The sequence below is a fragment of the Clupea harengus genome, chromosome 22 (assembly GCF_900700415.2).
Source record: "Clupea harengus chromosome 22, Ch_v2.0.2, whole genome shotgun sequence".
NCBI lineage: Eukaryota > Metazoa > Chordata > Actinopteri > Clupeiformes > Clupeidae > Clupea > Clupea harengus.
The window spans coordinates 20,748,132-20,887,986 of NC_045173.1; the positions used below are offsets into that span (position 1 = coordinate 20,748,132).

The 139,855-nt window shown below is 43.6% G+C and overlaps 11 protein-coding genes and 1 pseudogene across 23 annotated transcripts in view; 9 read left to right on the top strand and 3 right to left on the bottom strand.

The window, feature by feature from the left end:
- The first annotated feature begins 5,675 nt into the window (after positions 1 to 5,675).
- On the top strand, positions 5,676 to 12,740 carry cfap97 (cilia and flagella associated protein 97). Its single transcript, XM_012818912.3, has 6 exons — positions 5,676 to 5,889; positions 6,468 to 7,830; positions 8,237 to 8,329; positions 8,712 to 9,025; positions 11,450 to 11,615; positions 11,728 to 12,740. Exons 2-6 carry the CDS (start codon positions 6,483 to 6,485, stop codon positions 11,844 to 11,846), a joined length of 2,040 nt encoding a protein of 679 aa, XP_012674366.2. The 5' UTR covers positions 5,676 to 5,889; positions 6,468 to 6,482; the 3' UTR covers positions 11,847 to 12,740.
- Positions 12,741 to 15,178: 2,438 nt separating this feature from the next.
- slc25a4 (solute carrier family 25 member 4) lies at positions 15,179 to 17,647 on the bottom strand. Its single transcript, XM_012818899.3, has 4 exons — positions 17,443 to 17,647; positions 16,240 to 16,726; positions 15,962 to 16,102; positions 15,179 to 15,794 (listed from the first exon to the last, which is right to left on the bottom strand). Exons 1-4 carry the CDS (start codon positions 17,551 to 17,553, stop codon positions 15,637 to 15,639), a joined length of 897 nt encoding a protein of 298 aa, XP_012674353.1. The 5' UTR covers positions 17,554 to 17,647; the 3' UTR covers positions 15,179 to 15,636.
- A 1,762-nt stretch (positions 17,648 to 19,409) lies between these two features.
- On the top strand, positions 19,410 to 22,853 carry LOC116218322. Its single transcript, XM_031559378.2, has 5 exons — positions 19,410 to 19,984; positions 20,690 to 20,802; positions 22,104 to 22,239; positions 22,594 to 22,753; positions 22,835 to 22,853. The coding sequence occupies exons 1-5, from the start codon at positions 19,645 to 19,647 to the stop codon at positions 22,851 to 22,853; spliced, it is 768 nt and encodes a 255-aa protein (XP_031415238.2). The 5' UTR covers positions 19,410 to 19,644.
- A 7,333-nt stretch (positions 22,854 to 30,186) lies between these two features.
- Positions 30,187 to 47,538, top strand: LOC105892564 (EF-hand calcium-binding domain-containing protein 6-like). Its single transcript, XM_031559379.2, has 8 exons — positions 30,187 to 30,833; positions 32,001 to 32,111; positions 41,193 to 41,325; positions 41,788 to 41,912; positions 45,086 to 45,329; positions 46,403 to 46,575; positions 46,654 to 46,819; positions 47,014 to 47,538. The coding sequence occupies exons 1-8, from the start codon at positions 30,643 to 30,645 to the stop codon at positions 47,254 to 47,256; spliced, it is 1,386 nt and encodes a 461-aa protein (XP_031415239.1). The 5' UTR covers positions 30,187 to 30,642; the 3' UTR covers positions 47,257 to 47,538.
- A 4,404-nt stretch (positions 47,539 to 51,942) lies between these two features.
- On the bottom strand, positions 51,943 to 54,236 carry helt (helt bHLH transcription factor). The gene is made up of 4 exons (XM_012818888.3): positions 53,914 to 54,236; positions 53,142 to 53,246; positions 52,780 to 52,876; positions 51,943 to 52,467 (listed from the first exon to the last, which is right to left on the bottom strand). The coding sequence occupies exons 1-4, from the start codon at positions 53,941 to 53,943 to the stop codon at positions 51,989 to 51,991; spliced, it is 711 nt and encodes a 236-aa protein (XP_012674342.1). The 5' UTR covers positions 53,944 to 54,236; the 3' UTR covers positions 51,943 to 51,988.
- Positions 54,237 to 58,699: 4,463 nt separating this feature from the next.
- Positions 58,700 to 89,862, top strand: acsl1a (acyl-CoA synthetase long chain family member 1a). Of its 6 annotated transcripts, none has more exons than XM_031560415.2 (21): positions 58,700 to 58,805; positions 70,328 to 70,538; positions 77,352 to 77,469; positions 77,748 to 77,812; positions 78,207 to 78,308; positions 78,687 to 78,786; positions 79,406 to 79,581; positions 80,169 to 80,201; positions 80,333 to 80,384; positions 80,932 to 81,005; positions 83,494 to 83,571; positions 84,098 to 84,232; positions 84,610 to 84,744; positions 84,973 to 85,068; positions 85,535 to 85,607; positions 85,815 to 85,903; positions 85,988 to 86,104; positions 86,409 to 86,552; positions 86,655 to 86,756; positions 87,057 to 87,128; positions 87,432 to 89,862. In XM_031560415.2, the coding sequence occupies exons 2-21, from the start codon at positions 70,344 to 70,346 to the stop codon at positions 87,570 to 87,572; spliced, it is 2,097 nt and encodes a 698-aa protein (XP_031416275.1). In that variant the 5' UTR covers positions 58,700 to 58,805; positions 70,328 to 70,343; the 3' UTR covers positions 87,573 to 89,862. The 6 variants fall into 6 exon arrangements, with proteins under 6 accessions (XP_031416275.1, XP_031416279.1, XP_031416277.1 ...); XM_031560419.2 differs by having other exon boundaries at positions 58,740 to 58,805; positions 70,332 to 70,538; XM_031560417.2 differs by lacking the exon at positions 58,700 to 58,805 and adding an exon at positions 58,822 to 59,026.
- A 90-nt stretch (positions 89,863 to 89,952) lies between these two features.
- primpol (primase and polymerase (DNA-directed)) lies at positions 89,953 to 99,119 on the bottom strand. Its single transcript, XM_012818852.3, has 14 exons — positions 98,909 to 99,119; positions 98,416 to 98,606; positions 97,895 to 97,989; positions 96,046 to 96,184; positions 94,414 to 94,561; positions 93,995 to 94,100; positions 93,374 to 93,528; positions 92,958 to 93,120; positions 92,218 to 92,315; positions 91,503 to 91,589; positions 91,212 to 91,320; positions 91,001 to 91,083; positions 90,856 to 90,902; positions 89,953 to 90,520 (listed from the first exon to the last, which is right to left on the bottom strand). The coding sequence occupies exons 2-14, from the start codon at positions 98,596 to 98,598 to the stop codon at positions 90,263 to 90,265; spliced, it is 1,671 nt and encodes a 556-aa protein (XP_012674306.2). The 5' UTR covers positions 98,599 to 98,606; positions 98,909 to 99,119; the 3' UTR covers positions 89,953 to 90,262.
- A 38-nt stretch (positions 99,120 to 99,157) lies between these two features.
- Positions 99,158 to 107,002, top strand: casp3a (caspase 3, apoptosis-related cysteine peptidase a). Of its 3 annotated transcripts, none has more exons than XM_031560420.1 (7): positions 99,158 to 99,213; positions 100,054 to 100,161; positions 100,827 to 100,969; positions 102,307 to 102,435; positions 102,863 to 103,038; positions 106,233 to 106,347; positions 106,727 to 107,002. In XM_031560420.1, exons 2-7 carry the CDS (start codon positions 100,094 to 100,096, stop codon positions 106,954 to 106,956), a joined length of 861 nt encoding a protein of 286 aa, XP_031416280.1. In that variant the 5' UTR covers positions 99,158 to 99,213; positions 100,054 to 100,093; the 3' UTR covers positions 106,957 to 107,002. The 3 variants fall into 3 exon arrangements, with proteins under 3 accessions (XP_031416280.1, XP_031416283.1, XP_031416282.1); XM_031560423.2 differs by lacking the exon at positions 99,158 to 99,213 and adding an exon at positions 99,288 to 99,306; XM_031560422.2 differs by lacking the exon at positions 99,158 to 99,213 and adding an exon at positions 99,345 to 99,471.
- Positions 107,003 to 109,135: 2,133 nt separating this feature from the next.
- LOC105892594 (caspase-3-like) lies at positions 109,136 to 118,010 on the top strand. Of its 2 annotated transcripts, none has more exons than XM_012818887.3 (6): positions 109,136 to 109,289; positions 109,746 to 109,834; positions 110,075 to 110,209; positions 110,699 to 110,877; positions 117,148 to 117,277; positions 117,706 to 118,010. In XM_012818887.3, exons 2-6 carry the CDS (start codon positions 109,756 to 109,758, stop codon positions 117,930 to 117,932), a joined length of 750 nt encoding a protein of 249 aa, XP_012674341.2. In that variant the 5' UTR covers positions 109,136 to 109,289; positions 109,746 to 109,755; the 3' UTR covers positions 117,933 to 118,010. The 2 variants fall into 2 exon arrangements, with proteins under 2 accessions (XP_012674341.2, XP_031416295.1); XM_031560435.2 differs by having other exon boundaries at positions 110,080 to 110,209.
- A 5,107-nt stretch (positions 118,011 to 123,117) lies between these two features.
- Positions 123,118 to 125,500, top strand: LOC105892607 (zona pellucida sperm-binding protein 4-like). 2 transcript variants are annotated; one of them, XM_042703042.1, is made up of 9 exons: positions 123,119 to 123,342; positions 123,388 to 123,691; positions 123,808 to 123,998; positions 124,088 to 124,185; positions 124,269 to 124,441; positions 124,519 to 124,711; positions 124,840 to 124,981; positions 125,081 to 125,180; positions 125,274 to 125,500. In XM_042703042.1, the coding sequence occupies exons 1-9, from the start codon at positions 123,157 to 123,159 to the stop codon at positions 125,345 to 125,347; spliced, it is 1,461 nt and encodes a 486-aa protein (XP_042558976.1). In that variant the 5' UTR covers positions 123,119 to 123,156; the 3' UTR covers positions 125,348 to 125,500. The 2 variants fall into 2 exon arrangements, with proteins under 2 accessions (XP_012674360.2, XP_042558976.1); XM_012818906.3 differs by having other exon boundaries at positions 123,118 to 123,691.
- A 1,453-nt stretch (positions 125,501 to 126,953) lies between these two features.
- On the top strand, positions 126,954 to 129,119 carry LOC105892580 (annotated as a pseudogene).
- A 3,539-nt stretch (positions 129,120 to 132,658) lies between these two features.
- Positions 132,659 to 139,855, top strand: part of usp38 (ubiquitin specific peptidase 38) — a 9,475-nt gene continuing 2,278 nt past the window's right edge. Inside the window, exons 1-11 of one of the 4 annotated variants that reach the window (XM_012818898.3) lie at positions 132,659 to 132,857; positions 134,167 to 134,420; positions 134,663 to 135,158; positions 136,475 to 136,610; positions 137,064 to 137,193; positions 137,455 to 137,556; positions 137,906 to 138,064; positions 138,300 to 138,493; positions 138,609 to 138,702; positions 138,978 to 139,084; positions 139,500 to 139,855. The exon at positions 139,500 to 139,855 is cut by the window's right edge and continues 1,025 nt beyond it. In XM_012818898.3, coding sequence (XP_012674352.2) covers positions 134,232 to 134,420; positions 134,663 to 135,158; positions 136,475 to 136,610; positions 137,064 to 137,193; positions 137,455 to 137,556; positions 137,906 to 138,064; positions 138,300 to 138,493; positions 138,609 to 138,702; positions 138,978 to 139,084; positions 139,500 to 139,855 — 1,963 coding nt within the window. In that variant the 5' untranslated portion in view covers positions 132,659 to 132,857; positions 134,167 to 134,231. The other 3 variants (XM_031559810.2, XM_031559808.2, XM_031559809.2) reach the window with 3 other exon arrangements.

A 139,855-nucleotide genomic window follows, 5' to 3' on the forward strand; every position in this document is an offset into this window, starting at 1 on the left:
ACCCTTCAAGGCTGTCTCCATGGCAACGACAATCTTGCGAACTGAGAATCTGTCTGATTGTGGCCTGGGGGAAGGAACAACCCAGGCCTACTCATACATGAACTTTGCATGAACTTTACATACATACATGAACTTTGCATACACATACACGTACATACTACACACAGATATGCATCCACTCCCCCACCCCCCATCCCACGCCTTCGCCTCGTCTGCTTCGTACCCCCCAGTATGACAGGACAGGGTCTGTGACTGGCGCCTTAACGGGCTGCTGGGCCAGCTGGCTGCTTGTCTGTGCTGGCTTACCTTCTTCCCCCCACTGGCTGGGCTTAGATCACCCAGTCTTTGGCTTACCTCCATCCCCCCCCCCCTCCCCATTGCAAGTCATGTTTAAAATGTATGTGCTTATGTGCTGAGGTGTTTTTTTTATGCTCCCACACTGTACTCCTCTAGGAGCATAGTCTGGGGGTTGTCTTTTTTTCTCTCCTCTCTCCCCTCATGTTATGCTGTAATCTTTCATCCTCTCTTTGCATTTCGTTGTACTCTGTGCAATGACAACAATAAAATTCATCCATCATAGCATTTGTATCTTCGCTGGCACGAAGGCAGATCTTACCCCATTGGAAATCAGACATCCCACCCAGTGCAGCACAATGGCTGAAAGATGTAATGTTATTTTTACATTTGGAGAAGATTACATTTTCAATTAGAGGCCCTGACAAATTCCAGGTAGTCTGGGGATCTCTATTGTCATACTTTATTGGTCTTCAGGGACTTCCAAACACACTGATTAATTCCAGAAGTCTGCTTATTCCATAGGCTTGTGTCAACACTATACTATTAAACAATTTGGCTTGGTTAAAGGGATTTGCCAAGTCATGCAGTTTCTCATTGAAATTCTGTCTATTTATTTGAGTTTTAACTCTAAACAGGTCTATCAAATAAACACCTAAATTGTCCATGTTTTTGTTTTTTGTTATAGTGATTTCTTTAGGCCCAGTCAGGGTAGGGGGAGGATGGATGGATGGGTGGGTGGGGGTTTCTTCTATGTTAAAAAAAAATTAATGTATATGTGGATAAATCCCTGTCTGCTATCTATACTTTTTCAATAAAAAGAGTGTAAAAAAAAAAAAACCTGAGTATGTCTCCACGTGTAGCAACCCTGGGTCAAGCTAGTTTTACATCCAGACAAAATATGCTTTAATAAGCCAACACCCAAAACCAACTTCTGTCTTCACCCACCCACTGACTAAGGTTCTGTGGAGTTGGGGGGTGGGACATCATAATTGGCTCAAACGATGAATTCAATGCAGTTAGTGTCAATAGCCCAAAGTTCTCTCTAGCTGATCTTTCTCATCTCGACAACATGCCAGTTCATCCATTGCCCTTGCTTTGCTTGAGAAGCCACTGCTGTTCGTTTAGTTTCCTCTTTTTGCTCACGAAAAAAGCTAGCTACCATATGGCTGCTCTCCATCAATAGAGCCTTAGTCCATGTTTTCCAACTGTCACCTAGCCCAAACCCTGCTCCTCCACTCTGTACTTGCCCAATGACATCACATATATGCTGTAATGCGCCTTGTGCACGTTGAACCGCTTCTCGTGGATTACACTTCCTGTCTGTTTTTTACTGTGGAGCAGTTTTCTTGACAAAGTAATCTCTAAGCTGGTTTTAGTCAATTCGAACTCCTCTACTAACCTGGTCATTGGTAACTCCAAAATTCCTTTTCCATACAAAGCTACAGTACTTAGATGACGTAGTACCCTAAGCCATTTCCTTACTGCCTCGTTCATGACTCTCAAATTTTTCCACCACTGAAGTAGCAACTTCATACACAGTCAAAAACCACCTTGTGCAGGCAAGAAGGTAACAATAACAAAATAACAATGAATTCTCTAAGCTCTGAAACCTGTCCTCAGTCACTCACTGTGGAGTTGTACCACCTGCCTAAACTCACCTCATCATCAATATAAAACCTCTACTTCCACCAGTTTTCCCTTACTGCTAGAAACACTTTCACTTTCATCCTTGCCCATTTAAGACTGTCATTCAACTTGGCTAACAGCCGACAGGTGCATGGAGCAGTTGTTGCTAGTGTCGTCATGTCATCCATATAAGCTCAGATGGGAGGTAACCTGGCACCATCCTGCAGCCTTTCACCATCATTAACCCATTTAGATGCCCTTATGATTACCTCCATTGCCATGGTGAACAACTCACAGGAAAAGAGCTTGACCTCATCCTTGCTCGGAACTGCACGACGGACAACCTAACGGTAACCCCTCTGCATCTCTCGGACCACTTCTTCATTCGCTTCGATGTTCGCCTCATTGAGCAACCCTCTGTCCCCCCTCCGATGGTCTCGTTCCGGCGCAACCTCCGCAACCTCTCTCCCACCCACTTTTCCTCTCTGGTTTCTTCTTCTCTTCCACCTTTATCCACTTTCTCCTCACTAGGTGTCAATGATGCAACAGAATCTCTCTGCTTCACTCTGAGCTCATGCTTGGACAGTTTGTGTCCACTTTCCACCAGACCTGCTTGATCTACCCTGTCTCAGTCGTGGCTGAGTGATACCCTCCGAACGCAGCGCTCCAATCTCAGAGCGGCTGAGAGAAAGTGGCACAAATCTGCAGCACTGGACGATCTTGCAAGCTACCAGACACTGCTGGCCTCCTTCTCATCCAGCATCACTGCTGCTAAGAAGACTTTTTTCAATGACAAGATCAACGGTGCAACTGACGCTCGGAAACTATTCTCCACCTTCAAAACTCTACTCTACCCTCTTCCTCCTACCCCAGCTACTAACCTCACTGTTGATAACTTTGCTTCCTTTTTCACAGAGAAAGTGGCAGCCATCGGGAAACAGTTCGACCAACTGTCTCTCCCCCTAAGGGCGCAACCGTCAATGGCTCATCATTTCCTTCTTTCATGGAGAATGAGGTCTCCAAAATCCTAACAGGTAGCTGTCCAACTACCTGCCCGCTGGACCCCATCCCATCCAACATCCTTCAAGCCATATCGCCTGCCGTCTTACCGGCAATAACACAGGTGATTAATGCTTCATTTAATTCTGGAACATTTTCTTCTTCATTCAAAGTGGCTCGGGTAACACCGCTGCTCAAGAAGCCGTCTCTCGATCCCACTCAGGTGGAAAACTATCGACCGGTCTCACTTCTCACGCTCCTATCTAAAACCATTGAGAGGGCAGCTTCCAAACAGGTCACCAAGTTCCTGTCAAAGAACAATCTCCCAAACCAGTCTGGATTCAAAAGCGGTCATTCCACCGAAACAGCCCTGTTGTCTGTAACGGAGGCCTTAAAAACAGCTAGAGCAGCAGCTCAATCCTCGGCTCTTGTCCTGCTTGACTTATCAGCTGCGTTTGATACAGTCAATCACCGCATCTTTCTGTCCATACTGTCAAGTATGGGCATTTCTGGCAACGCGCACTCCTGGTTTGAATCCTACCTCACTGGGCGCTCGTTTAACGTGTCATGGGAAGGTCAGCTGTCTGTACCTCACCGCCTCACCACTGGGGTGCCCCAAGGCTCGGTGATGGGACCACTTCTCTTTGCCATTTACACCACCTCGTTGGGCCCTATCATCCGCTCGCATGGCTTTTCCTATCACTGTTATGCCAATGATACTCAACTGTTTCTGTCTTTCCCTCCTGAGGACACCGCTGTCTCTGCGCGGATCTCGGACTGTCTTGCTGATATATCCACATGGATGAAAAATCACCACCTTCAGCTGAACCTGGCCAAAACGGAACTGATGGTCTTCCCAGCCAAACAGGTCATCCATCACAACATCAATATCAATATTGACTCTTTATCTCTTGTTCCATCCAAAACAGCAAGAAACCTCGGGGTCATTATTGATGACCAACTGACCTTCACGGCCCACATCGCCTCTGTCTCCAGGTCGTGCCGCTTTGCGCTATACAACATCCGCAAAATCAGGCCGTACCTAACCCAGTATGCCACCCAGCTGCTGGTGCAAACCTTGGTGAGTTCCCACCTTGACTACTGCAACGCCCTCCTAACGGGCCTGCCAGCTTGCGTGGTGAAACCACTACAGATGATCCAGAACGCGGCGGCGGGTCTGGTGTTCAACCAACCGAAAAGGGCACACGTCACCCCGCTACTCATTGAGCTCCACTGGCTGCCGGTAGCTGTTCGCATTAAGTTCAAGTCACTTATGCTTGCCTACAGAGTGGTTGCTGGTTCTGCTCCCACCTACCTAAATGCTCTTGTAAGGGCAAATGTTACACCCAGGACGCTGCGCTAGTCTAGTGAGCGTCGTTTGGCACTGCCGTCTGTGCAAGCACGGCAATCCAGACTATTCTCATTTGTAGTTCCACGTTGGTGGCACGAACTGCCTAGTACTACCAGAGCAGGGGCGTCCCTCTCTACCTTCAAGAAGCTTCTGAAGACCCAACTCTTCAGAGAGCACCTCCCTTCCTAACTGGCACCTTGACTAGCGCTCAACTTGCACTTCAGCAGTTATATTCCTGCACTTCTTTTTCCTTTCTAGGTCGTTTTTCTAATTCTTTATTGTTACACCATGTTTTTATTGCTCTTAGCTTGACTGTTCTCTCGCTTGTACGTCGCTTTGGACAAAAGCGTCTGCTAAATGACTAAATGTAAATGTAAATGTAAAATGTATATCCAGCCATAATACAAATCTCCAAATGCTGTCAGGATGTGGTGTAGTTACTTGTGTTAAAGCACAACTGAATATCCTCAAAATATGCCGTGACTAATGCTGAAATCTTTTCCTACCTAAAAGTAGCTGATTGACTTCCACCACAGACTGTGTGGCACCCATTCAAAGGCACGATGCACAATGCACAACATCTTGTACCTCTCTCCACCTGGGAGGGCCATCGTCCATCGGTGAACCTATCTCCCCTGCCTGGGTCATTGGGAAGAATTGACCGTCCTGCTCAGAGCTATGTAGCATGCAAAGGGGATTATGCACTTTTGTTTCAGTGTAATACTTTGCCCCAGAATGCTGTGCATATGTGCCTGTTAGAATGGTTTATGTTTAATTCTGTGCTTAATGTTCCATTTTTTTAATTTATTGTGTTAATGTTTGCCTGTATTTCTGTTATTCTTTTTGAGTGCTATGCGTTATCGAGTGTATGTGATTCTCTGTTGTTAGCTTATTTGCCCACCCTTACTCAGTGTGTTGTGCCCACATAAGGTTGTTCCTGACTTCTGTATCAGTCTAAGTGGATGATGAGTTTTGACCACACTAATAAGGAGCTTGGTTCCTGCTCCTTTCGCTACAGTGTTCATGTTTTGCATATTCATTTCTTGCCATTCTTTCAAGAGAAGTCAATAATGATATTATGACTGTGGTGTGTTTTGCAAGTGGGTATAACAACTGTTGTTGAGAGTTTGTTTGGTGTGATTTTGCTGTAGGCCTAATTCTTTGTGCAGGTACAGTATATAAAAACATATAGCAGGCTGCTTGTTGATGTTCGTCGGAAAGGCTGGCACAAAAGTGTCAGGTGAGATTTTCTTTCCCCCATACAGAAAATGTTACAATTTATTTTACACACAGGATGTTACAATTTAAAAAGCCCTTTCAAAGTAATGTGTACAGTGAGCCGGCTCCATCTACTGGAAACATTGGGAAAAAATGTGAAATGTGTCTCGTATGCTCTAGGAAGTGACGTTGCTTAGTTACTGTGGGTAGCTGTTACCTAGTAGCCGGTACCTAGTAGCCGGTTCGCTAACCTCAGGCAATTCTCCTGTTGGTTCAGAAGTGTGGTAACAGATAACTTACTCATCAAAAACAGTATTTTTATAGTCACTCAGCTAATGTACTCATATGCTCAAGACGTTAAGCACTATGGCGCCATACATCTGAAACGTGAATGACAGGTAGGTTGATAAATCTATGCAAGCTAGCCACGCTAGCATGGCAGCTAACAGTTAGCTAATTTGGGTCGTAAGCAGGGTTAAGGATGGAAAGCAAGCTAGCATAGCGTTGCTAGCTAGCTAACATAGCTTAGGTGGTGAGGATGGGCATCTTATATTGTCAGAATAGCCTAGCAGGGTTGGAATTCTTAAAATGGCAGGTTGATAGCAAACATTACACTGATGCATATAACTAGTTTGCCAAGTTATATCCGTTTTGATGTCAGCTATCCTAGCTATGTGTTCTGACTACTATTATAGCTTAATCATTGTCTGACATTACCGCCAGGTTAACGTTAAATTAGTTTAAATCCATCCAGTAGGTTACCAGGGGATCCTGGGGATATAACATTCTTAATGGATTATATTATATTGGGGGGCTACCTAGAAAAGATATGCTTGTCTTTAGGCAATTTCATTTTATGTTGACTTTTTCCTTACCCTTTTGAAAATGTTTAAGCCTAAGACAATGTTTAGCCTAGGTATATTAGTGTAAACAGTATTGACAGTTCTTGTCTCTCCTTGATCCACTTGTTGCACAGGAATAGTTTAAAAAAATGTACAGCCCGAAAGAATTGGAGGGGGAGGTTGACCACTCCTTCTTTGACAGTGACTGTGATGGTGAAGATGGTAAGAATCAAGACCATGATAACGCAGAGAGTAAGCAGCAAAGGTCAGTCAGTGATGTGGTGTCCCATGGTGGAAGGTTCTCAACTGAGCTTTCAATTAAAGCCAGACAAAAACAGGATCAACTTGAAGAGGATAAAAGAGGGGATGACAACTCTCAGGTAGAGGATGCATTTATTGACCTAAAGGAGATCAAAAGTGCTATATCAGAAGTGGAGGATTGGAATGGAGGGAGTGCATCTGACGCAGAGAGCATCAGACGAAATGAAGAGAGGAATAGAGCAGCAGGGTCAGACAGGGGTGTTGACACGAGCAAGAATAGTTCCCTGGTGGAGGCTAGTTCTGTGTCCTCACGAATGTCCTGTGAACAAAAGGCAGCAGATGAGACTCTGGTGAATGATGATGGTGATGAAACTGTGGAGGAGATGAAGAAGACTAATTTTGAAAAGGGAGGTGGTAGAGAGATAAAGAAAGATAGATCAGTTTTTCCGAACGCTAGCGATCAGCAAGATGGCTCAGACATTGGAGGGGAGGACAGTGGCCAGGAGGAAAGCCAGAGTAGGTCGTTAGTAGGCACTGGTAGCCTTTGCTCCAGTGTGTCTTCACTTCCTTCTGGTCAGGAAAAGAACCCAGCGAAAGCCAAGCATCCTCGTTCAAGGAGCCCCTCAGACATCTCAACAGTTTCCTCAGAAGAGGAGCGGGAGCTGGAGGATCTTGATGATGATGATGTTCTTGACAATCTTGATGCCAATGAGGATGGATATCAGCGGAGTGAAGAGTCAGGATGCAGCGATGAAGAGAGACCCCCAGAACCCCCACCCACCAAGCATAAGCCCCAGCTTTTGCTGGGCACGCCGAGAAAGTCCAGTGGGAAATTCCGTAAGCACAGCCCTCGCCCTTCCTCCTCCTCGGAGTTAGAAAGCTCTTGCAGCAGCGATGGGGAGGGCCACAGCTCCTCCTCTGATCTCTCCCCTCCCAGAAGGGCCCCAGCAGCCTTGGCTACGTCGTCCCCCAGACGCAAACTCCGGCTGAACTCGGCACCCAGCAGGGAGAGAGCGGTGCTGGAGTCAGAGGACACAGTGACTGACGTCACGCCACTCTCCACCCCTGACATGAGCCCTGCCCAGTCCTTTGACCTACCTGTGTTTGTCGTGAAAGCCAAGGAGCCAACGGCAGCACCTGCATGGGCTGATGAGAACCCGAAGCAGCATAATGTCACCATTGACCTAAATGTGAACGCTAACAACAGTTCAAAGAGGGATGATTCAACTGAAGAAGGTGAGAGAAGTCCTAGGATTAAAGAACTGTGTGTCGTGAAAATGTCTCACCATTTCAATGTTAAAAATGTCTGTGTGTAAAATAGCAAATATATTTCAGACACATATACATGAACATATACACATGTAGGCTATACACATACATTACATTAGATCTCATTGCCCAGTCATATAGCATATACAAGTTTTACGAGGGTAAATATAATTACATACTTTAATTAAAGTACATAATAACACTATGCTGGGATACACAGTATCTCAAGAAGACATGATGTATTATAGATCATATTCCAGGTGCAAAATTAGACCAAATTGTAGATCCAGTATCACAACAGAAAGAGATGCCACCCACCAGTCTTTGTCCCAGCTTGTGCCTTCCTCTAACATTCATTACTCTTTATCTACAGACCTCGGCATGGAGACACAAGAAGCCAGTTCCCTGAACCAGAATGTGACATGGGAAGACCCCATGGATAAACCCAGAGACCCTGACCAAGAAGGTGAATGGAAAGGCCCATGTCTAGAGCATAGGCATTATTAGAGGCACATTCACATGTATAACTGTAGGGGATGCTGTTTTCCAGAGCTTCAAAAATACTGTAAAAAAACTGACGTAACATGTGCCACCAGGTATTTCATCTCAGTCTATGGAAGAGCCAAAATCAGCATGTCACATTTGTGTAGTGTCAATTGTATGTATTAAACGCCATGTATGGTAGAAGTGGTCTTAAGCAGTACATGGAAGATCCTTTAGATGTTTCACCTGAAGCACTCTAATTATGTAATTATTAAATACTCTAAATTAAAATGGCACCCACCCTAAAACACTTATTTATACATTTATGCGCTGTAGCTCTTTGCTTTAACTTCATCTCTCGGCAGCCCTCTCCCATGTGAGTTCAGCACGTGAGTTCGGCTCGATCAGCGTTGGCAGCACCCAGGGCGACATCCCCGGCAAACACCGCCGCAACTTCAGCTTCCGAAACGAAGATGTGTGGCGCATCGACCGCGAGAACCAGCGACTGCTGCGGGAGCTCTCACGCCCCTCCCGGCGCTCGCGCTCAGGCAGCGCCAGCTCATCACACACAATGCCCAGCTGTGGCACGCGCCGGGCCAGCGGCCCTCCACCCCCCCTCCAATACCACAGTGCCGTCAACCGGCAGCGCGAACAGAAGCGTATAGAGAGAGAGAATCTGGTGAGTCTGACGGGAAGCTGCCAACTACTGTAGTCTTTTACCACAGTGTTCCAAGTGTCATTCGATTCTATGCCCCTTATTAGTAATTCCATTTACTGTCCAGCTTTCTAGGAAGCTGCTCTCTCCACACTGTCCCTGATCCTATGACGCTGATGTCAGTGGTCAAGACTGACTCGGGGCACGAGGCTCACGCTGTCTCCTTGTGTCTGTTGCTCATTTGAAGGGGGTGGGGTATTGACAGGGTGAAGGTCTATGAATGCAGGGTCAAGTCTACAATTCACTCACTGCACTCCCTGCAACGTTTTCACTGAGGTTTTAAAATCCAGTGATGCATATCTTTGTACTGATTTGATTTTGTTTTTCTATTGAAACAGCATTGAAGTTGCTTCTGATATGTTCTCTGAAATACTGTTGCTAACAAACTGTCAGAATATACTAAGGTTCGGTGATTCATTTCGTTAACCAGTTGATAACCATTGACTGATGCACAGAATACCCAGTCACTCTGCAGGTGTATCAGGAATATGCAGTAGCTCTTGTATCTCAGTTGGTAAGGCATGTTGCTAACAACAAGCCTGGCATAGTTTCAATTCCCAGGGAGCCCAGTGCTCTAATACAATCTCTGCCTACATTGTTATGATAGATACTCTCCTTTTAAAGGTGTTTATAATCTACAGGAAACAATTACGCATAGAAAATACAGTTCCTGTGTGTTCTGATCCGTCATAGTCTTCATAGCCAACGTGCTGTCTTGTACAATACCTGGCTGTTTAACTCAGTCGAGTGCTTTGCTTGGGGCAGTCAGTGGGGTGACTTAAGATAGCAGAGAGAGGGCTGAACCCAGAGCAGGGACAGGGAGTGAAAGCAGAGATGGCAGCCAGTGAAGATGAACCACAGCAGGTGGAGAGGAGGGTTGGGCAATGAGGGTGGGGTTGGCACTGCAGCATTCTGCTGTTGGCTTGACATCATGGAGACTTCACCCTTACCCCATGATGTTCACATAAAAGTGGAAGTTACTGATTTCCCATTACCAATGTCAGTCCAAGGCCACAGTTCCTCAGATCAGTACTTTAAATTCATGTTCTAGCTTGCTCCTAAATCATTTTTGTTTGCCTAGTTCTCAGTGCCATTGAAGAAAGTCAGTAAGAGTGCTGTAGTAGTTCAGCATTATGAGTTATGAGAACAGGCTACCTGTTGAGACTGTGATGTTGCAACATTAAGCTGTACTGAAGCATATGGAGGTGTTGGGCTAACTCAGTGCTGGGTTGAACCTTTTTTCTCTTATTGTGTAATGTAGAGAATCTGTTCTTTAGGCAAGGACACACTGTTCCCTGTCCTGGGGGCTCATCTCCCCCTACCTTCTCTCTCTTACTCACACACTCTCACACTCTCTCTCATCTTCCCTCCCTCTCTATTCTTAGTCTTAAGGAGTAACCAAATCCTTCATGTGATCATTTTATTCCTCCCCTTCGCTCCCTCAGTCTCACCCGCCACTACACTCTGACCTCCGTTGACTGCTATTTACTTTGAGCAGTGGGAGTAAGGTGGTATCTCCTACCCTCATAAAACTCCCTGTCATATTTCTTATTTCAAACTCTGATTTTCAAACACACAGGCCTTTATCATCTGCTGGGTCAGCGAATGTTGGTCAGCTGAACCCCAGTTGTTTATTTATGTGGGAAATCATTATATTCAAAAGAAACCTAAGGTGTTAGAAATCTCCACACGTTAAAAGTTACCTCTTTTGTTGCTTTACTGGTTTAGTTACATGAACTGAAATTGGATCCCCATCTATATACTGTACCACTGTATGCTGTTAAAGTACCGAATGAACAGAGAAGATTGAATGGTGGATAAGGTCAGTGTAGCTTTGGCCTTACTAGAGAGGATGTGTTCACCTTTGATCTGTTTTCCGCTCTCCGTCTTTTGCATTGGGTATTTGCTTACTTAGGTGTTTCCACGTGGCTGCCTCAGGCCACCCGTGACATTTTGGTGTACGGCCATTAGTTATTTTTACCTGCTAGCCTATGGTTTTCAATCACTTCTGGATTTGGGCCATACCCGTGACATTTTGGTGTACGGCCATTAGTTATTTTTACATGCTAGCCTATGGTTTTCAATCACTTCTGGATTTGGGCCATAACCTTGATGTTTCTCATACTCAGCAATATATTGAAGAATTGTGAAAGTCTTTGCATTTTTCATGATTTCTGTTTCCATTTATGAATGATCATTTTTTAAACCTTTAACCATCCCCTGCAGTCATGTTTAAGGTTTTTAAAGAGAAACGGAGGCTTAAACTTATGTAAGCAAGTAAAGTAAAGTACATGTAAAGTAGTGTGTATTTTGTATTATGTTCCCATAACAGTAAAGTTGTAAATGACACAAGCTGTTCTCCCCTTCTGTTTGTGTTTTTGCATGCAGGCACTGCTGAAGAGGCTCGAGTCAGTGAAGCCCAGCAAAGGCATTACACGATCAGAGCAGTTTGCCGACTACCAGCGCCAAGCCAGATACATTTGTACTCCTCTCCCAACCGCCACCATTGAGCACTACCACTCCAAAATAGCATCTCTCTCCGCAAGTTCACAGGGTGTGTCATGGAGAAAATGTTTGTGTTGTTGTCAGTGTGCACATGTTGTATGTGTAAACCTGTGTAGTAGTCTTATTTCATACTGTGCTTTTACCTGCCTCTACCCTCACAGGGAAGAGCACCAGGCCAAACAGCGCAGGCGTCCGTCTCAGCCCCAGACCCGGGTCTCGCCCTTCCCCAGCCCCCACCAAACCCAGCCGGAGCACCACCCCTCGGCCTGCCTGGTCCTAAGGCTCCGAGGCCACCGACCAGACATCCACTGGGTGAGATGAGTTCACCATGCCAAACTCTCATAGACCAACCTGAGGTCAGGGAGTCGTCAAGGGAGATGTAGTTTAGTGCCACTGTTCATAAATGTCTGTATCACTAAAACATTCCTGGTGATGTACATTTCCAGTTTGTCCTAACTATTATTGACCATCTTGGTACTGGTCCAAAAGATGTGCACAGGAATATTGACATCAACAGAGTAAACCTCATTTGGCCTTACGTCCTGTTTTTCAGTAGAATTTACCATCAATGTGAAAGTCCACAGACATCTGTAAATGTATTGTGTAGGAAAAGACACCAGACTAGTACTTTGTATATGCATTTGTGCCCAATTGAGTTTCTTCAGGTATCAGAAACATTTTATGTGCTGCTTCATAGATAGTGCCTATATGCCACTCACACGCCGTGTGTGTCCTTAGGGTATTTTCACACCTATGCTTTTTAGTCCGGTTACATGGACTCTGGCTCCAGACTCTGGTTTGTTTTCAACATATGATTTCAACATATGATTTGATGATGAGGAAATTTTTAATATCGAATCTAGAAAAAATGTAACAGAAAACAGTAAAAAAAAATGTAATGGATTGCACAGGGCCCTACTATAGGTGTGAAAACGCCCTTAGTGTCAAAAACTAGAAAGCCACGCTGAAGATGATTTTTTTGCCCCATTTCGTACAGATGTAATTTGAACAGAGATATATATGTATAAATAAATATTTATGTATGATGTGTTGGTAAAAAAAATGATCAACAAATCAGTGATCATGAGTGGAAGTGGATCCATAGCTTTTATATTGTGCTTCTGTGAGTTTCATTGTTTTTCATTTTTATTCAATAAAGCTTCTTGTTGCTTTACCCCAGTGTGGAATTTAAACAGTACAAACAATACCCCACCTGTTATCTCTACTCTACAGTGGCTGTGCCAGCGGTTATTAACAGTGTGTTGACAGCATTAGCTGGCATAGGTTCACAGAAGATATGCTCTTCTCGTACTGTAACTTCAGTTCATATGTGTTGGAACGTGATCCGACCCAACTGCCAGGTGTACTCAGCCAGTTTGGGCTAAACGGCTCCTGTAGCTAGGAGTGCTTTGCATTCTGGGATGCGGCAGAGCAAGCGAACTCTAGCAGCTTGCGTAGTAGTAGTAGTAGCCAGCAGGAGAATGAACCGAGGTCTCACTTGGATTAGCTAAGTGTTACGCAGTAGAGTATTTTGTGGACGTTTCCTCAAAGTGCATTTTATATTGTGCTGGTACAGTTTTGCCTGATACATTTCTGAGATAATTGTCACAGTTATGAGCAAATGCCAAGTATTCAGTTGTTCCATGTTAGATTGCATAACTGTGTCTCAGAAATATGCACTAGTCCCTGATCACATGGTGCATTTATGAGCAACTGGGAAATGGGTAAGTTCGGACCTCCGAGTGGGATAATACACCTGAACGCTTGTCAAACTCGGACCATCCCACTAGGAATCTGGGAGGTTTTTGAGAACACAGAGAAGTAGGTTTGACGTCGCTGGACATGGCAGGGTCTGTGGTTAAAACAATAAAATGTATTTGCTCTGCACACAAATGTGTCACTTCACTGTTTATTTATGTCACTCTCATGAGCGCAGGTGATAGTGTCGTTAAAGTGTAGTTTTGTGTAACTAAGGTAATGTTAGTCTTCTGGTAGCCTATGTCCTGAGTATATTTTATGTAGATATATAATGTGATGATTGTCAAATTGATAAAAACCGGATCTAGAAAAATAAAATGGAATCTGGAAAAAAATAAGTAAATAGGGGCCTACTCACTATCTGAGCTTCAATGGGTGCTGCGCAAAGTCAGCATTGTTAGCTAGTATGATCACCTACAAATATGTGTTCAACAAACATGTTAACCACCGTTTCTGGTGTTTTTATTTCCCCCTAAAACACAACACACTCATGGCTGCCTGCAGAGAGAGAAAAACACTGCATATGCTCTTGGACCTGTAAACAAAAAATTAAAGCTCAAGTCCCACAACGTTCTCCAGAGTTAGTCTTCAGAGTTATAAGTCTGCACGGTCTAACTTAATTCAATTATTTGTAGAATGTATTGTCATTTTAATGCAGTTTGTTAAAACAATGTATTTTTACAATGAATAAGACCCATTGTTCCACTGATTCTTGTCAGTGCACCTATTGACAGAATAGGAAAGGCCCGACTACAGGCCCTGAGTGTCAAAAGCTAGAAAGTCGAGCTGAAATCTAAACATATATATATATAAACACACACAGTATAACTGTATATCTATATCTGCCTTGCCTCCAAGTAGCCCCTCAGTGGCTGTTCATTCATTAGCCAGTGCCACTTCTATATAACAGGCTCACCAGGTATGATAGCTGAGGTCTCTGGGTTTCCACATTCTTTCTCGCTATTGCTGGTGAAAGGTATGTGCTCCTGGTTTATTTCCACTGTTAGCATGCAGCTGTATGGCCATTCATGCCTTTTTGCAGTATCTGTGGCTAGGTGTGTTATGTTTGTGTGTGGACGCGTCAAGAGTCAAGAGCACAGATGGTGTGTCGGTCTCACTCCCCTTCCAGGACAGGTAACCCCCTCAACAGCTGCTTCTTGCCTGACCCCTAGCCTTCTGGTGGCAGCCATTACCCTTCCCTCTTGCTGCTTATGTTGTTGTGGCCTGATGTGGTTTTACCCCAGCTGTGAGAACAATTCAGCCCTTTAGTTTATTCGTCTCTCCGTCATCACTTGAAAGTTTTTGTTTGTGAGAGCCCGCTTGTCTCTGTTACAGGTCTGGTTTGACATCCTGTATATGTTGGTGTGAAAGGCCCAAGGTGGCATAGTCGAGCACTTCAGAGCCAAGAACTTAAAGTTGGTGAAAAGATTACCAACAAATCAGTGATCTTGGGTGGAAGTGGAAACGTAGATTTTATATTGTGCTTCTGTGAGTTACATTGTTTTTCATTTTTATTCAGTTAAGCTTCTTGTTGCTTTACCCCAGTGTGGAAGATTGTAAAACAGTTTAAACAATACCCCCCCCTGTTATCTCTACTCTACTGTGGCTGTGCCAGTGGTTATTAACAGTGTGTTGACAGCATTTGCTGGTTCTGAAGATATGCTCTTCTCAAAGTTTAGGCAGTGTCCTTTGTCACCACCACAGCCCCTATCCATCTTATCAGGAGTCACTATCATGTCATACTTAAGAGATAGTGAGATGTTGAGCTATTACTGCCAATAACGTTACCAGTGTGAATGCATTTCATGTAAGCTGCATGTTTGCAAACCTAACAAAAGATCCGGAGAACAGCAGTAAGACGTATTTTTGAGGTTTATTCTTATTAAAAGAACATTTATCAGGTGGAATACACCACAAAAAATGCTAGACGTTCAATACAGGATCTCATTCCTTGAAAGAAATATTGTTTATGGGACAAAAGAACAACCAAGAAGAATTCAGGAAATCCTTCATTTTGGCATAGATTTGCAGCTAATTGGGGAAATAGATTAATTCAGCTTCCAGTCAGGACTTGTTGCATCCTATTCTAAAAGATTAGCGGTGCTTTTTACAGTTGGCTGGCAGGTAGGATATATACATGGAGGTTTCAGGGGAGACATGACACAATCATAGCCACGCCAGTGTGACCTGAAGAACCTTTGGCTGGCTCAACAAAATACACATCTACCCCACAACCATACCCGGTTGGAGTCACTGTATCATATACGTTAGACATAGGTGGCATTACAAGGGTCCGCGGGTTCTTAGAATGTTTATACGACTTTCTTGATCTCGTCGTACAGGACCAACACGAAAGCGCCGCCCGCGCCTCTGATCACGTTGGACCACGCTCCCTTGAAGAAGGCTCCGGTACCCTCATCCTTGGCGATCTTTTTCCAACAGTCAATTGTGCCCTTGTACATGATATCAGCTGATGGAATGAACAAATGTAATGAGAGTTAATGCCAAGAACACTTATTTAGTACGTGTGTAACTTCCATGACTAAATTTGATTTCATACATTTAGTTCAGCTGGAAAAGGCGTGGTGTTGTGAGCCTGTGCCCACCTACATATGACGTTAAGTTTTCTGGACCTACCTCCTTTACGTCCGGACTGCATCATCATACGACGTCTGACTGTGTCGAAGGGATAAGAAATGATACCAGCAGCCGCGGTGACAGTCTGGGCAATCATCCAGGTGATGATGATGTGTGTGTTCTTGGGGTCTGGCAGCATACCTGTAAGAAGATATTGAGTAAAATACCTTTCGTCATGCTCATGCCTCTGGATAATTATTATCCAATACCGTCAATGAAAAATGTCATTGTTATAGGCTATGTATATTGGCCTGGTAGTCCATCTGGCGCCCTTTTACCTTTAGCTGTGTCAAAGCAACCGAAGTAGGCTGCTCTGTAGATGATGATGCCCTGTACCGACACATTGAACCCCTGGTAGAGACCTTTGAGACCATCAGACTTATAAATCCTGCTAAGGCAGTTTCCCAAACCGGAGAACTCTCTCTCAGCATTGCCTTTGCCGATGTCGGCAGCAAGCCTGGTTCTGGCGAAGTCAAGTGGGTAGACGAAGCAAAGGGAGGTGGCACCAGCTGCGCCTCCAGATGCAAGGTTACCAGCGAACCAGCGCCAAAACTGTGTCTTCTGATCTACACCACCAAGGAAGACCTTCTTGTATTTGTCCTTGAAGGCAAAGTTGAGGGCCTGGGTGGGGAAGTACCGGATGACATTGGCCAGGTTGCCTCTCCAGAAGGAAATGAAGCCCTGCTCTTTGGGGATTCTGACAATACAGTCCATGATGCCCTTGTACTGCATCTCAGCTGTGATCTGTTTGCTGGCATGTTGGACCTGCACAGCAGAGCAAAAACAAAAGGGGGCAGAGAGAATGAAAGAGCTTGAAGTGGTATGAAAGAAAAGAGTTTTGCGAACATATCCAGTACGTCTTCATTTTATTTTCAGTGCTTGTAGTATGACATTTAAAAGTGGCGCTGGTACAGACCACATGCAGCCTTAAGCTGCACTTGTTCGCGGAGTGAAAGTATTGAATTGCATGCCTGTGGTTATTTATAGGAACAAACTTAAACCAAATATCACATCTCTCTGCAAGCACGTTTTTACAGATCAGGGCACGTGGATGTCTGAACTTGGAAAGACTTTTCAAGATGCCTTGATATATCAAAGAAGTCGAGGGCTCAAACAACAGTGTAATTCAAAGCAAACTGATAGGACAATTGCTTGCACCACAACAGACGTTTTGAATTCGTACTGTTACATGTTACAATAAGAGGAAGAAATATAAACCACTCCGTCATCCATTCCTCTTTTTTTGCAGGAAATCTGATAACAATAGCACCTTGGATAGCGACCAGATTCAGCACCTCAAAGATGTCCAAATAGAGATGACATGCGCATATGAAAGTTTTTGTAGAAATCCTATACCTACAAAGTTTATTGTTAGAATGAATGTATGAACAACTGTAGTTACATTAGCTTCCCAAGAATATCATATTTACCACCAGCTGACTTGGCAGGAAACTTAAGTTTCAAATAAACTTCAGCCTTACCTGCAGCAGAAGTTTTACTCTCTCGATAGGAGCAACGGCGGTCTTGGAGATGGCTGCGGCGACACCACCCGCCAAGAAATCCTTCATGAAACTAATCACGGCGTCCGACATGACTGCTGGATTCTCCTCACCTTAAGGTCAAGATCAGAATGTGCTTCGACGGACCCTTAAGGAAACCCAACTTCCCTTCAAGTGGACGAGTGCTCGTTTCTACTCGTTATATATATCTCCTCTCTATCGCGAGAGGATGGAGTGATGGATATGAGGACGACCGAACAGAGAGTCGTCCTTGAATAAATATCCCAGGTGAGAGTTCAAGTCCCTCGCCATGTTAAAAGGAGGGGCTCGAGGTTAAGGTATTGGGGGCGTTTAAAGGACAAATTAACCTTTTCCCATTCATTCTTGATATTAATGAAGGATTTTTCTCTATCTATTGTATTGTTAAGAGACCAATGTGCAACAATCTTATGTCATAATCTTAGGTAATATAGACTAACATTCTATGAAAATTCATTCTTGACATGTTCAATGAAATTGCAAATAACTTACAAATGACGTTTTTACATCAATATTAATATGAATTAGCAATTAGCAATACATGTTTTGGTTATCTAAACAACTGGATAGCATTCAACCTTGAGCCAGCCTCAGTAGGCCTTTGAGCCTGCTGAATCTATTAAATTGTGGATTTCGTTATTGATAACTGCACATATTATCAAGTGCAACTGAAATCTAAATCTATCAATAAAGATTTAATATGAATTAAGTAGTGAATTGTTGAACAGCATATTTCGATTTGAGAGCTGGCTCTAAACTTTCATAACTCGTTTAAAAGCGGCTACTGGAGTCCACATTATATTTTTTTCAAGATACTCTGTGCTATAGGATAGTCCACGTTACCTGCACCACATCATAAGACTGTGTGACCAATAATACATGCGTCACCACTGACGTTTATATATTTCTGGTTTCCAAGGTGTTGCTGTTGCTTGTGTTACAAGTTGGATGATTGGACATTCCCGTTTGATAACAAAGCTTTTGGAGCAGCATGATGTGCTAACATTCTGCACAACATTACGTTTTCCACAAATACGTCTGTTGCCTGGCTACAGTGGCACGCTCTCCTCAGCTACTGTGGCGGGTTAATAACCTTCTCCAAAACAATGACTATCTACGCCTGCCCTGTAATAAAAAGACAAAGGGAACTACACTAATGTTAAGGTGCCCTCAATGGCCTCTTGGACTTGGAATACCACTCCAGCATTTCTGCAGCCGTAAATCAGTTCTGAGCGTGCGCGCTCAGAGTGAACGAGAGAGAGAGAAGATTGCAGAGTTGATCTCACCATTTCTGATAAACTCGGTACAGACACAAACAAAGAGGTCATTTTTAATTATGCTCAAAACTTATCTTGACACAATCCAATGTTTCAGTACAAATGTTGATGTTACAGTTAACTATTTACATGCAGGATGCATGCAGATAGGCTACAGGCTATGGCGTGGACACTTCTCACATTTCCCTGGTTTTGCTGTACACTCAGTTTGGCAGCTGTTTTGTGGCGGCATGACAACACTGCCTAGGCACATGGGCCCCCAAGCAGGGAGCAATACTAAACTCATGGATAATTGCATGGATATTGGATGGATAATAAGCTACTTAGCCTAGCCCACTTTTGTGTTTTTATGAAGACGTGTCCATAGACAACACTTCTGGAACGGCACAGCAATTTAGTGACACTGAATAACCTAACCTAACTTAGCTTGATGAGACTCATCTATAGCCAAACATTTTCTGTCTAGATTTAGCATATCAGATCCAATATTTACCAAGCTCAGATTCCAGTTGGCTATTTGACATTACAAATGTAGACAGCTATTACCCTCCATAATTTACTGGTGTCAAATGTCTCATAATTGCAGCTCTGTTGATCCGCACCAGAGTAACTTTGGCTGAGAGGACTGGGGCGCTTTTCGTCGCTAATGGCAACCTTCACAATGTTCGCTCAACGGTTAGTTGTGTTTCAAGCCAAATAAAAGTTTTCAGTCTTTGACAAACCGAGGGACTTGACATTTATTCATTTAACGAGGGGCCCCACCAAGACTAAGCTACTATAAAACATTGTAGACTACAGAGACCTATTGGGGGGACAGGTTAAAATCTTCTGTAATTCTTTCTTACATCTCCTCGCCGACAACATTAGGATGTCAACCAGAGTTTCGTCAGTTGCCTCCTTACGATTACCAGAGATTCAGCATCCCTTCACAAAGTTGGGCGATCCAGACACTTTATCCCTCACAGGCTGTTCCACCGATCGCACCGGGAATCACAATCACTTGACGCGCCGCAGCCGACCAATGTCCGAAGAGGAGAAAAGTCTGGATTCTGCGTTCAGAAGTCAGTCGTCGAAAGGCCTCAGAAGTCTTCGCCAGGAGAGAGCCCAACGAGCAGACAATGGCAGTTTTATCGTGCCTCCGCCGATTCTTGAAGGAGTGGAGGTGATCTTAACTCCTGACAGAGAAACACCAAGGCTGCCCATCTTCGGTGAGTGCCTGGCTGTCTGCCGTTAAATTTACAGATGGACCCATCTAAGTAATTTAGTCCAATCATTAAAAAAGTGAGCGAAAGTATAGACTCTTTTTTTAACTCCTCTTATTCTTTCATTTTCAGCACCATAAACAGCACCTGGTTTTAAAAGTAGCTCGAGGTTTAATGGTCACACAGGCTTTACAAACTTGCCTAACCACAAATGAAAAATTACATTTCAACATTACATTTCAGCTTAACGATGAGAACGAGACGAATAGGCTTACTTCCTATCACCTCTGTCACACCAGAATTTGAGGTGGGAATGTGGCACACTGCCTCTCATCGCCACACGACGGCACTCTGCGCTCACAGCTAAAGACAAGGATCAAGTGGGCATCTTTCACTTGAAAGGAGATATAATTTATGAGGACCTACGAAATGGCAGTAGACCCACTAACAAATGTTACTCGGGTACTTCAAACACTTAGATCATTGATAAAATATCGACTGAGACAAGTAATGTTCCTGGCACATTGTCTAAACCCTACACTTAATAGCAAGCGTAGTGTAGGCCACACCTTCTGGATGCATCTCCTAGAGAACACAAACGTTGGTTCTAGCTTTGTGCCAACATCATGGTCCAGTGAGACCTAGTTGTAAAGTCCTCACAGTAAGCGTGTTTGATTCTGCGCTAAGTGTTTTCATGTTGTGTTGGATCAGGTCAGAGGGTGGCGCCAGAGAGCCGCACAAAGAGCCATGTGAGCCAGGCCATCAGTAGTTCCGCCACAAGCTCATCCTGTCCTGGAGCCCAGTTGAGGATACAGGTGGATCAGGTATAGAGCAAGGGACATGTCATACTGACACATTATCAGATAGATTTGTCATGTTCCTTTGAATGAATTTACAAATAATCTGCTCTTTCCTTGGCTGAGTTAACTGTAGTGTTTCCAGTCTCTATCCTAAATGCTAAATCTTGCCGAAAAACTACCCTTCATCTCCCCCCCCCCCCTCCCACATATACAAACACAAACACACACACACACACACACACATCTATATATTATATATATATATATATACACACAGTATATATATGAGAGAGAGAGAATTTTTAGGAAGGCAAGATTCCATATGTCATCATCTACTCCAGAGTCCAGATAATCCAATAAGAGATTAAAACAATATAAATTCGCCACATTGTTTTCTTCTCCATTCAAAGAAAACTCAGCTACAATAATCTTTTCTTTTTTCATTGATGGAGGTTGTTACACTGTGCAGCTAGCTTTCCCGCACCACTTCAAAGGCAAATATTATCCCACAGTTTGAAGCGTCAGTGTGCTGTGCTGCCGGCGTACCATGTCTATTCATCAGTGTAGAGTGGGGAGCCCAGGAGTCGCGGCCCCAGCAGCCAGCAACGGTTAGCAGCAGAGGCAGGGGCCAGAGGGATTAGCCTGACTGAGCATGTGTGCACAGGGTGAGAGAGAGAGAGAGAGAAAGAGAGAGAAAGAGAGAGAGAGAGAGCTCCACAGACACAGTCTGCAGGTGCATCTGCTGAGTGACAAGCTGGAGGATTTATCCCACCCCACCCCTCAACCCCTCACACACTCTCTCTCTCTCTCTCTCTCTCTCTCTCTCTCTCTCCCTCTCTCTCTCTCTCTCTCTCTCCCTCCCCCAGTCTTTCTCTTTCTCCCCCCATTCTTTATCTCTCTCTCTCTCACACACACACAAACACACACACACAATCACATACATAAACTGATGGACTGTCAGAGAGGATCAGTTGTTCTTTATAACCCCTTTTCACAGAACATAACATATAAATGCATTCCTACTCCGCATCAAGTTATCACCCCTCCCCACCCCCCAACACACACACACACGCAGGCACGCACGCACGCACGCACACACGCACGCACGCACGCACACACACACACACACACACACACACAAACACAAACACAAACACACAAACACAGCACATCTGATCTGACAAATCACTCCATCATCCCCATCAATATAAGCTTTTTTGAGCCACGGAAGGTTTGGTACTCCATTGTTTTCCCTTTTGTGGAGATTGTCATCTATATAATCAGCATGAAGCCTTTTTTTCTCCCACCGTGACTCTAAACTCTAGCTAGAGCATGAGTTCAGGCAGAAGACACAAGCTGCAGGATCCCTCAGCCTTAAGAACATGTTCAGGAGCAACAATCCAGAGGGGAAAGCCACAGTCAACAGGTACACGCTCACCAACATATACATACTTCCACACAGTCCTAACACATAAAAGCTCACACATGAACACACACTGCATACATACACACATTCAGTATATATGCATGACACGCACACACATGCACACACACAAATGCACACGTGTAAATGTGCACACACACCATGTATGGTTGTATGTTTTTCAGGGACGTTCTGCTTGTAGTGCTAACCAGGTTCCTGGGGAGATTCATCTCAGTGAAACAGTTCAAACAGTTGCTTCTAAGGTAAATAAAGACAAAAACAGAGAGAGAGAGAGAAGTGATGGTTGTGTGTGACCATAAACCTGAGCATCCTCCCCAGTCATTCTTTCACACCCCTATCCTCACGTTTTTCCTGCAGGCTGCACCTCTCAGAAAAGGCCGTAATTGGTTTTGATGAACTGTGCTGTGCCATACAAGAGCCTGTGCTCACCGGCCCTGCTGCCTGGCTCTCCCCTGCTCAGGCCCCCAACCTGGGGTATGTGCTGCGGGCATCCCAGGCTCTCTCCCTCCTCCGGGGCCCAGCCAGAAGCAGGTGAGGCCTGAGAGAGGACTGTGCGGTGGTGGCTGTGGAGGTGTGGAGCTGTGGTCCCATCCACTGTGCCCTGTCCCTCAGTCTGGGCCCACAGGTGTAGAGCAGCTCTGCTAGTTTGCTGACAGAGTGATTCTGTTAGTGAGTGTAGCCATCTCTCCTTGAGGTTTCAAATAGCATAGTTAGCCATGGAGTGGACAGCATACTGCATAATGCATACTGCATACCTGCACTTAGTCGCTGGATGTAGTGCCTTGTGACAGCTACATCCTGAGTTGTGCTCCTAAATAGCTGGTCATCAGTCATTTTAAGTAATATATTAATATAAGATAAGAGAAGATAGCACCATGAACATAGCAATACAATTCTTACCTTGCCCCTTGGCAAACATGTCATGTTGTTTACTCAGGAAAACACCACTAAACTGTTCATAATGACTATAATGACAGGACTGACTGACGATATACTTAAGATAGAATAATCTCAACTGTGTGTGTGTGAGTGTGTTTGTGTGCGTGTGTGTGTGTGTGTGTGTGTGTGTGTGTGTGTGTGTGTGTGTGTGTGTGTGTGTGTGTGTGTGTGTGTGTGTGTGTGTGTGTGTGTGTGTGTGTGTGTGTGTGTGTGTGTGTGTGTGTGTGTGTGTGTGATAGACAGAGATCTATGTATATGCATCTATGTATATGCATCTATCTGTATATGCATCTCTCTTTTCTCAGGGAACACACAAAAATAAAAAGCAAAAAATAAAGTGTATTAAAGTGCTTCCCCATGCACCTCAGGGCCATTGACAATAAGAGTGAAGGCCGTTTGTGTATGTTTTGAATGTGTGTGTGTGTGTGTGTGAGAGAGAGAGAGAGAGAGAGAGAGAGAGAGAGAGAGAGACTGTTCCACTATGAGAGTGAGTTTCCACTCATATCATAAATATGAGGGAGAGAGAGTGATGGAGAGAGAGAGAGAGAGAGAGAGAGAGAGAGAGAGAGAGACTGTTCCACTATGAGAGTGAGTTTCCACTCATATCATAAATATGAGGGAGAGAGAGTGATGGAGAGAGAGAGAGAGAGAGAGAGAGAGAGAGAGAGAGAGAACGCAGAATTAGAGTAAAGAGTGAAAGGGGGAGGAAAGTCCAGTCACTCTGAATTCTTTAATCTCATTATCCCTCTCCACTGATGTTTTTGACTGGCAGGTTCTGTGTGTATGTGTGTGCCTTTGTGTGTGTCCTTAAGACTCTGTCCAGGCAGGATTTATTGCATGCCCCTTGGGGGATGTTGTCTTTTGAAAATGTCCGTTAGTAACTCTGCAGGCAAACATTCATCCATAGTCATTCAGAGTCTCCCTCTAGCTGTGCGGACTGGGAAACTTCACATACAGAAAAAAAGTCACCAAAAACCATCTCTTACTTTCCTTTCTTTCAGGGAGTTTAGAGACCTATGGACAGACCAAGAGTGCTTTTCCTAAACCCACCACATTTTGACATGTTACAATATACAATATTTTACTTTGTACTTTCAAAAATCATAAAACTTCTGGTTCAAACATATAAACCATATTAGAGAAACTAGGCTTTAAAAATAGCTATGATACTTCAGAGTCTGTGTTACTGGTATTTTTGTGTTTTAGATTTCTGGAGGCTGTAGAATCTCTCCCTGTACAAGAACCAAAAGGACCTGGATGGATTGTAGCTCCAGAACTGAAAAGAGTTCTAGAACAGCTTGAGCTACGCATGGAGGAGTCAGAGTTTGAGAAGTTGTGGAAGAGGTGTTTTTTTCATTACTGTACTTTTAGTGCAATCAGACCTTGAAGTGAAATTAAATCTCTCTCTCTCTATGTCTCTCTCTCTCTGTCTTTCTCTCTTTCTCTTTATCTTAATAGGTTTGACATTGATGCACTTGGAGCTGTGAAACTCAAGGTTTTACTTAAGAAACTTGGGCTTTGCAAAAGAAAGAGGCTGGACACCCTTGATAATAAAATTCAGAAGATCACAATACCACCCCAAAATGAAGATTTGAAAAGTATGTGTTTCAGATGTATCATCTATGAAATCTACGAAAATGTATGGTTCTACATAAAGAAAGTCATTTTTTTCAGTTCAATGACTCTGTCTCTCCCATAGAGGGTGCTCAAACACTGAATCCCTACTCTCCGTAGAGTGGCAAACTACACTGTCCTGTCATTCAGGGATTTAGAGACCTACACAAACTCACTCACCAATGTGCTGATTTTTAGTAGACACCCAAATTCCACTGAAAATACTCTGATCATACATAAATATTTTCACCACAAAGAAGCAGGTCATTATCAGGACTTGTCCTACATAGTGGGTGTCCAAATGTACTAATAATAATTAATTTCCAAATAAATAAATAAATACATTCTAATATTTGCCCACTGTAATCCTGATGCAACCATTTATCTCTGCAGGTGATGCAGCTGAGAGTTTTGTATATTACAGTAGTGCCTAAACAGCAATCGGCTATGAGCATTGCCCTAAATGTTGTCTAGATACCACAATCTTCAGGGGAACCCAGTGAACATGACAACAAAAAGTTAAAGGTCATTTATTTGACATCATCCTCACCTATTTCTCCCAGTAGCCACGGGGCGGCCCAGGGCCCTGTCTAAGGCTGAAGAGGACCGCCAACTTTCTATCACCATGGAAACCTGGCTTAAGGACAGGTTCAGGGACGGTGTCCAGAAGATGAGGGTGGAGTTTGAGCGGCTTGACCCCGAGCATTCTGGGAAGGTAAAGCTACATTCACCCAATCACTTTGCACTTGAGTAGCTGTGACATATGAATGACTACATCCATTCATGAATGAGTGAGGTATCTTATATATACATCTTGTATATAAATATTTTTTGATTGCAACAGTGTGTTTGTGTGTGTGTGTGTACTGTATATATATATACACACACACACACACACACACACAAACACACTGTTGCAATCAAAACATATTTATTGATACATATTTGAGTTATTTCGAGAACATAAATTGACTTAACTTTGAGTTCAAATGAAAAATGTAACTCTTTTCACAAATGTGCATGTGCACTATTATTCAACCCCCAGCTTCAGTACTTTGTGGAGCATCCTTTAGCCTTTATCATTTCTAATAAGTGTATTCGGTAAGTGATGACAAGCTTCTTTCACCTCTCTGTTGGATTCTTTGCCCATTCTTCACATGCAAAAGCCTCTAGCTCATTGGTGTTTGATGGCTTCTGTGCTGCAACTGCCTTCTTCATATCCCACCAAAGATTTAAATCCAAGGACTGAGAAGGCCACTCCAGGACATTCCAGGAACTATTTCTCAACCAAGCTTTGGTTGACTTGGAAGCGTGCTTGGGATCATTGTCTTGCTTGGAGAGTCCAATGATCATCAAGGTTCAATTTCCCGACAGAAGGCATCACGTTCCTCTTTAAAATGGCCTGGTCTTTCTGGGAATCCATGATGCCAGGTATACGGTCAAGATTGGCAGTTCCTGCAGCAGAAAAACATCCCCACATCATCGATGACCCAGCTCCATGCTTGACCGTGGGGATGGTATTCTTCTGGTCATAAGCGTGGCCTTTCTCACACCAGACATACCACTGGTCCATGTGTCCAAACAGTTCCAGTTTAGTTTCATCAGTCTATAGAACCGCCTCCCAAAACTCTGCAATCCTGTACAAATTCTTCCTGGCATATTCTAGTCGACCTTTGATGTTCCTCGTGGTCAAGAGTGGAGTGCGTCTTGGAGTCCTTGTTTATTCAGTGCTCGTCTTATAGTTGCCTCTGACGCACTTCATCAGGTCATCCTGTAGGCTTTTTGTATTAACACGGGGGGTTTTCTTAGTTGTTCTGATTAAGTTGCTAAGGGTTCTTGATGACATTTTGGAATTTCTCCCACGGCCAGGCAGGTTTGCAGCTGTGCCATGAGTTTTAAACTTCCTTATAATGCTACCAATGGTGTCTCTTGGAATGTTACATCTTTGGGAAATCTTCTTATATCCAATTCCTTTCAGGTGCAATGAAATAATTTCCTCTCTCAGCTTTTGTGGAAGCTCCTTAAGGGCTCAATATACTTCTACGACTCCATTACTCCGTGGTCACGCAGTTGCCTCGACGGACTCGTTTTCATTTATGGTTCTCCGACGGTTGTGGGTGTTGTAAAGCAATTTTTAAAAAAAAAGATGGCAGCGGACCAAACTCTGTAGATGGTCGTATTTGTACATACAAGTTGTTTGTTTGACTTTTTTTGCTTAGATTTCTTTTAAAGTTACCGAGAAAAAATTTACACTGCAATGTAATAACCCTGTTATTGTAACTGACAAATACGTCTGAGGGGATTTGCGAGGTGTCTGAGCCAGCTATCTAATGTTGGCAGACTACTACCCACAAGCTAAACAGCGATGTATTGATGGAGACGGATAGTTAAAAAAATTGGGAGGTGCACGTCAGGCCACGGAGAGGTGCTCGGAGAGGGTTTCCCACGACGGAGAGGGCTCTCCGTGTCTCTGTGTCTCCGCAAACGAACGACCATAAATTGTGCTTTAGTCTTAGCCATGATTGCAACTCACCTTGAACACCTCCATGGGTGGGGTTTATGTATGCATCACAGCTGAAGCAAATGAAGGATCATTATAGAGCTCCCAAAGGCTTAATTATGTTTTAACTCCACTCTAGGCCAAAATACCATCAGAAGGTTTTCAAAACAGCAGTATTCTATAGGGGTTGAATAATTGTGACATGGCGTTATTTACAATATATACTGTTGCACATGAATACTACATCATACATTTTCTTTGTTGATTTTATGTTTTACTCAACTGATAAAGAAGTCATCCAAAGCAAAATCTAGCTCTTTGAAAAAAACTTCCAACCAGCTTTCGGGGGTTGAATATTTCTGATTGCAACTGTGTGTGTGTGTGTGTGTGTGTGTGTGTGTGTGTGTGTGTGTGTGTGTGTATTTATACACTTTATGATATATATAGAGTGCAGTGTCAACAATGTTGTTTTGGCCATCTTGCATACACTCCAACGTACACAGTGGAGTGCATTATATTATTATAATTGCAAATAGAAAGATAGATCGATAGATAGATAGATTGACTGATTGATTGATTTATTGTTTGATTGATTGATTGATTGGAAGTAAGTGCTGTGTGTTGTTCCACTCATTTAGGTTGGACCTACTGTATGTCTTACATGACAGCTGGCCTGTCTCCTGTGTGCTATGTCTTCAGGTGGGAGGGGAGGAGTTTTTGCAGGTGCTGCGGAGCTTTGACCTGCGTCTGAAGCGGGAGCACCTGGGCCTCTTCCTGGCCCGCTGTGGCATGGAGCTGCGCAAGAATGGCATTGACTATCCTCAATTCTTGCGCCGCTTCCAGGATCGCAGCGAAGATGGCCTCACACACAGCATCCTCTCCAACCCCAAACACAGGTTAGGGGTGTTATGGTCAGCCACACAAACTGCAACAGAAAGGGAACACAACACAGAACTCAGCTCAAAATGTAGGGTTTATTCCTTAAAGTGGAAAATGGAAGAGCACCAAAAGACAATCAAATGGCTCAGAGTCGATACATGCCACCGGCTGAACCATTTGACCATCTGTTCAAGCTAGGCTGAGCTCCATTCATACTAAAGAGCAGACAGGCCTCGGGTGAGCTAGACAGGTAAAATGCCCAGGTAAAACCAATCTGCCTGAAAAAAAGGGACAACAAAAGATGAGATTAAACAAGCCACCAACAGGAGTAGCCAAAAAGAGTACCCATGGAGCAGAGGAACATAACAGGGGTCAAAGGTCAGCTCCCCAAACAGATCAGACTTACATGACACGAGCATTACATTCTGACATGATGTACACTCTGCATATCCAACCAGCATCAGACCAGTCCTAATTCAGATATACATTAATTCCCCAGTGGCCTGCGGTGCCCAGTAACTCGGCCAGCTGCAGCCTTCAGCTGGCATCCCTTTGTGTCTCTGCCTATGCGCACCCCCTGCCACGCCAAAGCACCTTGCCATGCCAGCCGCCAGGCCTGTGCGACTCTACTCCATCTCCACTCTTTAACTGGGGCTCATCATCCCTCTAACAGGCTTAGCCCCTGTAGTTTGTCATTGCCCAGGGTCACCTCAGACACACACACACACACACACAGAGGCCGTGGACAGCATCTCCACATCGCTCAGTCTTTAGAGTGAAGTACACTGAGCTGGTGCTGCTGTGTTTGGGCTTCCCCAGATTAAGGGATTGGACTCAGGATCAGGAGGCGCAGGCAAACACAGGCGCTGAGCATGAGCTCCAGACCCCCGCCCTCCCCAACCCCAACAGTCAGAAGAAAAAAAAACATCCACACCCATGTGAGGAAGTCACCATGGCAATGGTCACCATGGATGTGGTCCACACTATGATGCAGAAAAGGAGAGTGGGAGGGGGCTGAGGTGGGGATGATGTAAGCTTAGTGAACTGGGTTGTGGGGTTTGCGTTTGGGGTGGCTGGTATTAGAGACCTGTGTATGTGTGTGTGTGTGTGTGTGTTTTGTGTGTGTGTGTGTGTGTGTGTGTGTGTGTGTGTGTGTGTGTGTGTGTGTGTGTGTGTGTGTGTGTGTGTGTGTGTGTGTGTGTGTGTGTGTTTCGACAGGGTGTTTGTGTCTTTAGGCGAGAGTCTCTGAAGCGTTTTGTAGGCGAGGTGATGCCGTTTGGAATTCAGGCAAACAGACTTAAAACTAAATCTGTCCACTCTTCTGTTGCACAGTTGTTATATGTCTTCGATGGCAATAGGAGGTCATTGTTATGTGTGTGTGTTTGTGTGTGTGTGTGTGTGTGTATGTGTGTGTGTTTAGGTTTCATCAGGGAGAAAACATAAGCCATGCTTCCTCCATAACAGCTGTGGAGGCCAAACTGACTCAGCTGTTCCAGTCCGAGTACCTGTCCCTCCTGCAGACCTTCCAGTGAGTGTGTGTGTGTGTGTGTGTGTGTGTGTGTGTGTGTGTGTGTGTGTTTGTGTGTGTGTGTGGGGCAGGCACTACAGCATCTGTCTGTACAACTGTCTATCTTTAAAATCCTCGCCAAATCCAGAGCTAAGTCCCAGTCAAACTGTCACTCTCTTGTCTTTCTTCTCTTTTAGTAAATAAAATATCTCCCTCTGTGTCACTCTGTTGCTATGTCTTTACTAATACAAGCTGTGCATCATATGCCAATTGTGCCTGTGTACATACAGGTATATATATATATATGTATTTATGTATATGTGCTGTATACATCTATCTATTTGTATGTCTCTATCTGCCTACTTGTATATCTACATCGAATATATATATATATATATATATATATATATATATATATATATATATATAAAGTATATATATATATATATACCATCTGGCATAAATGCAGTCATTTATTACTGGGTGGGCCCTTCTTCTATTCTGCTTTTCAATACCAGCACCTGAGATGAGCGATTGAAAAGAAACAAAAAGTTTTCTCCTTCATGACACACAACGCCAGAGAGCATACTCCTTTATGTTATAGGACCATTTCTTACTCACACACTCAGTCCCCACCATTAGTGTCGTCACCATCCTAGCTGAGGCCTCTCACCATGTTGCTGAGGTCACAGCCTCTCTTGTGCCTTTAGTTAAAGGGCTTCATTATTAAGGTGCAACCCCCAGTTCCTTGAGCCAGCAACCCTAATTAGCCTGGGTCCTCCACTGAAGGACTTGCCTTTCACATATCCTTAGCTCACCTTCAAGAGAGAAGCTGCCCTCCACTCCACAGCCTAGCCCAGGTCATCCATTAGAGCAACCCATTAACCAGCTCAGGGCCTTAACTGGGGGATTACGCCACTGTTCACCGCTCTTGCCAAGATAGAATACAACTGAGAACTGGAGTAGTGGGGAGGGATATGAATGCGGCTGCTATTAATAAAGACTGTGTGTGTGTGTGTCTCTGTGTGTGTGTGGGTGTGTGTGTGGGTGGGTGTGTGCGCGTGTGTACATGTATCTGTGTTTATGGTGTTTGTCTGTGTTTCAAGGAGCATAGACAAATTCAAGAAGAGGGCTATTAGCCAGGAGGAGTTCAGGGCCGCTGTGGAGAGCAGGTATTGTGTCTTTCTTCCTGTGCATAAGTGTGTTTTATGTGTCTGCTTTAGAGGATTTACCAGAACAAAATGGTTATTATTCTCATTACGCATTATTCTCATGCCCTTTGGATCACAAAAAAAAAATATTTTGATCTATGTTTGAAATGATCCACTGATCAGTGATCCTTAAAGTTTAGAAAAATAGCCCCAAAGAATGTGTACTATTACTACTACTACAAAGGGACCACATGCACAGTTCAGTGTTGTTTGACATCAGAGAGACGAAGATTTTGTTGACTCTTCAAAGAATTTAATGAATGTGAAATTGAATTTTACTCATGGTGTTACACTAAGCATAATGTTTCAAAAATAGTTTAAAATGATCTAAGATTTTCCTTGATAGTTTGAATTTCAGTCAGTTTGTCAGTGGCCCCCTTTTCATCAGGCACTCCGATTGATAGCTGGTCCTGGAGCAAAGTAGTAAGATGTAATAAAAAGCCAATAATAAAGGGTCCTTTTGAGTCAGGCATTGAACAATGATGTCTTTTAGTTTTTACAGATACATATTTGGAGAGCCTTTTAACTTCCATTTTCATGTTTACGACAGCCACTAACTTGATGATTTAATATAGGTTTCTTCCAGAATAATCCACTAAACTCTTTGTAATGGTCACACTCCTTATCAATGGAATGCAAGTCTATTAGGGCTGATCGGCTTCCTGGTAAATTTCATCATCTTTGATAAGTTAATTTTGCCTTTATATTTGATTCCTGAAGCGAGAAAGTCAGTGAGTGCTGTCCGGCCTACATGTGAGTGTGTGCATCAGTTGATGTGTGTGTGTGTAGGTGCATGTGTTTTTGAGTGTGTGTGTGTGTGCAAGTGGTCTAATCCTTTGATTGAGAGATAGGTCCTACCGTGTCCATCTAGATTGGATGACCACTCAATGGAGAAGTTGACCTCTGACCTGGCTGTGTGGGGGCCAGGGGCCTCTACTCTCCTGGTGCTGTCAGTGGGGTCAATGACCAGCGTATGCTTGGGGGCACGGTGGGCTCTGGCTAACTGACACCACCATATGAGGGGTGCCCAACACGGACCTGCACCCGCTAACCCCTGGCTGACCCCTTGCTGACCCCCTGGCCTGTGACTGGCTCTTGGCCTCAACCCTGTGGTGTCTCTTCCGGCAGGTTCGGCCTGGAGATCTCTGAGCCCGAGTTTGAACAGCTGCTGGACAGACTGCCGCTGGACGCCTACGGAAACGTGCAGTATCCCATCTTCATGGCCGCCTTCGATACGAGGTGCTAATCCCACCACTACCACCCCCAACCCCACTCCACCCATGACTGCTCTGGTTTGGCTGTCTCATTGGCTCATTAGCTCATTCTCTCTGTCCTCTTGCTTTCCTCTCATCTCCTTATTTCTCTTTTTATTTAATTGTTAGTATTCCACTCTTTTCTTTTTTTTCCATTCATTCCTTTGTTCTTTCTCTCTTCGCCCTTACTGTTCTGTCTCTCTCCACTCTTCTCATTCCTCGTCATTGTGAAGTGTGCTTCTCTTGTGGCTATGTAATGCGACCTGCGTTAACCCCTCACACACCCTCTGCCCTCCACCATTTTATATGCTCTCAAGAGTTTTTCAAATGGTACATTTGTACATTTTGTCTATTTATTTAATTTTATAAAAGGCTAAATGTATTTCCACAATACTACCTGCCCAACTTGGGTAAATGGACAAGTTTTCCAACCAGTAGCATTTTAGAAAAGATAAAACATATATATATATATATATATATATATATATATATATATATATTAATTTATTTATTTATTAATACAGCATCCTACTTACTTGTTTATAAATATGCCTGGTGTTTCTTGAATTTATTTATTCATTAACATTTCCTTGTTTGTTCACAATTCATCTTGATATTCCAACAATTCCGCAAATAGATAATAAAGTAATTGCAAAGAGACCGTTTCCAGGTTCCAGTGATGAAAAGCAACTCATTATCAGTTTTAGACAAAATAGTTTTCAAGATTAAATTGAATTAAAGTAGTGAACTGGAAGGAACACATGTGGATTCCTCTGTGACCCCCAGTTTCCTAAACAGCCAATAATAACTACACAGTGTAAACTTTTCTCAAACAAGACAGGCCAATGAATTTTAAACTGCAATAGTAACAGCTCACTAACATGTGGTCTTTGTGTGTGCGTGTGTGTGTGTGTTTGTGTGTGTGTGTGTGTGTGTGTGTGTGTGTGTGTGTGTGTGTGTGTGTGTGTGGTTTTTGTATCTGTGTATCTGTTTTTGGGGAGTCTGTGTGTTTGGAGGGGATAAAGACCTAGAAAACCAGTCTGGCTTAGTTGACAGGTGACAAGGGTTATATTGAATGGGGATTTTGTAATACCAACAGTGGGGAAAAAGCTTGGCCACCGAGGGACCTCTGAATGGGGAGAAAGGAAACTTTTATGCTCTCACACAAGAACGGGAGAAAAGCCCTCTGAGACTGCACTGACACTGTGGGGACTTAGCATCTCACTAACCAAACTCCCTCTCTCTCTCTCTCTCTCTCTCTCTCTCTCTCTCTCTCTCTCTCTCTGTCTCTCTTTTTATTCAAACATGAGAAATGCTAAATCATTCCAATGCTAAATCGGATTGATCCCGATGTCAGTGCCTGTGTGGCATTTTCAGTCGCCCCCGCGCCTTTCCGACATTGCCCCCCCAAACATCCATTTGTCCGAAGCTTTGACATATTAGTCAAACAGAGCCGATGCTGTCAGGCGTCAGACCGGTGCAGATTAACACCGCTCTTAGGCCTAAACGAGTTTGCTCTGGCCAAAATGGCTTTCATTCTACTGGGTGCGCTACGTTTGTGTGCCCCTGCCACCATATGAAAACGTAATTAGTACAAGAAGGCCAGTGCTGGAAAAACATGTGCTTGTCCTCATACATTCATTTGTCCCTTAACCATTTTATTAAAGGATGCAAAGAATCACTAACAACGTAGAATACTGGACTAAAAGAAGAAGTTGAAGACTTCCTGAAATGAAATTGCCCTAAGATTGCGTTAAGATTGAGTTACTGTAGATGTTTTGTAAAAATAATTTTAAATCATTATGAAAAATAATGGACAGATCCATTACCCTCATTTGTGTCCTGAAGCTAAACGTCATTCAGAGTAGAGCGGTACTTTGGGTGGTCCCAGCTGGCTTGTTCTCGTGGGAGCTTAACATCCCCTCCTCAACATGGCCTGACTCATGGTTGGCATTTACACTGAATAACAGGCCTTTCCCCTAAGCCTGGAGTTTGGCTGAAACACCCTCCCCCCCAAACATCATCTCCTGAAGCTTCACCCTCTACACCTGTAGATGGGCTCCAGAGGACTCTGTGCTGTCTGTTTGGTCTGTGTGGTGAGACAACAGGGGAACGAGGCTGAAGCCCAATTTATGGTCGTCTGTTTACGGAGAGACGGAGACACGGAGAGCCCTCTCCGTCCTTGCAAACCCTCTCCGAGCACCTCTCCGTGGCCTGACGTGCACCACCCAAATTTTTTAACTATCCGTGTCCGTCAGTCCGTCAGTAAATCGCTGTTTACCTTCTGGGGAGTAGTATGCCATTAGATAGCTGGCTTAGACACCTCGCAAATCCTCTCAGAAGTATTTTTCAGTTACAATAACAGGGTTTTTACATGGCACAGTGTCAATTTCTCTGTAACATTAAAAACATCTAAGCAAAAAAAACTCAAACTAACAACTTTTATGTACAAATACGACCTTCTACGGAGTTTGGTCCGCCATCTTTTTTTTTTTAAATTGTTTTGCAACACCCACAACGGTCGGCGAACCATAAATGAAAACGAGTCCGTCGAGGCAACTGCGTGACCAAGGAGTAACGGAGTCGTAGAAGTATATTTCGGCCTTGAGAGAAAGGCCCATGAGAAAGAGATTGAGGTAGAGAGTGAATGTTGTTGATTTGTGTGATCCTTATGGAGTTGGAAGACAGACAAAGAGGACAGAGAGAAAGAAGGGCATGGGCAGGGAGAGTCAGACAGATAATGTTAGAACAACAGAGAGGGCCTGGCAAACATGTGTGTGCTGTTCATAGGGTGACCAAGAAAGCGACAGAGAAACAGAAACAGACCAGAAACAGAGAGTGAGAAAATAGATAGATGGTGATGGAGAGAGAGAGAGAGAGACATGGAAAGGGGTGCAGGAGGGAGGATGAGTCCATCGCTGATATCTCTGTGGGAACCACGGTGGAAGAAATCCGAGGTTGATCCGCATCAAGACACTTTGTTTTTCTGCTACTTTTCTTTGTTGTGACTCCCTCTTTCACTCTCTCCTCTCTCTCTCTCTCGCTCTGCTCTTGCCATCTCTGGGGTTTTCATTTTTATTCATGGGGGTGATAGGGGTGTAAAGCCGACGGGTGGGAGTGGGTGTGGGAGTGAGAGAGAGAGAGAGAGAGAGAAAAAGAGAGGGGGGAATCTGAATTTGGGGAAATACTGGATCAAGATGGGTGCAGGCCTCAGACCAAGCTTGCCATGGCAACAATAGGCGCAGTGTTGTTGAGGGGAGTTGCATCCAGGACTTTTGGACATTCTTCCCATGTGGGTGTAAGCACTACTGGGAGGTAGCTCCATTAAGGATTACCATATCATTAATAGTATCCATGACTTTTGTTCAAAGGCTACTTGTGTAATGTTGCCTTGTGGATGACAGCTAATCCCCTGAGCTGCAGCTGTAAGAACGGGGTCTGTCTCACACACATAGACACACACACAGACAGACACACACACACACACACACACACACACACACACACAAACTGTGACTTCCCCACCCCAGCCCCATGTGGAGATCAGGCTTGTGGAAAACAGATACAAACAACGTCCGTTCCAAAGCCCCCCATAGGAGAAAAAGAAACATCCATTCTCCACTTCCACAATGATCCCACCATTCCGTCCCCCCAATGGTCCCACCCTACCCTCATCCATACGCACTACCAGATCCGCCACCCACCCACAGATCTCCAAAATCTGCCGCCCCCCCCCCCCCCCCCCCCCCCTCCACCGCCACCATCTCTGTCCGGGCCCTTGTGCCTCCATTGAGCAGGGCCGACACGCACGTCCAGCACTGTCTGATGGTGGGCCAGATTAGACAGCAAACAATCCCGTTCTAAACGCCAAAATGTGCATGTCGTTTTTTTTTTCGCCTCGTTCCCCTCATTGTCTATGTCTGCCCATCTCATCCCTCTCCTTGCTGCCCTCGCTCGCTCCGTTGGGAGATGGATGGAGAGTGGTGAGAGTGTAGTGGTGATACTTTCTGGGTTCTGGGTTCCGCATACTGTATCTTATACAAGCATGAGGGTACCATAGGTCCTTTAGCTGTGTCAAGCTCAACTACCATGCAAGGATGTAAAACAGAACAGTTCAACACAATAAGATCCCATATTATTCTTATGAAAACAGTGTTGAGCTTTCTTGTGGCAACACTTGGGGAAGCTTTGTAGGGTGAATGATTTTGACAAAAGTTATAAATAGAATAATAAATAGATTTTAACCTATTTATTTCTAATATCATAAAAGTGTAATTTATGCCAAGATATTCACATTGCCAAAATATCAACAATTTGACTTTCTTTAATTATATTAGTGTACATTGCTAGCCTGACGATGTCATACTCATAATTCTAGTCAGAATATGAGTCTGATATCGCTCCATTGGGCTGTGATTATGGGGCGTGTTTCAACCGAACCAGGAGAAAAAATGCCTCTTCGCTCAATTGGTTACCTTACAACCAATCAGAACAACGTAGTATGTGACCAGGGGCAGCTGATACATTACACTTTTACCGGATCCCGTAGGAAGGAAGGCAAAAACATCTTTTCGATTGACAAATGCCTTAATCGCGTTTCTCTGTTCCTCTTTCAAAATGAATGCACTGTCAATGTCTAAATGGACTCGAATCTATACATTTCAGCTCTCCAGCGGCAGCCATGTTTGTTGAAAACAAATTCAACTCGTGTGTTGGTGACGTGGTTGGTTACGTTACTGTTGATCATCTGTCCATCATCGTATAAAGCCCGCCTTAACAATTTGATTGGTACGGCCGATATCGAGCCGCAGATAATTTCTCCTCAATGGAGTAATGCCAGACCGAACTTCCCAACCAAAAAATGTGTGGGCGGGGCTAAGTTCGGTCTGGTATCCAGGCTAGTACATTGCCTTATTAAGTAAAGGAATTAGTTATTGTAATTATACACATTTTCCTCTCATATCTGAGTTACAGAATAATACTACTGGCAGTTTTGCTTTGGGTGCTGACATCATTTCAACTTCACCCCTTACTTTCAATTCCGCGTTCTTCTGCGTGTGATGGGATTGTGAGACTGCCAAAGCTCTCTGCTGTCGTGTGTTTTCTGACGCCAACGTTATTGCACACAAATTCTCCTCTGATGTCATGACGTGGGAGGACAGGGGCTGTGGGGGCGTGGTTGGTGGGCCGCGACCCCGTGACCCCGTGACCAGGCGCCCTGAAACCCTGACGCCCTGAGCCGCCGTTGGCCCTCTCCCCAGCACCTCTGTGGTGCGGACACTCACCTCCTCTAGGGGGCTCAAAGCAGCGTCGCGCCCCTGTCATCCCACCTTAACACTCACCCTGCTGAGCCTTTTATCTGGAGCCCAGCCAGAGCCTCAGCTCTACTGACACACACACACATACACACACACACACACACACACACACACTCAGACTGACACACACACACACACACACACAAAACTAAAATGCACATATATGTATGTACACATAGAAAACATACAACTTACAAAACATTGTTTCTCGGACCCTCTATATACACTCTGTCTCAGACATGTGTACACAAACACTTTGCATCAAGTCTCTCTATACACGCACACACACACACACACACACACACACACACACACACACACACACACACACACACACACACACACACACACACACACACACACACCACACACACACACACACACACACACACACACACACACACACACACACACACACACACACACACACACACACACACACACACACACACACACACACACACACACACACACACACACACACACACACACACACACTCACACACACACATACCCTCCTTGTGAAGACTGCTGCACCTCCCATCTTGTGCCAAAGCAGCTTTGGATCACCGTGGCAGGCGACCTGCAGCAAAGCAGTAGCGGTAGGGGAAGCTCTTTATCGTGGTGGGAGCTTTTGTTTTGGGCTATCTCTTTTCACAAGCCCCTGGCCTTCTCACGAGTCATGCTCAAGAACCCCATTCTTTGCCTTCGTCCGCGCTATACAAACCTCACACACACCCATCGTATGACGGCTTCAGAGGTGCCGATTTGATCTGACATGCTGTTTTGTACTGAGTCTGTTTCATTCTCGTGACTCTTATGACAATAGTGTATTTTTGATTTGCTCCGTAAGCTAAGTAGTAACAGCAGCAATTGAGAACAACCTGTAGTTCTCATATCATGTATCAAAGTTATCACACTGGACTTAGACTGATTTGTTACCACCCCCCCCCCCCCCCCCCCGTACTTTGATGAACTGTGATTCCTAAACTACAGTAAAATGGATGGATCACCTAAAACCAATTTGTATCCATGTCTTGGTATGTCATGTCATGACTTTACATTTAAAGAAACCTTTGCTCAAGGTGATTTATGCAGTGCAAGCAAACTACTAACATTTTTCAGGGGCTTTATGGTATCCCAGCAAATGGCAGCAACACAGACAAACTCTAACATCCAACAGCTGTTGGGCTGTGCTGGATCAGTGTTAAGCCCAAGTAGTACTTGTTTGCACATCAGTTTTAGTAGATTTGATTCAAAACAATAATATACTAAATAATATGTTGATCTGACTGGTAGATATTTTCCTTTCCCTGCTATTGGGATGTTGCCCAGCAAACTCATCCTCCCTCAGACAGCACTCAAAACAAACACGCTGTCAGGCTCCTCGCCTCTTTGGGAAAGAAACTGTTCCAAAGTGAGGCTCTTGTGTGAGACGTGTGACCCCCGCAGGCCAAACACAAACACAGAAGCACCCCTGCAGACCAGGAGACCGGGAGACTGGTGGCACTGACATGAGGGGGTCAGCCATGAGAAAGTGATGAGGGGGAAAGAGAGTGAAAGAGAGAGTGGGAGAGAGAGGAGAAGAGATTAATGCTTGCATTCCTTGCATATTGATTTGATTGACCCAGGGGGGCAGAGGCAGTTTTAAGTTGGTTGGACAAAGAGCTTTCACTAACGGACGGGCGGGTCACGTGAAGCTTTTGACATATTTGCTCAGGACATTTGCTGTTGGCATTTTCAACATTTTCTTGTTCACTTTATACATTTAAGTACACATGTTTAGTGTTCTATGCATCTAAGTGACTTTTCTACGTATCAGGCCCGAGCGAGCTCTTTTGCTTGATCTGTGGTCTGTAGGAGACTGACTGCTACCCGTGTGCTGTATTGTTGCGGTGCCTTGGAGTGACTTCTGTGGCCCTCGTGTCTGGTCCTGCTGTGCTGGTGTGTGGCCCCGCACTGTGTAACACAGGAGCCCCGCTGGGATGGCCAGCGCCAGGTCACACAGACCAGACGGTCCCCTCCGGCCCCCTTCTCACCCCCAGCTGCCCCCGGCTAGGGCTCGATGGTCTGGAGGAACGAGGAGACAGGGACTGTTGGTGTTGTAAACCACAAAGTCAAAAAGATCACATGGCACATCATACTATTTCAGAATACAGCATCACCGTAAGCAATGATGAAGGATACACAACAACATCAATCAAAAATGATGAGGAAGGAGATGTTACTGTTGAGAGTAGTGGGTACCATGTGTGGTCCTGGTAACTCTGAGAGACTGTTCAACTCAGTGAATGCAGTCAGTTTCTCAACAATTTATCTTACTTGGCTCCTCTTCTAGTTGATACATTTAGGATATGTTATTTGATTCTTTTGGGGAAACTCAAAAAGTAATGTGTAAGTGTGTAAGTGTGTGTGTGTGTGTGTGTGTGTGTGTGTGTGTGTGTGTGTGTGTGTGTGTGTGTGTGTGTGTGTGTGTGTGTGTGTGTGTGTGTGTGTGTGTGCAAAGCTTAGGAATTACTTCTATAACGTATGCTAAAGATGGTTCATTTTCACAAAGGGCTTTATCTTCTGAGTTGAGGAAAACTAAGCCAGGGATAAAGAAACAACCATACAAAAGTTATTTCATCCCTTATTTCCCTCTGAAAACCCAGCACAATAAAACATTTTGCCCCTCTTTTATCCCGCAAGCCTTCTTTGCTTCTTTCAGTTTGGAGATCTTTTTTCACCTGTTTGTTGGCATGGCCAGCAGAAGTGTAGTCTTGCGTAGTGACATCACCACAGAAACAATGCGGGGCGTTCCGTCCTCCGTTTCTCTCTTCTTTGGGAGAAAACGCCACTAACAAACAGACCAATCCAGTTCCCAGCTCCTCTGAATCTAACTGACGTCGTGAGCAACATCTGAAGATGTCCACGGCCCTCTGTCTGATTTTCCCTTTATTTGGTATTGTTTTGTTGTTTTTGCTCGACTGGGTCACTATGACCTTCAAGGTCTGACCTTTAAAACCCACAGTCCTCCCACTCTGGCTCCTGGCTTGGCCCTTTTCTGCCGCCTAAGGCTAAGGAGTGGCTCTGGCCTCCTTCGGACAAAAAAGCGGGGTCTGGCCGCTGGGGCAGACGGGGGACCCCATTAGCCCAGTGGAGCGCAAGAGGAGCATATTAGCGGCTGTCTGTTTGTGCCCCCCCACCCCACACCCCTCTTGTCCCCTCCTATGCCCATCCGAGTCTTTCAGGTGGTCACACCGCCGCTCCACTCTGTTGCTCCACTGGTGTTTTGGTGGCCATTTAGCACCGCCACCCCTCTCCTTCGCCCCTCCAGTCCGCCCCACCTCACCTTGCCTCACCCCACTGTCAGTTTCTGTAAGTCTGCCCGGGCGTCACTCAAGCGAAGATTCGTAGGGGAATGCTGGAGTTGGGGGGGGTGGGGGAGGTGTTGGGGGGGTGGGGGGTGAGTTGGGGGGTGGGGGGTGAGTTGGGGGGGGTGGGGGGGGTGTTGGGGGGAAGGCTAGGGGACAGCAAGTGGGCCAATCCATGGTGGCTAAAAGACTCAAAAGAGGTTCTTTTCAGATTTTTTGGTTTTTCTGAACGCTTCTTCTCCATCTCTCTCTCTCTCTCTCTCTCTCTCTCTCTCTCTCTCTCGGCCTGTCTCTCCAAATGCTGAGAAAACAGTTGGATGTGAAAATCTGCCCGCCTGTTGATCACTCTCGCTCTTTATTTATTTAAGCTTTCTTTCTTCTCTCCTTCAATCACAGCCGAGGAGTTCCCAGTCTTTTCCAGGCGCAGACCACCGAGGATTGTGGGAATAGAGATGGTGTCATGGAGGAGGGGGTTCGGAGCGTGGGAGAGGACAGAGGGATGTTGGGACCGCGTCGGAGTGTCAGTCAGGTGCAGACCCCATGAGTTTTCCATAATCCAGAATCAGGAACGTTCCAATGACCATCCTAGACTTTAATCATTACAGTATGGTCTTAGAACAAGGGTTAACAAATGTTATCCTGTCACCTAACGGTATAACAGTACCAATGGATGGTGTGATGGGATTTGTTAAGAAACCACTGTCTCTTTCTGTTGCTTATCCAACAGTACTTCATAAACCACCATGTCAGCTCAGCATGAAGGGTGTAATGGCTGCCCTCTTTCTTGATGACAGTAATATATCATTATGAATAATCAGCTAAGATGTATGGATATGTTTAAATAGTTCTTGGCCTGCTCAGTTTTCTGAGTTTCTTCATGTGAAGTGTATGGTGATTTTTGTACACACGTTAGTGGACTCTTCTTACAATTCATATAAAAATGTCCTCATCTATTCAAATCTTCCATCATCCACACTTCTCTCCATTTCAGCTCTTCCACATCATCAAGCGTTTGGTGACGGAGCAGTATCAGGCAGTGGAGAGGGTGTTCCACGAGCTGGACGAGAAGAACACAAGACGCCTGACACAGGAGACCATGTACCAGCTCCTGAAGAGGTAGGTCCCTGTTGTCAACACTGAATGTCCCCACGAGTATGATCAAATCAGAAACATGTAAAGAACCCCATGACTGGGTTTGAATGAAAGCTGGAGCACAGTGATACATGTGTGATAAAGCAAGGGCTGTTTGGGCTGTGTGTGTGAGGTATGTTTCTAATTACTTTATACAGTCTGTCTTTCCCTTTGGGTTGCAAAGAATATTTATGATGTATATTCCTATTGGGGACATATGTAACTACTACTCAAGCACAGAATATGGATAGATTGTCTCTCATTTGCATCTGTGTGAATCCGAGGTGTTTGAAATTGCGTTTATGCATTTAATGCATCTCGATTTTCTGTCTTCTGTGTTAAGGAATGTCTTCTGTGACGTTACATCCAGGGATCCGAGAGGGCAATGAACTAATTTTTGTCACAAAAATGAATAATTTATCACTGTTTAGGGAGTAATGCTTTTATTGGCCTACAAAGGCAGCGCTGGTCATTAATTAGCCCATTCTATAGGGAGATTACCCCGCGGGGCATGAGATGCCTGTCTGAGGTCCACCGTCTCTATTGAGGCGTGCTCACAGGGGCAGAGGAATGCACAACGCCCCATTGTTTTTGCCACCATGTCAAATCTCCCGCATCTCTCAAGTGTGAGCTCCCCCGTGTGTGTGTGAGTGCCCCCCCCCCACACACACACACACACACACCCACACATCACATATTAACACTGAGTAATACCCTCACATACATACTGAAGCACCTACATTCACATGCGTACACACATACACATTTCCATACACACACACACACTCACACACACACATACACACACATATATACATGCACATGCACATACACACACACATACACAAATACAGGTCGGTGATGGTGGTGCATCTTGTGATGAGTAGGCCTACCCTCACCAGGCTTTTTCTCGCCTTCCCTTCCCTTCACATCCCCCACCCCCACCCCAACAACCCTCTTTTATCCTCTAAAACAATGCCACCACAAAAGTAGATCGCATGTCTTGGCGGATGACGCCTTAATTGTGCAACTGCGCAGGTTAACAAGTTGGCTGACATCTCCTTGTGTGTGTGTGTGTGTGTGTGTGTGAATAACAATGCGCTCAGTGTCTTGTGCTGCATGTGTTGTGTTGGTTTAACGCACGCCTGTCTGGATGTTCCCATGCCTGTGCACTGTCCTGTCGTCATCCATGGCCCCTCCTCTCTGTTTCTTCAGAGGAGAGACAGTTGCAGAGATGGTTTGAAAACAGACAGAAGTGTCTTTTCTGTACACCAACAAACCAAAACGAAAACAAGAATCATGCTACAACCAATGAATAACGTCTCAGATCTTACATACTTTTATGTATGTGGTGAAGCTATATGGCATCTATAGATCATTTATCTGTTTATTTAGGTACCTCTGGTTTTCTCACCGCTCTGCTCATCCCCTCAACCCTTTGTAGATCCATATTCTTTCTCCATCTCACCCTCCCTCTCTCTATCCCTCTTTTTCTATCTCTCGTTCTCTTTGGAAATGGCCCCTTTCATCTCCCATTCTCTCTCTTTTGGCTTGGGAGTATCATGGTCGCTGCCCTAAATAGGGTGTAAGTTGAATAGGGGCATCTCGGGCATATTTGCATAATCCCGCACCGTGGCACCGGCTCCCAGCACTGTCGCCGCCTCCCGCGCGCTCGCCTGACGCTAGGCCGTGCCAACCACGCCAAAGGTAAGCTCTCAGCCCTCGCTTTCGCAGTGGGTACAGGCTGCCAGAAGATTAGTGCCACTAACAGGCTTAATCGCGCAAGTTCACAGAGGTTGGTTGATATATCAGAGCCGGTGACTGAGCCACGTCGTGCCCGTTAGCAGATGCCCTGTTCCGGGCGTCTTGCCCTGTTCGCTATTTCTCCGGGTGAGAAGTGTTATGTTGTTGTTGTTGTTGATGAAAAGGTATCATTCTTCACACATGAAATTAAACTGTTCTGTAGAAGCTCCCTGTCTACTTGTTGCCCGGGTCCTCGCAAGCCGCGAACCCTTTAAGGAGCTTTCTGTTTTGGTTTGATGAACAGTTTGAAGTACACATGTGAAACTCCTTACCACAACTTGTCCATCACCAGACAGCAGCTGTGACTTATCTGTGCTTCAAAGCACCTCAGCCACTAAGCATCTCTGGTAGTGTGAATTGAGAGTGCTTCTTTGAGTTCCCCGGCCTTGAACCAACTCATTGCAGGGATGCGCGCTTGAAGACAGTGCATGACACAGACGTGGTTTTGTTTTCACGCTGCACTCACAGCCAACCCATTCATGTCTGTCCTCTCACAGAGTGGCTCTTTCTTCAGGCCCTGCTGGTGCCAAGGAGCCCAAGATGGCTTCTGTCTCTCTGATGGGAAACTGTTGCATATAGGCAGGGTTGGCTGCCAAGTTTTGGCATTGTTATTAGTGGGGGTGCAGGGTTGGGAGGGGGGGGGGGGGGGGGGGGGGGGGGGGAAGAGACAGAGGGCGGGGGTGGTGGTTGAAAGAATAGAGCCCCTTCTTAACTTAAGACAAAATCTCAAAGAGGGAAAATAATGTGGGACCATTGCCCCATAGTCAGTTGAATACCTCTATCTCTTAAGCTGGGGTTGAATGTCTCTGTCTCTCATCCACACCCCGTTTCCTTAGTCTCCCCCTTATATAGCACTCCTGTGACGCTTGCCATCCTGAACTCCGGTTTTAGTTTTCATCTTTATCATACCCTTTGCTTTGTCACTTTGCAGATTTGAAAACTTTTTTCTCAGGTTGACCCATCGTAAGCCTTCAGGGCCTCCTTATCGTTCTGCCAGTCCCCTTTACTCTCTTCTCTTTTCGTTCTTTGCTGCCATTCTTGTTTTTTTTTCTTGTTTTTCTTTCTTCCTTTCCCGAAGAGGTGTTCATTTCTCTCCCATCCACATGTTTGCTGTCCGTCATAGAGGAAGTCGTCAGCTTCAAAGTAATTGGACCGCTTAATTGGTTCAGTGTCTGTGTCTGTGTCTGTGTGTATGCGGTCTGAGTCTCTATACAAAAATAGGTAATATGGTCTTGGTCTTGTAAGCCTGGATAAGACCTGATAAGACTTCTAAAATGAGACCTTGAACATATTTATATTTTCACCGTTCACATTCTCTTCTCCTCATATCACTCCTGCTTCTCGGTCTCTGTCAGGTTCCTGGTCCACCCTGAGGTGACTCGTGGGCAGATTCGGCAGCTGTGGGGCACCCTCATCACGCAGCAGGACGGCACCCTGGACTTCCTGCAGTTTGCCCGCCACTTCGGCCCCTCCCCGAAGTCCTCTTGCTTCCCAAATGCCAAGCGCTGCCCACCTCAGCGTGGAGATGAGAATCTGCGCCAGCGCTCCAAACGCCTCACCTGCGTATCCGACATACTGGGCAATGCTGTACGCGCCAAGGTACACACATCTGTCCGTCTTCGTCCCTGTCTGTCTGTCTGTCTGTCTGTTTGTGTGTTTTTCTATTGATGTCTTTAACTTTCTCTTTGCCACTAGTTCACACTAGTTCCACAGAAACAGAAAAGACCAGCTAGCTGTATTGTGTAAATGGATGTAGAAAGCCTCAGTTCCCCTCCAACCAGTGACGAAATGATTCCTTCCTCGTGTTAATTAATACTTGATGCCCATCTCATTGTAGTGGTCTCATTACCACAGTAATCTGGGTGGATCTATGGCACCATTGATTACAGGAGACACAATGTCATCACACGTCACAAACACGCGCACGTTTCTCCTTTTCATTTAATACACAGAGATCCCCAGAGCCCCCGTCCAGCTGCCGCCTGCTATGAGTGTCGTATGCTTGTGTTTGGGGGCAGGGAGGGAGGGAGGGAGGGAGGGCGGGCATCACTTGTACTATAGAGCTATAGAAGCTGAGTGAGTGGGGTTATTGTAGAGACCGATAAGGGTGTGGGGGGGGGGGGGGGGGTGGGCTCACGTTGCTCATGTTCTCCCTCCAGAGAGGTCTAACATCTCCTGGCTCGTGAGAAGCGGGTGAGAGCACCACTTCAGTCTGCCGACCGAGCCTGGGTCATGTGACCATTTCCCACCACTCTCACGAGAGCAGGCAGACAGTCAGACATCTGTACCTTCCTGTGTGAAATGTCCCACCACCACCACCGGGCCACTCAGTTAACATGCACACAGACGCCTAACAGTCTGACTGAACACACATCAGCGTAGTGATATAATATAATGTAATCTGTTTTTATGTGTGTCTGTGGATGAATGACTCACTGTCTCTGTATGTGTCCTCCTGATTTATCTTCTGTCTTTCTGTGTCTGTCTGTCTCTCTGTCTGTCTGTGTGTGTGTGTGTGTGTGTGTGTGTGTGTGTGTGTGTGTGTGTGTGTGTGTGTGTGTGTGTGTGTGTGTGTGTGTGTGCGTGTGTGTGTGTGTGTGTGTGTGTGTGCGTGTGTGTGTGTGTGCGTGTGTGTGTGTGTGTGTGTGTGTGTGTGTGTGTGTGCCTGCCAGGTGGAACATTCAATGCCTGATCTGCAGATGGAGTTTGAGGAGATGGACCCATACCGCACTGGCTTTGTGAGTCCAGAGGAATTTAAGGAAGTTCTGATGACGCTCTGCTCTCAGCTTGATGAATACGAGTGTGAAGTCCTCGCTAGGAAGTTTGACGTCAACAGAGACGGAAGGTTTGTTCTCGTGACAATACATCTAGAGGTGAGCTCACTCGCTGGATGGATCTGACCGGCCTCCTTCTGCCCTTTCAGGGTCTCCTACAGCGAGTTTCTGAGGCCCTTTGCTGGGCATAAGCAGGCGTGGAGGAATGGATCCAACATGGCTGCAATCCTGCAGTCGCACGGAGAGAATGGGGATTTGGCTGAGGGGAAGAACACCACCAAATTAGGATCCCTGAATGTCAGGCTCAGGAAGAAGGTCTGGTATCAAATAGTAATTCATCTGGGCTCATGCATCTGTCCGTGACAGCATATAGTATGTTTGTGTGGCTCTACAGACTGTATGTGTAGTATGTGTGTGTGTGTGTGTGTGTGTGTGTGTGAGAGAGAGAGTGACTGTATATGTAGGTGTGTCTGTGTGTGTCTGAGCTCATGCATCTTTGTGTGTGTGTGTCTCCCCAGCTCCATAGGAAGAGGCGTACCCTGCGGCGTGCGTTTCTCCGTCTGGACATGTCCCGCTCTGGCCTCCTCTCCGTGTCAGAGCTGCGGGCCGTCCTGATGCTCTGTGGGGTCTTGCTGGACCAGGAGGACCTCTACCAGATTCTCTCCCGCCTGGACCAGGACCTGGGAGGCCGTGTGGACTACCGCTCCCTCCTACAGGAGCTCTGCAAACCACCGCTGCAGAGAGACCAATAGAAGTCAAAGCGTTTCAGTGGATAGGATCTTAACTGGCGTCTGTGGGTCATTGTAACCAGACCGCTATGTGTTTACTGTAGCAGTTTGGTTTTTAGAATTACTGAACAAAACTGTAGTGTTTGAGGAGGCTACCTTGACCATGTGCAAGTCAGATCAGAACCAGTTTTCACTTTTTGTTTTGTAGCTTAGCACTGTTATCACATTCCGGGACATCTTTGCAGAACAGTCTGCGTTTATAGCAGGAACAATTTTTAAATGTAACAGTGGGAGACGTGATGATGATAGCCCTTGAGGTGGAAACCATGTGGTCACTATCGACCTGTGAATAGGAATACAATGCCTTCATAAGCATTTATGTAGTAATCATGATAGTATGTACCTGTGAATAGGAATACAATGCCTTCATAAGCATTTATGTAGTAATCATGGTGGTATGTAGCTGTGAATAGGAATACAATGCCTTCATAAGCATGGATGTAGTAATCATAATAGTATGCAGCTGTGTTACAAGAAAGCTTTGGTTGTTACTACACAGATGTTCCCCTCCTGACACCTGAAATTGTGTTGAAGTTGCCCTAAACTAAAATGTGTTTGCACACTTTGCATTCACACGTGTGCAAATGATTTAGCTACACTCCTCAGTTAATGTTACATTCGGTTACACTCATCTTTTAATGAGCTGCGGTGCGGACAGGTTGTGATGAGCTTAGTGCTCATCAGAACTATTACCATAGACATCTATAATGTTAAGATGTGCTTTTGTCCTCTAATACAGTATTATGCTGCTTCCTGTTCTTGTAATAATGACAGTTTATATAAAGAAAATAATTAATATCATCATAACATCATCACACACGTATATAACATTTGTCAAATCATTTAGAGAATTCTGCAATAAAGCACAACAAAATGTTTCACTCAAGTTAAATATAGTATTTACAGCTACAGTTACCACAGCTGAGTTAATGTGGTCTCTGATGAGCTCAATGTATTCATCCTTGTCAAAGCTTACAGCACAAGATGTTTCCATTGCTTGGAGTAAATGATATTAATAGGAACTATAAGCTTAGGTTGGTTAATATAAACAGGCATGCATGCTTCAGCAAAAGTCTGCGCCCCGTAGACCGCTGGCAAACTTTACATGACAATAAACGTGAGCTTAAAAACCCCTCCTCTCTTTTCACTGTTCTAATTATTATTATTCATATTGTGTACTCTGGCTAAATCTCTCCCTTTTGCTGCCTAAAGATTATTTTTCTCTCCCACTAAACGCTGTGTTAGGGCCAGGGATTTAAACCAATATTGGCCTGTTGGTAGCCGCGTACTCTTTCAAAGCCTTCGTCTTTCATCTTATTATGGTCTTTCCATCTGCATGCTCACTTTGTCTGACTGCCCCTCTCCTTTCACTGGCACTTTAAGATATTGGCTGGCGAGGCGTTTAACAGTGTCCATCCATCCATCCATCCGTTTATCCATTTATTCATCTAGCCATCCATCCATGTCTCTGGCCACTATTCACACTCTACCCAAAGTTAGAGCCATGCAGGCACCTGCACCTTCTGTCTAAAAAATGCAAAAGGCCATCTAGGTCCATTTGCGTGTGTGTGCGTGTGTGTGTGTGTGTGCGTGTGTGTGTGTGTGTGTGTGTGTGTGTGTGTATGTAGCTGCCTGCGAAAAGGAGGTAAGCAAGCCGACTGTTTGCTCAATAACGCTTGGGAGCACAAGTGAGCTCTGTATTAAGGGGAGCCCCGAGTCGCTGTGGCTCAGGGAAGGGCTCCGCTCCCGGGGCCAAGGAGACGGGGGAGGCCCCAGGGGGCCCCGGCCAGCAGCTTTAGTCCATCCCCTCCGCAGAGAACCTTTGATTTCATGGGGGTGATTATTTTTCTTCAGACCCACTCAAGGATGAAGCCTAAGGAACCAGAGATGGTCCCCCATTCACCCGCACCACAATGGAGGAGCGCCCGCAAAAAAATCCCACTTTGAGTTCTCTAGCTCTTTCGCTACCTCACTCTCTCTTCCCCTCTCTCTCTTTCTCTCTCTTTCCAACTTCTCTTTCCTCAGCACTCTCTTGGAAACTGATTCAATACAACTCACTCAAAGACAGACTGAAGGGACCAGATATTTGGGGGGAGGTGAAATCAGCCATGTCACACAGAGGTAAAAAAAAACATTCATGTCATATGCAGGACCCAATCAACATCCCCACCAGGATCAAGCGGTCACCTCTCACACCCAGAAGTCCCCCTTTCTGGGATGACTGCATGCAATATGGACACTCTATGGCCAGCAGTTGAACCAGGCCCATGGGAGTTGGAGGTTGGGAGATTTCTGACAGTGGTGGTGCTGGAGAGGGTGCTGGGGGTGGAAGCTGAGAGAGGGACTGAAGTAGACAAGGGGGTGTCGTGAATTCTCCCCTTAAGTCCTATTGTGGAGCCCAGGGCTGAGAAAGGACCAGGCTCGACCCCATACAGTTTAAAGGCCTAAAGCATGAATCCCAACATTAGGTAAACAATGGGCGTCATGGGCCAGTGGGGCTTGGTAAAATTATATGTAAATGACCTTTTATACACAGAGGAAGACAGAGCCAAGGTGGCCTTCAGACTCCCCATCTTTAATCCTGACTGCAATAAAGAATAGTCTCTGGCCTAATTTGCCTAAATAGATGGAAAAGGCATCACTTTGCCAAAAATTAGCCACACAAAGAACAGGGCAAACTTTCCTGATGTGATTTCCTAAAACTTGTCATGGATCATCTGGTCATGCCGTAGTGTTTATATAACACCAAAGCAATACGTAAACATTCCACAGATATATTCCCTATTGTTTTTGTAATGTTCACACTTTGACACTATTTTGTTCTGTGTTTGCAGTGAATGTCCATATTCAACCTTGTTCAGACTCGCAGCGGTCAGGACCGGGAGCTCAGAGAATGAATAATACTAAACTGGAAAGAAGCCAGAAATATGAAGGGGAGAATAAGTGTTAAGTTTGTTAAACCCCCAACTCTCTTTCTCTGAAAAGAAGTACAAGAGATGGATGAATAGAAAAAATATTTTGAAAAAAAGGGAGGAGGGAGTGTGTGTGTGTGTGTGTGTGTGTGTGTGTGTGTGTGTGTGTGTGTGTGTGTGTGTGTTTATTTGTTTATTTGTTTGGAAGGAGTAGTGCAGTGCACGCTTGGTTAAGTTTGCAGCAGGGGCATTAGTGTGGAAGTGACCTCAGTAAACACTGTTGCCCATCACCTCAATGCTGAAATGCACATGGATTAACCCTCACCCAGGGCCCGCTGCTTTGGCTGGGCGTGCTGACGGCTCTTATTTGTTATTTGCATTCTATTTAAATATAGGTGGAGAAACACTATGTGAGGAAGTCTGTGTGTGTGTGTGTGTGTGTGTGTGTGTGTGTGTGTGTGTGTGTGTGTGTGTGTGTGTGTGTGTGTGTGTGTGTGTGTGTGTGTATTTGTGTGTGAGTGTGTGTGTGTGTGTGTGTGTGTGTGTGTGTGTGTGTGTGTGTGTGTGTGTGTGTATTTGTGTGTGTGTGTGTGTGTGTGTGTGTGTGTGTGTGTGCGTGTGTGTGTGTGTGTTTGGGGAAAGTGGGGTCTGTTGTGTACTCACAGAGAAAAAGTGCATGAATGGATCACCCTGGAAAGAAGCTTATTGTCAATCAAGAGAGCTGAGGCCACCAGACCATTACACAAAATGTTAATTGCCAACATGCATCACACCAACTTGGTGAAGATGAGGATGGGTGGAAGAAGATGGAGCTGATGGTGTAAAGACGATGATGAAGATCGTACTACAGTGGCAACTGATAGTAAGGATCAGAATGAGGAAGAGGAGGATGTTTGCTATTATGTTTAAGTGATCTTAATGTGTATCGGTGATGGTGAGCCTTAACTCTACGTGTATGTGCGTGTGCTATATGTAGTGTATATATTTTGGAATGTAACCTTAATAAAACTTAGCCTGTATTAAGTGCTGTCTTGGTGTGCTTATTATATCTCTTTTGTCTATGGCAGATTTGTTCTCAACTAACAAAGACATTTCTGAAGTTTCACTATACAAAACCCACAGCCTGGCTTTTAAATCAGCCAATGGTATTATCAGTCAAATAGCATTTTTGTGTATTATGAAATTGGATCCCAAACAAAATGATTGTCACAGATGAACAGAAGTCTTCCCTTGTTTTTCAAGGCGTTGGTTAATGTATAGGCATACCCAAAGTTAAATCTTTCTAAATGATATTTCATTAATGACTGTATTTTCCTATACAGAAAATTGATATTTACATGTGTTTTAGTAAAGGCGTTGTTATTGTCTTAATTTCAGGACAAATTGTAAAGTCATTTAGAAAAGTTGTTATAAACTATTCAAAATATCTGTCATTCTCAGTAAAAGATGGGTGCTGCATGAAAACATTAGTTTAGAGGTGCAGTTGACGTAATTTAGGTATTTATAAGTCCTACATTAATGTGCACTGCGTAAATGCCACTCGGTAGGGAACAGGACAAGGAAAACGGTGATTTAGGACTTTGCATGTCACGCTTTTGTGCAATATATAAATTAGAAAGAGTGATTTCCTTTTGCTCTCCGTTACCTATGTGGGTTTGCATATGTGGTGGAAATCAAAATGTAAAACGTAAAGATGTAATTTACTAATTTATTTATTTCATATCTACAAATCTGCAATATTACATTTACACATACATAAATAGAGACAATATATACAAAAGCATTTACAAAGCAGCGTGTTGCGCGGTATGCAAACTGAATGCGTTGGGGTGAGAGTGACCGATGAAGTTGATATAATGATGATCAAGTCCCTGCACTGGCGACAAGTACCCGCCGTGCTGCTGTGTCGGGGTGGATAAAGACACCGGCGAATAACCGATGGTCGGACTCCGCGCCGAACTGTGCCAAGAGAAGTGTCCGGGGGGGCTCTGCTGGAACATGGACTCAGTGGGACTGGGACTCTGGTACTCAGGGGAAGAGTGCAACTGGCACAAATAGTCTGCGGTGTCTGGCAGTGCGCCCAGAGAGCTGAACATAGGGTCGGTAACGACGCGGGACTTGGATTGCAGGAACGCCAAAATCCTCGCGTACTTGTTGTCTTTGGTCTCCATTCGCTCCACCGTGGTAAGGTAGTGGACCAGGTTCTTCATGCACTCGTGGTATCCGTAGTGGAAATAGTTCGCAAACTCCGCCAGTAGCTCCCCTGCAATGAAATAAAAACGGAATATCTCAATTAAAAGTAAGAACGGTATTGTAATACGGTGGATAAATATAATTGCAACGGAAAAAATAATGGCGATCTGACTGGGAATAAACTCTTAATTATGAGGTTTAATTGAATGACTGATGATTAACTTAACGAAAATGGAACATTTTCACTTAAACTGACCCTATCAATCTCAGCTGATATAGTGCGCTAGCAGAGCTGAGAGATGCTGATAGAAGTTTGTAAGTTTGCCCTTCTGTGCGCACGCCGTGGGGGTACCACGCGCACCAAAAGGACTCGAGCACGCACCTTTCTCTCTGCCCCGGGGAAAGTCAGCAGAATGCAGAGCTCTCAGGTACTGAACCGTCATCTCCAAAATCTCTGCTTTTTCCAGCTTCCCAGAGTTCTGTGAATGAGAAAGAACTTCATAAGCACATTTTATGATTTTATGTCAAGCTATGCCCACTAATCATGCCCACTGAGCAAAGCGTACGTGGTTATAGCCTACGTTGCTATTTGGTACCACATAATGGTTTAACTATCATATGTTCTTACGTTGATATAATTAAATGTCAGTAAGCAATGGCGACTATATGAGTTGGCATATAGTGTTAAATAGATGCAATTTCAAAAGAAAAATCATAGGGTTGGCTTAGCTTTGCGTAACATACCTGTTTGGCGAGCGCCATTGGCACAGTTTTCCCGAGTTCATTTAGACAGCGGTTTATACGGTCCCGTCTTCGTTTCTCAATCACCTTATGCGAAACTGGAGTTCTCTGTAAATTATCAAATGAGATAAGATATTAGACCATTGTTGAATAATGGGAATGGAACAAACAGACCAGGTGTAAGCAGAAGCGTAATGTGTAAAACGAACATGTAACCATTTGAGAAGTATGTTGTGATAACGTGCTTTGGCCATTTTAGTAATGGGTGACTTTTACATCTCCCATTTGACAATAACATGCATCTTTGTCAATCAAGCGCTACCCGATCCTTTCAGTGCTAGTGGATATAGGAATAGTGGAAGAAACAGCAATGGAACTGAGCGCAAAATTGGCCGAGCAACTCGTGTCTGTTTGTGGAATACGCTCATTACAATCAGATCTACATTCCTTTATGACAGAAATACATATACCTCCGTAGAATGAAAAAAAAAATCTAATAAATTAACGATTCTAAACTACACATACCGTCAAACAGTATAGTTTAAAAAGTATATTAGTATGAGGGATTGAGTGCGGTTTGGCAAACCGGCGCGCGTAACCAATCCATAATGGCAACTTGGATAATAGTTGACATGTTTGGGTCCGTAATGTTGGAGGTATAGTACAATAATGTTCTCAAATGTCGAATGTGTCAAAAAGTGAAAACAGAAAATAAACTCAGTAATAATAACATACAAAATATTTAGAGGCACAGATGACTCACAGTGTTACTTACTTTGCGATCCTTCATCTTGGACACCATCATTTGCTAAAAAAGGAAAATATTAAAATATATTTGTCCAGGATAGTCTTGCCAGGATAGTGTGCTGCTAGTTGTTAACTGGCTGGACTGAGGTGTCTAACCCACCCTGTCCCTTATAAAGCGATCATGCGAGGGGGCTCAGCCATTCATTGCCATAAATTATTCCATAGGATTAAAAGCAAGGCGTTGGGTAAAAGTGTGTATTTAGGATCAGTTAAATAAACAGTAAAAATCTGAAGCAGTGGGGTAGCAGGGGGGCAGACCTGCTTTGTTAATCCACGTGGCTGTTCAAAAGACACGTGATTACTTTAAGAATATTATTTGCATAGTAACAACCCAGGCGGGAAATGCGAACTGAGCGGTGAGTCCGCCTGATCCTCCAGGGCGCAGTGCGCGCGAGGAAAACAAAGCCGCGGAGAAAAGAGCTCTCTTTCTCCCAAACTCGCGTTTCTCACACGATCTCCTGTTTACAAATCCCAGCAGGCTATCTTAACTTCCATCCAGGCACCGTCTGGGAGTTAAGGCCTGTCCAGTAACATTAGAGTAATTAAGTAAGCCTTTAATAGGCTGTTCCGCCGAGTTCAAGGGAGATCTTTTGGAGATGGAGTCCCCCCGTTTGTTCTCAGCGTTTCTCACACGACTTGGTGACACGTCCATCTTTTATGGGAGATGGCAAGCTTTTTGTTTACATTCTCTATTTTTGTTCCAGGCCTCGGCAGGTGTGGGATTGAGGCTGGCACACGGGCTTCGCCTCTGTCCAAGCCAGAGGCTCCAGGCGTCTTTGGCACACGAGGGTTAGCCACCACTGGATTCTTTTTGGAGAGGCTCAATTTGTATCCTATTATCCTATAAGAAAATGTCTATTGAAATGAATGAATAGTTTCATTGGCCTAAATTTTAATAATGCTGTGAAAGAAAGGAGGAGAAATAAAGAAGAATGCAGCTGGCTCTAATGCGCATTATTCTCCGTCACCTGCGAAAGGGGTAGCCTGGAGACCTCTATTCATTTGCCTAATTTCGGTCAACTTAACAAACTTTGGAAGAAATTATTCTGGTATTGTTGTGAAGGATGAAGCTTTCTGATCGAATTAACAGCGTGTTTTGATCCGGTAAATGTCATTAGAAAGAAAGAAACAATCGCGTTTAAAGGGGTCTGGGTAATGCGCCAAGTGGAGACGCCAAAGCGCGAAGTCCACAAAGGGAGCACGCAAATGCCACAGGGGACTTTTGTACCCTCACATTGCTCAAGTTTTCCCCCAACAAAGGGCATTATTTTATACTTGAATACATTTCATACAACAATTGGCTGTTTTCTTCAAACATATTTTCACAGCAAGGTTAACAACAGGTTTATTGTGTGCGCTCCGTCCCACAGTCTCAAACGCGTTTTCATGCGCCAAAATGTTTTGGTCGTCTGTTTTTTCACTGGGAACGTTTTAATCTTTAAAGATTCGCCGTGTTTAAATATAACGGACCCTGGGCAGAGTTGGGGAGAGAAGAAAAAACGATGTGGAGATTTAAAAAGAGAATAAAGACTCCAAACACATCTAAGGCAACGGAGGGTTAATCATCGCCACGGAAAGGAAAACACTAGTGAATTAGACGAAAGCATTAAATCTCATTAGTTTATAGTGGATTTTACCGTCTTCTAATATATATATATATACAGAAGCTTTGAAATGGGACCAACTATCTAAAAAAAGATTTATAGTGTGACTAAGCAAGCAAAGGATTCTTGAAAACTTGTACAATCGTGCCTCAATTAAAAGAAACAAAAAGCGCCAGCTGAACCTGCTTTGTGTCTATCAGGCTGGGTTTATTTTACTCATTGCGTGACATTATTTTGTGATTTCCGTGTTTTTTGTTTGATGTATTTCATACGGTGTGTGCCATTTAACATGTTTACAGATATTACAACGTTATTTTACTATTTGGAAACCTCGTGCGTCCTCGTGCGTCACAGTTAGTGCATCACATTTAAACATTATTGTAGACTTTTACTGGAAAGGGCTTTTTGAACATGACATGGAGCATTTTATGAAAACCTTATGAAAAGCTAATTCCCATCAATATGTTTTTATTATTGAAACTGCGTTTAAAGTTGCTGATATTTAAGAGCAGGTCCATAAATATCTTATCCTCACATTCAGTCTCAGTGAGTCTATCTGGATTCACAACTGAGATTAATACCTCTAAATGATGCTTACCTTAAACAGAATCAAACCGATAATTCGGCAGGTGTCTACTATTTTCGCACACTGGAACATTATTAACACTTATAATACAAGTCTACAGATACTTAAATAAATTAATATGAAATAAATCATAAATGATGAATATCAATACATGTACAAGATGGCATTAGTATGTGGTATTACTAAGTTAAAATAAATAAATTGCATTTCAAGCCACTTGAATTTCGTGTAAATTCAAGACACTGTGAATTACGACTTCAAGTGAAGCACATGTACATGTTACCCAAAACTCCCCAAGTAGGCTAAGCATCTTTGTTAATAATGTTGAAGAAGGAAGAAAATGTACCCTCCGTTTTACTGCATCGTTTAAGTGTATTCCTTTAATTTTGTATGTAGTCCATGTCTTGAAGTTGTCTCTTCTATTAGTATGTCATGAAAACCATGTAAATAGAATATCGTGGGCCTATACACAAAACAGTGGTGGGAATTAATATAATGGGTTGACAGACAAAGCGGACCAGCTACCTGAAAGCTTAATCGGGTCTGTAAGGAGTTACCATGTGAAAGAGAATTACTCTGGCGGGCCTCAGCAACAGCGCAGTCATGCATGTCACCTTGATTACACTAGTACAGTTCGCCTTATTCGCTTGTAAAGTAAGAGGGAGTTCTAATGACACTCACTCTTTCGCACGTCATCTGTTCATATGGAGAAAGGGGCTGAACAAGAAAAGGTAGAGCCTTTAAATATTTAAAACAACTTCGTGAAACAGTACTATTTCGCCTACCCCAAAGACCTAAATTCAAAGTTTAATTTGTTAATCACCTGATTTGCAGGCTTACGACATGAACTGTTTTATTGTGGCACACATTTAAAAACATCAGCTGCTTTGGTCTCGTGAAACTTTTACTTGCTTGCTGTTGCCTGTGCCATATGGGTATCAAACATCGGTGGTTCCTAGTCATGCTAGTCATACAGTAAATACATTCATTGTCATACCATTCACACTTTGGGAAGAGTATTTGGATTGATACCCAATTAAGAATTCAGTTTAGCAGCAAAGCTAAGTCACACTGTGCGAATAATGAGAATTAATAAATCGATCATTGATGGACAATTTAGAATAAACAGTAGTCCTACGTGATAAGTAATAAGTAACGAACCCTCCTTTCCATGAGAACTTGTCAGCTGCCTGCATGTGACTTCGAACATTTTTATCTCATATTGCCATGTCTGTACCTCGATTTTAATTTTTTTTTTTAATGTAGAAATGTGGGGTTTAGTCAAGCAATTCATGGTGGCGTTTGTTACTATGCTGCAGCCATTTCAAATATTCAAATCGTTTATATAAATATCTGCATCAGGTCGATGCGTTGTCAGGCACTGCTCAATGACCCGCAGTGACCTCGGGCAGTCGCCAGCGTGGTTCTCTAGCTTTGTGCGCCATCGTGAGTCTGTCTTGCATCACTTCACACGACTCTCATTGTCCTACACAGTCCGGGAGCATCTTTTCACACGCATTTAATAGCTCTACTCAAAGGTCCGCCTTTGGAACTTTGCCTCAGAGGCGCAAATATGTTGCTAAAGATTCATAGGACCATAGGTGTAAACCTAGTTATGTATCTGATGGCTTGTCAAAGAGAAAGCAACCTAACAGATAAATTAGGCTTCGTAATAAAGTACTGATTGCTTGAGAAGGAGAATAAAATAAGGGGTATGACTTGCATCAGATGCGTCTGCAATTCAAATTTATGACATCACAAGACCGTTAAGTTGTTGTGCAGTGATACTTTACACTTGGCAGTAGAGGGAGCTGTTGTGCCATGCAAGAAGTAGGCCTCCGATGTACGTACCACTGAGCATTCGAATGTACCTCCTTGGATGCTTCATATGTACTGTGTATGAATGTACTGTGGATGCTTCATATGTTATCTGTCGTGGGTTATAGAGATCACTTGTTGAAGCTACACGTTGAAGGATTGCATGGGCAATGGCTCCGATTTAGATAGATGGATACTTTATTAATCCCGATAGAAATTTAGGTCATCCATTTAGCAAGTACTCAATCGGTTTGACTGTTACACTTTGAGAGAATAATGCAGAGAACCTACATTATTAGGACACGAAGTTAAATCTTTTGTGGTTTTAGGATCCGTTTTAAGGGATCCAGAATCGGCTGCGCTCTGGAATGTTTACCCTTTGGCCACGCCACTTCTTTTGCATGCCACGTGCCTCATTTTCTTTTTCTTTTTCTGGTTTTCCTATTTGTATATGAATCCATTTACAACCCTACCTGTAAGCTACCCCACTTAAATACTTGTGTGCCATGTGAAACAAGAATGTTTTATGATTAACGTACCAAGGTGTTCTTTCAGTCTGTAAGAAAATGAAGGCATTCGCTGGCAAACCGCATGTTTTAACGCAAGGTGTCTTCAGTGTTTATATACTCACTAATATCCAAATTGAGTGAATACACGTACAGAGTTCAAGTTCACATGTATTCAAATGTCTCCCAACACCGTCCAATGATAACTCTTCTCGCATTGTCTTGCGTCAGAAATATTTGACAGCAGCTCCTATTGGCTAGGTACCCGGTTTACGAATAGGGGAGTACTAGGCGCCACATCCCCTAGAAGATTTCTGCATGGTTCATCTTAGGAGCTGTTTTGCAGGTTTGTGAAATAATACATTGATTTTTTTGTGTGTTATTTAATCGAACCTAGAGATTGACTTCAGCGTTCTCTGTTACAATGGCATTATCGTTATTTGAATAGGGGATTATATCGACAAGCTGTCTACGACTGGTGGAGAAAGTAGGAAGCAGACACGTTGTAGCAATTTTCTTTAGATCCTAGTATTACGCTACGTGGTGGTGATTGTTATTGATTTGCAGGTTTGTATGATTTATTTTCTTGAGTACCTCAACATAGAGGTTTTTTTCTGTCAAGGCCTTTGCAGTAGGTTAATGATGCAAAAAGTGGTAACGTTACTTCACCAGACATTTAGCAACCACTGCTTGCATAAGGAGTTCTCATTTGTTACGCACTGGGGCGCCAGGAGTTTTCATTCTCAGCGTCCTAGTCAGTGGGTATATTGCGAAAACCATGAACATGTTTAGGCAGAGCCATTATTCCTCCATCTGCTGCCAATGTTTTCTTTTTCACGACTGTGTGTTTACGGAGTTGTGTGGTATCCTACATTCATGATTGCACACTCGTGCGAGCTTTGGTCGTGCTCGCGAAGCCAGCAGACAAAGCCCTCAAGAAGAAGAAGTACAAAAAAAGGGGTGGCGACATTGTTGTTACACTCAACTTTGTTTGGAAACGGTTGTCAGCGTGCTGGGCTCGCAGCACGCTCTGAAAAGAGCATTCGAGTGACACCATTGTCAGTTAATTAGCTAATATTGCAACGAGCTTAAAACGGTTTACAATGTGTCCATTGTTGCAGAACCATGTTGTGGCATCCCGCCTTGTCGTTTCATGAGGACTACGTGCTGCTTGCTTGCTTGTCGCACGACGGTACTAATTGATAAGCGACAAGCTATAACTAAACTAGCAGTGCAGGATGCTTTCTACGATATCAACTGAATATCGCAGTATTTTTAGTTGGATCCTTCGAGGATTCCATACACAATTGGCTGTCTTGGGTGATATTTATTTGAATAGACATAACGGTTTTTTTATGGGATGTCTACTAATGTCCGTGAATGTGCAAGCAGAAGAGGATCCTTTGGTTTGTAGCTATTTCATGTATCCTCTGAAAGCAGGCGGCGCTTCCCCTGAACCTCTTAGCACAGATTCATGCCACAACATTGCAGCCCATACCAGAGTTTCTACTAGGAACGATGATGGATGTTCAGTCCACACAGCCCCTCACCTTGAGAAAACCTCAGGACTCTCTCTCTACGTACAGGGAACAGGGCTTTTGGGGGGGTCCAGAAGGGTTTTCTGTCTGAGCTGCTTTGTGGCAACAGACTTTAGATGAAAATTTTAATCTCGACTGTTTTTAGGCCAGGCCAGAGATAACCAAAAGAGGCCCCTTACACTCAACTTCTTGGCCTTGTGCTGGCATCCATCTATATTAGGGTTGTATGCAAATCTCAAATCTTAAGATCACCATGTCTCCTGTTTTTATGTTCCCATCTGTGTTCATGTGTCCCGGTGTATCAAAGGAGTCTGTGAGTGGTTTAGGGGGCCTCTTGCAGCAAGGTCAGCAGATAAACCTTCAGAAATATGAAGTCCTTCACTTTGAAGTGAGACTGATATGTAAGCAAAAGGCACCACAGTCCTCCATGAGTGTAATGCAGCAACAGGAAACACTCAGACTGATGAGGGGGTCTATTTTTAAGTAGTGTGGTTTAGCGACAAACATCGGTAAGTTAACTGAGTAAGTGGTAAATCTCCTTGCAGAACAAAGCCATGGGACTCTTCTTTTACAGGATTTACCACTTACTCTGAGACTTAGTACATACTTGGAATAGACCCCGGTGTTGGTTCACTCAATACAGGATAGTGTTTTAGTTTGGTTGCTTTTGGTCTTTTGGGGGGGGACAAGACAAGATGGAAGCACCTAGTGGCCTTGTACACATTTGCTTTTTCTGGCAGGCTGGCCAGCTCTTCAGCTTCAGTCAGGGAACAGGAATTTGGAGAATGTAGGCTGCATAGCGGTTTCATGCTAGTCCTTTCCCCCCCCTTGGTGTTTACTCCAGACTCACCACCCTCATTACTGGACAATGGAAAAACAGAATCGCACATCCTATATGACCTTGACAATGCTCTTTTCCATTGCGGCTGTGGCTGTCTATGTTCCGTTAGGCTTCTCTCACGGGGGAATTTACTTGAGAAAGAGGAATCCGTTTGATCATATACTTTTCTCTTGAATTTCATGATCTTGCACAAATATGACTAAATTTGGTGATGTTGCACTCACTGATCTTACATTTTGATCTGAGGTTGACATGATCAAGGGCAGATTCATTCTTGCCTGTCTAAAGACGTAAACATCTTGCTTTGTTTACTGATCGCTGTACTTCAGTTCTTCAAAGCAGCAGCAGTCTCTTGGTGCAAAATGCACTTACACAGATGGTTTACTTGGCATAGTGACCCATTCAACCAGTTCGTTCTGAGGTTTGTGAGGCACCTTCGCTGTGCACTGCTCAGATGTATGAACAACGCTGGCTTGATTCCAGTTATTGCTAGTAAGTTTCAAGCAGCAATGACCCATCAGGGGCGCTCCCTATACATCAGCATCTGCATCTTAAAATGGCATTAAAGTTAGTTGAATTGGGGTTTATATCAACAAGCTGTCTACCACTGGTGGAGAAAGTAGGAAAACAGACATGTCGTAGCAGTTTTCTTGAGATTCTAATAAAACCTCAGGGCTCTACATAAGGGAACAGGGCGTTATGGGTTATACTTCAGCATCAACCAGTGCTGCTACAACTGCCCCCAGGTATTTAGGTGAAAGGTTAGCATTATCCATGGCTCCGCCCCAAATGTCACCTGTTCTCCCACCACATAGTCCTTGTGTGGGATTAAGGTGAAAACAAACTCTACATGCACCTTGGCAACAGCAGTGTTCCTCCTCTCATATGATTTGTACACATCTCCAGTCATCCGATGCTGATCTCGTGGAAACTATGAGCCATTTGACATTCCCTTACCTCAAGAGGAACAATAGGGGAGGCTTGGGGTGGGGGAGGAAGGAAGGAGATATAAGATGGTTTCAGCGTGTTTGAGGTATAGAATTGCCTCTAGGGTTTCTGTCTCAAACAAAACCCCTGCTCTGCTGCATCCGCGCTGCCTAAAGCTGCGGATGTGTGGCCTAGCTGGGCCTTCACCACAGAGAGTCTTGTCTGGCTGCTTCAGCCACCAGACAAACAGGAAGTGGCCTATAGGATGATCCAGATGAGTGCTGCTTTTTTGTATCTTGGGTCAGGATTTTTTGCTGCTGCAGAAAGCTACAGGAAAGATGTTGAGCTCACATATTTGTTCCCACAGGCGTTTTGTCTGAAGTGGTTCAAGACTTCAGAATGTCACTAACATATGGTGTGTGTGTGTGTGTGTGTGTGTGTGTGTGTGTGTGTGTGTGTGTGTGTGTGTGTGTGTGTGTGTGTGTCTGTTTGCTTGCTGCAAGAGAATAAACACGGTTGAGCATACACGCTCCATTCCCTCCCTCCCTTCCTATCCTGTTGTTCCCTGTCACCCCTGAATACACACAGAAACACAAACACACACAAGCTCAGAAGCACACTTATGTTGTGGCTATTCTACCTCGATGGCTCTCCAAACCTTTGATCTATCCTCTTTGCAGATATTGAAATCAGAGGGGCACACATTAGGAGCATCCCTTAAGCGCTCCTAGCTCGAGGGGCTCTTGTAAGTTCTGGGATGACTGCTGCTCTCATCATTCCCATCAGGCTCTCTTCCCACACCCTCCCCTGAGTGACTGATCACTGTAATCTCCACGGTGACTGCTGCGTGGTATATTCCCAAGTACGTGGCTTAGTGACAAACCCGGGTAAGTTTACTCAGAGTAAGTGTTAGACCTCCTAATAGAAGAGCACCATGGCTTGTTTTACCAAGAGAAGGAAGCCACAGGGCTGTTCTATTAGGAGGTTTACCACTTATTCTGAATGAACCTACCCAGGTTTGTCACTAAACCACATGCTTGGAATAGCCCCCTGATGTCCATGGAAGGCCTCGGCAGGAGAGAGGACCTCCCCTTGATCTGTGTGTCCTGTGGCGTTCTTGAGGGGTAGCACAGCATGGTTATGGCCACCCGGTTCAGACAGTAGGAGTGAGGTTTGAGTGAGACATGGAGGTTGACCAGCCATTTTCTGTTTGGCCTTTCCCTCTGTCCCTCTGAGTGCCATTACGCATTCTTTTCCCCTCTTCTTAGTGTCTTGTTTGTTCTCCCTCATCTATTTCTTCTCTCTCTCTCTCTCTGTCTCTGTCTTTGCCCCTCCTCCTCTCCTTCCCTCTTCTCTCTGTGGGTCTGGACTGAAGCCAGCAGGCAGCTGACAGACTGCTGTTTGTTATGGTGAGGGTAGGGAGGTTACTGTCGGCCAGAGAACCCAGCCCTGCCCTTAGGTCAGACCATCACAGTCCTATTTACTAATCATCACCCCATATTTCTGTGTGTGTGTGTGTGTGTGTGTGTGTGTGTGTGTGTGTGTGTGTGTGTGTGTGTGTGTGTGTGTGTGTGTGTGTGTGTGGATCTGTCCTGTTTTTGTGAATGAAGGCTGTCCTTGTGTGCTTGCGTACATTTGAGACCTTTTGCACGTCTTGGTTCTTTTTAAGGGAACGACGGCTGCTTTATGTGTGGATGAGAGCTGTGTGTGTCTGTGTGTGTGTGTGTGTGTGTGTCTGTGTGTGTGTGTGTGTGTGTGTGTGTGTGTGTGTGTGTGTGTGTGTGTGTGTGTGTGTGTGTGTGTGTGTGTGTGTGTGTGTGTGTGTGTGTGTGTGTGTGAGAGCATATGATTGAGCAAAATAAACAAACAGACAGGAAGTCAGCCTTCTGACAGACAGTAGGAAGCGGTGGCTGCCAGAACAGACCACATGAAACCCAGAAGAGAGAAAGAGGCCACTTGAGGATGGAAAATAGAAAGATATCATCATACTTGCAGAGAATGATGTTTTTGATTCAGCCATGTTCTCCACTGAACAATCAAAACATAAGTGTGTTCTTTGGGAAAGAAAAACAAAATAAATGATGCTCTCCGTTCTCATGCAACAGCCCTCTGCGCTCTCTCTCTTTCCTTCCTTTCTTTCTTTGTTTTTTTTGTTTGTTTGTTTCTTTCTTTCTCTCTCTCTCTCTCTCTCTCTCTCTATCTCTATCTATTTATCTATCTCTCTCTTTCTCTCTCTCTTTCTCTCTCTCTCTCTCTCTCTCTCTCTCTCTCTCTCTGTCAGTCTATCTGTGAATGTCTTCCATTATTTCTGTCTCCCACTGGTTCCTTCTCTCCCAGTTTGAGAGCATCCTGTCCTCCATGGTGTGTTTAAGGATAAGCATTAGAGGTTGGAAACATGACCTTGCAGCTATGGGTGGTGATTAAGGTTAAGTGTCTAAAGAGCATTGCACAACCCTTTAGTAATTCCAGTAGTTCTTTTGACTTTTTTGTGATCAACCAATCTTTGAAAATGTTGACCTTGTTAAGGTCAAGGGCCATTGGATCTAACTGTAGAGGGGGGGGAAAACCATCATCACCATGAGCTTTTTCAATACATGCAAGCGCAAATTGGTTTGTAGTGAAACAACGTTAAGCCATCACTTTGGACCTCTTCCATGCACATGCTCAGTGGTGGTGGTGGTGATGATGGTGTCTCTGGTAAGATGACACTTTCACCTTTGCCCCATATTCCCTCGGCTTACGCACTCAACCTTCACACCGACCACAGACACACCCCATCCTCCCCCAGTGGGACTGGGATGTCGCATGCTAGTAGTATTTGACCTTATCACACGGGTCAGCGGGTGCGTTAGCCAAAGCCACTAGTCCAGACAATGCTAGTCATGCTAACAACCTTTCTGTTCCGAAAGGGGAGGGAGACAAAAAGAGGAAGGGGAGAAAGGAATGAATGAAAAAGAGGAGGAAAAAAAGAAATGGCACATTGAGACTGAGAGACCGAGTGTGAGAGATGGAAAGGGAGATGGGAGATGGAGATGGCAATGAGGGAGAAATTGAGAAACATGTAAGGGGTCACTGTGAACGTGGGGGCGTTGGTATTCCAGGCAGAGGTCCAGAGACAGAAGGAAAGTAAACCTGAAAGAGAGAAAAACTAAGGGTGAACTTGAAAGGTCAGCATGAACTTATTGTATCGTAGAAAGAGAATGGGAAAGACGGGAGATGGTGAAAGAGTAGCTGAGATGCTGAACGTGGAGCTGTTGGTGATTCAGGTTGACCTGAATGTACCCCTATCATAAGCCAGCAACAAGGTCATGTGACACATTCTTCCATTGAGAGCTACTGTCCACTCACACATCCTGCTGTGCACCTGTCTTTGCCACCGGGGCCTTTGTCAGGGGACACTGGGGTGTGTATTAGTGTATGTGCGTACGTGCTCATGTGCTTGCCTGTGCAACGGTAAAATTGTGCTTGATGTTTGTGCATGACCCTCTGTTGAAAACACACAACATGCACAACATCGCCCTGAAGGTTCATTAACTAGTTCTGTTTTCTGTACGCGGCAATGTGATGCCATCGTCAATATATTGTCAAGTGTCTGTCTCAATAGACCATGATGACACTCACACCAGATCAATCAGCCATGCATATCTGGCTTCTGAATGCGTTCCTTAATCAATACTTAAGACTCTCAAAAGTGAACAGAAGGCCATAATGATTGGAGTAAACAGCTGTTCCCCAGCACAGTGGTCCACTCACACATGCAGAGATGGCTCTTCTGCATGGAAACCATGACCACGGTTAGGTCTTCACTGTTTGACAAGGCAGCATTAGTCTTTTATTAACATTAAATAACATTTGTGCATCGCCATTTATGCTGTGTCTTTATTTCTACATAGTTTGAAAAGTATTAAGAGCCTCCGATGGAATTATTGTCCGATGACCTAGATACCTGTCAAGATGCGCAAGATATTTTCATGGATCATATTCATCCTTTGATAATTGTTGTAAAGCTGGGAAGGTCTTAGAAGCTTTGGGTATTGATTTATAGCTTCCGGAGTATGTCAGTAATAAGACTCTAACCCTTATGACTTTATAACCTGACATTGCCATCATCCTTTTTAAGCCATTGAAAGACAAAACCAGCAGACCCAGCAATGGGCTAGCTAGCAACAGCGGTAATAATTAACCAGGGATTTACGCATTGAATTCCACAATAAAGGGAACTTGGAGGTTGATGGTACGGTTAAAAGGGCTCTTGTGTTTGGGATTAGGAGTAGGTAAGGTTGGTCAGGGCCATGTTTGACCCTCAGTGCTAATCCAGCGAGCTCTGAGCAGTGCTAATGAGTGTGTAAGATCAGGAGGCCTCTAGCTCATCTCTAACACTCCCCGCCATTCTAAAGAATCTGCCAGTTCCACCTGCTAACAATTAGCATGTGTGTGTGAGAGTGAGAGGAGAGGTGTCGCTGTAAGTACTGTCAAACAGTCTAGGAACAACTGTTGATTTCACAGCACTGATACTGAGGTGGTAGTGCTAGATGCTGAAAGCTGCAGGATGAAGCTTGCAAACGACAATTGGCAAATAGCTTGATAGTTTTTCATCATTTGTAAGTTGCTTTGGATACAGGCATTCGGCAAAGGAATAAATGTAAATCTAAACGTTTATTTGATAACCAGTTCATCGTGTTTAATTTGAATGTGTGCTCATCAGGGTGTTGTCAAACAGTGAGGTTTAATGAGCACTTGTGTATGTTTGTGTGGCCAGGGCCCCATAGAGGCGGCTCTCACCTCTGTGCTGTGGGCTCTGCCATGTGTCACATAAACAGCTAGAGAGTTTCCTCATACCAAATAACTTCTGCTCCCCTCCCCTCCCTCACGTTTTTCCAAAGCTTTCCATTTGGAGGGCATCAGGTTTTTTCTAGTTCACCACCATCCTCTAGATCTGCCTCTTCTGCTCTGTCCTCTGTTACTTGTCACTTTTCTGTGTTAACCATTCTGTCCATACCGACACCTTTCTTGCACTCTCTCTCTCTCTCTTGCACACTCTCTCTCTTGCACTCTCTTGCAATTTTTTCTCTCTCTCTCTCACTCTCTCTCTCTCTCTCTTGCACTCACTCTCTCTTGCACTCTGTATATCATGCTAGTCTTTCTGTCATATATTTAGCCTGGTCTGTCTCTCTATCTTATGTTCCTTCCTCTGTCCATTCCTCTCTATTTCCTTTCACTACCCATTCCCTCTTTTTCAGCTCCTTCCCCCTCCTCCCCCCATGGTGAGTGTGTGTGTGTGTGTGTGTGTGTGTGTGTGTGTGTGTGTGTGTGTGTGTGCGCGCACGCCTGCTTGGCTGACCATAGTGGGGTGACTGGTAGGGCAGCTCTGTCATTGGCTCATCCTCACAGCAAGCCAAGTATGGAGGGTCTCGGGCAGCAGGCTTGGGGGTTGGAGAGGGGTTTACCTTTAGCCTGGAAACCTCCAAGAGCCAACCCACGTGACCCCTGTGGCATGCCTCTCCGAGGACCAGCTGACAGACTCACATACATGCATACAGACACACACAGACACGCACAGACTCACACGCAGACACACACACACACAGTCATGAACACTCTCACAGTGTGACACCCACCCACCCATAGTCCCTCAGTAATGAATGCTTGCATTCATTCATTGTTGCACTCTCGTACACACACACACACATGTAACACATCCTTGCGTAGTCATGGTTGCACTGGTGGGCACTAAGGCTGGACATATAAAAAGGCATGATATGAGAACAGGAGAAAGGGGGAGTTTGGGTGAGAAGCAAACTGACAGAGAGAGAAATGTGTAGTAACAGTGTGTCCTCACGAGAGAGAGAAATGTGTAGCAACAGTGTGTCCTCACATTATTCTACCCACATAATCCCCCACTGTGGTGCGTTAGTGTGTGTGTGTGTCCACGGTATCAGCCCAGTGTTGAGGTTGGGTAAACACTGGTAGTTTCTCCTCGTTACTATCACCTAACCTGCAGCTTTGCTGGAATGAGTGAGTCTTATCGCAGACAGGAAAGGACCTGTGATGGAGCTAGCGGCGCAACAGCTCGCCCGTGGTCCTGGTTGACTGAGATTACAGGTGTAGTTCATTAACGTGTCTGCGCCTGAGTTCCGCTCGCTCTAGCCAGATGGTAGAGGCTGCCGAGAGCATGGTGGTGTCACCCAGATGCCCCTGACCTCTGAATCCAGCTATCTGCCCGCCCTGGCTACTACCAACACAGTGTGCAATTCATGCAGAAACATAATGTCGTGTAATCTCTGTCATTTTCTTGCTCTCACTTTCTCCGTCTTCTCCTATCTTATTTAGAGAGGGAGAGATGAAGGGATATGAGAGAGAGAGAGAGAGAGAGAGAGACTCACATGCTCATGTTGCTGTTTAGGAAGGAGGTGTGCCTTGCTATTCATAGTCGTGAGAAAGAGAGTGGGCTCTACCACCGGTCATTCGGCGCTGTTCTCCAGTTTCCTGCTCCTGCTGCTGTTGACATTACTTTTCTTTCATAGTGATTACGCTCTCACCGTACCGGATTTGATCTTTTTGATTTCCTTTTCTTTCATATTGTTTCATTGGATGCGTACTGGGTCATTGGACATTTGATGTAAGAATGCTGTTTCTTTGTGTTTTCATGTAGTAGCTAGTTTGCATGACCACTTTCAGTTACAGTTTCAGTTTCCTTATCAATTGCCATGCCGAGCTTTCCTGTCTGAACCTTTTTTGCTTTGATTAATTTTGTTCATGTGAGCAATACTGATCGGAGGCTGGACTGACATACCTGTTAAGATGGGACTTTTCTGAATCCGCTGCACTGAATTGCTTTGAGGAGTTTTTAGTCCGGTTTCAATCATTCACTGGACTTCATGTATTATCCTTTACCTGGAAAAGGATTGGTGGACATCAGTGATATTTACTGCATTCTGACAAAATATATTCGTGGGTTGTTCAGTAAAATAAAGGTTCTATCTGTGAACATGTAACATTGTTTTATTGAGACAATGCAGAGAGCACTTCAGTATCTTAACTAACTGAACACTGTTTTTGAGGATGAAAGTATTGGTATGAGTCATTAAATGTCCTGCAGCTAATATTGTTGATCATATACACTACAGATGTCATTCAAAATCAGTTTGATTTGTTGGAAAAACAGTGTCTCTCACTACTGGACTCGGTCATTAACAAAATGGTTTGAAGTAGCCTATATGGTAGACAACTGTTTATGCAGTGTTAATGTGTTCATGTGTTGGCCGTTGGAGTGGCAAGTAGACATTCTTTCAGCACATTCTTGGCTTCACTGGTGTCTGAGGCAGAAAGCCAGTAAAGAGGCAATTGTAGTTTTAGGCCACTACTATCACTAACCAACATTAGACCAGCTTAATTTTACGTTTTTGTGTACAAGTCACTTGTTCATTCTCTTGGCCATTATGCTCTATGTACTTCATGTAGCTCTTCTGAGTTGAGTGAGGCGTAGCACTGTGAGTGAAAGACATTTTCCATGGACCTGCATGACCATGAGAATCTGGGGAAAAAATCTATTGTGTATAGACAGACCGGTTATTTATACTCCTGAAGAGTAGACTGTAACACCTGAGTACTTTAAAGGTTTGACGTAAGTAACAATGTTTCTTTACTCTTTATTGAATATATGAAAGACTACTTAGTAATGTCTTTAAACTGATGTTCGTTATATCTTGCCTCTGAAGTGTGGTGTAGTTCTTCACCGAAAGCACTTGATGGCTAGGGGTTAAGATTAGATATAGGTGAGAATTTAGTTGTGTTAAGCTTTTATTTTGTTCATCATGGGCCTTCAGAACCAATACAGAGAAGAGGTCCAACCATTCAGTAAATTGGATAGTGCCACGCAATGATTTGCATGAGGGCTGCTTTCTACAAAAAACAGTATCTGAATTTGAGCTTGCTGTGCTCAGGCATCTGTCACTGGAACACCAGTTCCTCTTGTAATAAGAAAAGTCCACTTAGTTGTGGTGATCATCTCCTTATTAGTTAGTCTCCAGTAAAGTTGTGTCAGAGCTTGTATGATTTGGGCCCTTTCTGCCTGTACTGACGGAGGCCGGGGAGCGCAACAGAGGCAGGAAAGGTAGCCTCTTTTGTTATGAAAGGAGATTGGGCAAACTTCAGCAAGTTGCTAGGCAATGAGTTAAGCACAGCTGACGACATCAGGAAATGGGGCCTGTGGAGCACTACTTCAGTGATGCCCCTGTGAGCTGATGTGATGTTTAGTGGGTCATCCTCAGTCCCGGCTGCCTATCTGCTCTGCCCTCCTTCCCTTGTCCCTCGGGTCTGAGTGTTTGCTTCCAGCTGTGCCGTGTGCAAAGATGCAAATAGAAGGTTTTGCTGTGTGTTTAGACTTTTCAGAAAGATCAGATCATTGTGTTATCTATGTATTCATGTAATATCTATATCTCCAAGATGGTTAATACCTCTCTCATACCTCTCCTACTCATTCCTTTCTTTTTCTCCCTTCCTTTTCCCTTACTGTCGCTTGTTCTCATTCTTTTATTTCTCTCTCTCTCTTTTTTGTCTCAGATAGTGAAGAGACGCCATGCAGGCCCAGGATCTCCTGAGACAGCTGCGGATGCCCGAGATCAGTGACGTGCGGGAGTATGTGCGCAGCTTGCCCACCAACACGCTCATGGGCATGGGAGCCCTGGCGGCTGTCACCACCTACTGGTACGCCACGCGGCCCACAGCCCTCAAGCCACCCTGTGACCTCACCATGCAGTCCATCGAGGTGCCGGTAAGGACCCAGTGGAAGGGGAAGGGGTGGGGGAAGCAAGTTCCTTTCCCAGCACTGTACCTTACCTACGTAGACAAGTACCTTACCTAGCACTGTACCTTACCTTTTTCTGAATACATTTTTTTTTCTGAACGAAAGGTCTGTGAAGTTTGGAATTTTGCAAGGTTTTACACAAACCAGACCTTTAAATATCCAAGAGAAATCTATTCTCCATTTTTCTTTTTTTATTATTTGCCATGGATGCACTTCCACTCAGTATTTTAGTGATGGCCAAATTCCTTACGAGCTGTTGTTAAGATTGGTCAGCTCAAAAATGGGGTTTGTCTTGCTGTTTTTCTCTGGCTTATTGTCACCCGTATGATTTTGGTTATAACTGTTGTTGAGGTTGAGTGCAGTTGGATAATTCACTGAATCCACATGCCTGATGGTGAAGAGTAGAAAGCAGGAGATCATGTGAGGGTTTTGTAAGAGAGAATATGGCCCTTTAGGCTGTAATGATCAGCTATTGCTGTGATCCTGCTACTTTATCAGGAGTTTCCCAACCTTTCAAAAGCGCACTCAAGAAAAAAGGTTTTGTCTACTGTAAAACAGCCTAGAATGGTTTGTAAATGGGGAAAGCAATTGGCTGATTATGAGGAAAGTGATGAGGAAAGTGAATGCTGCCATGAGAACAAGAGGCTTTGCTTGTTTTGCAAATGTGTTGTTTTCTTTCATTGTTTCCCTTCACTTAGTAGACCATAGTAATCTCATCTTTGTGTTGTTCCTTGTATAAACCATAGTAATCTCATCTATGTGTTGTTCCTTGTATTAACCATAGTAGAGCCAGTTGTTGGAGCAGATTGTAGACAGTTGTGAAGTAAAGAAGTTTATAAAACAGTGGGCGTGTATGTGTAAGTTACAAGGGACTTTTTGGGGCATTAGTCTTCAGGGCTTGTAAAGCATCTTGAGACAGTTCAATTTGACTGATTTATATAACAGTGTAGACAGTGATCACTGAATTGATCTGAATGTATTTGTTAATGAACACTGCACACACTCTGCCTCGGGGACACTGTGAAGGCACGTGCGCTGTTCTGCTGTCAGATGAGTTTAGGGTTCAGTGTTAGTGTGTCTGGCACCTGTGTGTTGTTGATGCCCGTCTCCTTCCCTGGAGGTTAACGCTGTGTGAAGCTTAAAATGAGGCAATGATCGTGTCTGTCTCTCCTCCCTGGTTTAGACCACAGAGCATAGCTGTCAAGTTTAGTTTGAGTAAACCCGCTTGTAATCTCCATAGGATGGGAATACAACAGCAAGCCCAGATATGATGTTTAGTTTGAGTAAACCCGCTTGTAATCTCTATAGGATGGGGATGCGCCGGCAAGGCCAGATATGATGTTTATTGCCCCTCTAGTGTCAATAGTATTTGTTTAGTAAATGGAACCTTTTACTGGTTAAAAAAGAGATGGAACTTTTGATTGCATAAAAAAACTACTATATTGACTTGTCTGGTAGTTATAAGATGACCTCTTCCTGAATTCAGTCCTGGCACGTTTCCCCCATTGGTGTGGTCTGTTTGGGCAGTTGGGAACATGGCTACACACACCAAAATAACCAGTGGATGATATGGTCTCTGGGCTTTCACACAAAGCCTATTGTAGTTCAGTTGCAAGGAGAGCACAATTTCACCCAAGGGAATGACGGTGTTTAAACACCTCCGTTAGCCACTGCTTCTGTGACATTCCTGACCCTGGCCTAGACCAGAGTTGTTCCAGGTCTAGGTTTGTTCCTGAATCAGCCTGCTGATGGCTTTCCACACTACTGCACTCCCAGGGTTGCCAAGGCAACCACTGTAAGGTTGGATATCTCCTTCTATTTGTGTGTGTGAGTCATGCTGTGGAATATTTGTCAATATGAACATCAGACAAGTAATGTGATCCAAGAGTGTGATGGTGGTGTGTTTTATGGAGAGAGAGGGAGTGTGTGTGTGTGAGACAATAGGTAAAGGATATACAGGTTATATGGAACCCTAAGGCCTGAGACCGCTGCTCCTGCCATTGAGTCTCTGGCCTACTTTTAACAACAGTCTACTCTCTCTGAGCCAACAGCACATTCCTACAGACCGCATCTGCTATGTGCCTGGACTTGTAACTGGTGTGTGTGTATGTATGTATGTGTGTGTCTCTCTGTGTGTGTCTCTGTGTGTGTGTGTGTGTGTGTGTGTGTGTGTGTGTGTGTGTGTGTGTGTGTGTTTGTTTCCATACATGTTGGTGCCGGTGTGGGGGTGTCTGCCTACAAAAACCTTGGATAAAGATATGGGGTGTGTGTGTGTGTGTGTGTGTGTGTGTTTCTCAAGTGGCATGTGAGGGGTGACTGACTTAAAGGTAGTATATGTAAGCCTGGCTAGCTCTCAACTCTACACTCTCATCCTGAGCTAAATCATTTCATACTGTCTATCCCAAGCCGATTGGGGGTAGTATATTACTACATTAAATGGCAAATGACACAGACAGCACAGCTAACATTCACACACTAGCATTAGACACAAAAGGCATAAAACACATAATTGTAAACAGCCCCATGGTCTCGGCTCACTTGTCTTGGGCAGCGTTCTGGGGCAGACCAGTGAGATGGTGGACCCCACCTGCAAGGAGCGCCTTCCAGGCCGCAGTCAACATGTAAGCCATGCATATCCAGCCCAACCGCAGTCAACATATAAGCCATGCGTCCGGCCCACCCGCAGTCAACATATAAGCCATGCGTCCGGCCCAACCGCAGTCAACATATAAGCCATGCGTCCAGCCCAACCGCAGTCAACATATAAGCCATGCGTCCAGCCCAACCGCAGTCAACATATAAGCCATGCGTCCGGCCCACCCGCAGTCAACATATAAGCCATGCGTCCGGCCCACCCGCAGTCAACATATAAGCCATGCATTCGGCCCAACCGCAGCTAGCGTGCTGGACTTCATGGTCCTTGTCGCGGAGTGTAGCGGTGGCTTGTCGGGTTGCATCCTAACCCTTGGCTTTCATCCGGGTCAGCCTGGCACATCTGGTGCTTCAGAGCAGGGGACCGCAGGACATGCTCCATTCACTCTGCCTCGGCCTAGGCTGCTGCCAGGGACCTGGGTACAATCAAGCAAAAGCTGCGTTGACAAATCTGCTGCTTCCTTGCCGTCCCCTGATGGTGTTCATTTAAGCTCTCAAGCTTTTGAACTAGCTCTTAGTCTAAGCATTATAACCCATGGGCTTGCTATATATTGCTACTGACGACAGGGTAGCCATGCTTCTGAGGATGTGTAGGAGGTGTGAGGTGACCTCTGAATTTGGGGTGTGTGTGAGACTGTTGGATTGCTATGGTCGCTGGCTGCAGTCCCAGAAGTGTTTGGTGGTGATGGATGCAGAGAGCACTGGCAGCTGCTGTGGAGCTGACCTGATGCACAGGGACACGGTCATTTACAGTGACACACGGACAAACTGCAGGAACACGGCCGCCGTCCTGGAGGTGGAGGACAACGGGGTCGTAGCCACATACAGATCTAGATTTAAAAACACACCCACACACTATATCTATGTGGTTCAGAATCACACATGCACACAAGCTGAAGTAAATGTTTCAGTCACGTACAGGAAGCAGCCAAAATGGAATCTCTACAGAGATAGATATTCTCCGACCACACACAGAGACTAAGACATGCTGATGTTCTCCGGAGAGCAAGATTGACATAACACATCCACACATTAACCAAAAAAAACTCTCGACACACATTTATACATATTTATAAATTCAAAAACACGCATAAGGGTACTAACAGGCATCCCCTCAGTAAATACAAAAAGTCCCTCATGCGTCAATATCAGTCACACCCAATCACATATGTTCAAAAAACCCTCTAGAACTCATGTCATTGGGCTTGGTTGGGATTTTGACTCGACTCCTTGAGTTATACAAACATCAAGAGAAAGGCCATCTGTGTCGTTTCTCCAAGGTCGTGTCCAATCGATTCTCCGCCTCCCAGCCGCTGAGCTGATGACATCAGCCAGCTCCCCTGCTGATCAGAACCAGATGATGGAAGTCATCTGCGCTGGATCTGTTGCAGTCACGGCGCTATGCAAAACTCTAGCTGCCCCTAAACAGGCGATCTGTGGTGTCCAATCACAAACTGTAGCCGTCGGCTACCACTCAAGTTCCTCCTATGGTCTCTGTCACAAGACCTACTCAAAGCACAGTTGTCATGGAGACGGACACGTTTTCTCTATGGGGGGTGGGGTGGCATGGCAACTGCTTGTCTGTCAGAGGTTATTCCCTGACGTGTTCTTGCATTGTCGCCTTGTTAAAAAGAGGCCAAAACACCTCTAGTTGCTACAGACCAGTTTGAGCATGTTGGAGTGTGTCTACTGCCCTCTGCCCTGCGGTGGAGTGTGTCTACTGCCCTCTGCCCTGCGGTGGAGTGTGTCTACTGCCCTCTGCCCTGCGGTGGAGTGTGGATTTTGAGGATGGACAGGCCAATCGTTTGATTGGACCTCACCTGAGTTGTGCTTATTATTTCAACCTGGGAGTTGCGAGGAGGACATTGTTCCAAGACAACAATAGCTTCATCCCCCACTCACTCACACACACACACACACACACACACACACACACCGACATGTGTGTACAACGCTGGAGGCTTGTTTAGTCATTTGTGCCCTGAAGGGGAAAGGGGAGTAAATAACACTTTGATTGTATGTTCCCACTCCCTCTCTGTCATATGTGTCCTAAGCCAGTATACTTAGCCTATATGTTTTAGGTCTGTGAAGTGCGTGTATGTGTGTGCAATACCACAGGAAATGAGAGCAACTTATTTCCTGTTTAAGCATCCACTCTAGTTAAAGTTTCACAAAAACACGAGTTCCGTATGACATGCTGACTGAACTGACATTCATGGTGCCCGTTCATGCTCCTTCATTACCTCATAAATAGAATTGAATTACTCCTGTAAGTCAATCTAACACATTTATAAAGTTAAGGTAACATTGAAACCTTTGAAGGAAAAACAGTTGTGACATAGACAGCATCCATATCATTAAGTGGTGTTCAGTGCTAGTGTGAGGAGGATCATGCCCATAAACGTGCTGGCAGAGTAGCTCAGTGGGGCCAGCTGACACCCAACTCACCAGTAATACGTGCTCATTTTAGTTCTTGACAGTTACTATGAGTAGATAGTAAGTACACAGCCCTCCCAGTAATGAACTGATCCGCCTCTCGGTGTCGTACATGGCCACAGGCTGCTGTCTCTGGTCCCTGGAGCCAGATGGGATGACCCCTGTCAGTCATTTTCATTTTGTCATTCTTCCTGTTCCTTAGAGCCCGTGCACACAGAACCTGGATTGCCTGAATCCGGTAAGAAATGTTGTCGAATCGGCCTCTCGTCCACACGAACCCGGCGGATTGGGTCACTGAATCCGCACCGCTTTGAACCCCGGTTTCCAGAGTGGGTAGATTCGAACCCGCCAGTGGATCCGTGTTCGTGTGGACGCCTGATCCGCACACTTTCTAACCCGATGACGTAATTGCCCCACGTGAACGCCCCATCGACTAAATCGATGTTGTTAAGAAGCTGGTTAGGAAAGGGATGACATTAATAAGCCACACTTTAATCTATCACAATCTATTTTCATCAGACCATTGTTCAAAACTATTTTTTAAAAGTGTCAGCAATAGCCTATATGAACAAATCTGAAGTGAAAAGATTTGTATTATAGACGGAAGTTTCAAAACGGTAACTTAACACAAATGAGGGTTATGGCGAAGTGCGAGATTCTAACTACCGTAATTTCCGGACTATTGAGCGCACCTGAATATAAGCCTCACCCACTGAATTTTTAAAATATAATTATTTTTAACATAAATAAGCCGCACATGTCTATAAGCCGCAGGTGCAGCCAGTTACGATAAGTGCACTGTTGCTTTAAGAGAGCACAGTTGCAAGAGTCAATCAGAAGCTAGAACGTTAGATTGAAGACAGTGAGATAGAAGAAAGACGCTAAGTTTGAAACCAATGAGCTAAAGAACTTGAAAAGACTGGATTTGTATTTTTTGTAAACTGTTTTGAGTTGTGTTCTGTCTACGCCGGTAGACTGTGGTTATTTTGACATTAGTTAAGTTATTGAGATACTGAGAAATCGCGTGGAGCTAAGCATCCATGCGGCTGCATCCATGCTAGCATCCTAGCTCCACAAAGCCACCGTAAACACAAAGCCACCGTATACAGTCACAGGTATCATAATCCATAAATTAGCCGCGTCGTTGTTTAAGCCGCGAGGTTCAAAGCGTGGGAAAAAAGTAGCGGCTTATAGTCCGGAAATTACGGTAGTCCTATTTTGAGTGCTGTGGTAACAGTGATTTCAGGTGGTAGAGGTAGTCGTTCAGCAATCGGAAGATTGCCAGTTAGATCTCGACTTCTGTCTTCTGTCACTTTATGCGCATGCTCCATGACGTCTTTACAGCGGATTCAACCACTCCACTCCGCTCCAGCGATTCCGTGTGGATGCAGATTTTTCTTGACACGGCTCCATGTGGACGCGATAAAAAAAAAGTACCAGATTCAAAAATGTTTCCGGATTCAGGCAATCCAGGTTCAAAAAACCCTCTAGAACTCATCTCATTGGGCATGGTTGGGATTTTGACTCGACTCCTTGAGTTATACAAACATCAAGAGAAAGGCCATCTGTGTCATTTCTCCAAGGTCGTGTAGACTTGGCCTAAGATTCACACCACTGGAAATACAGTATGCTATGAACTTCAATTCAACCTGTGGCTAGACATCAACGACATTTCTATGTTTGTGTTCACAGGGAGATGAGTATGTCAGACGCTCTGTTCTGTTGGACGAGGGCAAAGAATTGATGACTTATTTCTATGATGACGCACGCACTATGTATGAAGTGTTCACACGAGGAGTGCGGGTGTCCAGTAAGTAGATCTTGCATTATAAGCCATTAAGAATTATTTGTTTACTTACAGTTGAGGCGAACCTGTTTTTGTAGCTATTTATTCTCCTGCCAAGCTGCCTTAAGCAAAGATGGCAAAGGTCCATAGACCTTTTACTAGATTTAAACAAGTTTTAGCATGTGTCTTTTAATTATTATCTTTTAATATATCTTATTAATGTAATATGTCTAGAATGTAGTACATGTAATGGGCGATATAACTTTGTAGCAGTTCTACCTAACTAAAATTATCTCTCACAGACGATGGGCCTTGCCTTGGCTCCAGGAAACCCAACCAGCCTTATGAATGGCTGTCCTATAAGGAGGTAACTCCATTCCACATCTTTTGTATTTTTTTCCCCCAAAAATGAAATCGAATCTAGATGCCCTTGAAAAGCAGCTTTTGTTGTCAAGGCATAGATTGCTTTTAAGACCTATGATGATAATGTACTGACTTACGACCTATAATGACATTCCAGCATTCCAGTGTATTATATGCATCTTATTCTGTCCGTCTTGTTTTCACTATCCCTGATGTAGGTCCTTTATATAATGATAATGTCACAGGCCTTGCAATATGGCCGATGTATTAAAAAGACCTGATGAATTCCAAACCTAAATTACATCATTTTCATGCAGAGGCTCAGGTGACATGGGCATACTGTCATGGGCGTAAGGGTGTCCCTTACACAGTTTCTCCTCCGTGTCTCACCTATGCAGGTACAAGACATGGCCGAGAACATAGGCTCCGCCCTCCTCCACAGAGGCCAATCGCAGAGTGGGGACAAATACGTCGGTATCTTTGCCCAGAACCGGCCAGAGGTGAGAAGTGACTGGGTGGGAGTCACACCTAGGCCAGCTTCAAGTCTCAGTTCAGCAGGTGTTATCCTCTGCCAGCTGATCCTGTTTTCTTAAAGTGTTTAGATGAGTCTGTGTTTGCTCATGCCAGACATTCCATTTCACACAGATATATATATATATATATATAGTGGACCTTTTAACTGGTGAAAAATATATTACAGATTGAACCATAAAACTCGTACCAGATATGTGGCATAAGACCATAGTTGTCGCTTATTTGCTATCTTTAACTCAAGACTGTGGTCTAGTTTCCAGTGTCCGCTGCTGTGTCATGTGATTGGCATAGGACAGAATGACATGGGCTCACTGGATCATGTGACTTTTTTTATTCCTCTGCAGTGGACAATTTCCGAGCTGGCATGTCACACATACTCCTTGGTGGCCGTCCCCCTATATGACACACTGGGCACAGAGGCTATTGACTACATCCTCGAGAAGGGTAGGTCTGCAGAGGGGCCACGGCCCATCTAAGACATGATACACCAACTGGGCGAGATTCAAGACTGACAGATCTGTGTGTTTTGGAAGCACAAGTTGTTCTGAGATGTTATGCAATTTAAGACCTGAATAACTCTCTCAGAAAAACATTATATAAACTCAATAGAAACATCTCAGTGTCTGCTCTAGATGAGTTCACTTAAATGGGTTACATCAATATCACTAGACTACACATCACATTTACAAACTTCCCCTAATAAATCTGATTACTTAGCATTTCTCTTTCACACAGTTCAGAACACCCCCTGACCTCCTAAACACATCCCCACACTGTTGAACCATTCCTCTCCAATCTCCCATCTGCCCCCTGTGCTATAGGAATCTTTTTAAGAAAAACCTATATGATTTTGAATGTGTAGAATTTGTATGATTTGATTTCACGTCTAGAACCAAGATGAAATCATCTCATCAGTTTCAAACCAGGCCTAAGTATAGGACAGGGATAATCTGCTCGAAAATATCCTAACAATAACTTCAGGATACAAATTGAGACTCTCACCAATTCACAACACTTTCCTCCTACTTCTGCATCTTGTCAACACAAATGCATTTTCCTCCAGCTTCCATCTCGACAGTGATCTGTGATGTGGCAGACAAGGTGCGACTGATCCTGGACTGCGTGTCAAACCGTAAGCACACCGTCCGCACCATCGCCCTAATGGATGCCTTCGACAGTGAGTTGGTGGCCCGTGCACAGACCTGTGGCATTGAGATCCTCAGCCTCAAGGACCTAGAGGTGAGGCACAGCCCGATGCATGACCTCAGTGACCTCTCCGAACAAGTTGTTGCCTAACTTCCCTCTTTTCAAAATCTGTCGCTCAGCACTGATATGAGGGCCGGTGGCCCTATTTCCCTGAATTGGCTAAGTGTATTTGAAGACGCACTTAAATAATGACTGGCATGAGGCCTACACATTCTGAAATACCTCTCAGTATTAAGCCTAGACACAGTGTACACTGGAAATACGGAAGATGTGTTTGAGCAGTTGCAGCAGGCGCATTAACACACCTTTTCGATGTGATGTTCTCAGTGATGGTGAAGGAGAGCTTGTGTGATTTAGCAGCACATCACATTCACAGCTCTCTCTGAGACACTCGCCCGCAGAGAACACAACAGTTACTTAGCAACCGCTGAGCGTGGACATGATCGGGTAATTGATTGTTCAAAGTGAGAGCCATTTGCACTTTCTGGTGCGGACCTGAAAAGGTGCTTTTCAGCTTGCAGTGTTCTCTCCCTGTGTGATCCGTATTTAAAGTGGTATCCACCATTTTAATTCCAACCACAGTTTCACATATCAAATTTTCTTCTGTTTTCTCTCCTCAGGCACTAGGCAAGGCCCACCATACGACGCCTCAGGTGAGTGCTGGAGGCAGCCCAGTGTAGTCCTCCTCAGAGAGAGCACTGGCACAGTTCTGCTGATGAGAACTAATGTGTGGTGAAAAAGGTCTTGTTCTAACCTGTCCTTGTGCTATCCTTCCCCTCCCCAGCCCCCTAAACCAGAGGATCTGGCTTTAATCTGCTTCACCAGTGGAACTACAGGTAGTACAGTTGGGACTGTGTAATTGTGTGTGTGTGTGTGTGTGTGTGTGTCTGTGTCTATGTCCCTGTGTGTGTGTCTGTGTCCGTCTGTGTTTTTTTTTATGTGTCTGTCCAGGCATGTGAGTGGAAGGTATGTGAAATGGAAGGAAAACATTCACGTTGGGCCCAGGGAGCAACCGGCACATAAAAAAAGCCCCTTACAACCAGAACTGCTTGCCTTGATCTTTGTTGAATGGCTTCCTCCCACCTTTCCCACACACGGATCTCTCTCTCTCTCTCTCTCTCTCTCTCTCTCTCTCTCTCTCTCTCTCTCTCTCTCTCTCTCTCTCTGTGTGTGTGTCTCTCTAATCACACGGACACACGTGCACACATATAGACACATTGTCAAAGAGACACATAAAAAAATCAAACATATAACCATGTACATGCTCTTCCTCTCTAAAATCCTGCTACACTGTAGCAGGCTTCCCCTGATAACTGAGTTTGGCTGAAATTCACTTGCGGAATCTGAAACACGGCTTTTCCCTCCTTTTCCTCCCCCGTACAGGAAACCCAAAGGGCGCCATGCTCACGCACGGAAACGTGGTGGCCAACTGCGCCGCTTTCATCAGAGTAACAGAGGTGAGCTGAACACGACTGACCCACACTCCGCTAAGGCTGACACAAGCTTGTATCGACACTCCGCTAAGGCTGACACGAGCTTGTATCGACACTCCGCTAAGGCTGACACGAGCTTGTATCGACACTCCGCTAAGACTGACTCAAGCTTGTATCCACAGGCGAAGAGAGCAATGATGCAGATTACTGCCTCCTATCCAAGTGCACGTGTTTTTATAGAAACAGATTAGCATGTAGTCATGCATATGTAATGCTGTCATGAACTGTAGAGGGCATGCTAATTAATCAAAAATTCACTCTGTTAAGTAAATGTGTAGATGCATTCATAGTACACCACTGCTATCAAGGTGGTTTAGGGTTTCCAGAGGAATACAGCAATGTGTTTCCCGGCAACACAGGTGTGAGACTGCAGCTGTATCCATGGCAACAGGGAAAGCTACAAGCACCAAAAGGGTAAAGCAACAAATCCAAAGTTGTATGGGGCAAGGCCCCTTCTTATTACAAACTCAACTCGTGTCACACATATAGTCCCGTTATTTCAGTGAAAGACACGTGGTTAACAGACACATGACCAAATATGACTGGTTTCTATCAAGGCTAGGAAAAAGTGATGACATGTGATCACATGCTCCATGCCATGGTGTCAATTATGCATGTCAGCAGCCTGTCCTGCTTCTGTTTAGACTAGGTATGTGACATTGTGGCTCATGTCTGGGTAAGGGAGGTCCCCATGGTCCTGCTAATATTGTTCCTCGTATTCTTATTAGAACAAAGAATTTGTGTATGCACCAAAGGTGTTTGAGAAGGACTAGGGGGAGGGAGGGCTTGTCCCCCTTCATTCGCTAACATTACATCGATGTCAGAGTAAGCCCTTGCGCAGTTGATACCCCATTATTTCTCTCAGGATTTTTTAATATCTTTGTGAAGCCATTTAACATCATCCACAATTGATTGTGATCACTTTGAACCCAGGACTGCCTTTTATTGGTGAGCTGACTTTGCAGCCAATGTTGTTTCCTGGTTGCTATGGTTATCTAGTTGGTATGATAGCTAACAAGCTAGAACTTTTTTTTTAAACCTTAAATGGTTTAAATGGAAGAGTTCCCTTAGCATGAAATGAGAGCTAGTTATCTAGCTAATGTTGGTTTTTGTGTTAGAGAGAGAGAGAGAGAGAGAGAGAGAGAGAGAGAGAGACACATTCACACTGGCTACTGATTGGTTAAAAGCTGGTCCAGTAGTTTCAAAATGAACCCGAAGCGTACGCCCATTGGGATGCAACTGGAAACAATCCCCCAGTGGAGTGACACCAGACCGTGGTTATACCAGGCTAGTAGAACACAACACATTTCCTCAAACTGACTGAATGACCACTGATGATGTAGATCAGTTGAAATGCATCACTGGTCTGGGATCAATGGGGTTGTTGTACATGACTGTGAGAGCAGGCCTCCTCTAATCACATCTACGTGCAGCATCCTCTGTACTCATTACCCTCTCATTGCTGTCCTCTCATACTGGCAACATGCCCTACCACAAAGACATTCATACATGCACTCACACTCAAACACACACACAAACACAGCATTCTCTTCTGAATGCCTTCTTTTATGTAAGGACTATCGGCGGTGGCTATCTGTATGCCTCTCAGCTTACCGAGTCCCCTGTTGTCTTGCTGAGGGGAAAAAACAAACAGAACAACAAGAGACTCCAGCAAAGGCCATCAAGTACAATCAGCAGGAAATTAGGGTTAGGGGAGAGGGGGGGGGGGGGTCAGGAGGGAGACAGTCAAACGTCTGCTGCAGCTGCGAGCCTCTTATCTGCTGTCCTATCACCTGTTATGGAGGCATTTCTGACATTAATACCCCCTCACCACCACCCACCCACTGCACTGCTGTAATGATGTGTCTCCGATTTGCATGTGCTTTTGCATTTGCATGTGAAAGGCCTCATACAATGCAAGTTAAATCCTCACTGGGAAATGTATAGTGCTGACAAAACAACGCTCATATTACTACTGTAAAGATAAAAGATGGGAGCCATTACAGTCACTGTTTTGAATGGAGGCCTTGATATTATTTGTCCGCCTGTTCTTTTTCTGTCAGATTTGTTTCAGGCATTGTTCACACCTGATCTCTCTCTCTCTCATCTTTTGTCCTCCCTTTATCTTGCAACAATCGTGCTTTGGATGAGTATCCCCTTCTCTGATCAGTCACACACTCGCTTTCTCCTTCTCTGCACATTGTTGACACTCCCGTGTCTGTCTCTCCTCTCCATTTCCTCTTCCTGTGCGCTCCACTTCCTGTCTGCTTCCTGGTTCTGCTGTGCACCCTCTGGGAGGTTGGATAGGGAGTATTGAGGCCCTGCTGTCAGGACATTCTCATCTCCTTCCTGCCCCTGGCTCACATGTTTGAGAGGGTGGTGGAGGTAGGCCTCTGGTTTGACGGCATGTCTTTGCTTGTGGTGTGTGTGTGTGTTTGTGTGTTTGTTTCAGGTGAACTGCATGATGAACCAGAGTGACATTCACATGTCCTATTTGCCTCTAGCTCACATGTTTGAGAGAGTGGTGCAGGTATGTGAAATTTACAACTTTAACAATAAACTGCATTATGTATGTGTTTGTGTGTGTGTGTGTGTGTTTTTCCATTTATGATTGCGATCCACAGTGGGATTGTGTTTCATGTTATGTGAGCTGATCTGGATGCCTACTAAGTTGATCTTGACAGAAAGTGGCATGCTGCTACTTGAGCATTCATTTGTGCTGTATATTTTAGCATACTGTCTTCAAATTTGTGCTGTATATTTTAGCATACTGTCTTCAAATTTGTGCTGTATATTTTAGCATACTGTCTTCAAATTTGTGCTGTATATTTTAGCATGCTGTCTGCAGATTTGTGCTGTGTTTTTTTAGCATGCTGTCTGCAGATTTGTGCTGTATTTTGTAGCATGCTGTGTGCAGATTTGTGCTGTATTTTGTAGCATGCTGTCATCTGAGTTTGATTGTACCATTCACACAGTGCAAATCCAGGCTCTAGCCATCTTGTTCACAATCAGCGTGTATTTCCTCATTGCTCACTGTCCTTTGTCTCAATGACCAGGGAGTCATCCTCATCCACGGGGCTCGGATCGGCTACTTTCAGGGGGACATTCGGCTGCTGATGGACGACCTGAAGACCCTGCGGCCAACCGTCTTCCCTGTAGTGCCCCGTCTGCTCAACCGGATGTTTGATAAGGTGGGTGACCCTTGACCTTTGAAGAAGCCCCGATTTCAGATAATATGAATACAGGAAGTGAGACGTATAAAATGGGTTGTGCCTAAGCCCTGTTGAGAGACACACAGTTACAGTTATTATTATACTGGAAGCTGGTTGACTTCCCTCCCTCATTCCCCATGAATATGCTATATATAAATGTAGAAGAAGAATGCCTCCATCGTTTATGTTAGTGATATTTTCACTGGTATAATAACTGCACAGAGGAGCAACATTTTCCTGACTGCACAGATAATGAGAACTTTTTTAATTTTCACAGCCCTGATGTGTGGCTTTTTCTGTTGTAATGGACTGTGTGTCTGTGTCTGTGTCTGTGTCTGTGTCTGTTTGTCTGTCAGATATTTGGGCAGGCCAACACTCCACTGAAGAGGTGGCTGCTGGACTTTGCCTCCAGGAGGAAGGAGGCAGAGATGAAGAGCGGAGTGGTCAGGAAAGACAGCATGTGGGATACGCTCATCTTCAGCAAAGTACAGGTACACTGGTGGTCAGAATGATTCTAGACCTTGTTGTTGGAAAGAAAGTTACAGTTACACTCTCAAAGTCCACAGGAAATGTCTTAAAAAAAAAAACTAATAAACCAGCCCTTTGTAGGATTTTCATCACTGTAGTCCTGTATATAGTCCTGTTATGTGATTTAAACCGGTTTTACAAAACAGGTGATGTCATTTCTCATGAGTGTGTCTCTCTGCTGCCCCCCTCAGGCCAGTCTGGGAAATCGTGTGCGACTCATGATCACTGGAGCTGCTCCGGTCTCTCCCACGGTCCTCACTTTCCTGCGTGCCGCCCTCGGGTGCCAGGTGAGTACAGCCCAGCGGTTACACTCCCAGGGAACTCTGGGAAACAACAGCAGAGTTGGGCCTGGATTTCCCATTGTTCATTTGGGGGACATCGATACCCTTCTTGAATATTATAGACACCTTTTGGATGCTGGCTTCAACACTGATGCTTGCTTGCATGTGGATAAATGTGTTTTTGTATTTTTTTTATTTGCAATAGAAAAAAAACGAATTATTTAAATAGAACAAGTATGTACGTCTGAGGGTCCAGCCAAAAAAAATATGTTTCACCACATTCCCATACTGATTTTCCAGCTAAGTATGTTTTGTAGTTAATGGACCAAAGGCATAGAAATACATCTAAGAAAAGATGGGAACCATGCAGTAATAAGACCATGTCTACCATGTCTGGGAATACTGAGAAATCAGGAGTCAGGAGAAAAGATGTGTTTGAGGTCTCTGATGGTGTGTGTTCTCCCTCTGCCAGTTCTATGAAGGTTATGGCCAGACTGAATGCACTGCAGGTTGTTCTATGTCCCTGCCTGGTGACTGGACAGCAGGTACAGAAGGAGTGTGTGTGTGTGTGTGTGTTTGTGTGTGTGTGTGTGTGTGTGTGTGTGGGTGTGCGTCTGAGTCAGTGTGTTTGACATGTATTGATTGTATCCATCATGTGCAGCAGGCACAGTTTGTACTCTCACACACAAACAGAGAAATTCTCTGTGTTGAAAAGAAAGCCCTGCTGTATCTGACTAAAACTCTTTTTGCAGGTCATGTGGGTGCACCTCTGCCTTGCAACCTAATTAAGCTAGTGGATGTTGCTGATATGAACTACCTATCAGCCAATGGAGAAGGAGAGGTGAGTCTTTATGACCTAAGACATGTGATGTTTTGTGTGTGTACATGCACCTGCTTATGTGTGTGTGTGTGTGTGTTCCTCTAGGTGTGTGTTAAAGGAGCAAACGTGTTCCAGGGTTACCTGAAAGACCCAGAGAAGACTGCAGAGGCCATAGATAAAGATGGCTGGCTTCATACAGGCGACATTGGCAAATGGCTACCGGTGAGGCCGTGTGAAACATCATAGTCTGTTACTTCAATAGTACTGCCTCTTGCCAATTTCTCCTATCCTAACATCTCTGTGAACTACACATATCAGTTATGTAAATGAGCCTGTGAGGTTTTTTTTTGGTGTTTTGCTAAATCCACAGTTGGCTATAATGCCACAATCTTGGGGTCATATTTCAGAGGTTGGTGTAATGGTCAAATATGGCAGTAGCTAGCCTCCCCATGCTTGTACTGCACCACCACATTATAAAACTGCAAAGCTCACAGCATGTCTTTGCTATTGTGCTCCTGCGCTGCAGAATGGTACCCTGAAAATCATCGACCGGAAGAAGCACATCTTTAAACTGGCCCAGGGGGAGTACATCGCCCCTGAGAAGATCGAAAACATCTACAACCGCAGCGACCCTGTGGCCCAGATATTTGTCTACGGAGAGAGTCTGCAGGTGAGGAGCAGCAGCAGGATGGCTGGTGTGGGTGGAGGGGTCCTGTCTGCTCAGTAAGTCCTGGAGGAGCTGGAGAACTGATGCTCTTTTCCCCTCACATAGGCCTGTCTTGTGGGCGTTGTGGTGCCAGATCCTGATTTTCTGCCTGGATGGGCAAAAAAGAAGGGTATCGAGGGCTCATACACTGAGATGTGCAAAAGCAAGGTGAACCGCGCACACACACACGCACACACACACACACACACACAGTCATCATATTCTTTATACTTTACACTGGACAAATGTATCAATTTAATGTATTAGCAATAGCACTAGGAAATAACTGTCTCTCACACTTCCTTTTTCATATTGCAATTTGCAAAGCATTTTACACTACCTAAAAGACAAACGTTTTGTAAACCTTACTGAAAGATCACATCAGATTATGAACTTGCAGTCATTTCTCTGAACCTCAGAGGCTAGGTAGACCAACAGACATCTGATGCTTGAAATCTTTCCATGCAGGATCTGAAGAACGCCATACTGGAAGACCTCATCCGACTGGGCAAAGAGGGTGGCCTTAAGTCCTTTGAGCAGGTGACTGATTTGCCCTCAGCAAAAGTGGGATAGATTGACAAATGTTACTTCATGAGTTAAATGAACGATTTGGGGAATGTCCTAGGCAAAGCCGATGATTGATAATCCACACTGAACAGGATATGAGTTCCTTTGTCTGGTCATTGCTCCTCTTGCATATGAGGTATTCCCTGGGGTGTGAAACCTCTGAACTGGTGCTTGGTCTGTCTGAAACTCCTTTTGCAGTTTTAAGTGATGAAGTTTTGGCTGTAGTGTGACCTTGTGTGTTTGTGTGTGTGTGTGTGTGTGTGTGTGTGTTTCTAGGTGAGGGACATTGTGCTGCACCCCCAGATGTTCTCTGTGCAAAACGGCCTGCTGACCCCGACACTGAAGGCCAAGAGGACGGAGTTGAAGAACCACTTTAGAGAGCAGATCGACCAACTCTACGCCCGCATTAAAATGTGAAGCACCACCAACACCACCACACAAGGGTGAAGCAACACCAACACCACCACCCAAGGGAAAAAGAGACAAAAAAAAAGCTGGAAAAGAGGAGTGTGCCACCAAGACAGACAAACAGGGCCACACAGACAGAAGCCATAGCTTGAATCCTGTTGTATGTCTATCATATGGACACCAATGATCAAGCAGCAGATGACCTGCGCCATCTCAATTAATAATCTAAAAGTAATCATGGTAATATCAGAGTAACATAAAGAACATATTTTTGCCTTTCAAGCATCCTGGTCAGTTTGCTGAAAAGCACAAAGCTTACTGTTTTAACAGAGAGATGATGGAATAACCTTATGCCTTAGCCAAGAGTGACAAAGCTCCACACATGTCCAAAGCCAGTGGCAAACACTCCAAACTCAGAGTGACCATGTCCTGTGTCAACCCACACCTCTCCCTCATTCCTGTCAAGAGAAGTGTTTGTGACCTTGCTTCTGCGCCACCAGGCTCAAGACCTTCAGTAAGAATGTGACATGGGACTGAAGTGTGGCTGATGAAAAACCATATCTGTGTCACAACATGAATCGTGTATCATTTCAGTTGAGAAGTTGTAGTGTACATAGCTATCTATTTAAATGTTCTTTGTTGTTTCAGAGATATTTATGGAAGATCTGGATGTAAGAATGGAAGACATAACTGAACAGACACAGGGTGAACGTGGAGTAGCCAGAGTAGACACCATGCCATTTCTACGCTTTCAGTCTATGCTGCCGAGGTTCTATTGACTGTTTTAAATGTAGACACACGGCACCCTCATAGTATCCAGATCCTCATACCAATATAATTTCGGTGCATCTAGCATCAATAACAAACAGGTCATATGTATGTGGTGTTTTCTTTCGCAAGATAAGCTCAATGGATTAGTTAGACTCCTAGGTCATGGTCATGAATGCACTCCTCTATCAGCTGGTCTTTCCATTAGAATCACAACCTTTGCCTTTTAAAGAAAAACAAGACTTCAAAAGATAGACAGGCACTTTATTCATCCGCATCCTATTTTATTTTTATTAAAACATTACAACACCAAAAATGGTTTAACAGCAGAAGAGTCCAGTCCAGTGGGTGATGGGAATTGAGGAGGGGGGGCTGCTGCTGCTGCTGCTTTTCTGGCCTGCCAGGATGTTAAGGGGATGGCTAACGTTGTCCAGGATGTTGTGAAGGGTATGGCTAACGTTGTCCATATGTTGTTAAGGGGATGGCTAACGTTGTCGAGGATGTTGTGCAGGGGATGGCTAACATTGTCGAGGATGTTGTGCAGGGGATGGCTAACATTGTCCAGGATGGCCTGCTCCTTACTCCATGTGCCCCTTTCCACCAGTCCCCAGTCATGCCAAGCACCAACTTGTCCAGCCGCCTAGTGTCCTTGTCGGTCATGCCGCCTCCCCAGCAACCCACTGCGTAAAAGAGACACTTGCCACCACCAACTGATAAAACATATGCATCATTTTACTGCAAAACCACAGCCTCCTTAGAAAAAGAACAGCCGGCTTTGCCCCTCTCAGTAAAGGGAATCTATGTTCAAGGATCAGCTTGTTATCCTAAGTATTTGAAAGTCTGCACCACCGCAATATCTACGCTTCAAATGCTGACTGGCTGAGACATGCTTAGACACATCCACTAGACTGTAAATACGACAAGCACTAATTTCAGGTGGGTGCTCATCAATGCTAGTAGTATCTGTTGTATCTCTCATGCCTTTTAATGTCAAGTCTCCAAGTGACCTTCAAAGACTGTCTGAACTATGGAGGCCCGAATAGGGCAGAAAGCAAAGACGGAGCTTGCGACAAAATGTGTCTCAGTTTTAACATCAGATCAAAGCCATTCTGAATGAACTTCATAAACAATTGTATGAGGGCTGGTTGGGCTTGTGAAACCTGGAGCAAGCATAATGGACGCCAATGCTGAATGTTAATCAGCTAGCCTTTAAATTATTTTTAAGATAAGAAAATACGGAACTAAAACAGTTATTTATATATGGCAGGAATTGTGCTTTGAGTGCAAAGCTTTTAAATGTAGCCGTGACGAACTTGGACAACTGGAAAACGTGAGAAGCGTAGTATGGTCGGAATTGTAGTTCGTTCAGTGTGTCAGAAGGGGATTAGTCAGTGGATACCTAAACTGGTGTCTCCTGGAACAAGGAACTATCGAAATTAGTTTTAATGTCTGGGTGTTTTTGTACAAATATAAGATGCATATTTCCATATTTCAAGTTATACCAAATAAACACTGTTTTGTGTGTATTTGACATCAGCCTAGCCTCTTTTCATTAACCCTTTTAAGGATACAGACCAATAATTGTCAAGGGTATGGAAGACAATTCCAAAATTACTTATATTATAGAAATTTAAATTTAAATATAAAATGTCTGTACAGCCATTTCTATTTTCAAAAAAGTTGCAATTAAAAATGTTATCCTACATGGTGAAATCATTTCCACAAAATCGTTTTAAAAGAACTGTAATGGTAAATGTTTTCACCAACATTTTGTCAGAAATGCTGACATAACTGCACTTCTAACAGACATATAAGCAGTAAATATGTTTTTTTTCCCCCATTACGTTGTCACTTTCAAGAGACTAGGATTTATATTGTCCCAGCTTCTCAGTCTGTGTAGGACCCACTACAGGCCCATGGGCTTGTCTCCATCATCTCCCCCTGTTCTCACACTCATCTGCTGCAGTCAGCAGCAGCTCATCAGAAACCTCCTCCGCACTCTTCTCCACCTCCTGCAGTGCCTCCAGGTAACAGGGGTCATCATCAGCCCAGTCCCCCCAGCCTTCAGTGTCTCCCGCCTGGGTACGGTTCTCTGGTTTGGCTCCTTCTGGTGAAGCCTCAGAAGGAGATCTCTGGCTGAGCTCAATGGTCCCTGCATCATCCATCAGGTACAGCTGGTCCTCCTCATCCTAAATGAAACATGTCACATGAAACAAGTTGGTCAAAGCTCTGGTCAGAAGCACACTAGCTATGGAAAGATTAGATGAGATTAATTAATGAAACGATGTGCATTAAATATCACTTCAGACTCAGAGGCACACTAGCTATGGAAAGTGTGGTGGCGGCAGTTGTTCAGGTTGGAGTTTACAGTGTCTATTCGACAGGAATGCTCAAGTACTTGAGTCAGTTCACTACGACGTAACCGTAGCACCTACATCATCAGCTAGTGGTCATTACAGACGGCAGACCTCTCAGCTTGCCGTTTCACATGTCGCATGATTCATATTTGGGCTGTGGGTCTGACCTCTTTGAGTAGATGACTGATGCAGATCTCGTCTGGCAGAGGGTAATCTGAGAGAGAGGAAATATTTCAGTTATAGTTCTGGGGGAAAATCCCCCCCCCTCCTTTCGTGAACCTTTAGATGGACTGTTTGGATGTAGGGACTTACTGGAGGATCTATAGTTCTGTCTCCTGCACTCTGGGTCGTGGCACTTCTGATACCACACCTCCTCCCTCAGATCCACTAGGATCCTGTAAAGGTCAAGCCCAGGTCAGAGGGCAAAAGCTATGACCACAAAAGGGCAGTGATACTCAGCCTCTTTGAAAGACGCTTTCACATCTCAATGAGAGCAGGTATGGGATGTGGGCAGGCGACTCACATGATGTTGTTGCTCTTGTGGAAGCGCCCCACGTTGTTGCACCAGCGGTAGTTCAGAATGTCATAGACCAGCAGCTGCTCCGACACAAAGTAGTTCCAGCACCGTATACCTGAGGAAAAGGATGCTATGACAATCAAACTCTCACTGTTATATGGCACAGCTAATCGAAAAGCTTTTGGACACAAATGGGAACAGAGTAGCACAGCTGATGTGTTCTACCCTGTTAAAGCCAACCCAATCGTTTCAGGAAAGCATTCAGACAGACCTTGTGAATGCACTCCAGATACTTACTTCCTCTGATGTCCCCCTTGCATAGCAGCGTCAGCACAAAGTCATCCACTTCTCTGTAGGGGGAGTACTGGTGGCCTCCAACACAATCTAATGAAACACGAAAATGATCAGTGGAAGGAAATGCAATACATGCAGTGTTCACATTTACATTTACATTTAGTCATTTAGCAGACGCTTTTATCCAAAGCGACTTACAATGTATACACATTTTACATATACACTGATGGCACACTGCACATCAGGAGCAATTAGGGGTTCAGTGTCTTGCTCAAGGACGCTTCGACAGGGAATCGAACTAGCAACCTTCTGATTACTAAACGACTTATTTACCTCCTGTACCACTGTCGCCCCGTTCAATGGTAGGTTGTCCATCCATGCAAACAAGAACGCAAGAATGCTAAGTGACACCCAACAGCCATTTCACATTTATCTGTGTTAACATTGACCTGTATTTCCATGAAGAATAAATGTGTCATTCAAAGCTTCCCAGGCTCTGGTACACTAATGTTTCTGTATGCTTATGTTTGTGTCTGAACCAGTTGGTTTTAAATGTATACCTTGGGGACTGAGAGTCTAGCATTTCACCAAGGAGAGTAAAGCTGTGGTTGTCGTCATTGCTAATGCAACTCTTTCCAGAGGTTCGGCAGCATTAGGTTTACACCGCTCTAACTTCTAATGAGCATGTCTGAATTCATGATGGACTCTATTCCAGTACCTGGGCTGGGCTGAGCTCTGGTAGAGCCCTCTGGCCGAGGCCCTGTGGGATTTCCAAACTCTGAGGCATCCCACGTCAGAATCCTCTGACCTGTGTAACTACAAGCACAAAGACCTAAAGATTAAGGTTTCAGATGCACAGTGCTTCTGGGTACTTTTAAGGTCCAGACCAACTGAACAAAACGGTCAACCGTTTTTACGCCTATGTATTTTGGCATTCATCGAAAGAGGTGGCATTTATCTGGCAATTCTGTTTTTTAAGGCGAAAAGTTCTATATATTATGATCACATCCTTACCACACCCACACCCACACCCACACCCACACCCACACCCACACCCACACACACACACACACACACACACACACACACACACACACACACACACACACACACAGCTATAAGCAGGAGTGGCTGAGAGAGAGCTGTCTGTGGCAGCTGGGACCCTGAGATAGCAGAGGTCCTATCAAGAGAACCATCTCCAGACCTTAGGCTCATCGTATGCCCCACTACCTCTCTTACGGTGACGGTAGGACCTTCATTTCAACCTCTTCTACAGTCCTACATACACAGGCCTGAGGGTTCAAGTCAAGGGTCAATATTTATCCAAACCCTCGCTACATCAAGACACCCATATATTTATTTTCTCTACGCATTTTTACTCCGGTGAGCTGTGGCAGCTTTGGCTGTGTAATTGACTGAATTTAGACCAAAAGGAGGTAGATTAAACGGGTCAGGTACCTCACATTGCTGATTAAAGACGCCTGAAAGATGTTCTCCTCCATGGTGAGATGCTTGTCAGGTTCTGGGGAAAACTGGTTGTCCTTAGCTACCACGAAGGCTGCATTCTTCCCCAGCTTCGACGACTTGTACAGTCGAAAGTTTCTGTTCTTGGTGTAGACCCCTACAGCCCAATGTACCATACAGCTGTTTTAATCTACCACTGTGTGTACAGGAACATCATAACATACGCAGGACTACTGTACAGTCAAATAATGATCTGACTGTTACTCTACAGTTACACTCTAAAAAAAAACATCAATATTCTTCAGTCTGTCGATGCTAAGGTGACTATTCTAAATAAGACTAAAATCATTGAATACTGAAGAATTTCCTGAATTTAACAAATACATATTAACATGACAAACAATGCACACCAAGGTCAACGAACAGCTGAGTCTGTCCATCTTTGTTTTTCACCAACAGGAAACTGAGGTCATCTTCCCCATGTTTTTGTCTCTTGGGCTGCGGACTTCCCAGCATGCCTCTGTCCCCGATGGGAATACACTCCATGGAAGTGAGTGGTTCTATACTGCAGCAAACAGATCACATGTCAATCTCTGTAATCTTACACTGGGGCAAATAAACACATTACATTATTTATAGTCTGTGTGCAACCATAAGTCATGAAATTGTAAATGCAGTTCAACAACAGGTGCAAAACATTATCAGTCTCAGAACAATACATCTGGAAGTGAGTCAAAAATGAAAACAGGATGGGAAAGGAGGAAAGAAAAGGAATCAGGCCACAGCAGGGGGTTTCCTGGGATTACAGCTGGCATAGCAAAAACAACGCCAGGGCCACAGGTTAACATGTATCAAATGTGTATTACACAAAGCATACAGTCAATCTCTAAGGTGTGTATGCAAAATTAAACTATCCTTTAGTGTTGGGTATTGTATTACACAGTTACATTTGATATAAACCTGTGCTATTGTATACAGCTTCAGTTTACATAAAACACCTTGAGATGATGGTGACATGAAAAACTGTAAACCTTTGCTGTGCACTGGCACAGAGGGTGGAGTTCTCCTCGGGCTGGCTGCCCTTGCGTGCCTGAAGCATGATCAGCACTGGTCTTACAATAGCATGGATGAAACGACCTGTGGTTAGAACACAGTGGATCAATAAGCACACACATAAAAGGACGCCGCATGGTGACAAAGTGTGATGCCCTTGTTGCTTCACTGATGTCTATAGAAAGATGATGATGGCTCTTAGATAATGAGAACAGATTGCCCGTTAAAGTGTATGGAGCTTGCCCTCCACTGTGCAGCACTGTGAGTCTGGTAGGTGACCAACCCAACGCAATCATTCCGTTTATTTTACTTACACACACAGACTTTTATCATTTTCACACTGTGGGTATATCTCGTGATTTGAAAATGTAAAATGGAATACAAAGAATTCTCATACCAACATGACTGTTGTCCTTGAACGCTGCATTAGGCAGGAGGAAGATCAGATGGCGGCTGAACTTGTCCTCTGTGCTGGAGTCCAAATTCAGCACATCCTTGCTGGAGCACTTCAAGCCATAGAGCTCGTGCAGCTTCTCACACACATACTGTTGGGGAGGGAAACAAATGTAGGCAACAGACCGATGTGTGTGTGTGTGTGTGTGTGTGTGTTTTGATGGTGCTTTTTTTGCCAGCTCTTATTGACTACTGAGAGCTGCGCTGACAAAAGGATGCCAGAGCGTGGGATCCTGCAGCAAACCTGCTGGAAAAGCCTTATGACAGCGCTGACAAACTACTACAGACGTCTGACTTTTTCAGTGTTACGCCACAGGTAAATTACTTTGGGGTGTTCTGTTTCACTTCATCCATTTAACAAGAATGAAAACATTCCAAGAAAACTGATTAATGTCCTTAATCCTGAGACTTCCAACCAGCCCACATTAGGCACGGATCTACGTTGACTCCAGCTAGTCTATGGAACAGGTCCATCACATTCAGTGGTGCAGATCCCAGCAACCAGGCTTTTTGAAAACAAGACAACTGCAAACAAGACTGCACACAATACCACCGTTTTAGCGTCTTTGCAGTTGTCTCCAATTCATCACAGAATTAATTTAAGATCTTATTAATAATTTACAAAGCATTTCATAGCCTTCTCCTTGACCCAGGACATGTAACCCCTTTTATTGATAAAAGACCTTGTAAGGAAAAAGGAAGTTTCTTTGTGTTTGATGCCGCAATCTGTCTTTGTAAGAAAAACGAAGTTTCTTTTGTGGTTGATGCAGCAATCTGTCTTTATTCCAGTAAAGTGCAGTAACGGAAGCCCGTGGAACATACTCTGGATTCAGCGGTGCATATCTGAACCAAGCATCTCCAACTCTAGCTATATATACTGTTTAAGGCCCTGTTTACACAGAGCCTGGATTGCCTGAATCCGGAAAGAAATGTTTCAGACACCTCCTAGGCTTTAAATGTAAATGAGCTAGGCTTCAAATGCAAACAGGTCTGGCAACCTTTTGCTGTTCTGTATGATAATCAGGTTTCTCTGACTGAGATGGTTCTCAATGGCCTACCCCATTCCCATACTATGATTAATTGCAGTCACTGGCACCCGAGGTGTCTCCGCAAATCCAGTGAGTGGACCTTTCCTTTGTTACCATGATCAAGATTACCATTTTGGATATTATGCTGGCCAACTTTTGGTGGTCACAACAGCTGCTTGATCATGAATCTCATGTTCACTCAGGATATACTGTAATCTTGGGTTGATATCAATAAAGGACCATTGGCTGTCGCAGAGTCTAGGCTAAGAATCAAATCAAAAGATCACCAGGCAACGTTAACACAACACCATTTGACAGTGATTTTAAATCTTGTCTTAAAAACAAAGGTTTTAAAAAATGATTTGTAGTGGTGGTAGTAATAGCAGTAGTAGTAGTAGTATCTGCAGTAGCCGCATTAACTAGACCGGGTGTACGAGAAATGATTGTGCTTATATGTAACTGGTAGACTGTGCCCCTTTTCTCCCCCCCTCAAAACAAGGCACACATCCTTATTTTGTTGTTTGGTTGGGAAACCGTAGTGTATGTACCTGAATAAGCTGAGCCACCATTCTTCCCCCATCCAGGCTGGGGTTCCACGCCCTCTGGAACTCCAAGTCGAAGTAAAGCTTACACACAGCTCCCTCTGGGATCACCTCATAGCAGTGCATAAGGGACTGCCTGTAGGTCCTGTGTGAGAGGAAAGATGGGACAGGGTTTACAGGGTTCGTGAGTAAGTAGGCAAGACGGCATTGTTCTTGGCCAGTAGGCCTAATCCTAACCAAAACCAGTGCATAAAGTAGTACACCAAGACCAGTATATAAAGTCATTCACCTGTGTTTTGAGAAATGAAAAGTGCAGCGTGTAGGATTTAGCTGCATGTAGCTGTGAGGTTGCAGATTCGAGCCACCTGAATACTTCTCCCTCACCCCTTCCAAGAGTGTATGTACGGTGTCTGAGAGGATGTACAGTGTCTGTCAGGTGCCAGTAGCTACTTCTAAAATGATGTCATGTCAAGGGATGAGGTTACTTTAGATATTTAGAGATTGTATTTAGTTATTGAGTCTCTAAAACTACAGGCTCATGCTTTATTTGTTTAACGTTACACCTTTATTGGCAATGATCTTCAGCAGCTGTGGGCTGATCTCGGTAACGTTGCGGGGTCTTTTGGGCCCAAATAACAAAGATAAATTATAGTTTTGGCACATAAATGTAAAATTGTAATCCTTGTAGCAATTACATATTTTTCAACATTGACATGGGAAAAAAGGTTACTTGTGTCGGTAACTATGCCAATGATCATGTTCTAGCTAAAGCTATCAAACAACAATATTCATTTAGGTGGTGTGGCTAAACGACCTGTCCAGCAGAAAACAGGAAACTCGACCGACATTCTGAAAAACATTTGTTTCACTGAACTGCACGTTAAGTGTGACTTTTTTTTTAATCTTAAATAGTATACAAATAGCATGATAGAGATTTCCTCTTCATTGTAAGATACTTTGTAATTGTAATTTATTTTCAAGACAGGGACAGTGCACAATAAAACATTAATCTTGTACAACAAGAGAATATGCATTGTGCCAGGTTCTAGCAGATTGCTATTTTCCACTTGTAGTCCCTGCGCAGGTTGATGGAATAGTACATAAAAACATAATAATAACAAGTAAAATTACAGAACAAAGAACATGGAAGCAGATTCAACATGACATGGGATCTGTCTGATATTGGCCCCTAAGATTTAAAGCTAGGCTGCTCCACAACACACACAAACACAATTCATAAATGTGTACACTCCTGTCCTGACAGTAGCCAACGCTTGGCAAGATGTGAGAAAGTGTGGGGACTTCTTCATGAAATAATGTCTGTTGGAGTATTCTATTGAGTCATGGCAATTCAGAAAAATGATGACTTCCCAAATACAGTACTTCTTATATACTTCAAATAATGTTATTTATTTAATATAAAAAATGAATAACGAAATGTTCTCCCCATAACTTGTTGGACTTTTTCAATAAATGCAAGTCAAACTTTGCTGTCGTCCTTTCAAAATTAAGTTTAAGATGAGTGATGACTACATCTCGCTGATATCTTAATGCAATATTCAACTTTTAAGATATTTTGAGATTTAAAAAAAAAAATCTTCTTTTTGGTTCTTTTACATGTGTCAATAATAATAATAATATAACAGGTCCATGTGGAAGAAAGAAATGTTTAACCATTTACTGCATTTTAAATGATGACAACACTAATTATATTAATTTTATAAAGTCACGTCAATAACCCAAATGCAAAACCACATAGTCCCTTTACAGATAAAAGCACCCCAAAACCTCCATAGCTCTGTCCATTCAAATTGACCCTAAATGCCCCCCATTTACCATGACCTGTGATCTTTACCTGTAGTAGTGCCACAGCTCCGTGTAACTGGTGACCAGGTATATCCTCTGGCCCATGCCACCACCCTCTCGCTCAAGTGCAAACACATGAACATCCTTCAGACCAAGGAAAACAAAGGTTGAGAAGAAGCCAGAATCAGATAGGCTAATACATCTCAGATATATGACACTGTTGTGGAATACTAATGTAGACTTCAGAGGCTACAACCATTAAGCTGTAGAACAGATTAAGGTGAAGGACACTAGACATCCCATTTACAGAACAAGGCCTACTGATGTTTCTGATCTGTGGTTTGTCAAGGCTACTTCAATTACTGCATGTTTTTTGCATCAGGCTATATGATGACGTTGGTTACATAGTTGATTACGTTGGTTACATGGACATGGTTACTGAATATAATAATAAAAAAATATTAAAAATAAAAAAACAGATCTGGCCAACAAACAGACATCTGCAGCAGCTGTAAAGCAAAGTCCACTGCAACAATCCACAGTCTCCTGCATCTTCAACTACACACTTACCTCTTTGCAGGTCTGTGCGAGGGCCAGGGCAGAGCTCTGTCGAGGGAAAAGACGCCACAATGAAGACGGCTGGGACGGCCGGGCCAATCGAGGCTGGTACCGTGAGCAGAGAGGGCTCTGCTGATAAGAATGAGCCCTCTTCTCCACCTGCCTCAATCTGTCTCCCCACTCTCTCTTTCTCATATCTTGGTCTGCAAATCGCAAATTCAGAGATAATTAGTTGGAGGTATCAATACACAGGGTGAGACTAAGGCACTGGTTGTTAGACGAAGTAGCAGTCTTAAAGACACTTGATGAATACTATCCTAGCATCATTTGCTAAATTACACGATGGAAATACTGGCAAAACTCCATGGCATACCAGATTTGATGTTAAAGGCAAGCATATTTTATGAAAACGGCAAATCGAACATAACCATAGCCATAACCATAAATGACAACAGTACATTTGGATTAACGACACAGGTCTTAACATTAGGCTACTTAACGCTACCTTAATCAGTTGGCTTCCAACTAACTTAGCTCTAGATAGAATGATGTCTTGAATGATACGGCATTTGCCAAACAAACGACTATGGAAGTATACTGATATGGCTGAAATCATACAGAGGAACAACGGAATAATCTGTGATAGTTTCACATAGTAACGAAAGGAAAATCTGATCAGATCAGGTCATAAACATCATTCCGTTGAAATTGCTGTCCCCAGCCCGCTCGCCCGCCATTCGTTTATAAATAAAACAAAGCATGCCGGGAAATGTAGACAGAACCTAGCACTATTAACTTCCTGAATCCAAGGTAGGTGGATGGTGCCTTTTATGGTCTGAAATTGGTTTCACATCTTTAACTTGTAACTGCACAACACTTATGTATTTGCTTGACCACCAACTTGTGAGTTTTGTTCTGTCATATAATTAACATTTCGAACTTCGAGGATAGGTCTTGTGTTGGCTTACAGCTTAAGCATTTGTATGTTCACTTCGGTATTGACATAGAGTTGGTGCATGGAAACTATCGTTAACTAATTTTGACATACATCAGTATTGTTGGAACTAGGTAATGAGCTTAATATGCCTTTTGTGATATATGCTGAGTTGTTCCAAAATATAAATGTTAACTGTTGCAGCACAATAACAACCTAACGTTAAGAGACAGAAAGTCATTCGACTGCACTCGTAACTGCTGTGCAGTTTAGTGGCGCTGTTCTTTCCCATTGTAGCCTGCTTTACGTTGAATGTATCAGTCAGTTGTATTTCTGCTGTGATAATCAGTTCACGAAAAGAAAGCATGTGCATGTCTGTGCATGCGTGGCCGCTGCAACTCCTTTGTTATAATTGCTGCGTCAGCCATGTATCCCCTTTGCTTTTTCTCAGATGTTGGTTCGACCAATTTATCTCGTAAAGTTTCTACTTATCAACATTATCATCTGTCTTTAACTCATTTGTATTGTGTTGCCATCCCTAAGCCTTTGTGTACTATACTTGTGTGACATCATCGGTCTTGTTTTTCTCCCGGACCGCTCCCATTGGTTAACAACACCAGTCGGCAACAAAGAAACTGACATGTGCATGACTGTAGAAGCAGCAGTCTGACTTGCAGTGCGATTTCACCTGTAAACCCCGGATTCTTTTTCATTAGTTTTACACAGTTGGGCTGCGGTACTCTTTGCTCGTAGATCATGTCTGGGTTGGAAACAAACGGAGCGAATGGGGATCGCGTTGACGCCAGACGTGAGGGTGAATCAGGGTAAGATGATCTTAACTACTGTTACCATGCAGGTTTGTGAGCTGATGCAATGGTCTATGTTGGCAATACTACTGGATACACACATGCACTGGCATTCACTTGTGCGGTTTATCTTTATGATAAAGATAATGCATGTTGTATTACAATTGATTCTAGCCAAACAGCACAGTATATAAATATATATAGCCTACCATCTGTCTTACCAAACTGTTCTCTGCTTAGTGATTTTGTTCCAGTGCCGATACAAGTTTATGTTTGTCAGTGCTGTGTGTTGTGTCAGTGCTGTGCGTATACCCCCCCCCCCCCCCCCCCCAAAAAAAACCCTATTTGTAAGTTAGCTGTCAGAGTAAAACAGTTGATTCTGTATTCTAGGAACAACATGTCTTCTGTTCACTTCCACTGAATGCATGCCCTTGGCAGACACCCGAAAGCCCCAGTTTTAACAGGGAATGCAGCTGTCTAATTGTCTTGACCGCTGCATTCATTATTTATTTGTAATTTTACCTAGTCTCTCTTGAATATCTGTGGTCATGATGTAACCCAGATGCTCTAGTCAAAGCTTGTTGACCTGACTGTGAGGTACAGTGTACTGTAAGTATATTTACTTTTCCCATACACACCATATTTGAGTCTCTGTCTCTTGTCCCAAACTGAAATCTTTCCAGAGGTGCACAGGCGTCTGCTAGTTCTTCAGAGCTCATGCAGGTGGATGCCAAGCCCAAGTCCTACTCTTTCAGATACAACCTCAACTACCCCAGCATGGGCCACTGTATCATCATTAACAACAAGAACTTTGACCGCAGCACAGGTAGGCTACATTTACCCTGAGTCGTTTAATAGCACATCTGAAAAAGTTGCATAGTTAAGGCTAAATAACATGAAGCATTTACTTGGCACGTCCGTTACAGAAGTTAGATAGAAATGTAGATGATAATACTTAAGATAATAGTTATAATGGTATAAGATACATCATAAAAATAAATGAATTCATTAAAATATAGCTGCAAATAGCAATGAGGGGACTGAGCAGCCCCGCAGTGCATAGTTCCTGATGGAATCTTGATGACTATTAACTATGTCAAGAGCATTGTGGTAAGCACTCGCAGCTAGTTTTATGTTAAGTGACCAAAGATTAGCCATGATAGGAACTTGCTTCCTTTTTGGCGGCTGAATTCAACGTGATGTTTTGCAGCACTTCTCTTAGTTCAAAGTAGTTAGGAAAAGAAGATAGGACAGATACGACTGCAGTTTGTTTTGGTTTTCATTTTGATACAACAAAGTGTTGCTGAGATATGACTTCACTTCCTGTTTGGATGCAAATGGCGAAGGCTTTCAAAAATAAAATAATTCATATAGATACCTTTGTGAGGCTTGGTCGGAAGATCATCTATGCCAATTTTGGTTAAGACTGGCAAAAAAAATGGGGCCTTAACCAAGATGTGAGACAGCAGAAAATCTAATATGGCAGAAATTGAGGGCACGCAAGATCATGAAGATATTAAAAACTAACAAGGGTATTATAATCAATATCAGATATTATAGGGAGCAATTGAAGGAAGTGGAGGTGTGGGTGTGATGTATTTGATTCTGGTACATGTAAGGGGTTAAGCAACTGTGCATATGTCTCTGCATATGTCTCTGCATATGTCAACTCATGCATACATTTACTTGCTGGAAGTAATCCTGTGACCTTTTATTACTTGCATTACTTGCATCCTGTTCCACCAGTTGAGCTGCTCTATAACAGGTTGGTCTCATTGATTCCCACCAGCTGAGCCTCAGTGTTAAACCCCTCAAAAACACAGCTGAGTTCCCAGCTCCTCAACCCAGCCTTAAAGACTTAAACCTAAAGACTCCCACCGGCACAGTTTTCTCATTCCAAGTCTTGTTTAATTACGCCCCTGTCACTGGGGAAAGCCCAGAAATGCGTCTGATGACTAGGGAAACACACCTGAGATGCAGTGCCAAAAACACACAGGGGAGACTGGAACAGGTTTGAGGCCTGCTGTTCAGCCACGTTCAAAGAAATGTCAAATGTCCCAATGATTGCGTGTGAGTGTGAATGGGTGCACACATGCATGTGTGCCTGAGGGTTTAATCAACTTTGTGATTTTGGATGTTTTGTCTGTGTTCTTTTCCCTAAAGGCATGAATGTGCGGAATGGCACAGATGTCGATGCAGGAAATGCCATGAAGGTGTTTGGGAAGCTTGGTTACAAAGTGAAAGTGTTCAATGACCAGACTGTGGATCAGATTTTACAGGCCTTAACTGCAGGTAATTGCACATAATGATTTCCTTTTTGAAAAATCTTTTGAAGTATCACCCAACAATGCTATTAAACATGTTTAATTTACAGGTTTATTTTATAACCATGAAAGTTTAGGTATGTAAGGTGTGAGGTGGCTGTACCACTACGTCTGACTAATTGCACAAAATGTTCCATACATCTACCACAGCTATTCAAATTGCCACATGACTCCACATAATCATGAGTTGCCTGTGAAAAGCATTAGCAAGAAGCAGTTAGTTTAGTTGAGCTACTAGTGAAATGGGTGCTATGAGTCTGTTCATTCAAAATGGTTCCCTTTGACAGAACGTTTTGTCATTCTGATTCCTTAGGGAACATAGACGTAACTATGATGCCATGAAGTGCCTTTGTGACCCATGGTTAAAAATAAAAGTGTGCCCTTTTGTTCGACAGTTGCTAAGGATGACCACAGTCGCTGTGCCTCATTTGTGTGTGTGCTCCTGAGCCACGGGGACGAGGGGGTGTTTTTCGGCACTGACCGTTCCATTGAGATGAAGACTCTCACCAGCCTGTTCAGGGGGGACCGCTGCACCTCTCTGGTGGGCAAGCCCAAACTCTTCTTCATTCAGGTAACAACACTACCACATCTCCCATTCTCTGCTTACGGTGCAAACTCATGACAGTGACGCGATACGCTTCCATCACTTTGAGTGGGCGTGTTGTAGCGTGTGGAAATAGCATTTTCAAACTGTCAGAGACGACACCAAACATTCAGTTTGGCCGCTGCGGGAAAAATCGCTCCTCATTTGCATAGGATTCAACATTTTTCAACTTTTATCGGTCGCGTCGCCCAAAAAGGTGGTCTACGTCACAATGGATTGGCTCCCGTTGAAATGCATGGGATTAGAATATCGCGTCGCTCGTAACGGTGTCATGGGTTTCCACCGTTACAGTTTAGACTATGAGCCATTCCCACAGTGTCTGACTGGACCCTGGCAGGGACAAACAGAACACAAATAAATATTGAGCTTTTTAAAATGGAGACAGGTGAATAGATCAGTGAGAACACAGTCATGCCTGTAAATGCTCATATCTGTCCTGTCTGTCTGGCATGAGTAAATATTTGGATGAGGAGGTTTAAACGGGTGGAAAGTGTTCCCTCCTCCCCTTGCCTTGATGCATTGCGTTGAGTGGACTACATGTGACATATCTGGTTAGCATGTGACTGTAGGCCTATTCGACTGGTCGCTTTTCGTTCTGTACTAAGCCAAAGTGCTGAACAATTTTTATATGACTGGGGCTACACCGTTTTCCGCACGACACCCCCTGTAGCACTTTCTGCACGGGCAGGATCCATTGCGTTGCCAAGTGGAACTCTGTCCCGTGGTCATTTAAAATAATATATCAGAGTTTTTATCTGGTTAAGTAATTTTAGCATGAAACCACTTATATTTTGGTATGTTTTGTAATATTTTGTAGCATACAAACGACTCTAAGCTACTTTTAGATCCGCTTTATCTAGTGTAGACCAAGGCACAGGAGGAAATATGGCATGTTGACAGACACACCCTAGGCCTACAGTCTGTAAAACTGTACTTCTGTTGTCTCGTTGCACTCCCATCATTTGAGTGTTTTGTTTTGCATGTCTTCCTGATGTTTCGTTCTCCTCGTCTTTTGACTTTTGTTGCAAATCAAACCTCATTCTGTGAATATCATGGGACTGAGCTATGTTTGATTAATCTGGTAAATGAGTCTGTAAGAAATACGGCTTTTTCGTGTCCCCCAGTTAGCAAGCTTATATCAGTCCACTTCTGGTACACTCACGGACTTCCAATTACTTTAGTTTAACTGGGTGTGGGTATTAAGATAATAACATCAGATGTTGGCAATTTCTGGATTTCCTAAATCAGCCTTGGCATAGTTAAAAATGTTAAGGGTTGGTGAAAATTAATGAAGAAGTATAAGTTAATAAAAAGTAAAAAAAAAAATTAAGCTAGTGGCAAAATGGTGAGCTGTTTGGAAAGCAATTGGGCCAACAATTGGTCTGCTGCTTTTTCACGAACTGGGCCATTACCATTATGACATTTTATTTAGAAATATGCTGATTGTAACATCTTGTAGCCTATATAAAGATTTAGTAAGTCAGTCCAAATCAGTGCTGAAACCATCTTTATGACCGTTTATAATGAAGATTTTAGTCTGTTACATGTGAGGACAGCAGATTTATTTGTAGTCAGATAGTGCAATTGCCACCTACTGACCTTTCTTGGTATTGCGGGTTGTAAATACTAAACCCTGGATGTGTAGCCTGGGGCTGGGCGCAGCGTGCCACATTAGGTCCTAGTTACTGGAGAACTCCTTATAGTTTTACTAGCATGTACCAGCAACTATTTTTTTTACCTGATTTGTCTAGAATTCATGTAGACAGAGAAAATCTATTAAAGCTGTGAATCGTCCATAACACTGACAAAAATCTACATTAAGTTTCTGAACATATTGTCCAGCCCAACGTCCACTGGTCATCCACAAACCACAGTTCATTGCAACAAATCAGCCAACACCCCTTTTCTGTCTGTCTAGAGTGTGTCTGTCTAGAGCCGTGTGTGAGAGAGAGAGATGCAGTGTAAGTAAATACCTGATCAAGGAGAAAAGAGCTTTAAGCAATGTCACAAATATGTCTTAATCTGATGGACTCAAGTACCAAATAAACAATAGATGAGGAGAGATTTTTGTTTAATGCCAGTGCATAAGAACATGTGAGTTGTATCTTCAGCTAGTTTTTGAATGTTGGCCGTTAACCATGTAGCCCATTCCACCACCACACCAAATCTTGCTTGGGACTTCTGCGTGGTGTTTGGGTAGTCAGGCACCAGCTGATGTGCGGTGGGCGAGATGGACTGTAGTCCTGTGAAGAGACATGATCAGTGGTGTGACCGCTTTTCAGCTGATCAAAAATGTGCTGCTGTGTGCTACTGCTGAGAGACAGAAAATACAAATCATGGTCTGCTTATTGGACTATACAATGCTTTGGTGGTGTTACCCTTGAATCCGAGGCCTCATAGCTTGTGTCAAAAAAAAGTGAAGCACTACATTTTGGACCTCTGTATCGAGTTTGTATTGTTTTTGGGGACATTGTCAGTAGACGATGGGTGGAAGGGTAGACGATCAGTGTACCCGGTAGTGTGTTTTTGTTTGTATTGTGTTTGTGATGTGTAATATCAGTCATTTTTGTTATTTACCGCTAGCGATTACATACATTACAACATTGCTCCACCACAAGTGTAATTCAGGTACTATTAATGTTGAACAGCAGCGTTAAACGTGACACAACATTACATTACATCATTAAAATGGTTTCACTTGAATGCATGGGTTGTCATTGTTATATTACATAGGTTATAGGCAGGCATTGCAAAAGTCCTTGTATTACTATGAAAAATACCTAGATCATACATGAATGGTTTCAATTTGATTACAAAATAACACTGACCATTAATACTATTTCTTTATTTGACGTGACTAATTTGTATGCATGTGATTGCATCAGGCCTTTGCACATTTCAGCGCTGTCACCGTTTCTCATATTGCATTTCAATTATGCCTAGAGTGCATTCAAAGCCTCAAGAAATGAACCACTTTTTAACACATCTTGCTGGACAGCTTCGAGGTTTTAAGAAGTTCCACCTCTCCCATCACATTTATGTGTGTGCACACTACGCATATGTGCGTCTGAGAAATCACGAGAAGCATGTGCAATGCCTTAAAATTGAGTCATCCAAGATGAAATACACAGTTTATTCACATGTTGGTGTTTGTCCCACAGGCATGCAGAGGAACCGATCTGGATGGAGGGATCGAGGTTGACAGTAACCCTGACGGCTCTCCGGAGAGAATCCCTGTGGAGGCTGACTTCCTGTATGCCTACTCCACTGCACCAGGTACTCACTCCCACTCCCCTGTGCTTCATCTTCACCGGCTTCACAGACATATTGCCCTCTGACTCATGGCTTACACAGAGTCAACTGAGATCTAGATGCCTGTTAGGGAAATTGGTGTATGGCCATTAAAATGTGTATGGCTCAGAGTCTGTGAGATCTGCTGTAACTGTACCTATGCAAGATCACAGCAATGCTTCACCTCAAGCAAGACCTGTGAAAAACCTGCCTAAGAGTATGTGGTTAAGAGTATGTGCTTATTTTTGCTCATGCTTTCTCTTTCTTTCTCTCTCTCTCTCTTTTTCACTCACACAATCACTCTTCTTACTTTCTATCACAATGTCTCTCTATCTCTCTCACTCCTCTCCTGTTATTCTCACAGGTTATTATTCCTGGAGGAACACCACGACAGGCTCCTGGTTCATGCAGTCCCTTTGTGAGATGTTCACCAAATACGGCAAAGAGCTGGATCTCCTGCAGATCATGACCCGCGTCAACCACAAGGTGGCACTGGACTTTGAGTCTGTCTCCAACATGCCCGGCTTTGATGCCAAAAAGCAGATCCCCTGCATTGTGTCCATGCTAACCAAAGACATGTACTTCACATCCTAAAAGGGATAAGAAGCTTGTCTCTTTTTTTTTTTTCTTCAGGTGTTCAGCTTCTGGGGTCAACTGTGCGTTACTAGGTCTCAGGTTCAGGCTGCAAAGTACACTTTCAAAGCACTCAAGTCAGATTATTTTTCCACAAAGCATTCTGTGAAAACAGGTTTTACCACTGCAATTTTTTACATTGTGAAGGGGTTATAATTTCTTTATGTCTCAGCAGTGTGTGTGTGTGTATGTGTGTGGGGGGTTGTGTTTATCTTAGCTTTGAACATTCATTCATGATTATGCAGTCCTTCATACAATTGTGTCCACATTGGTACTGTACCCTCTGGTATTTCTGAACCAATGGACTAAAACACTTCAGGGAGCTGGGGCCAGTCAGTTAGTAGTTTACGTTTAACATTGTGTAGGGAGGCGCTTCTCCCACTTCTCTGCAGATCTGTTTTGTAGTAATGGGTAATATATATAATGTATCAGGTGGACACCCATGAACGATGGTTGGCCATTCATCTTTAATACCCCGCATTTGCTTATCATAGGCTATGACCACATGCATGAACCTCACAGGGTAACCTTGCAGCCCATAATGTACATTTAAATGAATACTTCACTTAAGATAAGGTGCTTTTGGCTCAGTAGCCACATGTGATGGCAGGGATTTTGTAGCTTTTGATAAGTTGGTGTTTCATGAACTTGAAGCTGAAGCATCAGATGGTGTTAGCTGGTCATGCATTAGCAACATGCAGGCGTTAGACAATGTGATTTTTTTTTTTTTAAACATTTAATTAGAGGCCTCAAAATCTTCCCAGGAGGGGATGTGTGAACCAAGGGAATCAGGGAACCCTTTAACTCTACATCTAATCACAGCGCTGGTTCTTCAGACATTCATGACTTTTTTGGTATGCAGTCAAAAGCAGTTTACTGCAAGGCTAAAGTTCCTCTTTTCAATTGAGCTGTCTGCCAAGTCTGTTTCTTGAGTTATGCTCATGTGTTGGTTCCTAAAACAGACACAGGTTGTCATCTGATAACATCAATCAGCAGGCATTCCAAGTGTTCCTTACAGAGCTTTAACATGCAAATGGCATTCCTAACAAACTCAAGTGCTTGTTTCACACCAGGACAATCAGTGTGATTGTTGAGAATAGTTTGGCTGAGATAAATCATTTCAGAGGACCGTAATGCCAGTCATATGTTGTAGGTGTGGTTGCAACCCTGTCCTTTGCCATTCCTTTAATTGGTCTGATAGTGTGAGCCATAACACTCAACAGATGTGACCGGGTGATGAAGACATGGCGTGCCGTGCTGTGAACAACTCTACCAGCAGCACACATCCAAGGCCATGTCTAACCAGCCAGCAAGCAACATGGTCTTGTCATTTTGTAATTCAGTCGGAAATGTAATTTTATTTAAATTTGTATACAGTATGTGCAGGTATGAGATGTCTGAATTGGAAAAGAAAATGATCTTTAGGTTGTGAAATTGACTGTTCTTAAAGTCCTAAATATAGCCTCCATTTCTTGTTAGTGGAATTACTAGCACATGAATAAAAATCTCTCCATTTAGTGGACCAGTATTGGGAATGTTCATATCAAACAGCTGGTTACATTTTTCCTTGTATGTTATGGTGTGATGGTTTTTATTCATCATACATATGTTGTAGATTGCAAAAATGTTCAGGTGACGTACTTTTCACTGATAAATATGCTGACTTCATGATGAAAAGGTCATATTTTTATTTAATTTAGTTGTTAAATGTCATTACTTTCCACATCAGTTCCACTCATATTTGTGGTAGTTTTTTGCTGAAGAATAAACCATCAGAAACAACTTTGAACTGTTATGCACTGCATATTTAAAACATTTACTGTAGTCTCAATTATGAGACAGTGTACTTATGATGGAAACAAGACTGAAAATCTGTTCTGTTGCGTGCTACTGTGGTGTAAAGTAGCAGTAGCAGAGGGCTCAGTCTTGGGTTGGATTGATTTCAGTGAACTAAACAGTATGCTGAAGACCATAGGGAGCCTATCAGAAGCAGCGTACTAAACTCATCCATGGCATGAGACTTCTCCAGAGTAGAGTAATTATGCATTTGCTTTTAGACAACAACCTGAAGCCCAACTCCACTGATAGCATGCCTGCTGATACTGCCTCTGCAGTACATTTCTGTTAAACATTAACCAGAGCTATAATAGAGAGGTGTATCCATTTATTGGCTTGTCATGTGGAAACCAAAGTGAAAGTATAGCAGGATCTCTTTCGTGTAAGATGCCATAGGCGGAATTAGTCTTTTCTAGTCTTTAAGATATACAGGCCACTGAAAACACAGGCACTGCGTGGTAAGTAGTGTGTGTGTGTGTGTGTGTGAGAGAGACAGAGACAGAGGGCAAATAAGTAGTAGATCTGAGGCAACATGTTTTAAACCAATAATGAATCAATCACAAGCTGATACATGCTTTTGATTTGGAGAATGCATAAATTAGAATGCAAACTGTCTCCGGTACTGGTACATTGTCATTAGAATATATCGAATAATATCGGATTTAGAGAGCCTGAAGTTTATCCCATGTGGGAACCTTACCATAAATGGATATCTCACAGTGGCTTGCATGTGACCAGGAAGTAATTTGACACTCAGTTGGTGGTTGAGACAACACAAGCAGGCTATCATCTCTCAAATGATTATTTTATCCTGTCGGCTATCATAAATGAACTATATTTAACGTCCATGCTTCTTTCCTACATGCGTCATTAACTATATGAGACATTAAGGATCTGTCTGTATATCTTCACAGTCATGGAATAATGGACTCGTCTTTTGAGTACAGCAGAGAGCACAAACACATTGGTAGATGCCTTATAATAAACAATGAAACATTTGATGGTAAGTAGACATTCTTTTTTTCCTAATTAACAGTATGACATAACATAACAAACATGGTTGGGTTTTCACAATTACTAACTGCAGCTACAACTGAACTGCATAAGCCGAAAACATCAATGGGGCTGATGGGATTTATATGAACAAAACCAACCTTAACATGAACACTCTAAACAATACAAAACCTCAAAAGAGTCACAGGAACAACTGAACCAATGTGTGCATAATGCTCATCCCTGTAAGGTCAGCCTCATCTTCAGAGGTGTGGCACAGAGGAGGATGGGAACAAACTGAGGGTGACGTTCAAAGTGCTAGGCTTCAGCGTGCGGATGGAGAAAGATCTAACTGTGGCCGACATGAGACGCGTTCTTCGGGAGGGTAACCCACCTAGCATAACTATTACACATTGTCTGTGTTTCACTTTCCTTATGGTCTGGCAGTGCTCTACTGGTATCTGTTGTCATGTATGAAGCCAGTAATGGGTATTTATTATTCCAGAGTAATAATTTAATTGGATCAAACTGTACCTGAATTTCTTTTTATTTTATTTTTTACACCAACGCGTTTGCCTCCCTGAGCCATTCCCCTCATGTCACTCATTACTGGACCCCTACCATTAGCCTCAGATAAGATGCTGCCTTGCTAATCTCCAGACTGCGATACATACAAAAAGTAAAACTGGTGAACAGTAGACTGAAACTGGGCTCAAAAAGGAATGTGATGTCAGCCTTGTTCAAAAGAGAGCATTACTAAGGGTTTGTGACATTGTTTGTGTGTATGTGTGTGTGTGTGTGTGTGTGTGTGTGAGTGTGTGTGTGAGTGTGTGTGGGGCATTCATGCACATGTGATCTAACCCTGGTCTTGCAGAGTCTGAAGAGGACCACAGTGAGATGTCCTGCTTTGTGTGTGTGCTGCTAAGTCACGGGGAGCAGGGGCTGCTGATGGGGGCTGACGGAGCCCACATCTCCATCAGGAGCCTGGCCTCCACCCTCACCTCCCACAACTGCCGCACACTCCAGGGCAAGCCCAAACTCTTCTTTATACAGGTATGGATGAATAGACTGTGAGACAGGCCTACAGGCAAACGGGTAGATAGATTAAGCGATGCAGTATAGGTACATAAATAAGTGAAAGAACACACAGTGGTAGAAAAACTGATCAAGCCATATTTCAAAGAAACACATTAGTGCAAGAGCTACAGGATGAATCTCGATTCAAAGCCAAATGCATGACTTTCAAGTTTCCAAACCAATGTTTGATGGATGAACACATTTTATGGACTGCAGTGTGGATTCTGACACAGATGAATCTTCTTTGGTACGGACACTAGAGGGCGCCATATTCCTGAAAATATCTGCAAGTGCTCAAACTAATTATCCCCAACGGAGATCTCCACACATCAGGTGCATTACGGCATCATCGGGAGAATATAACAGACACATGAATACACATTCTCCTCAGTTCTCCCAGATCAACCATATAGTGTGGCTACATAGTTATGTATATACTTACCCTAGAAGGGTAGATAGAATACTGAAACATGAAGCTTGACCATAACAGTGGCAACAAATAAGTGAGATACATTCACTTGTCATTGAAGGGTGATTATGGAGGCCAAATTACTCAAAGAATACAGGAGGTCAACAAAATATTTTAAGATTGGTTTGGTAAATCACATGTAAATATCAGAAACAGTAAGTACAAAAACATGCACACTTTTCAAAGAACTTAACTTCAAGTTAAATGAAGTCCAACCTGCAGCACTTTGCAAGGTAAGTCTGCTAAGCAAAAGGAGGATATGAATAGAGGGCCCTGAAGTGCAGGTATGTCAGTCACAAAAACAGCAAAGGGACCCGGACCAGTGTCAAAAATCACAGCACATGCTTAACACCAAAAGTCAATGGTCTCTGATCAGGACAGGTGGACCCAGGGAAGAGCAATGATAATAATAATCACAGCTCTAAATTGATTTAATTCTATCATCAATCCTTATCTGAACCAGTATAAAAACAGTGTGTCATGAGCTGCAAAGCTTTTACTTATGGATGGACTACCTACCTAGTTAACAGGGAACAAACAAACAAACATTTATAATCATATAAACAATAAACATATACAGACGTGGACAAAATGGTTGGTACCCTTCCGTTAAAGAAAGAAAAACCCACAATGGTCACTGAAATAACTCGAAACTGACAAAAGTAATAATAAATCAAAATTAACTGAAAATTAACTTATGAAAATCAGACATTACTTTTGAATTGTGGTTCAACAGAATAATAATTAAAAAAAATAAATATGGAACTGGCCTGGACAAAAATGATGGAACCCCTAGAAAAGATTGAAAATAATTTGACCATAGGGACATGTTAAACTAAGGTGTGTCCTCGAATTAGTATTACATGTGTCTTCAAACTTGTATTCAGTCAGTCTTTCTATTTAAAGGGTGAAAAGTAGTCACTGTGCTGTTTGGTATCGTGGTGTGTACCACACTGAACATGGATTAGATTAGATTAGATTCAACTTTATTGTCATTGCACAGAGTACAAGTACTGAGGAAACGAAATGCAGTTTAGCATCCAACCAGAAGTGCAAAATAGCAAAAAGTGCAGAGTATGTGCATATGTAAACTGGAATAAGTGAATAAATAGATATGTACAGTAAGAAATAGATATGCAATACGAACAGTAATTGGGACAAGAATAGCAGCAATTGAAGTTAGAAGTGTAGGTATGATAAGTATATGTAAAGTGCATGTGTAAGTATTAGTGGTGGTAATAAGTGAAATGAAGTGAAAGAAGTATTAGTAATATTATATTTAAGAGGTATTGTATGGTATAAGTACGATTAATACAGTAATAAGTGGTAAAAAAACATTCTGGTGCAAATGTTCAGTGGCTGGAGGAGGGGGTGGCAGTCAAGCCAGGGTGGAGGAGGGAAGTACAGTGCAAATGTTCAGTGGCTGGAGGAGGGTGTGTGGCAGTCAAGCCAGGGTGGAGGGGGGAAGTACAGTCACTGGGGGAGATGTGTGTGGGGGTGGGGGGCTATCCCCGTGGTGCAGAGTTCAGTAGAGTGACAGCCGCAGGGATGAAGCTGTTCCTGAACCTGCTGGTCGGGGAACGGAGCACCCTGTAGCGCCTCCCAGGGGGGAGGAGGGCAAACAGTCTGTGGCTGGGGTGAGAGCTGTCCTTTTCGATGCTGCGTGCCATCCACAGACATCTCTTGCTCTGGACAGCCTCAATGGTGGGGAGTGAGGAACCGGTGATGCGTTGGGCAGTTTTCACCACCCTCTGCAGTGATTTACGGTCCGCGACAGAGCAGCTGCCATACCATACTGAGATGCAGTTTGTAAGGATGCTCTCTATGGTGCAACGGTAGAAATTCTCTAGAATCTGAGGAGACAGATGGGCCTTCTTCAGTCTCCTCAGGAAGAAGAGACGCTGGTGTGCTTTCTTTACCAGGGATGAGGTGTTGAGGGTCCAAGAGAGGTCCTCAGAGATGTGGACACCCAGGAACTTGAAGCTGGCGACACGCTCAACCTCCATCCCGTTGATATGGATGGGGATGTGTGTGCCAGCTTTCTTCCTGAAGTCCACAATTAGCTCTTTGGTCTTCTTGGTGTTGAGAGCCAGGTTGTTGTCGGTGCTGGACCTCTTCTCTGTAGGCCGACTCATCGTTGTCACTGATGAGGCCAATCATCGTTGTGTCGTCTGAAAACTTGACAATGGTATTAGAACCATGTACAGGTGTGCAGTCGTAGGTGAAGAGGGAGTAGAGGAGAGGACTTAGCACACAGCCCTGTGGCACGCCGGTGTTCAGGATGAGGGTTGAGGAGGTGTGGTTCTCTACCCTAACAGACTGGCGTCTGTTGGATAGGAAGTCCAGTATCCAATTACAGAGGGAAGTGTTGATACCCAGATCACTGAGTTTCGTGATCAGTTTGAAGGGGATGACTGTGTTGAAGGCTGAACTGAAGTCTATGAACAGCATCCTCACATAGCTGTTGTTATTGTCCAGGTGAGAAAGGGCGGAGTGTAATGCCGTGGAGATGGCATCCTCCGTACTCCTATTCTTGCGGTAGGCGAATTGGAAGGGGTCCAGTGTGGGTGGTAAGCAGGTTTTGAGGTGAGCCAGGACCAACCTCTCGAAGCACTTCATGATGGTGGGGGTCAGTGCAACAGGGCGGAAGTCGTTTAGGCTCACTGCAGTGGAGTGTTTTGGCACCGGCACGATGGAGGTGGTTTTAAAGCAAGTGGGGACAGCAGCTTGGGCCAGTGACAGGTTGAATATGTCAGTCAAGACCTCAGCTAGCTGCCCAGCACAGGCCCTGAGCACGCGTCCGGGGATGCCATCAGGGCCAGCAGCCTTTCGTGCATTAGTCCTGCTCAGTGCGGCACACACGTCGGTGGAGGAGAGTGTTAGGGGCTGGTTGTCTGAAGTAAGCACAGCCTTGATGGCAGCCTCCTGGTTGTCCCTGTCGAAGCGTGCATAAAAGCTGTTAGGCTCGTCAGGGAAGGAGGCATCACTGTTTTGGGGGGTGGTGTTGGTGGGTTTGTAGTCTGTTATGGCCTGGATGCCTTGCCACATGCGTCGGGGGTCGGAGTTGTTCTTGAAGTGCTCCTCAATCCTTAGCTTGTGGCAGTGCTTGGCCTGGACCACAGAAAGGCAAGGAGAGAATTGTCTCAGGAGATTAGAAAGAAAATTATAGACAAGCATGTTAAAGGTAAAGGCTATAAGACCATCTCCAAGCAGCTTGATATTTCTGTGACTACAGTTGCACATATTGTTGCCAACCTCCCTGGACGTGGCCGCAAGAGGAAAATTGATGACAAATTGAAGAGATGGATAATACGAATGGTATAAAGAGCTGTTTTTTATTGCTCTTAGCTTGACTGTTCTCTCCCTTGTACGTCGCTTTGGACAAAAGCGTCTGCTAAATGACTACATGTAAATTTAAATGTAGCCCAGAATAACTTCCAACGAGATTAGAGGTGAACTCCAAGGTCAAGGTAAATCAGTGTCAGATTGCACCATCCGTCGCTGTTTGAGCCAAAGTCGACCGAGGAGGACACCACTGTTGAAAGCAAATCATAAAAAAGCGAGACTGGAATTTGCCAAAATGCATATTGACAAGCCACAGGGCTTCTGGGAGAATGTCCTTTGGACAGATGGCACAAAACATTCTTTGGACTCAAAGTCCAGAGAAAGCTAAACAGTCATGAGTAGGGTTGCAAAATTCCGGGAATATTCAAAGTTGGAAGCTTTCCATGGGAATTAACAGGAATATACGGGAATTAACGGGAATATATGGGAATTAACGGGACATTTTGGGGTTATTTATACTAACTGTATTTACCTTGTCATATGGCAGACAATGGGCCTCATTCTCGAACATTTTCTTACGTGTCTTCTTAAATATCTTCTTATGAACTTCGAAAGACCAACCTAAGATAAGATCTCCGCCGGATTCATGAACGCCTGGAAATGTTTTCTTAAACCGCCAAAGTGTTCTTAGCTGTGCACTGATTCTTAAATTGAACGCAATTTCTCGTAAACCTGAATTTGCATATATAAACGCCCCGCCAGCTTCTTATAAGGGCATAGCGACGTGTGCAGAATACACAGAATCCACAGGCAACACGAAAGCAACTTGAGACTGATCAAAATCATGTCAAAGCGGAAAGCGAACACCAGTCTGTTATGCCGTGTAGTGCATTTTAAAATACTGCTCTCACACGGCCAGCTTCGGTTTTGCTCGAACTTTACTGGAACGACTTTCAACATGTAACCATCACATCTACAGCCCGTATGCCTAGTGCATTCTGGGTAATGCAGTTCACTTAATCTGCACATAACAACACACGGTCCAGTAAACGCAGACCTAACTTAATAGAATGGATGTGAACGCAATCACCAACGATTTCTAACAAATTCAGCCCTATAGAAAATGGGCGCAGTCCAATCTGACCGATTTACGACTGCTATTTAGCGTTTTAGGCTAACTTTTGCTAAATATTTTTTTTCAAAATTTCCCAAATTCCCGAGTTTAACTTCCCATGGAAAGTTTCCGGAAATTTACCGGAAACTTTCCACCCCTTTGCAACCCTAGTCATGAGGCATGAGATCATTATAATACAAATAAAAAGGTGTATTTTAAAAACATAATTTATTTAGCTTCCAAACAAAAAACAACCTTTGAATGTCATGAAAAGGCTGAACAGTGTCATAAACACGAATTATCCCCAAAGGAGATCTCCACACCTCAGGTGCATGACTGATCATAAATATGCGTATGCACTGTCTCAGCTGGTTTAGTTATTATATTGTTTAGAATGATGCCAGTAAACAAACCCAGATTGGCATCCTAAAATATGGAGCAGGACACTATTCTTTCCAAACCTGGACTTTCCTCCACCATATGCAATAATACGGCATCATCGGGAGAATATAACAGACACATGAATACACATTCTCCTCAGTTCAAATCAGATCAACAATGCGTTTCCATCCTGAACTGGCAGAATTTATTCTGACATGACCACCAGAAGACCTGAGGTTCCTATGATTGAGAATGACGAAGGCGAGGGGACAGTGCAGCATGGCAGGGTGATACCGGCTGGAAATCACTTGGCACCTGAAGTTTCCAGAAACAGAGCTACTGTGACGTTCTAATAGACAGACTGGCTATATTACTACATATTGAAATGCAATATTGAAAAGTTATTTGTCTATATCAAAACGGGGTTGTATATGTCATATATGTTTAGAATAGCTATGTTTTTAAAGTGCATTTTGGTCAGGGTGAACCTTCCTGCAGGTGTCATTCCTATTCTTAATCTGGTTCACATTTCAGAACTACTCCAAAAAACATCAGACTCCTAGACAAACTGGGAATATAATTGATTTCCAGTAGGGGGCACTCTTACTGTCCCTGCACTACCCCTGCAGGCTTATGTGGCTGATCATGTCCCTTAGGTCAATGTCTATAATCACAATATCACAAATGTGAGTGTTGCTGATTTTTTTCTATTCACTTGCATGTTGCAAGTCTGTCAAGCATGTGGTCATGTCTGTTTCAGCTAATACAGCGTATTCATATTATTATAGAAGCACAGTTAGGTGTGCTAGAGTAGAACAAGGTCGTCCCCTTGCACATAAGGAACACCAGGTATCCTCACAGTTAATAGGCCCACTACAAAAAGTGAGATAACAGATTACAATGTATTTGTTGTAGGTCACAGTGTACAGGATGACCCCTCTGAAAGCTCTGTATTAGACTACTCTGACCCATTGTGAAATTCTGTGTTTCTTTGAAGGCTTGCCGGGGACAGCAGATGGACTCTGGTGTGGAGGCGGACTCTGTAGAACCAGAGGAGTTGGAAGAGTTTGCAGGGGTCTCTGAGGTCCCAGAAGAGGACTTCCTGTGCTGTCATTCTACAAGCTCAGGTGAGCCCAACAGCTCTGTTGTTTTGCTCCAGTGTCAAACGTGTAGTAATGCACGGCCTATTCACTCCCAGGCTGCATGTCCCAAAAGCATCTCTGTACAATGGCCAAGGTATTGTCTTCATAGACATGTCATCAAGGCTAGTAGTCTGTTTACTGTGAGAAATAATCTTCTAAGGCATTTCCCAAAAGCATCATTGTTACCTGATAGAAAGCTCCCGCTCTTAGTTTGACTGATCATAGAAAAACATGGTTTTGAGAAATGCAGCCCTGACCAACTAAGGTTTCCTTGCATTAAACTGGTTCTCCATCAAACCCACTATTAAGAGACCCATCACCATTATTGCCATATTAATCAGCATCCCGTTTGTAATAGAAATGAATGCAGAATCTCATTTCCTTCACTACTGAGTGTGTCTTCTCTCTCGTAGGCTACTTCTCCTGGAGAAATCAGGTGCTTGGATCTGCTTTCATCAGCTCTCTCTGTGACGTGCTGGCTCGACATAGACGTCAGGAAATAACCAAAATCCTGACCAGGGTCAGTTGCCACGTGGCCAGAAGCTTTCATTCTAAAACTGGCCAGAAGGATAGTCATGGCAAAAAACAAATGCCCTGCATTATCTCCAGACTCACCAGGGAGTTTTATCTACAAAAATGAGTCATCACAGCTCTTCATTGAACCGATAGAGCATCATTGTGCATGCAAACATGCAGAATTAAAGCATCTTAAAGCAAATCCACTACTTTAGTTTTGATTATGCAATACTTTTTCAGAGCACTTGGGCATACCTATGTCATAACCTTTGTTGCAGTTACCCAAAGGGTCACATTTTGTTTGGATGGTCTCCTTATATCTACAGATGTTCAGATTATTAACCAACTATCTGTTCAAACTCTTTTAACTACAATGTATGGTTAAGGTTAGAGGTTGGGTTTGGCTAAGGTGATGTTCGGTGAACAATTAGAAAGACTGAACTTGAATTTCATCAACCACCCAAAATAACTAGATAGTGTGGCTACATAGTTATGTATCTACTTACCCTAGAAGGGTAGATAGAATACTGAAACATGAAGCTTGACCATAATTACTCAAAGAATACAGGAGGTCAACTAAATATTTTAAGATTAGTTTGGTAAATCACATGTAAATATCAGAAACAGTAAGTACAAAAACATGCACACAGGAGAACAATTTCAAAGAACTTAACTTCAAGTTAAATGAAGTCCAACCCAGGGGCGGACTGGCCATCGGGGATACCGGGGGAATCCCCGGTGGGCCGACGAGGTTGGGATGGTCCAAAATACCAGCCCACTACCATCACCAACCGGCCCTCGCTATGACTCCACCAGCACCCTCAACTATTTTCCATACTACTCAGAACACGTATAATTTCCTCTCGTTACTATACAATTGAAGTTTACTGACTGATTTTTATACTCCTCCTCGCGATCTGTATTCACACTCATGGTGCTCATTTTTCGAAAATGTTCTGAAGTGTCTTCTGAAATGTGTTCTTACGGACTTCAGAAATTCAACATAAGAAACGATCTCCACCTTATTAATGAACACCTGAAAATGGGTTCTTACACAGCCGAAGTGTTCTCAGCTGTGCGGATTGAGGATGAGGATTCTTAAATTAAACGCACCTGGATTTGCATACACGCCCCGCCACGGCACGCAACCGTAGTGACGTGTGCCGTCAGCCCTTCTAAAACGGAGCGGCCCGTAGGGCATCTGGTAGTTTTGAGGAATTGCATTTAAGAAAACTCTGGGCCATTTACGACTGTTATTTCGCGTGACAGTGACAGTGATACAAGGTAAGTTGTGGCGTTGAATTGGCCAATGTTAGCTTGCTTTTCACAGATGAGGTGACGTTCACTACCAACTAGCCTAGCTAACGTTAGGTAGATAAATGTCCAAAATTGAGACCGTTATGATCTGGTAAAATAGGCAAGCTGGCGCTGTTGTCATCATCGAGATGATTTATTTTAACATGTTAGCCGTAGTCACTTGTTTACAATCGATGAGCAAGCTATCCATGGTGGTAGTTGTAAAGAGGGCAATCTTATCATTTCTAATAACTTATGTAAAATAAGTTAACCAGCTAGCTTGTTATGCTAAAATCACCGTGTTACACACAACACTAACATTATAAACAATGTTAATATGTTATCTAGATTAGATAGTGAGGTCATAATAACACATGAGTGTACTGATATTGGTTTTTATTATCATGTGACTATAATGCACCCGGGCCAGCAGAGTTAGTTTAGGTTCTGTTACTTAACTTATTGTTTTATGCACCTTCAACACCCCTACACACACACACACAATCACACACCCAGCATGCAACACTACTGATACCACTGATGTTCACACCCCATCGTATGTTCTATTCTGTTAATTTCTACAATATAGTTCATACTAATTCTACCCTCTGATTCCAGTTTCTTTATTGTGTGGATATTCATTCCTTAAGGTTCTGTAGTTATACGTATAACCATCTGATACTAGCCCAGAGTTAAGCCCATTCATCTAGCAAACTATACCTACCTTGGAGTGTTACAATAGCCAGTATCATTTTATTCCATGTGTCCATCCAGGCAAATTGGTGGATCCAAATGTTATTTTAAAAAAACAACATATATGATGTTATTTCTTTGTAATCATCCAAAATAATGTTAAGTGTATGGGTATTTTTCCAAGTAGGCCACTGACTGGTCGATACGTACGATGCATTGAATGGGCAACGCGCCGTGTAGGCTATTGAGTGGGCAGCGCGCCGTGTACTGAGTGGGCCGCGCGCCGTGTATTGAGTGGGCCGGTCTGACACTAACTCCCGGGCCACTTTTTTCCCCCAGTCCGCCCCTGGTCCAACCTGCAGCACTTTGCACGGTAAGTCTGCTAAGCAAAAGGAGGATATGAATAGAGGGCCCTGAAGTGCAGGTATGTCAGTCACAAAAACAGCAAAGGGACCCGGACCAGTGTCAAAAATCACAGCACATGCTTAACACCAAAAGTCAATGCTCTCTGATCAGGGCAGGTGGACCCAGGGAAGAGCAATGATAATAATAATCACAGCTCTAAATTGATTTAATTCTATCATCAATCCTTATCTGAACCGGTATAAAAACAGTGTGTCATGAGCTGCAAAGCTTTTACTTATGGATGGACTACCTACCTAGTTAACAGGGAACAAACATTTGTATAATATTATTTAATGTTCCTCAGCAGATGTCGGATGCAAATGTTCTGATGCACCATTGTGAGAATGTTTTTTTTTTAACATGGATCAAACTAAGAAAATTCAAATGTCATATAATCATATAAACAATAAACATATATATATATAAATGTTTCTGGAATATAATAGGGGGCATTATCAATGTTTAGGCCTATTTAACTTAAAGATGTTAGGACTTTAGGACATGCATGTTCCTACAGCTAAATGGGAATGTTACAAGAATGCAAATTCTTGCATTCTTTGGTTTGGAGCCCAGGTATGAAAATAGGAATATGGTTTGACAAGTCATGTTGTTCTCTTTAATGCATTTGGGTGAGTTTCTATTTGATAAGGCCAAAGGAAGCATTTCGTTTTTAATGTCTGCTGTCAGCTGTTAAGTATGGTGATGTGATGAGACACTCATTAAACCTAATGAACGCTCTGCATGGACACACAAGTCAAATGCTTCCAAGGCCTACAGTCACCAGTCATCTAAACACAAATCAAACCTTAGTGGGACATGCAGAGTGTGAACTAGATTTCCATCTCTTCCAACTCTCAAACAACTGGACACTGTCCTGCTTAAAGAGTAGGTTCACTTAACACAATTCAGAAATAATTATTCTGTTTTTGTAGGCGTTTCTGATATTTTGTCCACCCTCTATTTACCATTGTTCTAGCATGCTTCTGCCTTCCATCAGGATTTTGAATGGCTTCCACTGTTCAACAATGTATCAACTCCATAAAGGGACAGATTAAATTGGTATAGGTAGGCTAAGTTAAGTATCATCAAGCCTGGGGTGACAACAGGCAAAAATAAGAATTGTTTAATCCTGAACTGAGAACTCTCTGCTGAGTTTTGAATGGACTGCTCCTTGTGTGTTATCTGCACTGGAGCACATTCAACAACAGGTACGTGGTCATTTCAGGTCTACCTTTGGCTTTAAGTCCCAATGTCAGGTCAACACAACCTTGTCTAGAACATGGCAGTTCAAATGAAGGGTTGCATCTTTAAGTGGAAATATATGTGTTCACATTGTGTAATCGCTGGGATCGATCGATTGGCTTTTTGGTAAAGATAACACCTCAGCTGCTTTTTGTTGATGCTTTAGAAAGTACTGCGGCAAACTGTCTGGGTTATACGGGTGTGTATAAAACTAGAATCAGGTCATACCTTTATTTACTCTTCATTCCTCACTCTGGCATGGGTTTGGTCAGGCTGACCCTTTGACCCACAAAAACGTTTATTATTTCTTTAACTTCCAGATTTGTGTATATCTCTGTTTTTTATCTGTCCTAGACCCACCATGTATTTAGTGTGGAATTTGTTGTAACTTTCAAACGGCAATAGAGAAATGAAAAACTGCAGTGCGGAGGTTGCCAGAATACTGAAACACTGGCATTTTTGTAATGGTACTGCCTCTGTTTGCCGAGAGGTTCAGCATGTGACTTGCAGCATGTGCAGAAAATGGGAAAAGTGACCCACATGAAATGTCAACCAAATGATTGCACTTTAAATCTCCAAAATCAACATAAAAGCCTGTGATGAAACCTTCCTCCTCCTGTTTCTATTTAGAAGACTGAATAAGCACTTTTCTATCTATCTTTCTCTCTCTCTCTTCTCTTCCACCCTCCCAGAAAGTGAGCATGCAAAAGAACCCAACAAAAGCCGGACTTGCACATTTGGTTTGAAGGTTTAAGGTTGAAGTTAATCAGCATTCCACACAAAATATCATTTAAATTATGTTAAATAACTTCTCCATATGTAGTCTGGTAAATAATTGTGTTAATTATTGATATGTATTTTTTTAAATAACTAATTGCCTTTCTTAGAGGGATATTTTCCTTTGTAATTTCAACCTCTGTCGGGTTCTGAACAGGAGGGTCACACTGAACACCAGATGTTCTTTTTCTGTTCTGAATCACGAAAGCCTACCCATACAGTCTGGGTCAGATCTATGAGAAAATGATTGTCTTTATTAATAAACCAAATAATATACCATATCATGACCAGTTATTATTTTGATCCATAATGTTCCTTTTACAGCCAAGGAGTATATTATAGTGATCCTTTTATCCACATAAGGAGCCCAATTTGATTTGAAATAAAACTGCACATTTGCATGTCCTGTTACGTCCAAACCAACCTCCCAAGCTTTATTTCCATCAAATCTGAGGTATTAAATTTCACAGCAATTTTAAGTGACCTATGTGAATAAACATCACTGTTTTCAATTCTGTTAAAAAGTGACTATGCAAAATATTCTTTGGACTCAAAGTCCAAAGAGAAAGCTAAACAGTCATGAGGCATGAGGTCATTAAAAGGAAACTAAAAAATGAAAAAGGTGTATTCTAAAACATAATTTATTTAGCTTCCAAACAAAAAACAACCTTTGAATGTCATAAAAAGTGTCATAAAAACTTTTTTTAAAAGTCAAACTGACCCATCAGCCTGTTTGTGTCACCGCCTTCCTTTTCCAACTTTTCTGTCCTGCATGAATTTCTTACCAAAATGACAGCAGAACCACGACACTGACCTGAAGAGGAGTTAACCAATTAAATGTGAGGGGGTGTGTTTTGCAACACTGTCACTCATCTGCTAAGCCATAAAATAGACCCGAGATCCATTGGTAGTGGCTGAATTTGACAAGAGCAGCCATGGCTTTGGACAAGAAGATGTGTTGTTTTGGTGTTGCGTTTATGTTGCTGTGGCTGGGCACTATTTGCAGTGCTCAGTATCTGAAACAACAGCAATGGTCACTGCCACAAGGGACAAGCCTAGGAGCATCAACACAATGGTCTGGGTTCCAAAAAACACAGTATCCACCACAAAAGACACCACAGGTGATAGCTCAGATGCCTCAGTGGCCACCACAAAAGACACCACAGGTGATAGCTCAGATGCCTCAGTGGCCACCAAAAAAGACACCGCAGGTGGTAGCTCAGACGCCTCAGTGGCCACCAAAAAAGACACCGCAGGTGGTAGCTCATGTGCCTCAGAGGACACCAGTTGAACAGGTTCCATACACGCCACCTCAAAAAGCCAAAACCCAGGACCCTGGAGATCCAGCCCAGACGTGCAGTGTAGACGATTTTGCCAGAGTATCATGTGGTGGAGTCGATACCACTGCTGCAGAGTGTCAGGATATGGAATGCTGCTTTGATGGTGTTCAATGCTTCTATGGGAGAACCGGTAGGTTTGTTTCTTTTCTTTAAGCTTTAAGCTTGTTGTAACTTGATGCTTTTGGACTGTACTCCTTTCTTTTTTTTTTTTTTTTCAACCTTTGCTGTGTTCCACTCGACTCTCAGTGACTCTGCACTGCACCAGGGATGCCCAGGTGATCCTTGTGATCTCCACAGACGTCACCCTGCCTCGCCTGAGTCTGGACACCGTCAAACTCCTGGGTGGAGCTGATGATCCTATGTGCTCCCCTGTGGAATCCAACTCTGCCTTTGCCGTTTACCAGTTCCCTGCAACTGCCTGTGGTACCACCATGAGGGTGGGTCTGCTTCAACACTAGTGATCATGTGAAGAAGGCTGTATTTGTCACAGGGAGTGTAATGAATGGGTAAACTGTTGTGTTTGCAGGAAGAGGACGGGTATGTGATCTACGAGAACCAAATGGCCTCCTCTTATGAAGTCGGCATCGGACCCCTGGGCTCCATCACAAGAGACAGTCAATATGAGTAAGTGAGCAGAACATGGAGTTGACTATTGTGAGACCATGTTTTCTTTTTTTTTCCCAATTTGTATTTTCTTGGGCTTACAGGCTTGCTTTCCAGTGTCGTTACTTTGGTGAAACAGTGCTGGCATTGGTGACAGCTGGTGGTGGCATTGAAGTCTTAGTCGTCCCACCACCTAATCCAGTGGCTGCGGCAGGACTTTTTAGAGTGGAGCTCAGATTGGGGAATGGCCAATGTACCACAAAAGGATGTGCGGAAGGTATGTTGAAGTGCCAGATAATTTCTTTCTTTTCAGCACACCAGGTTGTGAGTCTCTTACTATTGTTTCTCCTGCAGAGAATGTGGCATACACATCATACTACGGCCCAGATGACTACCCAGTCACTAAAGTCCTGCGAGACCCAGTCTATGCTGAAGTGTGCTTTCTGGACAGGACCGATCCAAACATCTATCTGACCCTGGGTCGTTGCTGGACGACTACCACTACCAATCCCGACAGCCTGCCTCAGTGGGACCTTCTGGTTAATGGGTAAGGATCCAGCAACTTGCTCTGGATCAGACCCACAGGATATGATCTTTTCCACTGCCATCTGCTGTCTGTGTGCATGATGAGCACCAGTCAATAGATCACTCTAACCCCAAGCCTCTCACCTGCAGGTGCCCCTACGTGGATGATCGTTACCGGACCACCTTGCTTCCAATCTCTTCCCCTGTTAAGTTCCCCACCCACCACAGGCGTTTCATGCTAAAAATGTTCACATTTGTGGATCCACAATCCCTTGCCCCCATGCAAGAAACGGTAACGTTTTGCCATGGCACTGTTCATACGCATTCGGCTAAAAGGCGGTTTGATTAGTCTGTCTGACTCCTTTGCCTGTTTTTTTCTGTCCATGCTCAGGTGTTCATTCACTGTGAAACATCTGTGTGCAAGCCCTCAGCGGGAGACTCTTGTGAGCCAAATTGCAGTATGAGCACGCCGCAGCAGGGGAAGCGATTTAGTAAGTATTCTTTGACAGAGATAACATAGAGTTTTACTTATGTTTTTCCTATCACAGTGCTAACCAATGTCTTGTTTTTCTTTATCTCTGCAGAGAGGGATGTTTCTGCAGCACAGCAGGAGGAGACCGTTGTTGTTTCGAGCGGAGCAGTGATCATTAGAGCCTAAATTTCAGCTCCCCTTCCCCAAAGAAAACATTCAACCACCTATACTCAAAGTTTTTCTTCTTGGAGGATATGCTTTCATCAGAGAATTGAGGACTGCAAATTCATGAGTTACACCAATTGAAAAACAAATAAAAGTTTCACTCTATGCAAAAAATATCTGGTTGTTGGTATTCTTCTTAAGGTGTATTCTAAAAATGAACATGTATAGGATGCACATCTAAATTAATATCTCACACTTTTTTTGTGTGAAAGTGAAGTCATACTCAAGTTTTTTTATACGTTTTGGTTAACACGTAGGAAAATGACCTGATATCATAAGGTGGGCAGCTTCACATGTTTTTCTCTAACCTCTCAAATAACATTATATATGAATATAAAAAAATAAATCAATATATAAATGAATACCTAAACTGGAACTTATAACAACATATTGTCTCAGAAACAAAGGTTGTGAGAAGGTTGGAAGTCAATGAAAGTTCATGACCAAATATAAAAAAAGTGATGCTGAAAGACTATCAAATCCAGTGTCCTGCACTAAAGGAGCTCAGTTGGATATTGTTGACTTCTCCACTTACAACACATTCTGTAGCATCACAGTCATATGATACCATGGTACTACTTGAGAAGAGAGTTGTTCATAAATGTGAAAATGTAAGGTATTACTGGATATTTGCTACACCCATGCAGTACGCCCCTGTCCGTGTCCAAGATCAACATTTTCCCTCTGCTATCAGAGTCAATGTGAGTTCATGAAAAAGGGTTGGTGAGCTGGTCAGTTTGGCAGCTGACCCATAGATATTGTGTCCAGAATCAAATAGATAATCAATCCTGAGAACAGTGATGGATTAAGGACAGGGATTGAACTTCTTTGAACTAAGGTGAGATAAGGCAATATGACCTGACTGAGACTGTTATCTGTGCTTGACTGATGTCATGATGCTTATGTCAAAGAAGTCACCATGCCCTCCCACCCAGTACATGTTTACTAAATCAAATAAAGAGCTCTGCCAATACAAAAAACAACAACAATCAGAGAACAAAATACTTTCCAAAGTAGGTTTGGTAACCTGCCAATTAAAATTGGCTTCTCTATCATCAATGTTGACTGATCATTAGCTAACAGAAATGGTTTAAACTGGAAATATTTCACCTAACAAAAATCAACTATGAAGCTTTCCCTTAGAATTGTGAGGAATACTTTTTGCCTACTGATCAGGGCTTATCATGAAATCTAATTTTATTTTTTGGGGTGACATATTTCAGTGTTTCTTGACTTTCTTTCAGAACGTTTTTTTTTGTTAATTCTGTAGGGAGCTTACACAGAGATTTTGGTTATTCTAGTATTACAATATTATATGAGATTCATGTTGAATCAGTGTGTACTCAAATATTTTAGTTTATTTTTCCAACCTCATAAAGCAGAGTCCATCAGAGAAGAGTAAAGATAAGAAAAGTCTGAAGGCTGAAGTCAGCAACTGGCATCCCATTTGTGGGTTGCACGTGTCACCTTGTCTTTATGTAATCAATGCATGACTGGTGTAAAAGTACCCTTGACACAGAAAGGGTGGAGTTTGTGGATCTTTCTGAGCTATAAAATGAGCTGCTAATAAAATCTCGGCGACTCCCTTCAAGTTGGCAGCATGGGGCTCAAGCTGGTTCCCATTGGGTTGCTGGTGCTCATCGCACTGGCCAGTCAAGTAAATTCCCAGTCCTGGTATAGTCAGAACCAGAATCCCACATATGACAAACCTGTCCAAGACAATTCTAATTTACAATCCAAGCAGTTGTTCACTGGCAAGAAGCTGACATGGCGCTACCCAGATATCACCATCGATGAGCCTGCTGGTGTTGAGGTAGTACTGGTGGTACTATTACCTGCCGACAGCATTCAGATTCAGGTTGAGGAACAGCAAGTGCAGGTGGCGGTGAACATGGACTTTTTCAATACCGGCCAGCTGATCAATCCTGCAGATATGTCACTCGGAGGCTGTGCAGCAATCGGAGTAGACCCCGACACAAATAGGCTGCTTTTCCAGTCTGAACTGCAGGCCTGTGGCAGTGTTCTGACTGTAAGTTCTAGGACATCTGAACACAGTACAACATCAGGTATTTTTTCATTGCTCTACGCTGACAGGCAAAATATCCTAAGATGTTCTCTCTCCACAGACAACCTCTGAGGAGCTTATCTACACTTTCACCCTTATCTACATACCAACACCATTTCCCGGTACTAGCATTGTTCGTACAACCGGTGCCATGGTTGGTATTGAGGCCCATTATCAGAGGTAAGGACTCAAAATCTATTTTTCTATCCACATTCATATATGAGCTTCTTCTACCTCTTTTGCATGTGATGTCCTTGTGAAAAACAAGAATAATTCTGTAAAGGTCAGCTAAACATTTGTATATTTCCTGAATTCCAGATATCACAATGTGAGCAGCGGTGCCTTGTTCCCCAACTGGATCCCATATTCTGCTACTAAGCAAGGAGAGGAGCTCCTTATTTTCTCCCTGAGGCTCATGATGGGTGAGCAATATCTGTTACAATGACACACCTCTAGAGGTAGTCCATGGACATTTTCCGACAGAAAAAAATACACTAGAAAACGTACATAAACCAGTACTCTATGGTGAAAAGCTGAGGAAACCATCTTTAGTATGACCGTATGAATGGACTGAATCTGTTTTTTTTCTACAGAGAACTGGGAAACGTATAGAGATACAACTCAATTCAACTTGGGTGATATGATCTATATTGAAGCCTTTGTTTATCAGTTCTACCATGTGCCCCTCCGTGTGTTTGTGGACAACTGTGTGGCTACTACAACTTCAGATGCAAACTCTTCTCCCAACTATGCCTTCATTGACAACCATGGGTGAGCAAGGAACTTCTGTTCCTGTTGTTTTCTCAGTGTTCTCCGTTTTACAACTGTTTTTTACATATGTGTTGTCTTAATGTGTTATGATGTGGTCATCTGACAAGGTCGTTGGAAATATGAAGTAATGGGTTTTATGTTTATTACGGTGATTTATGAGATAATGTAATGTTTCCCCAGGTGTTTCACTGACGCCAAGCTCACAGGTTCTAACTCACGATTTGTGCAGCGCTCTCAAGATGACAAACTCAAGTTCATGTTGGAAGCCTTCAGATTCGTAGACAGCGGCACGGTAATGTTTCTTTGGGAGTATCTGTTATATAAAGTAGCCCCTAACCCCAACCACATATGAATACTGAAGTGAACTCTTCATTTACAGATCTACATTACATGCAGACTTAAGGCCACAGCGTCCATAAACCCAAGGGATTCCAAACACAAGGCCTGTTCCTACACTAACGGAGGGTAAGTCTCCTACCAAACAGCCATAGGTTCATAGATAGATGAACACACTCATCACAGTACTGGGTCTTCTGTTCTCAGATGGTTTGCTGCAGGAGGACCTAATGATCTGTGCAGTTGCTGCGAATCGGGCTGCGCTGGTGGTGGTGTTGGTGATGATGTTGGTGGTGGTCAGCAGAAAAATCAACAAGGTATAAGTTTTGGGGTTTGTGTGTGGGGGGGGGGGGGGGGGCACTCATCTTTTCACCTTTTTAACATCCCAAAACTTACAATGCACATGTTTTCAATTGTAGGCTGCCATGTACCTTTGACTTATCCTCTTTCTTTACTGACCAGGTGAGCTTTGGGGTGAAGCAACCATTGGACCCTACTATGTAACGAAAAAAAGTACATGAGATGAGGCCATGGATTTCTTGCAATAAAATGTTGAAAGCACTCTGTGGTCATTAGTGAATTGATTTACTGTATAACTGAACTGCCTTTACCAATTAAAAATGATTTAAGTACATTTATTAAGGTTATTACCCTACTAAAGTATATTGACAAGTGGTGGAGATTAGGTATTTTGCTTCATGAGCAGCAGAACAGAAGCAGAGTAAAATAGTAGTGTCTTATTAATACATAAATAATATTATCGACATTTTTTAAGGAAACGACAAACAAGAGTACGACTCCATAGCCAAACTTAGGACATTATTTGAATGCTTTGCTGACTCTTGCATGGTGTCCAAAAAGTTGTAATCATACCAAAATATGAGCATACTGCAACTATATTATCAGATAAGAAATACTGAGCACAAAACATCAGCACATGATTGGATCTTACTTGAAATATTAGCCAAAACATAATTATGTAAGGTCCACATAAGCATCTACTATCAACTCTACAGACATTTTATGTGGCCATATTAAGGATTCCCTAAAACCATTAATTTCACTTTCTCCAAAATGTAGTATGCAAAACAAATACTTGATTAAAAAGGTTCTATGAATAGGTGTTGTTATGTCCACATACATGACCAACCTATTGAAAGGAATTATTTCTATATCCCAAATGTATCGGAGACTCAGTCAGATTGTGATGAAAAACCAAATCCAGGTTTATTCTTTCAATGGTGCGCACCAGAGGAGGACAGAGAGTTAGATTTCACTGAGTGTGTTCCACCTAAATCTCCTTCACTAACTGTCTCTTGGAAATCACAGTCTTTTTAACTCTTGGAAAGCAAGGGGAGGGGTGGATACCTAGATGCTAATTATTAGCTGTCTCTAGTCAGGGGGGGGGGGGAGCTTTGAGGGCTTTCTCACACCTCATGTAGGCCAGGAACAGAATACACATGAGAAGTTTAGAACAATCTCACAAAATCCAAATAACACTAAAATGACCACTAGGTCAGATATATTGAATTATTGCCTATAGAATATATTTATTAAACTAACTATCAAATGTCGGTCCCTTCATTGCCTGTCATGGCCAAACTGTTGTCGTATGCCAACTCACCTAAGGCTGTGCAGATCACATCGGGGATTTCAATTAAAAAAAATCAGCTAACATCTGGCTGGAATGGCTGGCTTTTTTTTTTTTTACTAAGAATAAATTAAAACAAAAAACAATATTCCATTTTAAATCAGTTTGTTTTTCGAATTGAGAAATTCAACTGATTACGGTTCAGCCTGAATATAGCTGTACCTCGGGGTGTACCTTTTGTATGTCTGGGCATAAAATCTGTAAAATGTTTCAGTTTTGTACCATTCTTACACGAGAATGTCTTTGCTTGACCTTGGGTTGCATGTCAAATAAATCATGACTTTCTGACAAGATATCTCTTTTGATGATGCAAAAGATGCAACATTAGCAGCAGAGCAGGGCCCCATACTAAATGATTTGGAGTGCAGTTGTAAAATTCTGCATGGTTTGAATTCAAATTTCACATTTTTCACGGAAATTCCTGACACAACCAATCAATCACTTGATGAGTCAGCACAGAATAATTATTTTGCTAATTGACAAAACATTTTGTGTATTTCACCCCAGACCACAATAAAAATCCTACTGAATAACTAAGGCTTTTTCAGCAAGTTGGTGTACACGTCCCACTGTTGTTTATATAATACCACCTCATTTGTGAGAGTTTGGGTCTGTATGACACTGGTACAAATCCAAGGACACACATGTGACCTGCAACAAAAGCTTGAATAGGGCTGCTTCTCACAGCAATCTGAGAGTACACTAATTTGTGCAAATCAGTACTGTGAGTAGATAAAGAAGAGCATTTTGTGTGAAGCTTCCTGTTCCCTTTGTGTCCACTAAAAACACAGTGAAACAGCCAAAATCATTGAAAATGCGTTATTCACAGCAGGACGAGGCCAACTGACTGGAAAATCAGTGGACAGGTTATAATTTAGATCACAAAACATTGAGCATTGTGACATCTTAAAAACAAGGTTGAACACTGAATTGTCATAAAATGCTTCCTTATTCTGATCAAACGTTCTCAGTAGAACCGTCGCAGCAACATATTAAATGAAACATTTTTCACATTTAAATTATAGGTGGATCAAAAAAGGTTTTGGTCTTACCTAAGTTCCTACCTCTTTAATCACCTCAATGTTTCTCATGTATTTAGCCTGAATGATTTCATTTTGATAAGGCCTACGAAAATCCCACAAACCAACCACTAGAATAGCTTACACGGTAACGTTTTTTCTCAATTTTTTGTATGACAGGTTTTTTATTCAAATTGTTCAAAAGTCTCAACCTTCTATTATCCCTTACACACTTTAAATAGACTCGCTTATCAGGTCCCTTAAATTGATTAAAACAACAAAAGATGTATTTTAAAGAAATCGTTAATCATTCGTAGCCAAGAGAGAAATCTCCGGACCATGACGTCACCTTATTTACATAGACTGGACTGAAAAAACCTAAAGAGGCAAACATCTTTTTTTAAATAGTGAATAATGTACAAAAACATAAGAAGCTACGTCTACAATTATATCAGTATAAGAACACTTGAAACAGAAGTTAATTGAAGTACATTATTTCACCACCCTTATTAAAGTGTATATGCACTTTGATACGTTTAAATAACACTCGTTTCCGCTACTACATCCGGGTGTTCTGAAGACCTGCCGACTAGGCTACAAACGAAGAACTTGGATTCTATCACATGCCTAGGGGAAAGTCCCCGGACGATAGACAGAAAGTGTCCTGCTTCATTGCAGTGCACGACTAGAATTCGACGATCGAGCTAAGATACTTCTCGGAGTTGAGCTCGAAGCATTCTAGTCGTGATTGTCAATGTAACAGTAATGCAGGTGTTAAATTGACACCAACAGAACGGGGCTCATTCTCAGAATGCACTTTTGATATTGGCTTCTCCTTCATTAAACATCGTTTGTCTTTGAATGTTAATGTAATAGTTTTCAAAATGAGGATTAAGTATTTTCCTTCACTTACAGCAATGATATTTGATTCATGTTTCCAGCAGCGACAAAGAATGATGTGGCAGGTGGCATGGAGCACAATAGTGTTTAGTTAATTAGGACTTAAGTAGCTTGTTGTTCAGATCCATGTTTACAGTGGCAACCTGCAACATCATATTCAGCTTCAAACTTTTGTCTTATTGCTCTAAATATGGCCCGTATGACAAGACTTTCCTGTAATATACTACATTCAAGTATTCCCCACGTTATTTGGTCTTCTGCACTCAAGCAATATATAATGCAGTGCAAAAGTAGTTTTCTCAATGCCAATGTTGAATATTCAAATCAGTGGAAAAGCTGGACAGTAGGCTAGATAGACTGGTGTAGGCTATGTGCCTTGTTGGTGAGATTAGGATGTGGAAATTGTATATGCTTTTTGAAACATCTGAATGTTCTAAATTAGTTTTGTTACGTTTCATACGTTTTGCGTATGTTTTGTTTTATCGTAGGGTAGGTCCGGAATCGGACATTTCGTAACGGCATTACAGAAGGGTGCTATAATCTGAGGTCCTGAGTGACAAGCAATGGACCCTCTTAAGTGACGTCACGTTTCCCTAGCCCAAGGTTTTTAAAATCAGCTGTTTCTACCGAGAGAGTTCGAAATAATAATTTAAATATCAATTAATTGGTTAAGACGGAACACCAGTCGTTTAACACAACTTTTGAACGTCATGAAAATGACAGATTTTGGTAAGTATGAGTTGTGGATTGGCACGAGTGAGGGGAAGCTACATTTTTTGCTAAGTCAGTAACATCCATAGCCTGCTTTGTTTCGTTTTTGAGCTGTGTGATGTCTGATAAAACGAGGTAGTCTTAAATTAAGGTATCTTAGTTGTGATAACAGTTTCAATGCGCCGCGTTTTCACAGTTAAGGAAGCAAACCATATTGTTTGTTTGCAATCTGACGGTTGTGTTTAGGTAAATTACCCAAATCTCTTCTACGAAACTTAGCTAGCATGCTATCGAGGCTATTTAAGTATCGGTAGCAAAGACCTAGCTAGCTATCTAGGTACATTGCTTATACTCGATAGTCCATCTCTTGTTTATAACATTTAGATTTTGAAATCCTGATCACTGAATAGAAATGTCACCTGAAAATATCTTATAGTAAATATAATTTAAACACCTTAATTCACGTTTGCAATGTGACTTGTAAAATCGGTACTATGATGTGGGTAAGCACCGACCGGTACCCTTTTAAATACAGGATTGTTTGGTAGCTTGGATAGCAACTTCGCCACAGAACCAATTCAGAGAGTCTGACGTTTGACACACGGTAGCCGTACATTCTATTTTATGAAGTTCGTTTACGGTTATGATCCAGTCCGTCAATATTTTAGTCCTTGTTTATCGAAATACATACAGCGCTATCAGTGTCGTATTTTGACAGGGGTTCGATTCGAAGTCACTGAGAATGCCTTTGTAAGTCGGTAAGTAAAAGCAACTGCTAATTATCGGACCTTCACCTTTAGTGACAAACCTGGGTAAGTGAACTCAAGAGTAAATGGTAAACCTAAAAGAAGAGCTTTTTTTGCTTGGACATTGGTTCTCAAACTTCACAAATGGGGCGTATGGTCACGGACCTCTGTCTCGCTAAATGCAGGGGGCCTTCGAATTCGCAAATCTTTGAGAGAATGAATGTTAGGAGAATAGGGCTGTTCTATAAGTGAGGTTTGTCACTAAACCACGAACTTGAAATACCCCCCATGTCTCAAACGCGATGTGCTATTCGTCAGCGTGTTGTAAGGGACCAATGGACGTTACCGTAATGTTGTTTGAACATTTATGCAAACCACCGACCATATCCGCGCTCAAACTGTAATATGAGCTCTTTAATGTTCAATACATTGCCAAATCATATTGCATTTCGTCTTCTGTCACACATAGTTGATGGTTTATTAAAGGGTTTGAGGCTGTTTTGGAAACAGTCTTTATATAACCTTATTTATATTGCCAGTTGTACATGTTATCACCCTCTCTACCCTGCAATCATCTCTAGGTGAGGGTTCTCCCATTTACTTCCATGCTGGTGCTGTTGTCTAGAGGCCTGTCATCACCATCACCATGGACAAGATCCTGGAGGCACTGGTGACCTCCTCGCACCCACTGCCAGTCAAGCGGGCCATCGTGCGTAAGGTGGTGGAAGCGGCAGAGAAAGAGGTGACGGAGGAGCAGTGCCAGGCACTCTATGCCCTTACCACACGCCTCATCCTGCTTGGCGAGGATGCCTTCCAGAGACAGACAGGGCAGCAGGTGCGTGCGCAACCTCTGTGGAAGCAAAATATCCCTGGCCTCTTGCCATGATATGTGTGACATGTTTCAATTTTCAGTCATAATAAAGTGCCGTATGATGGCAAATGGAATGCCATCAATCCCATCATTGTTTTTCTTGGAAGGATATGGGGGAGGTGGCTTGCTTCTGTTAATCTTTGCTCATGCACCATTTTAGTGTATGGCAGTGAGAGTCGTGATTTGTTTTTTTCTCTGATTGACAGGTGCAGGAGGCATACGCACGCTACCACCGCAACGAGTTTGCACACTTTGTCAGCAAAGACTTCGTCCTTGGCCTCTTTCAGCAGGGCTACGGCCCCCTGGACCGGCGCGACCCGGTACTGTTCGACTTCCTCCACGGCTGCCTGCGTTTGCTCATCAGCTGTCCGGCTGTGCTGGAGGTGGCGGCGGCGCTCCAGACCGAAGTCCTGCGTGTTGTCTGTGAGCGTCCCACGCCTGCGCTCTGTGCCCGTCTGGCTGTGCTGCTCGCCGACTTCCCACAGTGTGTGCCACGCGAGAAGGGCCAGGGGGCACTGTTCTGCCAGCAGCTGGTGCGCACCATGAGCTACTTCCAGTGTGCAGCCCACCAGGAGAAGGAGCTGAGAGAGTATGTGTCCCAGGTGAACCGCGTCAGCGCGCTGCTGCAGGGCATCTGGAAGGCGGAGCCGGCGGCCCTTCTGCCCTCCCTGCAGGAAGTGTTCGCCATCATCTCCTCCACAGGTGAGAGGAAAACACACTCACAAACATCTGTACACGCACACATCTGTACACACACTGACAGACAGCTACAATTGTGACAGTGATTCATGAACAGACGCATGGATGCTTACACAGACAGGTATTGATGTGCACACACGTAAAAAATAGTCTTATCTCTCTCCCTCTCTCTCACATACTCACAAATGTATGCTACCACTCTGAGGCCCACACATAAGAAATCCTATATACAGTTATACAGTGGCTTGCAAAAGTATCCATCCCCCTGAAAAATCGGCATTTTCTGTTTTACAAAAGATACATATTTTCCCAATCAATATTGTCATCGTGAACACTTATGCTATAGTACATTTCTGAATGCTGAGTAAGTTTTTTTTTTTATCTACTTAAATAAAAAAACTAAAATATTCTGATTATTCAACCCCCTATACATTCATTTTTGTCTGAGAACGCCTTTGCTGCAATAACAGTGTATTCTGAAGTGAGACAGTACCAGATTTGCACATTTAGCCATACTTTAGGAAATGTTGATTTTCTAAAATAATGTGTTTTGCTTCCAATACAGTCCAGTTGTATGGATAGCTCTTAAGTTGTGGACTCCTTGTTCAGCCACTGAACTTTGTAGATTTTGGGGGGGGGGGGGCTGATGTGTGGACAGTGGTGGCCTCGTCACCATCAAATATCTTCCTCGGATGCTTGGTTTAGGGACAGGCTTTACTACAAAGCATCTGGGTGGTGTGATGCAACTTCCACTCTAATCATATGGATCCAATGGTGCTCAATTGGACATTCAATTTCTTGGAGTTTTCTTCTCACTTTAGAATTTGAATCACTGTGCATCTGTGGTCTTCATTTCCTCCACTATTTCCCAACCTGGCTGATAGCCCCTTAGACAGAGTGTTTTTTATATCTACCTAATTATGATTAGTTATGTGATTATTGTGAATAGTTTGTCATCTGCCTTAATCTGGTACTCAAAAGCACAGGAGTTTGAATACTTACACAAGTAGTATGTTTCAGTTTTTCATTTATTTAGTTTTAACGTTAGCTGGCAAATCACTCATTTTACCTTTGAAAATACACAAGACCTTAAATATTAACAAGAAAAATACAGATTGATAAATCATCTGTAATCTTTTGTTCCTAATTGTTTGCCCATAGCAGCACTTAATGTTTATTAAGAAATCGAGTACTTAAACATTTTCTCCGCAATCAGGTACCTCAGAAACGCAGGTATACATCAACACACCCATGCACTCACTCGCCTGTACACATCTGAATAGGAATCATCATTCCTAACTGTGTCTGTTATGCTGCAGACCCGGCGTTTGAGCCGTCCATCTCGCTGGCCAGCCTGGTGCAGCACATCCCCCTGCAGATGATCACCGTGCTCATTAAGAGCCTCACCACCGACCACAACGTCAAAGATGCCAGCATGACCAAGGCCCTCTGCAGGTGTGTTTGTCTTTCTGTTTGTGTGGGAGAACAATTTTGTACCGATTAGCTGCTTAATTTGGCCAGTGTATGTTCAAACCACCACAAAGGTTTCACAGAGCCTTATTTTATATATGTGTGTGTGTGTGTGTGTGTGTGTGTGTGTGTGTTAGTGTCTGTGTCTGTCCCTTTATCAACAATGTTGCAGAGTCTATGTTTAGGCCTAAGAAAAAAATTATGTTTTTGCTTGAACAAAAGGCTTTTGCCGTGACACTGTTCCTATTGATTTTCTTTGTTAGCCTTTTTGGTCAACTGACAGAACGGAGCGTATGGGTCACTGAGTTCACAGTCTGTCATCGCTCTGACTGTGCTTGTGTGGCGATTGCTCTGACCTGTCTGCACCATGTTTATTGGGATGGTAATGAGCCTGACCCCATCTGACACTTCATGTTCAATTCTTTCTGTGTCCCTCAGGATGATCGACTGGTTGTCTTGGCCCCTTGCTAACCATGTGGACACCTGGGTCATTGCTCTACTGAAGGGACTGGCGTCAGTGCAGAAGTTCACCATCCTAATAGATGTCACCTTGCTCAAAATTGAACTGGTGTGTGTTTGTGTGTGCGTGCTTGCTTGCTTGGTCCAGATTCTTTTAAAATATCAAAAAGGTTTGCTCAAGATATGATGGTCTTTCGAAATGAATGAATGTTTTCATGAACGAATGGTTCTGCAAGTAGTGGGTGCTCAGATTTTGAGATTTATATTTTTTTCATATTTGTATTTTGTTTTGTTTCACTTTGTTTGCTCCCCAACACAATGTGTTTTATTGTGTGTGTGTGTGTGTGTGTGTGTCTCCATCTCCATGTAGGTGTACAATCGTCTGTGGTACCCCATCGTGCGGCAGGGGGCTCTGGTGGTTTTGTCCCACATGCTGCTGAGTTTCCAGCACTCCCCAGAGGCTTTCCACCTGGTGAGCCACCAGTGTGCCTCTTTCTCTTTCTCTCTGGCTCTTTGTTGTTCTTCTCTCGCTCTGTGTTCTGTCTGTCTGTCTTTTGGTCACATGATCTTTTGGTTCATGGACATGTTAAAGTGCTTCACTTTCACATGCACACACAGCAAATCATTCTCTGTGTCTTTACTGGACTTCCTGAAATCCAGTGTGTCATTTGCCTTTAGATTTAAGATTGCCACGGGTTGTCTATAGTTGAGAATATACAAGCTGGATGAATAAACATACATTTCATTTGGATGAATTTTTTTATTTTTTTTTTTTGAGCAGGCAGTTGATTGGTCCCCTGTGTTCTCGTCCATCCTCCCAGGTTGTGCCCCATGTTGTCCAGTTGGTTCAGAGCCTGCAAAGAGATGGCCTACCCACTAGTAAGGCCTTCCTTTTGCAGTTCACGGAGCTCATCCACTGCATGATGTACCAGTATTCTGGCTTCCCAGACCTCTACGACAGCATCCTGGAGGTCATCAAAGTAAGGGAGCCAAGAAAGATCCTAAAATATATTTACTTTCATGTTTGAAGCATGTTAAAAAGTGTGTCGACCAAAGAAGTGCACATTCGATTGAATTGCAGATTCAGAGCTAGTTTTCGCCAATGCACTGAAATTTCAGATCATGGAACAACTCCTCATAACACAGCTTTTAAAAACACAAAAAAAGTAACTAAAAAGGACTGCAATTGACACAGTCTCTTGTTGCCCATTTTAGGATCTGCCTAAGCCTAGCGAGGAGAAGATCAAGCTGATCCTGAACCAAAGTGCCTGGACATCCCAGTCTAACCTGTTTGCCCCAGGCCTGATGCAGCTGGCTGCGAAGTCGGAGACGGGGAAGACGGGCCTGGTGAACCTGGGAAATACCTGCTACATGAACAGCGTCATCCAGACTCTCTTCATGGCCACCGAGTGAGTGGGCTTGTGGCAAAGCATCCAGTAGGGGTCTAGTAATAGAAAGTCAGTGCCCATAAAGACCATCTTTCATTCTTTTTTTCTCTTTCTCTCTCTCTCTCTCCCCCCACAGTTTCAGACGGCATGTTTTGTCGCTGCAACTGAATGGCAGCAATACTCTGATGAAGAAACTGCAGCTCCTGTTTGCCTTTCTGACCCACACACAGGTGACAACTCAGACACAGTGTCCCTCAAAATACCATGGCTTCTTTTCAAAGTTACACAGGATATTTTCTATGTGAAAATCAAATTTTTTTTTATTATTATTTATTTAATAAGTCTTTAAACCCCAGTATGTATTTTCATGTTCATGTTGCACAGTGTCATGTTTTTAACACACGTCGCCTCGAGTGAGGTGTGAGGTTTTGTGGCACCCTCTGTAGAGCCTGTTGAAAGAAACAGCAGGTATTTCACATTTATCTCTGTACCCTGTCTCCCATAGAGAGCCGCGTACGCACCCAGGAATTTCTTTGAGGCCACGCGCCCTCCCTGGTTCACGGTCGGCTCCCAGCAGGACTGCTCAGAGTACCTGCGCTTCCTGTTAGACCGGTAACCATGGAAACTCCACCATGACACCGCAGAGAGCAGGAGTTTGTAAACAGAGAGTAACATTGAGCACTGTTGCAAGACTAGAAAATGTTTGGCCATACTGCTATATTCTTTTCATCCTTTTTGCTAGAAGACCTTGGCTTGTTATCATGGTGTTATTGTTTTCCGGTGAAGTGTTAGTGATAGGTGTTGTCATGAAAAGATACTGATCTCTTTGGCCAGTGTAACTGTTGCCAGCATGAATTTAATTTCTGCATTAGTGGTAGCGGTGGTAGTGGGGATGGTATAAGTAGTAATATTAGTGGTGGTGGTGGTAAAAGTAGTGGTAGTGGTAATATTAGTGGTGGTGGTAGTAGTACAAATATAACATATGTAGTTAAAGTACAGTTGCATTTCCTTTTGTCTCTGAATACAGGTTGCATGAGGAAGAGTTGGCACTTCGAGCCCTGACGGAGGCTAAACCAAAGGCCAGTGAGGCCTCCACAGCTGACGAGTCCACCACCTCTACTCAAGACCCCGGTGCTGCCCATGTCCCCCAAGACGCCCATGTCCCCCAAGACACCCCTGACAACACTTTGGCGAACAGTGGGCAGACCCTGGTGGAGCGCATGTTCGGCGGCCGCCTGTCCACTGGCATCCGCTGCCTGCGCTGCCACAGCGTGTCCGAAAAGGAGGAGCCCTTCACTGACCTCCCGCTGGCCTTCTGCCCCCCTCAGGCCCAGCACAGCCCGCCACGTGGTGCCGTCAACGGGGGCGGCGAGAGCGCGCAGG

What these genes read in the sequence shown, in the direction of transcription:
- cfap97 (XM_012818912.3), top strand. Translation starts at nt 6,483, where the DNA reads ATGTACAGCCCGAAAGAATTGGAGGGGGAGGTTGACCACTCCTTCTTT. An exon ending in CAGAGACCCTGACCAAGAAG is followed by an intron (nt 8,330 to 8,711) that starts GTGAATGGAAAG and finishes ATCTCTCGGCAG; the next exon opens with CCCTCTCCCATGTGAGTTCA. An exon ending in GTATAGAGAGAGAGAATCTG is followed by an intron (nt 9,026 to 11,449) that starts GTGAGTCTGACG and finishes TTTTGCATGCAG; the next exon opens with GCACTGCTGAAGAGGCTCGA.
- LOC116218322 (XM_031559378.2), top strand. Translation starts at nt 19,645, where the DNA reads ATGTCAACCAGAGTTTCGTCAGTTGCCTCCTTACGATTACCAGAGATT. An exon ending in TGAGGATACAGGTGGATCAG is followed by an intron (nt 20,803 to 22,103) that starts GTATAGAGCAAG and finishes TCTAAACTCTAG; the next exon opens with CTAGAGCATGAGTTCAGGCA. An exon ending in CATATACATACTTCCACACA is followed by an intron (nt 22,240 to 22,593) that starts GTCCTAACACAT and finishes TGCACCTCTCAG; the next exon opens with AAAAGGCCGTAATTGGTTTT.
- casp3a (XM_031560420.1), top strand. Translation starts at nt 100,094, where the DNA reads ATGTCTGGGTTGGAAACAAACGGAGCGAATGGGGATCGCGTTGACGCC. An exon ending in AGACGTGAGGGTGAATCAGG is followed by an intron (nt 100,162 to 100,826) that starts GTAAGATGATCT and finishes AAATCTTTCCAG; the next exon opens with AGGTGCACAGGCGTCTGCTA. An exon ending in TGCCTACTCCACTGCACCAG is followed by an intron (nt 106,348 to 106,726) that starts GTACTCACTCCC and finishes TTATTCTCACAG; the next exon opens with GTTATTATTCCTGGAGGAAC.
- LOC105892607 (XM_012818906.3), top strand. Translation starts at nt 123,157, where the DNA reads ATGGCTTTGGACAAGAAGATGTGTTGTTTTGGTGTTGCGTTTATGTTG. An exon ending in ATGCTTCTATGGGAGAACCG is followed by an intron (nt 123,692 to 123,807) that starts GTAGGTTTGTTT and finishes CTCGACTCTCAG; the next exon opens with TGACTCTGCACTGCACCAGG. An exon ending in CCTGTGGTACCACCATGAGG is followed by an intron (nt 123,999 to 124,087) that starts GTGGGTCTGCTT and finishes TTGTGTTTGCAG; the next exon opens with GAAGAGGACGGGTATGTGAT.
- helt (XM_012818888.3), bottom strand. Translation starts at nt 53,943, where the DNA reads ATGATGGTGTCCAAGATGAAGGATCGCAAA. An exon ending in CCAAGATGAAGGATCGCAAA is followed by an intron (nt 53,247 to 53,913) that starts GTAAGTAACACT and finishes GATAATTTACAG; the next exon opens with AGAACTCCAGTTTCGCATAA. An exon ending in CAATGGCGCTCGCCAAACAG is followed by an intron (nt 52,877 to 53,141) that starts GTATGTTACGCA and finishes TCTCATTCACAG; the next exon opens with AACTCTGGGAAGCTGGAAAA.
- acsl1a (XM_031560415.2), top strand. Translation starts at nt 70,344, where the DNA reads ATGCAGGCCCAGGATCTCCTGAGACAGCTGCGGATGCCCGAGATCAGT. An exon ending in TCATCTTCAGCAAAGTACAG is followed by an intron (nt 84,745 to 84,972) that starts GTACACTGGTGG and finishes TGCCCCCCTCAG; the next exon opens with GCCAGTCTGGGAAATCGTGT. An exon ending in GCCTTAAGTCCTTTGAGCAG is followed by an intron (nt 87,129 to 87,431) that starts GTGACTGATTTG and finishes GTGTGTTTCTAG; the next exon opens with GTGAGGGACATTGTGCTGCA.
- LOC105892594 (XM_012818887.3), top strand. Translation starts at nt 109,756, where the DNA reads ATGGACTCGTCTTTTGAGTACAGCAGAGAGCACAAACACATTGGTAGA. An exon ending in AAACAATGAAACATTTGATG is followed by an intron (nt 109,835 to 110,074) that starts GTAAGTAGACAT and finishes CATCCCTGTAAG; the next exon opens with GTCAGCCTCATCTTCAGAGG. An exon ending in GAGACGCGTTCTTCGGGAGG is followed by an intron (nt 110,210 to 110,698) that starts GTAACCCACCTA and finishes CTGGTCTTGCAG; the next exon opens with AGTCTGAAGAGGACCACAGT.
- LOC105892564 (XM_031559379.2), top strand. Translation starts at nt 30,643, where the DNA reads ATGCGGCTGCTATTAATAAAGACTGTGTGTGTGTGTGTCTCTGTGTGT. An exon ending in AGGGCCGCTGTGGAGAGCAG is followed by an intron (nt 30,834 to 32,000) that starts GTATTGTGTCTT and finishes CTCTTCCGGCAG; the next exon opens with GTTCGGCCTGGAGATCTCTG. An exon ending in ATGGCCGCCTTCGATACGAG is followed by an intron (nt 32,112 to 41,192) that starts GTGCTAATCCCA and finishes CTTCAATCACAG; the next exon opens with CCGAGGAGTTCCCAGTCTTT.
- primpol (XM_012818852.3), bottom strand. Translation starts at nt 98,598, where the DNA reads ATGAGAAAGAGAGAGTGGGGAGACAGATTGAGGCAGGTGGAGAAGAGG. An exon ending in CAAGGACAACAGTCATGTTG is followed by an intron (nt 94,101 to 94,413) that starts GTATGAGAATTC and finishes TTCTAACCACAG; the next exon opens with GTCGTTTCATCCATGCTATT. An exon ending in CAAGGGGGACATCAGAGGAA is followed by an intron (nt 91,321 to 91,502) that starts GTAAGTATCTGG and finishes CCTTTTCCTCAG; the next exon opens with GTATACGGTGCTGGAACTAC.
- slc25a4 (XM_012818899.3), bottom strand. Translation starts at nt 17,553, where the DNA reads ATGTCGGACGCCGTGATTAGTTTCATGAAGGATTTCTTGGCGGGTGGT. An exon ending in TTGCTTTGACACAGCTAAAG is followed by an intron (nt 16,103 to 16,239) that starts GTAAAAGGGCGC and finishes ATCTTCTTACAG; the next exon opens with GTATGCTGCCAGACCCCAAG. An exon ending in GCAGTCCGGACGTAAAGGAG is followed by an intron (nt 15,795 to 15,961) that starts GTAGGTCCAGAA and finishes TCATTCCATCAG; the next exon opens with CTGATATCATGTACAAGGGC.